The sequence below is a fragment of the Maniola hyperantus genome, chromosome 8, assembly GCF_902806685.2.
Source record: "Maniola hyperantus chromosome 8, iAphHyp1.2, whole genome shotgun sequence".
NCBI lineage: Eukaryota > Metazoa > Arthropoda > Insecta > Lepidoptera > Nymphalidae > Maniola > Maniola hyperantus.
The window spans coordinates 10,629,909-10,774,087 of NC_048543.1; the positions used below are offsets into that span (position 1 = coordinate 10,629,909).

Here is a 144,179-nt window from a genome sequence, read left to right on the forward strand (position 1 = left end):
TATTTAAAGACCTGGTTATATAGTCCGTACAAAATGACTCCTCACGTGCCATTTTAACCCTATGGGTCAACTGTCATGTCAAAAGTACGGTTCACCTTTAAAATAAGCACTAACCCGTATTTTTGACATGAAATCTAAATATATAAAATGAAAAGGTGACTGACTGACTAACTGATCTATCAACGCACAGCTCAAACTAATGGACGGATCCGGCTAAAATTTGGCATGCAGATAGATATAGCTATTATGACATAGGCATCCGCTAAAAAAGGATTTTTGTAGTCCACGCGGACGAAGTCACGAGCATAAGCTAGTTTGACACAAAAAGTTAAAATGGCGCGTGTGGAGTTAAATTTTACGCGTTATACAAAAAGCGTGATGGCAGTGACGCATGATGGAAGGACGGCGACAGCCGACAGCTCGTGCGACATCGATCTCTCGTGATTTTTTCAACTCTTTGTCGAAGTAAAAGCGATGTCATACAGGTTTTGTTTGGAATTTGGACTGAAAGACGTCACACTTAGAGCGTAAAAGACTGCAGAGCAACCGCCGAGTTTCTTGCTGGTTCTTCTCGGTAGGAACGGCATTCCAAACCAGTGGTAAATTAAAACTACCTGACTATTCATAAGCACTTGTAAAAAGTTTACATGAATAAAAAAAACAAAAAAAAAACATTCTGCAGTGTGCGGAACTACGATATCACGCATCCACTACGAATTCAGGGCCTATTTACAAGATAAGCTTACATTCCCAGCTTGGACATAGGCTTCTTTTTGTCACGGAAAATTAAAGAATTTCCACGGAACTTTTAAAAAACATATACCTACCACGTGGACAAAGTTGCGGACATGATCTATTACGATAAAATCTTCAAAGTACCTACTGAACTCCTGCCACGACGTGGCGGCAATGGAGCTCTGACCTGCTCCATAAAGTTCCCTGTACTACAATGTACTAAATGAGCTGTTGCCATCACCCTTTCGGTGTAACGTCCTAATATGCTACGTTCGTCACGCGTTTTGTTTGGCCAGGGCTTAAGATCTGAGATAAAGCCTGATATTTTAAAGTAGCAACATCAAGTTATGATGGTTTGTCCTCCCATAATTCAGAAGTCATAACTCATATAGGAACAAGAATAATAACTTGCTTAAAAGAACATCGGTATATTATGATCTCATTGAACATGAATATGACAGCAAACAAAACGCCTATCTCGTGAAATATTCTAAAGCGAGGTTTAGATTAGCAACAAAACTTGCAGAAGTTGACTTACGCAAGCTATTTCTACCGTGTAAACAATCACTTCCGCAAGTTTTGTAACTTACTGGACTTGCCGCAAGTCACAAATGTATATACATGTACAATATTGCTCGTAGTGTAAACAATTCTGCAAGTAAGTACTTGCGGAATAACTTGCAAGAAGTTCTTGCTAGTACCTCGCTTTAGAGAAGAGGGTGAAACTGAAAACCACACTGAAACAAAATACACGTAGGTACAATGCCGATTTTGTGTTAGATACTATTTAGATGAGAGAAGAAAAAAGATTGTGCTATTTATTAGATACTATTATAGTAAAGTTTTAATCACTATTGACTACCCATATCTTATCACTTCCCATATTATCATAAATGCGAAAGTGTCTTTTTTGTTGGTTTTTTTTCAATCACGCTGCAAAGGGGCAACCATTGACTTGATTTTTGCAATGGATAGATTGAGTGAATAAACGAGAATGACATAAGCTAATTTTATTCCGGAAAATCAAAGTTTCCACGGGATTTTTAAAAATGTAAATCCACGCGAACGCAGTCGCGGGTATCACCTATTAATATGGATACCTTCCTTGTCCTACCTTTTCAGACCGGGCGCGTTTGGAACCCTCGTAGCTAAAAATTATCACCACTATATCATCTTACAAATCCAGCTATAGAACATCAAAAAGTGTGATTATTACCTATTTTGAATTAATTATTTGACTTTGACTTTGATACACTTTGTACCTAGAGCTCTGACTCTATTGCCGTTTTTACAATGCATTCGTTATTATTATTATAGGTACCTTATTACCTATCTACGTCATATCATCCAAGTACGTCACAAAATGTGAAAGTTTTGTATTTGAATTTTGAACATTATTAAATCCTTCAGCAGAGAAGTACTTTAAAGATTACTCTTCAAGGTCTTTTTTAATACTTCAACAACTTTTTACTCGTAAAAAGTCTGTCTTACAAAAAGAATTCTTTAGCTTTTGTTCAATCGAGAGAAAACTTCGGGTCTTTTTCTTAAAATAACTCACTATGAAAGGCATGAAAGACTGTTTATAAGTCGAACTTAGACTACAACTGTTATGTAGCACAGAATTTAGAATAAGAATAGAACTTGTAAAAAGCATGCTGGTCAGTGGTCGCTGCACTGCAGATGTGTAAGAAAACATTGATGCACGATATGTTTATCTAGTGTCAGACCTAACCTACCACTTAGACTTAGGCAAGAACACCTTCGACTAAAAATCTTTATCTTTAACATAAACTTGAAAAAATCTTTAATTTATCCGCTTTAAGCCAATTTTGAACCTTTAGCTTCAGCCTGAAATTGATTCTTAATCGCACCCTTTCTTTGCATATTACAGTCACTTTCACGTTGCTTTGGGTGTTAGAGATTATTTTTTTCGAATTATTTATATCTTTGCGAGTTGCTATTTGGTGACATATTAGTGCCGAAGACAGCTGGCGTAAGACACTTCTATTATTATTTTTTAAGAATTCTGTGGTATGTGGCTTGAACTCTACGAGAAAATACCTAGCTAGTAGGTTCTATAGTAGAAAACAAAGAATTCGTTCTTCGTAATAACAACGCTTCGGTTTTCGACGTTCTCAATAAATAACGGCCCATAAACTTCGCTGACTGACACGAATATTTCTTATTTTTCTTTGAAACTAATCCCAAAATATTACCCTAGCTTGTCATAAAAGCTGTACTATTAATTAGGAGACGTGTTCAACTTCTGAACGCATGACATCATGTTCGCGCGATTTCCAAAGCACAAAACCCCCTTTGTCTAACTTCACTAGTTATCACAACCATCACATTTTCTTAGGACATGTCCTATTTGTATTGGAATACATAATATTATGTAAGAAAACAAAATACATTAATCCATATATTTCCATACAAAGTAATATTATATTATGCGAAATATGTCTGTCTGTCTTTGTTAGCTTTTGATGGGCGTTTAATCGGTTTAAGCGATTTTGGGGAAATTTGGTGCATACTTAGATAGCTTGCATCGCGGGAAAAAATATAGCATTGCCTACGTTTCGTCAAAATCAAAATAAATCAATGAATTTCCTGATCAACCCATCGCCGGCACACCTCAGAGCACGAGTCTCCTCCCAGAGTGAGAAGGGTTTTTGGCCACAGTCTACCACGCTGGCCATGTGCGGATTGGTAGACTTCACACACCTTTGAGAACATTATGGTGAACTCTCAGGCATGCAGGTTTCCTCACGATGTATTCCTTCACTGTTAAAGCAAGTGATATTTAATTAATTAAAACTCACATGACTCCGAAAAGTTAGAGGTGCGTGCCCGGGATCGAACCCCCAACCTTTACATATTTTAGGAACTGCACATAGTAGATATGTTGCAATATTGCCTCCCGAATATTTTTTGAGAATGTGTTTTCATCATCGTACCATTTCTAAGCGCCGGGTGCCAATCCATTGACACTCCCTTTAGAACAAAGTACCTAGTAAATGATTGATGTCTCTATTCCACTTTCTTTAAGAAAATGTGCTGGCACACGTCCCGGGAAACAAAGCGGGTCACCTGCCAGTCAGTGATAATTATCGATCATTGACATATGCAGTATCAGACCGGTCACTGTATCACCGGTCTCTAATTGGGAGGGATGCAGATGGCTTGATCTGCAGTCTACCCCAAAAATGGTTAAAGGCTTATGTTTATTCTCTTCATGAAACCCAAATTCATACTCAAACTGGAATCATTCATTTAAATTGGATACTATTTATTGCACACTTTTTGATTGTCGATTGTGGAATTTGTAAAATAACTGTTTGGGTCATTTCAAACTGAGAATTTAACTTTTCATCACATCATTTTATTCCACCATAATATCTGGATCCCGTAACTTCGTCCGCATGGATTCACATTTTTAAAAATCCCGTGGGCACTCTTTGTTTATCCGAGATAAAATGCAGCCAGTGTGACTTTTTAGATCTTTAACTATATTTATGCAATAAAATCACGTTGATCCGTTGCTCCGTTGCGGCGTGATTGAAGGACAAACCAACAAACAAACACACTTTATAATATGGGTATGATGGTCATTGTCGTAAACCCTGTTAACGCTTTATTGATTCTGTAAGACCTGAAGTTCTACCATGTTCTATCATAATAAGTAATTTAACGAAGGCTTCGTTCAAAGAGATTAGAGTTGAGACGGTGTACTTAGTGTTTGCTTACGCGGGCGTAGACTACAGGTGAATTATTATTATGCCAATCTAGAGTAACGAAGTACAAATAATAATTTTAGTTTCGTGTCCCGTCTTCGAATATTTGTAACTGGCAACCCCTCAAAATTGACAGATACGGCGTAAATCTTGCACAGTGACAGGCGTGGCGTATAAATCTGAGCCGAGAAAATATTATTTCTTGGTTACGCGTTACGTCAGTGTTCATTTGGGCCGATGACTATGTGCTAAATGATGAAATGGATTGTCGAATGCATGTGTTTGTACAGGGGCTCGATAAATATACTCGGCAGTGACTCGAGTGGTTGTCGTAATACAAAAAGTTTGATGGCTTGTTTACAGCCATGGATGCCAATTAAAGAATTCGTGGCTGATTTTATAGCTTTAGATTCTCGGAGATTTCGTTAATATAAAGAATGTAACGTCCAAATTCTGGATGCGATACGAAAAGAATTGTGTTAATTGGAGGAGTACGAAAGATAACCTACTTGTAAGATGAATATTTGCAATAAAGCACTAAAGAAGTCTAAAAAATACTACCCAATATATTTTTCCTAGTGTAATAAAGTAGGTATTAATTAAAAGCGCAGGTGAACAAAAGGTCCAAATCCGAGGTCTAAATCGACAAATTGCCACAGCTGTATTATTATGGGGTAACATTAATTAGTTTTGATGTGCTAATTTTCGATGATATACACGAAATATGACATTTGCATGCTACTAGCCCTTGAACCTCTTATGGAGAAGTCATCGATGTAATCAACCTTGAGTCAATACTTGTCAATCTTATTTCTGTGACACTAAAATTTCTCCTCCATTGATGTACCATCATTTATAATCTTCATAATTGCTTTCTTTTTGTTCTTTTACAAGTTACCCCTTGAATCACTGGGATCTCATGATCTCATCTGGTGCTAAGGGATGATGCAGTCTAAGATGGAAGAAGGCTAACTTGGAAGAGGTATGGCATTTTTTAACATTTTTGCACCGAGCATGTGGAGTGTGGACAGCTCTTTAAAAATGCACATTGAATGCACGCAGGATTATAAAACCAAAATGTTATTCCAAGTTTATTTTCGTTTCACGCGACAGCTGACATATAAGGGCGTTTCGGTAAACTAATTGTGATGATGACGGGAAAATATAAGTGGAAGTAATTACAAACTGGTGTCTTCGACAAAGACGCCCGCAGCGACGTCAGAAACAGGAATAGCTCGTCGACCGATTCGTTCCCAACTTGATGTTTGTTCTAATTGAGTTCATTAATATGTTTCACACTTTTGTAGATGTGATGATGATCACTGAAATTTTTGCCTTTTAATTTTTTTGACGATGTCAAAAGAGCAACCGCTGAGTTTTTTGTTGGTTCTTCTTGGTAAGAAAGGCTATCCTATTTCCGAACCAATGGTAGACAGCTGGCAGCTGACACTTCAAAAATACTTGTAAAAGTTTAATTGAATAAAAATATTTTTTATTTATTATTTACTAGCTGATGCCCGCGACTTCGTCCGCGTGGAATTAGGTTTTTGAAAATCCCGTGGGAACTCTTTGATTTTCCGGAATAAAAAGTAGCCTATGTCACTCTCCAGGTCTTAATCTATACACATGCAAAAAATCACGTCAATCCGATGCACCGTTGCGACGTGATTGAAGGACAAACCAACAAACCAATAAACCAACAAACAAACACACTTTCGCATTTATAATAAGGGTACTGATTTTATTTAGCCCTAGACTACGATCTCATCTGGTGACGATGCACTGTCACTGCAGGCAAGATAATAATACACGTGAACTATATAGCTTTTCCTACCGAAAATCAAATCTGGGACCTTCCACTTCTAAGACTACAATGCTCACCCCTGTACGAGCAAGGTCAAATTTCTTTTACATACTAAAATCAAAAACCTACAGTTTACCGTTTAAGTTGAGATATTATAATTTCCTGCCGATTGATTTTTTGGCTAAGGTGCGGCGGCCAAACTCCAAAGAGATGGACAACTGAGCGGGAGATATTTTAGATTTTTAGAAACAAAGGTGCACTTTCTATAGGGTCGAAAATCCGACACGACTGGAGAGACACCAGATTTATCAAACAAATGAGTCGTAAGTAAGGGGTCGTTGGGTTGTGAAAGACCGTGTCGTGTGAAAGTTCCTACAAGATGCCTATACAGTGGTTGACCGTTGAAAATGACGAAGACGATGAAAAAAAACTCAATCTCAGTATTCTCAGCAAAGGTGAGCGAGCAAGCAAAATGGAGGACAAAACTCAAAAGCTTGAACAATGTGAAGAAAAATCTGATATTTTCCACAGGTAACACGTACGTTCGAGGCTTTTGACACTGATTACTTTTCGCATTAGTTTACTTTACTAAACATGTTACACAATAGGACAAAAATTGTGAGCATCTATATTTACGGGACAACCTTGAACTTTGCAATAAAGGCAAAATAATAAAATGAAAAGACACCAAATGAAAATAAAATTAAAAAATTATCTTTATTATTTATTATCCTATAGACCTAGGTAATTAAATTAATATAAGTAATTAGTGGCTAATAAGTTAATTAACATTGTGAATAACACGCAAGAGTACTAAAGCGTAACTCTATTAAACTAAGTAGATAACTTTACTACTTATTTAAGTTTAACTCGCTTTTCGCTGATAAGTACTTAAATCGAGTAAAATAAAAACATCATTCTTACAGTTGTGACACCATAAACAGGCAATGTTTTCGCCATTTTACTCCAATCAGCACATGTAAATGCAGAGGAGCTACGAAACAGCTATAAAAACGCCGTAAGAAACGAATAACTCTCCATACCCAGACAGACTAAGTATATAAACTACAAACATAACATCTTAGTACTTATCGCTATAGATATAAGAGCGATAGTATTGTTCAAAGGTTCCATCAATATAACTGATTGTTCCATTGTACTGGAGACTCTTAATTAGTATCAAACACGCGATCTTCGACTCTCAGAATACTGTTAGTTGGTTATAAAAAAAGAGTACCGCCCAACCATACTCATAAAGTGGCTGCAATGAAAAAACCGTAAAACAAGGGAGCCGAGGAGAAAATATGATTTCTGTGGCGCGGTTCTCCAAAAAGAAGTTATTTAAAAATAAACCACAGCTTTGAAATATTATAAACTTCGTCTTCACGAAACCCTAAAGTGCTAAAACTTTCTTCTGAATAAAATCTCAAGATTAAAGGTCAACATTTACGTCTGATTGAACCCTTGAATTTTTTAAACCCTAAATTAGCAAGCACGAAAAGCCAATGACTTGGTACCTTAGGTTCCATAAGATGGACTCAAATACCTAATCCAAATAGGTGAGGTAAAGTCCACAGATCAATCTAAATATATAAAAGGAAAAGGTGACTGACTGACTGACTGACTGACTGACTGACTGACTGACTGACTGACTGGCTGATCTATCAACGCACAGCTCAAAATACTGGACGGATCGGGCTGAAATTTGGCATGCAGATAGCTATTATGACGTAGGCATCCGCTAAGAAACGATATTTGAAAATTCAATTCCTAAGGGGGTGAAATAGGGGTTTGAAATTTGTGAGTTCACGCGGACGAAGTGGCGAGCATAAGCTAGTATTTCATAAAATTTTGTTATTTTAAATGCAACTTACGTTGAATTTAAGGTTTTCTATTTGTGCTATAACTTTTGTAAAAATTCGCTACCTATATAAAACAGTCTCTTTATTTAGTCTCTATGTATTATCTATGCATGATTGCTCTGTCTAATACCATACAATATTTACTGATCTGTACACCAATACAGTAATTACAATTAAACACTGTAAGTACAATTGCATAAATAAAAACTGCATAATATTTATTTAAGTAATTAATGAAGTTCATCATCATTCAAGTCAACAGTGATCATCAATGACTTTCATTGACCACTGATCTGCATGAATATCAATTATTTATTATCCTTATAACAATCCTAGATATTCTAGCCATGCTTATTTACTCATAATACGGTCATCAACCTAGTGACTTAACCTTCTTTTACAATTAATTTTATCATCGACACGTGATTTGCGTTTTCAATTACTACTTAGTTTCAATATTTTTTATAGGTTTACGTTTGACCTTAAATATACAGGGTGTAACCAGACCGCTAACAAAAACTAAGCGTTATACCTAAACTTATAATATTACCTACTCATTTTGTAGTTTTAGAGATTTAGTATTTTTCAGCCCCGCAATCCTAGCGTGCAAAACTCGGGTCAGTGGCCCCGCCTACGATGTGGCTTTGACTCCGAATGGCCTACTTACGCGACGTTTATTGACCTGTAGCATCGGTTAGATGTTTTATTCGCAATATATCGTGAACTTTTACAAAAGGTAGGATTTTTTTTTGTTTTTTTCACGTTTTTTTTTGTAATCATATCAGTAATCATCAGTAGTATCACCTGTCTTCTTTTTTGCTAGCGTTCTGGTACACCCTGTATTATCTCGTAGCATTGATGTTGTTTACTACACGACTGCCCAAAACAAGGAGTGTAATGTTTTCAAGGCGTATGTATGTAATTTTTTTTAAATTACAAGTTGTTTTCTTGACTCAGCCGTAATTACGTCGTCTTTTCAGATATCTGCTAAACTGGACACAATAAATGTGCGATTGATAAATTGCACCTGCTAAATTGTGGAAGTCACACCAAGAATCATAAAAATACTATAAATATTGTCTTATATCTTCTTCTACATATATATAAGGAAAAGCTGACTGACTGACTGACTGACTGGTCTATCAACGCACAGCTCAAACTACTGGACGGATCGGGCTGAAATTTGGCATGCAGGTAGCTATTATAACGTAGGCATCCGCTAAGAAAGGATTTTTGAAAATTCAACCCCTAAAGGGGTGAAAAAGGGGTTTGAAATTTGTGTAGTCCACGCGAACGAAGTCGCGGGCATAAGCTAGTTCGAAGTATAAACACATTCAATTACTTATAATTCGAGCCATTGTCCGAAGCAGAGTTTTGAGTTTTGGCTTTGGACTAAGAGTAAGAAATAGGCACTCCAATGATGGAACAAAACTCGCTTAACAGGAATAGAATGATTTGACTGATTTGATTAAAAAACTGCCATATCTCTTTCAAGACTGCATCATCATTTACCACTAGGTAGGATCGCAGTCAAGGGCTAACTTATAGTAGAATAAGCAAACAAACAAAGCATTTTCACACTTTGTTAGGGCTGCTTGGTCTAAGTAGTGAAGTAGTAATGTGGGTATTTCCGAGTACGTACTCAGGCACTGTACTATGAAGACATTTTATTGAGCCAACATCAAAAGGAAAAGTGATCCCTTTTCCGCCTTGATACCTGCCGTCTTTGTCGCCAGGCGAACATTCGACTTCCTTATTGTGAACAACCCTCATAACTCTTCAATGGACAGATTTCTTTATTACACTTTTCTAATTCAACTTGATCCTCCTGTTCATTTCATTGATATACTAAATCCAAGACATATATTTTAAGAATCACGTGTAAAAAGATAGATAGATAGATAGAAATACTTTATTGCATACAAAAAAAGGTGAAAGTAACGGAAAATAATAATGCCTGATTTAGTTTTGGCTGGCATTTATTTTGTTGATTAAATTTTGTTTTATTTACTATAGGTAAATCGTGTAGTAGATGGTAGTATAAGTCCCGCAAATTGCTATTGTGCTGGAAGCATGTCTCATTAACATCGAAATGACGTCGTTTTGACGTCAGCTGAAATAAAAATATACCATCAGCTCGAAACTTCGGTCTAGTGCTGACGTCACTAAAATGGCGGCCACGCGCATTTACAATTTGCGGGACTTATAGGATGTTAATCAACAGCGAAATATTACAAGTTTTTAGACGACAGATTTCTAAAAAATTGGCGTCGAATTAGTTAAACATGATAAAAATTCATTTAGCACATTGCGATAAATCACGTCTTTTGCAAAAAAATCTGTGATGCTGTTGTGTGAGTATTCCATTAGAAGTTCAGTATCAGTCAATTCCGATAATCATAATTAATGATCAATGTCTGATGGAGTAGAGAATCCATGTTTTTGTCATGCAAACGTCAGTCATCGCATTAGATGATGTCAGTCCGACAGTCACAACAGCGACTGCAACAAAACTGCGTGGCAAAATTTATCATCTATTGGGAAGTACAATAAGACAAAGAGCATGAACATATTGTTAAAGCCATTTTTGCTGTTATTGGATAATAAGGGAACTTTTAAGAGGAGAGCGTTTTTAAGTAGTTTCAAAACACGTTATGATTCTCAATTTTGGTAGGTACACATATTATGTTTTTTTAAAGAAAATGATATCGTTGGGTTTTATATCAATGGTTTCAAAGTAATTCAGTGAAAGGCAATGTGGAAAAAAGTCTTATTTTTCTTATTAAAATAGTCCACTGGGAACACCCAAGGGACCTCATTGTAACTCCACCTGCATTCTTCATCCAAGTTCAACATAAGTAAGTAAATCTTATTATATTCGTCAATGGGAATCGAGTTACTTGAGGGAGCTCATTTTGTATTTATAACTTGCCGCGAGTTATTTCTGAAACGACATTCGATGTTTGACTTCGTTGGTACATACCTACTAGTAAGTACATACGAGGAGAAACCAATTAAGAGTTTTAATAATTAAATTATAATCAATGAAGCTAAATTAATTAAATCCTTATTCAAAGGTATTCATTTTAATGTATGGATATTTAGATGTTTTTAAAATCCTATAGGAATCCTTTATTTTCCTGAAATAAATGTGAGTTCAGTTGCAATAGAATTGAAAGAGGATTTTTATTCCACGAAAATAAAGTCAGGGAGTGGATTGACATTTATAACATCGTAGGTTCAAATCCATCCTGTGGCATTAAGTCGCACCTTCTCCTAATATGAGCTTAAGATTTTGTCTCCCTCGAGTCAGCCATAAAGTTTTTTTCAATTAATTAGCGTTAATTTAACCAGTCGGAAGTAAGTAACAAAATGACATATTTTGTATTTTTAATATAAATCCTATATCCATACAGACGAACGAAATCGTGGGCATCATCTATTACTCCATAAAACCAGGAGACAAAACTAATGCAAGGCAAAGTATTAACCAGACAAAAGTAGTACAGTACACCATAATATCGAGAGTTGATTTCCCCTCACGTGCCCATATAGATTTTTAAACAGAAACTTGGAGGGTCCCTTTATTTTCTAACTTAAGTACACGGTTACGACGCACTCGTAAACACGGTTCACTGAAAATTTTTGATATGTAACTTTTCTATTCAAATGCTGGTTTACGAGCTGGCCCATTATAATTTTACTGACGTCATATTTTACTCCACGTCGTGATTATGAAAGGTTCAAAAGAATTTTTAATAAAAAAAACTGTTATGTCTTTTTAATCACTTCCCTTTTTACGGCCCTGGTGACTGACTTCTCTTCAATTTTGCGCGGTATTCAAACTTGTTTATTACGATTTTACTCGTATTATTATTGACATTTCGCGATTGGCTGTAGCTATAATCTTACTCTAATTGACTTTTTTTATAAAACTTGAAAAACCAGTCGGATTTTGCATTATTCAAAACACCATACGGTCTACCATTAGACATAATGTCTAGGTGCGATAAAGACATGATTTAAAGCATAATTTAATATTGTGAACTTATTTGAGTTAAGAGTGTATTTGGAACGCATTCCATTATCATTATCATGATCATCAAATCGCCGGCTCACTACAGAGCACGGGTCTCCTCTCAGAGTGAGAACGGTTTTGGCAATAGTCTACCACGCAAGTCTACCAATCCGCACATGCGAACAGCGATAAGGCCGCCAATTGTATGTTCTTCTTTTACGTGTTTCTTTTTGTGTCTTTTCTTTTTGGTGTACAATAAAGAATAATTATAAGAATTCAGATAAGAGTAATTATAAGAAAATTGGTAGCCTGTAGCCAGTGGCGTGCACAGGGTTTGAAGCCAGGGTAGGCATTAGTTAGGTAGGAACCTGTTTACTGGCAGGTCATAATGTAAAATTTGCATTGAGCTATTACAACTGGGGCAAGCAGTGCATTTATGCCTCTATGACCTGCACGCCACTGCCTGTAGCCAGCATTGGATGTTCTATGTTCTATGGTTTTACTTTATTCATAAAAGCTATAATAAGATATAAAGCTATAAAGTATTATTTAGGTAGGTATAGGTACGTCTAAGTATTCATAACTTCTTAGTTACATTAGAATAGAGAGGAAACCATAATATTATATGTCATCCGGTCATTTATGTAAGAGACAAACCAACACATGCGGTCTATTAGTACGTTTTTAATAATATTACTTATAATATTATTGTTTAGTACAAAAATTCCTTATAAACCATTACTAATAAAATGGGCCATAAAATAAAATAAACAAATCCAGTTTTTTATTGCCAACACGAGTATGTATCAAAAACTGTTCTAATTTATGATTGTATGATGTCATATAAAGTGGGACTCAATAAGAATAAAAGAAGCGCAGTGAAAAACATGTGGCCGGCAGCGTGAGAACATAAAAACCAATCTGATATAAAAGACAAACAAGCTTTATTCGCTACATATAGGCATATACCTACTTCATACACTGGCTTTCGCCAGTCAGACTTTATCTGCATTTTCATACTTCTATAGACCATCCTAAAGATCGGGGAGGGGTTACAATAATATTATTGCCATTTGCAAACGTATTGAAAAATTACTTATAAACTTATCAGCTGATGTATCAAATAGCAGGTGTAATGTTTTCCAAAATAAAATAATTAAGGCGGAGCTTTTAAACAGACACTTTGACAGCTGTCATAGTTAGCCACGTGCAAAGTTAAACTTGTATACAATGTGTGTACACTGTACACTGGCATATTTTACCTTGTTTGTACCTAGTTACCTACTCGTACTATTATTAGGCTACGGTAAAACTTTTATTTTTTTCTTTTTAACTTCCTATAAAGAAGGAATATAAAGAAATCCTGCTCAAAACTATTTGTTTTATTATCTGACATATACATATACCTAACTGGTATTTTATTATTTTGAAGAAGTGTGTATTTCAGGATTTTTGGAAATTCCACCCCACCACCGTATTTTAAGAATATCTAATCAAGAGATATTTTTTAAAAAGGCTTAGTTAGTATATTATATTTTGATAGGATAGTTGAGTTTGATTATTTTGTTTTCAAGTTTCAATCCTTTTTACATGACTGCCCAAAAAAAGGAGTCTATATTATTTTCAGGAGGTAGGTACTTATGTATGCGAGTTTTTTTGTTCTACCATAACTACTAAATGCCTGAGCAGATTTGGAAGTATAGTTTATCGTTAGAATGCTTACATCATCACGAGTGACATTGGCTCTAAATTTTTCAAAAAAAAAAAAACAATATGGCGGCTGTATGACGTCATTTTTAAATGTAAAAAAGTCTGTTTAGTTCGTTTTTTAGCAGAGTAGTTGTGTTTTTCATTTTATTTATTAAGACTTGTTAGTAGGTAAGTATTTTAAAAAAGTTTTTTTTTTACTTTAAACTTATATACCTAGATAAAATACCTACATAAAACAAATGAACCTACGATGGTGTTTGTAGTCATTAATATTTGGGTTATTTAGACCTGATTGCTATCAAACGGTTAGTTATTTCTAAAATGTTTCCGACTAACAAAATAAGGTCAGGTCAATACTCGGTTATAAAGTGTATGTTGTTTTTTGACCACAGTTACGCAAGAGGGCGATGTAACTCGAGAATCAAACCGTGGTTTCTCAGAAACGTGCTTTTAAAAGAAACAAGGATTTATCGGTTCGTACTCGATATGGGAACATAGCGTAGCCGAGATTCAAAGCATGGCTTTATTTAATAGTTTGTGGGCAACGATAATTAACCTAAAACTATTTCTTAGTAGGTATGCTGATCCAAAGTGTTAGTTTTAATAGTCCAATAATACCTATATTTTATAGGTTCTTATTCATGTTACTTTAGTAAGTATAGTAAAATCTTAGATTAATTAAGTAAAATGTTATGGTATTTGAGCTTTTGGTTAAACTCAAAGAGATACGTATTTCTGGATTTTTTGTTACGAGTAATTCCACCTCACTGATTTTCATGAATTTCACAGAATATTTGTATAAGTACTTAGATATGTTATGGAGGTTCGATTCCGAATCCGAAAGTTCGGAACTTCCGATTGATTTTGCACATTCGATTCCGATTTCGGTTCCGATAAATTTTATTCGGAAGTTAGGTATATCGGATGTCGAATAGGCTGATGCTACTTTACTACTAGTTTCTACTGTTCATGATTTTATATTCAATTTTCAATTTGTTTTCGTTGTTCGATTGTTTTTATTTTCCACACCTATACACCTACCTGTATTATTTTTGAACTGATGATAAAAATATAACTGATGAATAATGTGTGTATTTTATTTTCTTATACCTGCCTTTAACACATCTCTCTTCTGCCTCCGATTCCGGTTCCGAATCTGATTCCGGTTAAGACAAACCAAATTAAAAACACCGGTTCCGGATTCGGTTCCTATTGATGAGTAGGTAGGTACTTGGTTTACCCAAATTATAGAAGCATCCATAACGTAGGTAGCTGGTAGATGAGTAGTACAAACATGATTCCTACTTAGGTACGCAAGAGGTATGCGTTCGCGACATGCTCATGCCTACACAGTGCACATCGAATACCTATGGAGTCTATAAGGTATTCGATGCTTGTGTGCACGGTTCGTGCGCATATGCAAGTGTGGATGCATCTTCATGTTAAAATTGAATAACGCAAGAAAATTGAAACCTTAAGAATGATTGAAACCTTAACCACAGATATGACTTCCTTATTGGAATTTTTATGAAAGGCAAATTGCCTAAAGAAATATAGTAAACAACCAATTGACCATAACATCACATTACGTTCCGAGGTCAAGCAGAAAATGCGCGGAATCAAAATATTTCGAAGGGCACGCAGCTGTCCCTAAATTTCGCGGCGAGTCGAGCGGCGGCCATTATTCGAAACCATAAATAGTTCTCCATAAAAGAACGACTAACCCTTCATTGCCTCTTCCTTTTACGGTTCCGCGAAAAGAAATAAAATAATATGTGCGAGCCTGAATTTGGTGACAGAATTCAAAATTATTATAGAAATGCTAACCGAACCCCGTAGTCCCCGTGGTGTTTTCGATCGAGGTGATCGATTTTCCTACAGTGAGGTGCTGGCCTGGGACACCTCAAACTTTTGATGTTTTAATCTTAATCTAAATATATTATAAAAGGAAAGGTGACTGACTAACTGACTGACTGATCTATCAACGCACAGCTCAAACTACTAGACGGATCAGAGTGGAATTTGTCATGCAGATAGCTACTATGACGTTGGCATCCGCTAAGAAAGGACTTCAATCCCTAAGGGCACCCCCTTAGGGGTTTGGGTATAAGCTAGTTTATTATAAAATTAAGTATTTCTTTATGTATTATTAATATGAGTTCACAAATCAATTTAAAATTTATCTATTTCAATTAACTTGAAGACTTAATGCATACTAAACTTTTTTTTGTATTCCAAAATAAATGGAATTTTGCCATTGATGCAATGGATCATGTTTATTCTACAGTATTCACTTCACAATGCCCGTGCCAATGGACATCAAAATGTCCAAGAATTAAGTTTTAAATTGGCACAAGCTTTTGAAGTACTACATATTATATTGGTTTTTTTTAAATCCCACCTCAATTTTAATTGACAATTCTTAGTCCAATTTTTTTCTGAAATTTTGACGAAACTTATCTTAGGGGTATTATTCAAATAGAAACGTTTTGTAAAAAAACCCCACATCTTTATCTAAATATCTTTTAAAAGTTCATGAAAATGCACACTTTTACACCATTAAGATTTCTATCATCCTAAATTTAGGAGTAACTCGTGCTGATTCATGTACCTAATCACTATTATATCGCAATCGAACCAGCAATGAAGCAATCAAGCCCATGTTCGTCATCAAGTTAGAATCATCTCATAAGAAAAACAGAGAACAGTGGGGTGCCTGAGCAGTGACTCAGTGAGCATCCCACCACCTGATCATTTCTATTGCTTCTTTATCATTCTGTGTTGCGGACCAAAACAAAGACTATGAAGTCGAAATGACAGGGCCACACGCTTTTTAGAAAGAAAGAGATGGGGAGGAAAAAAATTGGAAACCACAATTTCGCATTATGTAACAGACGTAAGGAGTCGTTCGACGGGATTCGTGTGCAGGCGTGGTTTAAAAATAACCCAAGGTTAGCCGGCGGCCCATCGAGGGTCCCTTCGAGATCAAGGTCTACCAGTTTTGCGGGATGCCTTCGAATATAGCCATGTTTTGTTCGAAAACGGGTTGGCGTTGTATTTGTATGGAAAGTCGAAGCGTACCTTGCTATAGGTGCACACTGCACATGCGTCTATACGTAGGTCTTATCATATTTAGTTTGTTTTGATTTGTCTTAAATCTTGAAAACCTCGTTAGTGTAAGTACCTATCTATTACAGAATTAGGTTGTAGATCTTTTTTAGGGTTCCGTACCTCAAAATGAAAAACGGCACCCTTATAGGATCACTTTGTTTGTCTGTCTGTCTGTCTGTCTGTCTGTCTGTCTGTTTGTCTGTCAAGAAACCTACAGGGTACTTCCCGTTGACCTAGAATCATGAAATTTGGCAGGTAGGTAGATCTTATAGCTGACATTTGGGTAAAAATCTGAAAACCGTGAATTTAGGGTTAGATCACACAAAAAAATTTAAATTGTGGTCATGAACTAATAATTAGTACTTCCAACTTTCGAAGTGAGTGACTATATCAAGTGGGGTATCATATGAAAGGTCTTCACCTGTACATTCTAAAACAGATTTTTATTTATTTTTATGCATCATAGTTTTTGAATTATCGTGCAAGATGTCGAAAAAGAAGGTGATGAACTTTTATCACTTGCCTAGTTAGTTGACATGGGTACTAAACTAAGGTAACAACCAAATGACCATCATCACTCAGATCGGCTTTACTCGGCTGAAATTTTCGAGAAATTCTCAGTGAAGTAGGCATATTTATGTAATTTAATATGGTAGGCAGCTAGGTACGTATAATTGAAGGTTTTTTTAACCACAAAACTCATAAAAGGTCTCTGCTTTTAATAGTTGATAGTAATTAATTTAAAAGTATAAACTGTGTAACACATCCCAATATTAAAAATAACAACATGCATGGTGATTCATTGATACGATAAAATAATAAAAAAATATTTATTTAAGTGTTAAATGTTAACGACTTGTTAACATTTAACACTTACCTAATAAGCTTAAAGTTAACTTAGATGGCAATTTCTATGTCTTGAGGGGTAATTAGAGGGTGGGCAACAACAATATTTTTGAATCAATTTAAGGTGATCAGTGATCACTGGATCAGCACGTTTATCTACACAAGTTTGTTTCACTTTGTACTAGTGGCGTGCACAGTGTTTGAAGCCAGGGTAAGTTAGGTAGTAATTAGTTAGGTAGGAACCTATTTACTGGCAGGTCATAATGAAAAATATGCATTGAGCCATTACAACTGGGGTAAGCCGTGCATTTATGCCTCTATGACCTGCACGCCACTGCTTTGTACCTAAGTACCAAACGGTGCTTTGCAAAGCATCTTTGTATAGATAGCTAACATCTCAAACCCAATTTTAATGTGTAGATTTTTTTACTAGGTAGATAGAATATTAAGTGTACATAACTAATTTGTATATTTAATTTAAGATGATAAGGCCACCTTTACACTTTAATCAGTTATAGGCAGGTACCTAGACATTAGGTATGGTTTTATACGAGTAGGTAGGTATGTATAACGTCTTAAGTTTAATAAAAAATTGTGTGTTAGTGGCAAATGTTTTATAAACACTAGTTTGCTTTTAAATTAAATTATTTCCTAGAAAATAAAATATGACACAAAGGAGTTAGCAAAAACAAGTTCATATATTAAAATTCCCGCGCACGCGCATCGTCAAACACAAAATAAAAAAGGCGCACATCGCAGACCTTGAACAGCCCCATGAGGCAGGTGTACGCTCCAATGCACCTGCCAGCATTATGCAGTGACCTATAAAAGTAATTAAACAATTTATTCCCTCACAATTATCCCTTAGATGTGGGTCAAATAAAAAACGGCCACATTTTTAACTGCTAATTAATTCACCTTCCCCTGTGGGTGTATTTTGAAATGCGCATTTAAGAGGTTCGGAATTCCCTATGTTTGTATCGGAGTTACAAAAATATTACGAATACCTACTATTTGTAGGTAACATTATGTATATTGGTCGTTATTAATTAACATTTTATTCTACCTTTTAGTACCTAGGTGTAGGGTAGGGTACACCATATTTTAAGGGCCGTAACTTTGTCTTGTAGAAAAGAATGAAGATAATATACCTAGAAACTGAATTTTACTTTGGAATCCATACTAATATTATGAATGCGAAAGTGTGCCTGTCTGTTTGTCTGTCTGTTAGCTTTTCACGGCCCAACACTTCAACCGATTTTGATGAAATTTGGTACATACTTAGCTTACATCCCGGGGAAGGATACCACGTTTTATCCCGGAAAATGAAAGAGTTCCCACGGAATTTTTAAAAACCTAAATCCACGCGGACGAAGTCGCGGGCATCCTCTAGTACCTACCTAAGTAATATTTTTCATAAAATGTCCTCACATCGTAGAAACAGATTCCATCCTTAACCACCTGGATACCTGTTACTTTTCCACCTTCCTTTATTCCAGGTCATTTCTTTCTGCTATCTACAAGTCCGTACCTACCGGCAATAACTTAGCGGGTGATGGAGAGAGCTTGTAGTTTCAATTCCAATTCCAATAGAAATTTTTGGTGATCAAATGAGAAATAGATCCGAAGGAGAACCAGAGTAACCGACGTAGCTCAACGGGTTGCGAAGCATGAAGGTGCTAAAATGGAGACCTCGCACCAGAAAGCGTAGCGTTGGCAGAACCACCACTAGGTGGATATAGACGGCATCAAACGAGTCTAGGGGTGATGCTATGCTGGATTCAGGCGGTTCAAGACCGTGGCGTGTGCATGTGGAAGTCCCTATAAGATAAATATGCCCAGCCTATCAGCTAGCGCTGATAATGATCACATCGGTGACGGCAAAGCTAGTTTGCTCGCTAGTTATAAAGAAAATTATATCACACGCACCTTTTTTTTAAGGTCGTCTGTCATCTTGCAACTCTATCAATATTCCAAGCATAGCAGAACTAGCGGAGTAAATCAGGATAAGTATTGAAAAACAATGGACAAAACCCACAACAATATGGCTAGACATTGGCTCATCATCAAACCATTGCAGGATGGATCGTGGAGCCATCAGTCATTATGTGCTAACGAAGTTACACCTAGCAATATTGTACTTATGTGCCCTATTGAGTTGACATATTACTAGAGGCAATGCATTGCATCCTGCAAAATAGCCTCCACCTATCTGGTGTAAAGACCTGTTTTGCTTTTGTCATTCAGTAAAATGGCGTCAGATTTAAAAATGTTTACTATTTCCATGTTTACTAGGTAGGTATGGTTTCAAATATTATGTCCTGATAATAATTGTCAATATCGTCCCGTAGGACGTAACTCACATAAAAGAAAGAAATGGTTATTTAGAGACCCCAAATAAAGATTTCTTAACCCAAATTAGGGTACAAACAATTAAATATGGCGTACTTTCAAAATATGTATAACTAACAAGTAAATGACTAGTTGAGATTTGATCCCCAAAATGGTCTTCACTGAGCATTTTTGATATTTTATTTATTATGTTTTACTTGTTATTAGTTACGTTGGAAGGTAATTCTTATATTTTATTTAGTTTTCTAACAAATTTGCTGACGTTGTAAGTATGATAGATGTTTTAATTACCCAGAGTTACATTGGCGTCGATTTATGCACCTCCAGTAGTATTACATCTCTCTGACTGCATGTACCTGCGTTTTTTGTATTCAACAGCGCATCCGTTCGGCGTCAGAGGAAATGGGGGCTTTATGTAAAAATTTACGGGCTGGTTTTTATAGTAGGTACATAGTACATGTACTTACACGTCTTTTAAAAAGTGCATTATTCAGTTACTGTTAATTAATTTGATATAATGCGTATCGTCTAGTGCCTAGGCTGTAGTAGGTATGTAGCTTAGTAATTTCAAGCCTTTTTAAACTTCTTTTGTTTTATAGTTAGACTAGCTTATGCTCGCAACTTCGTCCGCGTGGACTACACATATTTCAAACACCTATTTCACCCCCTAAGGGGTTGAATTTTCAAAAATCCTTTCTTAGCGGATGTTAGCTATGTATGTGCATGCCAAATTTCAGTCTGATCCGTCCAGTAGTTTGAGCTGTGCGTTGATAGATCAGTCAGTCAGTCAGTCAGTCTGTCAATCAGTCAACTTTTCCTTTTATATATTTAGATTTCACAGCCAAGTAGAAGTTCTGAGATGTAATAATGTAGGTATGTATTAGAAATAGGTACAAGCCATCGCAAGGAAGAAGGCGTATATGTAGAGCTGAAGATTGTTGTACCTACCTATACTTTGTAGGAACAATGCCACGTCATAATGAACTCTAATATTGTATATTTTATTTTGAATATAGGTAAGGTTATAGATAAATACATAATACCTAATATAACATCTTTAATACATAATTTATATGGCCGATCACCTATGTTTGAGCACTGTTTGAGCGATTTCATAAAGCGATCTTACCTTTTTCCCACTAACCAACGTTCAAGGGTTACGCTCCAAATATTTTCAATAATTCAATGGCTATTCAAGAGGTCACACAGATGTGCGGACTTCAGACAAAAGCCTTATAATAATATCGCTGGATCAGAACGAGTTGAGACGCAGTTTCTTTGCAAACTTTTCCTTTTCAACGTATATTCTGACACTAATCTGAGTTCCCGCGTTATAAGGTTACTTTTGGCTTACAATTCCTTTTAGAGGTGATTTTTTAAGTTTGTTGGGATGTATTTTGGCTGGTGTTTGATACACGTGTTAGCCTCCCCTCTGAATAAAATGCACCTATCACCTGGTAAGGCAAGTCGAAATAAAATTGGGTCACACGTTGCGCTAGTAGTTTCTCTATGGGCCTATTCACTAGTTTCTTGTTTCATTCTGATATGATCTTGTTGATTTGATCTCATCAGAATATGTATTTATTTCATTTAAAGACATTGGAAAGTAGTTCATAATCTTAGTTCGTTAGTAGTTAGTTCTAGTAGTTCAATTAGATCTTTGAAGCGGTTCTAACACTTTCAAGAATTTCTTAGACTAAGATTTTTATAGCCTGAATTTTAAAATTCTAAAATAGACATACCTACCTACCTAAGTAGTGTACCTACTTATCTACTCAGTTATTACTAAATCTGTGATTTTCTTTATATATAAAAGGAAAAACTGACTGACTGAGCTATCAACGCACAGCACAAACTACCTACTTGACGGATCGGGCTGTGGTATACAGATAACATAGGTCCATCCGCTAAGAAAGAATTTGTGAAAACTCAACCCCTAAGGGGTTAAAATAGGAGTTTGAAATTCGTGTAGTCCACGCGGACGAAATCGCGAGCATAAGCTAGTTGAGTATAAAACATACAATATACCTACTGCGGTAACCTGAATTTTGAACAGAGTAGCTCTGAACTAGGTATGACCGGATGCTATGGCCTTATCACTTGTTTTTATATTTCAGTCCAGATGTTTCTCTCATTCCCTTGCACCTTTTTCCTTATGCCAAGCTGTAAATATACTTAGTAAGAAATCAGGCTGTTATAAGTTTGTAGGTAGGTAGGTACTCTTACGAGTGACTAAAAAATAAAAACAAAAAGGTAAAAAAGGGTATCTAATCCTTAATTAGGTACCCTTCCAAGGTTATTTGGGCGCGTGCGTCAATTTCTAATTGATATGCTGTTCCTAACTACTAACCAGAGTCACGAGGAGTTGGAACTTGGAGTCCAATAATAAAGACTACGCTCAGCATCTACAACATTAGATATATGTATTCTTAACATTATGCTGTGATAGCCTAGTGGTTAGGATGTCCGCCTTCTAATCGGAGGTCGGGGGTTCAATCCCGGGCACGCACTTCTAACTATTCGGAGTTATGTGCGTTTTAATTTCTTACTTAGTTAAATATCACTTGCTTTAACGGTGAAGGAAAACATCGTGAGGAAACCTGCATGCCTGAGAGTTCTCCATAATGTTTTCAAAGGTGTGTGAAGTCTACCAATCCGCACATGGCCCAGCGTGGTAGACTATGGCCAAAACCCTTCTCACTCTGAGAGAGGACCGGTGCTCTGTAGTGAGCCAGCGATGGGTTGATCATGATGATGATTCTTAACATCAGCAGCTCCTGAATTCCTATGGTTTAGTACTTACTGCACTCTGCATTATCAAGACTGAAGATTTTGATTGAGGATACAATGCAATATCAATTCACCATCGACAATTCCTGGTTCTCCATATTAACTAAATTACACGGCTGCATCAGGATTAAAAAATTTGGTCCAGAATTTTTTATGGGATCATTTCGACCAAACTTCCTCTATGGAGTAAAAAAAGATTGCAAATCAGTTACGAAATCTCGGAGAAAATGATAGGATGTAGGATCATTCAGAATCGCCTCCTTTTTGGAAGTCGGTTAAAATATTATACCAAGGATTGAAAACCGAACACACCTAATTCCTTCCAGAGAGGACCACGGTGTTTGCCTTGAACCGGTCTTGAAGTAACTCCATTGTTCCTTTCATCTCACCCCATACACCACACGTGCGCTCGCAGCTAAAGCATTTCACATGAATGGCCCACTGAGATTTTATTATTTCTGTATTATTCAAAGGGAACTTGGACATCGGATTGCGTAACTCTCTTATTAATAAATGAAAGAAACCCGTAATTTCAAAATAAGTACTAGAATAGGTACCTACAATAAATAAAAAACAATCCGATCCGCGTTTGTCTAAATACCTACTATAACTTCTAAACTTCTCAGAGAAAATTACTACGAATATTATAATCACTACCTACCCATATTATATCACTATTCACTACCCATATCATAAATGCGAAAGTGTGTTTGTTTGTTGGTTTATTGGTTTGTTGGCTTATCCTTCAATCACGTCGCAATGGAGCAACGGATTGACGTAATTTTTGCATGGATATAGTTTAAGACCTGGAGAGTGACGTAGGCTACTTTTTATCGCGGAAAATCAAAGTTTCTACGAGATTTTTAAAAACCAAAATCCACGCGTACGAATTCGCGGACGTCAGTTATAGTACCTGTTATTATTAAATAACATACACATTTTCATTCATAAAAAAATAAAATATGTCAAATCATAGTCAAATTCTCAGGACTCAGACTAAGAAACAAGGAGACTTATCAGACGCGTATACCCGAAAGGGACAAAACAACAAAAGAAATCATACCTACTTAGGTACTTACGAAAGGTTATGTTTCATAATTTGCGTTCGCTACAACTTTTACACAGCAATGCACCATAAATGACTTCTACAAATCTACACACCTTCTATACAAAATTTAAAACAGAAAACGAAATAAAAACTCGTAATATTCGCAATAAATTACTATCACAGAGGTTTGTTGGGCACAAACGACAATGTGCCCAACAAAAAAAGCTAAACTATGACAAAGACAAAAAAACTATGTTTTTGTCTTTATCACTCTTCAGAGCTTTTCTATACACCTAGCTTGCAAGATAGCTAACAAGATTATTTTATTTAATGCCAAGTCTCCTTGATTCTTAGTCTGAGGTCAAATTACAAAATCAACGCCATCTAGTGGCGCTGATGTGCCTAGATGACCGTATCAATCCACCTTAAAGGCTAGTTTTTTTTCCAAAAACTGACTAAGAAACCTACATATTCAACTACCTACTACCTACCCTATGAGCCTATGAGGTTTCATGTTCATCCTGATTTTTTTATTGTAGGAATCAACTATACCTACAGCTTTTATGCCTACTTTATTTTTAAAATAGTGATGTGACTGGGATTCAGACAGCCAGGCTGGCTGTCTGGAGTCTGGACAGACGTCAGAGTAGGTACGTATACGGACTGGACCAAACTACGGAGTTTCGTGTTTGGGGAAACCCAACGACACCCTACGCAGTACGCACCAGTCACCAGGTAAAAACGTAAAGAAGCTTTTCAATATAAAATTATTGTTTACGGTTTCTTTGGCCTAGATAAGGTTTCTGGTTCTCAATATTTTCGGCAGGCAGGGATACTTAACAGTAATTATTTATTTTAGGTTCCTATAGAAGTTAAGTAATACACTTACCTATGGAGATGACAAATTCTGTTCGATAATAAAAATAGGTAGGTACCTTTAGTCACCTTAAGCCGATACCCGATAGGTTCTCTTACAACGACGTTTCGATGTATCTACATTCTACATCAGCTACCTCTCAGAATACAGAATATTCTGAGATCTACCTATTGTAAAAGCTGATAGCAATAGCATAATTTCTGACATCGATGCAGTTTGCAGGACAGCAGGCACAACTTTGCCATCGACCGCTGCCGCCTCTGCTTCGCTAGTCGCTGTCGCTACCCGGTATCCTAGGCCAACTCCCGGGTACCGCGCGAAAGTGAAAATTCGCTAGGCACTTTCTCCCCACCCGGGACATCGCGCGTCGGCCGCATCGCCCCGCCCCTCGCTGCACCCCCGCGCCCCCGCGCGCCGCAAGGTCAGCCCCGCGTGCAGGCGGGTGGCGCGGCGGCGGCGCGGCGACGCGCTGCGCTCTTGAAATTTCGCTTTCGTTCACTCGCGGTTATTAGTCGGCCGCGCGCGCTCCGGTAAGCATGTGTTTCGCGTGACGCGTCCTATACATCGCGGCGGCACGTTCGATTTCGTTGAGTCGATCGTGGTGCAGCATGGCTCCGCGACGGCAGGGCGCGACAGGCGAACGCGAGTCCGACGACGGCCACGGCTGCTGCGTCCCCGGCGAGTGCCTTCGCCCCCGGGAGCCGGTGCGCGTCGAGGACGCCGTCCGCGTGCTATGCAACAACGACACGTGCGCCGCCGGCCGGTACATGCACAGAGAATGCTTCGAGCAATGGGAGGCCGGCGTGCTCGCTTATCTCAAGTCCTGCGGCCGCGCACGCTCGTGGTCCGAGAGGCAGAGACACCAGAATCTTTGGACGAAGAAAGGTTACGATTTGGCGTTCAAGGCGTGCGGCTGCCGATGCGGTCGCGGCCACTTGAAGAAGGACCTGGACTGGACTCCGCCCGGCGCGGCTATCAGAGCTGATGATGAGAAAAAGAAGCGCAGGAGAGCCCGGTCGGGACGCGCGCCGGCGGCGGTCGACGTCCGCTCAAGGGCATTCAGCATCTCCAGCTCTGGGTCCTGCTCCCCGCCGTCCGCGTCCTCGGAGCCTTCGGCGAGTCCCACACACGCGCCTCCTCTGACACTGACTCCCGCCAAGAGAAACTCAAAGCCCGAATTTGTTTCCGACAGGATCAGGTAAGAGATTTCTGGTATTTTACACTATTTTTTGTTGTCGACTCACGTGTTCGAGTAAACACCGGTCTGGCGTCATGACAACTTTGTAAATGTTGAATAATTGAAAGGGCAGGTGGGTTGACATAGTGGTATTCAAGCCGAAGTAAAATATTAGAAATCAAGTCAGGTCTGCTGCTCCCATAGTTACATGGCTAGTACCTATAATATTATAAGTCGTCTTGTTTTGTAGTTGTACGGTTACTGATTAGTGACAAGTGGCGCCGCGGCCGCCGGTCAAATCGCAAACTGTATTAATATACACTATACAGCCACACCTACGCAAATGTGTTTTCTATGTTGTGTACGAGCTACGCCTACGGGCCTCAACGCCGGTTGCTTATGCATTAAATCGTATAAGAGCCACGCATAATTGGCGGGGAACTGGTTGTGGTCGGCTCTCGAAGCCAGTCTTGTTCGAAAACCGGACCCTATGCATTGAATTAAGATAAAAAGTAGATAGGTACCTGGCTCATTTCTATCTTGTAGAAAACTAATGAAGAGAACACCTACCAGATTGAGAGTTTAAGTGCATGTTTGTAGAAATACCTAAATAGAACATTGTGATACAAGGGTGGAAAGTCGGTTATTACAAACGAGCTGACGTTTGTAAGCCTGCACTGGGAGTGCCTGGGACTGTAGGCGAGGTTTTACCATCGTCGTCGCGAATTAATTGTGATAAGCTTAACACCCGTGTGTCACACTATGTTTTTCAATATTTTGAGAAAACACCTTAAATTTATGTTCACAAGAACCTTCAGATATCGATTTTAAAAGAATTTGACCCCATAGTGGTACTACCTACACTTTAAAAAAAATTCTCTTATGATCGCAAGCGCTAATCACATAGAACTCCAGATATCGATGCTGAAAGAATTCTGTTCAATTACTTATTATAGCTTTTCAAAATGATGTCCACTTTTCATAATTTTAATAAGTTTCCCTTTTCGATGATCACAAGGAACCGCAGATAGTTATCGATTTTGAAAAATTCGGCCCAATAACAAAGAATTTCAAAAGGGTGTCTATTTTTTAATTTTTTTCTTTTATTTTTGAATTCGCCATTAGAGGTCAATTAGAAAGTATAGATATTAAAAAAATGGCAAAGAAATCGCACTAGTGCGGCAAATTAAAATTTGCCGCCACGTTGAACTCTTAGACTCTTGAGACCAGGTAAATAAAAATCAGCAATGAAATCGCACTAGTGCGGTAAAAACTTTCAAGCCTGTTAATAGTTATTTGTTATGCAAGGCTGCAAACTTATTATTTTGTCGCGAGAGTTTGTATTGAATTCCGAGCCAACGAAGGATTCTAAGGTTGAACCACGAGCGAAGCGAGTGATTCAAAGATCGAATCCTGAGCGAAGCTAGGAATTCAAAGACTCGAGCGCAAATAAATTTTGCTAGTTTATTTAAGAACGTACCTACATGTGCCAACCAAATGTTTTCTGTCATCCATTTCAATAATGATGTTTCGTTGCGATATCAAATTGTAGCCGGAAATTACGCCAGTAAGTAGGTACCTACTACGTACCTAATGAGAACTGAGCAAGCTTCACCTGTCTGTGTTTATGTTCCTATTTATTAGTTAAAATGCTAATAAAGTTCAAAATGAATTCATGTACCTATAGATGGTTGTTTTCACTCGACTGCGGCGAAGCCCAACAGGTAGGTTATGAGTTTTACCTATGTATGTAAGTAGGTACCTATATTTGTTTGTCCGCTCGTGACTACTCAACGGCTCAACGGATTTTGATAATCATTAGATTCGTCTTGATGGCGCGATGGTCGTTAACTATGGGCCTCATAAGAAAGCTCAGAGTCACTCAGCGGGCGATGGAGAGAGCTATGCTTGGAGTTTATGGATTAGAGAAGATCTGTAGAAGAACTAGAGTAACTGACATAGCTCAACGGGTTGCGAAGCTGAAGTGGCAATGGGCGGCACATAGTTCGGTGTTCGGCCACATTAGCACAAGGTGCTAGAATGGCGAGCTCGCACCGGAAGACGCAGTGTTGGAAGACTCCCCCACTAGGTAGACGGACATCAGTCGCAGGGAGCCGCTGGATTCAGGCGGCGCAAGACCGTGGCGTGTGGAAGTCCCCTACAAGACCTATGCCCAGCAGTGGACGTGTATCGATTCATGATGATGATGATGATGATGATGATGATGATGACAAGTAGGTATCGATTATATCGATATTTATTTCACTAGATTTTAGTCTATTTTGTATGCAAATTGCATACCTACCACTTCTAGTTGCAATAAATATCGGACATCACTACATAATATTATTGTACGAGTGAATGTGAAAGTGTTTGTTTCAATCACGTCGCGACGGAGCAACGGAAAAGAACATAGGCTCCTTTTATCCCGACAATACAAAGAGTTCCTACGGGAACAAAATGTTAAAAACCTAAATCCACGCGGACGAAGTCGCGGCCATCAGCTAGTCATTCTTTGGTATATCATTTAAATGGACGCAAAATTGCAGTGAATATACCTATGTTTTCGAAATAATATTTTTTACAACTGCCGGCCGATAGTTCCATTTTGCACCGGTGCCAAATTGGTGTAACCCTAAAAATGCAATTTCGCCGGTCCCATACATTAACCGCGCTTCGCTGCACAGCTGGTTTCCGTTTCCCGTGCACACACCATAGTTACGAAATGCATTTTCCCGAAATTGGCGTGCCAGCTGCCCCCTACCGAAATTGATGCGGTTTCTTGACTAAACTCATTATGGGCTTATCAGATGTTCAAATTCCATTTATGGAACTTTTTATGTGACTGCAAAAAAACTGGAGTGTAATGTTTGCAGGGGGTATGTATGTCAGTTTCTTTATCTAAATATATAAAAGGAAAAGATGACTGACAGACTGACTGACTAACTGACTGATCTATCAACGCACAGCTCAAACTACTGCACGGATCGGGCTGAAATTTGGCATGCAGATAGCTGTTATAACGTAGGCGTCCGCTAAGAAAGGATTTTTCAAAATTCAACCCTTAAAGGGGTAAAATAGAGGTTTGAAGTTTGTATGAAAGTCTGTCAGTTTTGAAGTGTCGATAAAGAAGTTTTGTAGTTAATATTTTTGCAATTAGCAGTAAATGACATATTTTATTAAGCTTATGTCATATCTCATAATTAAAAATCTCATAGTTAAAAATCAAACCTAAGGGTGTAAAATAGGGATTTATGTGTAGTCCACGCGGACGAAGTCGCGGGCATAAGCTAGTTCTAAATAAAGAAAAGGACTACTTCTAGGTACTTTATTTATATCTAAATGCGTATTAAATGAGTAAAGTAATAAGTAGCACGATATCAGCAGCATGTAGGTACCTACTTAATCGTTTAACTCGGGTAGGTAAATAATGGTTGTTAGTTATTTATTATTGTTAAAATAAACTAATTAAATATTTATTTTATTAACATTGAAATTTATACCAAGTAGGTATGTTAATAATTTTATTTTCTGTCGATCAAGTAGGTAACTACTCAGTTAGGTTAAAGGTATTTAATAAGGGTATACGCGTGTTATGCGACTATTGCTTCTTACACAGTGTGATTACTGATTAGTAATTAGTTACCATCTGATCCCACAGATTAAGAATGCCCAGTAGGACAGGCTTAGGATAATCTCTAATCTCCACTTACCTACCTTATGACGATATCGATGAATCGATGAAGATATCGATTATCACTACCCATATTATAAATGCGAAAGTGTTTGTTTGTTGGTTTGTTGGTTTGTCCTTCAGTCACGTCGCAATGGAGCCACGGATTGACGTGATATTTTGCATGGGTATAATTGGAGACCTCGAAAGTGACATATTCTACTTTTTATCCCGGAAAATGAAAGAGTTCCCACGGGATTTAAAAAAAACCTAATTCGGCATCAGCTATTAATAAATAATCATGAGCATGCATGAGAAGTGAAAATAGCAGAGAGCGATCGATGGCTTCTAAAGAATCTATTTATTCTAAATATATAAAAAGAATAGGTGGCTGACTGACTGACTGACTGGTCTGTCAACGCACAGCTCAAACTACTGGACGGATCGGGCTGATAACTATTATGACGTAGGCATCCGTTAAGAGAGGATTTTTGAAAATACAACCCCTAAGGAGGTGAAATAAGGGTTTGAAATTTGTTTAGTCCACGCGGACGAAGTCGCGAGCATGATCTAGTTTTTATCTAAGTTTGTTTGAGCCACATTTGAGCTATCATTTCAACTCATAAATACATAGTTAAATACGTTATTAAAGTAGTTAAGTGAGTTTATCATACCGTTCTCAAGTTATCGTATTATCAAATTATCGCCTAAGTAACCAAAATCAGCCAAGCGTAAATAAATTTGTGAATAATTAAGTGATAACTATTCATAAAATCTAGTAACGAGCGTTCCTGGCCTCTAACTGCAAACCACACAATCTAAATAAACAATAATAGACAGCCAGACACGCAAAGCAATCAAAGGGATTTGAATACAAGTTCAACCGGTTTAATGTGACCGGTTTTATTAAGATCTAGAGAAAGGACATACCTGTACACTCTAAAAGCAGATATGTGTGGTTGTTACGCTTTAACCCGAGGGGTTTGAATGGAATTTCTAGCTAAAACCATGCTAAAACAAGCTTTTTGTAGTACAATGAGGCCGATTCTCTTGTACACAATCTCTAAACTAAACTAAATTAACAGGTCCAAACCTGCTGCTATCCTTTTCCGCAAGCAACATTATGACAGGGATAGCAATAGATTTAGACGTGTCATTTTAGTTTAGTTTAGAGATTGTGTACATGGGAATCGGCCCCAATGGGGCCGATTCTCTTGTACACAATCTCTAAACTAAACTAAATTAACAGGTCTAAATTTAGTGCCATCCTTTTCCCCAAGCAACATTATGAAAGGGATAGCATTAGATTTAGACATGCCATTTTAGTTTAGTTTAGAGATTGTGTACAATGGAATTAGCCACAATATCATCATAAATTAATAAGCTGTGATAGCGTAGTGGTTAGAACGGTTAGAACGTCCGACTCCTAATCGGAGGTCGAAGGTTCTATCCCGGGCACCTCTAACTTTTCGGAGTTATGTGCATTTTAATTAATGAAATATCACTTGCTTTAACGGTAAAGGAAAATGGAAATAATCTCAAAGATGTGTGAAGTCTACCAATCCGCACATGACCAGTGTGGTAGACTATGGCCAAATCCTTCTCTCTGAGAGGAGTCCCGTATACTAGTGAGCCGGCGATGGGTGGATCGTAATGAATTAATGATAATGATGATTAAACATCATGAAAATATTTTGCTTTTGGTTTCACGTAAAAAAACTCGAGAAATTCATACTTAGGTAAGTAATTTTTATTGTAGTACCTAGGCATATTTATAGAAGGATTTTTTTAAAGACATCCTAGCAATAGCTATCATCAGAGGTTTACTTGTAATAACTTATTTCTGGACGCTACATCACACTAATATTTTAAAGGTGCAAGTTTGTGTGTATGTTGGTTACTCTTTCACGCAAAACTACTGGACGGATTTGTCTGAAATTTGGAATGGGCATAAATTATACCCTGGATTACCACATAGGCTACTTTTTATCCCGGAATATCAAAGCCTTCTCACGGGATTTAAATAAACCTATATCCACGCGAACGAATTCGCGGGCATCAAAATCCCTGTAAAATGCATATCAAGCCTAGAGCATGCGTTTATGTACCTATGTGTGATTGTAGGTATCAGGTGTCTTATTTACTTGCAGTATGGATTTTTACTTTAACCTCAGTAGCTCAGTGGTTAGGGACACGTCACTGCTACAACTAACTTTACGCTTAGTTGGAGGGGAAAGAAGAATGTATTTTATCATGCTTTACAAATAAAAATAGTGTCTAACGGCTATTCTTGCAAAAAAATCAAGACAAAATCACTGCACAATGCATATCTAGGCATGTGTTTATGTAGGTGCGGTATGTGTGATTGTAGGTATCAAGTGTCATCCAGGTATCAGCTTTATTGAGACGTGGGCGAAGACAGCATGACGTCCAACGCCTTATTTACTTGTTAACTTGACCTATAAAAACGTGTTGAAATGTGACCTCGGGTAATTGTAGTCGACTGGGAGCTCATAATTTGCGTACAAAGCGTAAATATTACTGGAATGCTTATTATGTTAGGAAATGAATACTTAAAAGAATATAATTGTTCTAAATCACGTATTGTATTGTGTGAATTTTTATGTAAAGGCTGTTTTATGCTGCAGCAATGGCATGCGACAGAGCGGCATGCCACAAATGACTAATTTCGTGGCTCTAAGCAGTATGCAGAAGTCTATTTTATACAGAGGCAAGTCGTGCTGCAGAGTTGGAATAGTATACTACATGTATTGCGGCACAACAGTCAGCCGACGATTTTTTCTACATATATAGAATAAGAAGCTTAATTCGCTATAGTCTGCCAAAACAGACAAATCTGTATGTTACAATTTGCATCAGATTTGTCTGTTATGGCGGATTAATGGTTCGGTAAGTAAGTAAGTGCTGTGTAAGTTGAGATTTCCGCAAACTAACGCCTGCTTCTATCCAACATTTGATTCTTGCTACATTTTAGACTATATTTTGGCATGAAGCCCTGTGAGTGTGACATGTCTCAGGGTGAGATCTATAGACCGCACTCTGACTTAGCATACCTAGACTTAAGACAGTTAAAACGAGACAGAGCTATATTTCTCACATAAATCTGTCTCGTTTTAACTCAATCTTAAGTCTGAACAAAGTCTAAAGTGCGCTCTATAGATCTCAGCCTCACTGTCGCACTATGTTGCTCTCGTGTAAATCGCCCTTAAGAGATTATAATATTAGTAATGGAATAATGGGAATATTATATGTAATTTGAAAACATTTAAGCATAGTGCAATTAAAATATGAATAATAACCCAGAATATCTAACCGCTATGTAATAAATTAGGTAAAGTGTTAACTTAACTCAACTCTTAATACAAAAACTTAAGATTTTCTGTAATTTCACACAGCTCCGCGAGCTAAATCATTCTTTTCAACACTAATTTAAATATATTAAATTCACCTATCGCCTGGTGACTATTTATAGCGCATTTTGTATTCAAAACACGATCAATTGTCTACCTTATAGACGTATTAGGTGATCTAATATGAATTTATAAAACTGGTTAGACGGCTTAAATGCGCTGTATATAATAATACCTATATATACACCTATTTATCGACTAATGACTACCGGTGGATGTTTAAAATATTGAATTTTTAATATCAGCAATCATAAAAGAATTTCTGCTAAGTAAATACAGATACCTACTTGATATAGGTAACCGTATCGTAAGTAGTTCGTTAACTAGGTTATAAGTATACCTAACCCATACTTTAGGTACGTATAGTACTATAATATAATATACTTATTCTGTGCTATTGCCTAGGTAGTTTCCTATTGTAAAAAAAAAATGTTCTGTTCGTTCCTTACCTAAAGTCGTTCACTTCGCACATTTAACAGAGGGTTATTAAGAAAATATTACTATTCATACTAAATATATAATACTAAGTAGATATAAATAAATGCACGTGTCTGTTTGTCTGTCAGTCGGTTAACTTTTCACGGCCCATCTATTTTACCGATATTAACAAAATATGGTATCTACAGGGATGCCTTGCATTCCGGATACGGGCATAGGCTACTTTTATTCCTGAAAATCAAATAGTTGCCACGGGATTTTGAAACCTAAATCAGCTACTATAAGTGTAGGTATTCCTTCCAGCCGAAAAAAGGTAGTTAACTACGGTACCAAGTGATTATAACTAATGCACCTATTGTAGTAAACAGGAAAATAGTTTTAATAATTATACCAATAAGAAATAATATTTTACAGACAATAGCTGGACAGGTCGGCGTTAAGTTTTTATATATTAATAACCGAATATAAAAAATTATCTCAAACAAAAACACAAAAACTCAATTATACTTTTTTTTGCTCTTTATAAAAGTACTTAAGCTTAGCTTATATGTAATATATTTCAGAGTATGTATTTGAGTTAGGTATCTAAGTACTTTCAGTACCTACTTTTAATTTAGATTTAAGTTTATTTAATAGAATTGTTTTTTAATAATATATAGCAAAGAAACTATATATGAAATGTATAACTTAGGAATTTAAATAGATAAGTATTTAATTAATTAAATATAAAAATGTATTGTTAGGTCTGTATCTAAAATTTAAATCAGTAAATAAATCTAAAAATGCAAATTTTCAAGGCGACTTTTTGTGTTTATTATGTAGTCAAACAGGACATATAGCCAGATGAAGTGAGGAAATAGTGATTTTTACCTGTCGCGGTCGTTTGAATTTTTGGCAAATTATAATTATTTTGTTACAATAAAGCTTATCTACTTCCTTAGCATTATCTACATGAATATAATTTTCAATAATATATATTGATACATACTCAACGCACCTACCCATTTATTACGACTCAGTCACCTTTTCTTTTATGTATTTACATAAAAGAAAAGGTGACTGAGTCTGACTGATCTTATGATCTATCAACGCACAGCTCAAACTACTGGGCGGATCGGGCTGACATTTGGCATGCAGATAGCTATTATGAGGTAGGCATCAGCTAAGAAAGGATTTTTGAAAATTCAACCCCTAAGGGGGTGAAATAGGAGTTTGTAAAAAAACAGATGATAAAAATCATGTAGCAATTACAATGATTCTGAATCCCAAACCGGAGTTTGCGACCATCTAAAAGACTAATGGTCGAGTTAGGTATTTGTTATGATATCTCTTGTACGAAATAGTGTTTTTGCACCGCGAAATGACGTCCACAGTAAATAATCTGATCACGTGTATTGTAACCTTGAGAGTTGAGACGAGCCCACCATGCCAGACATGAGCCTCGTGTTTTGTTTCGCTGATTACGACATAGCGAAGCTACGAATGTTTTCGTTCCATCTCCAATATTCATTCAGGATATCCATCTAAGGTGTTGAGTAGGTACGTCTAGTGAAAGCTTATCTCTAGTGAGAAATGGCGGCAAAAAATTTAGGTTGTGTATCCCAGTGTATACCTAGGAATACCTAAACGTATTTTGATACTTGATACATAATCTTAAATATATAAATAGAAAAGGTGACTGATTGACTGACTGATCTATCGACGCACAGCTCAAACTACTGGACAGATTGGGCTGAAATTTGGCATGCGGATAGCTATTATGAAGTAGGCATCCGCTAAGAAAGGATTTCTGAAAATTCAGACCCTAAGGAGGTGAAATAGGGGTTTGAAATTTGAGTAGTCCACGCGGACTAATATTGTTATTGATATTTTCATTGTAAATATTGTTCGGAACAGGTCGAGAAACGAGATGGCAATTTTCTAGTGGTGGCAAGGTAACATCGCAAACCGGATAATCGACATGGATAATTTTTTTGGTACGCAAACTTAATCAGAGTAAAATTATTACTTACCACCTTTTTAAAAAGTAATATTTTACTATGGTGAGTAGGTATTTTTTAGGGTAGGGAATGCTGCCTAACGATAACATGTTTGTATTTTTATTTATTGTTAGTACAACGTACGGTAGTTACAAGTTTGATCATAATTGAACAAGTGTTACAACAGTAATGAAATAGTGGAAATCTAGTTCTAAGCAAGAGAAGTTATAGGACCGCACCATATAAAAAAGCGTCTGAGCGACTCTCGAGTCACGACTCACGATAGCTATGACTCAGGCAGCAACGGTGCGTGAAATCGAGGGGAGGCCGCTAAAGGGTATCGACTATCGATGAACGTCAAAAACATCGTGGATTTTAATATGTGCCCAACGTTTGATAGAAGCAAGAATTCAGCTAGTAGGTACATGGGATACGTTTAGTGTTAATTTTCTTGCAAGATTTTCCTGCCACGTATAACCTAAATATCTTCAAAGCAAGAGTGAATTGGCAACTTCTAGGCAAGCGCGCCTCAACCGATTGCTTTTTAAGTATGATTGTTGTCATCAATCACGCAGTAAAAATTAAAAATAAAGTTTTACATAATTACAGAACGTACTATGCCTGGACCTTTTGCTGAAGACCAAACCAAAATAAGTTTTTAATCGAGCATAAAACTAAACAAAACAAGGTTAATTCTTAAAAAGAATTTACTCCTCTAAAACCCAGAATGTGACAGCGGCAAGACGCTTCCTCGCGTAAAACACGACGCTTTTTTATACAAATTCCTTCGTAATCGTAACAAACCGGCTCCAATGTGGCCTCGAAAATTGTTTTATTGTTATTAATGGGTTTGAAATTACAGGAGTCTTAAATTCTCAGACAAGGCGGTGGTTTCCGTTCCCATGTCGACAGTGGTAGAGGGCGGTAAGGCTCGTTAGCGTCGTTTTTAGGGCGTGATCGGCGCAACGGCGCATGCCTGCATAAATTGCAGCCGAATACAATATTCTCCCGATTTCTGTCTACGTGCATCTCTTTCACTAAAGCCGGCCGTGTTGCCGCGTCACGAAGCCCCGTGGTCTCGACCTTGCACCGAGTTTGGCCGATAATTGTAATAAGGAAATGGTGAAAGAAAGGTGGAGGCTTACTGCATTGGTTAAGAAAGCTACATTATTATTCCGTCTCGTAAATATACTTACATAGGTTGTAGCACGTCGGATGGAGAATTCGAAAATTGAGTAGATTTAATGCTACTACGATTACGAGAAGCCATTGCCATCTCCTTAGGCGTCTCCCCGCCTCATACCCCGATTGCCATTTCCACCTGTAGCGGACTATAAGGCTGAGATCTATAGAGAGCGCACTTTGACTTTGCTCAGACTTAAGATTGAGTTAAAACGAGACAGATTATGTGAGAGATATAGCTCTGTCTCGTATTAACTCTGTCTTAAGTCTAAGCAAAGTCAGAGTGCGCTCTATATATCTCACCCTAAGTGTTATTGAATAAGCAGTCTGAGTGACTTCGAAACATTGATAATAATATATCAAGTAAGTACTAAGTACCTATTACATACAAAAAAGTGTCTCGTGATTTAACTTGCAAATTTACTCGATTATGCACAGCCAAAGGTAAAGAAGTACGAGTATTTATGTGTGTGCATTGTGTTGTGCTCGTGTGGGCACGCACCAAAATGTGCCCCAATGTAATGTGTACAACAAAGCGTTCTCCCCTTCGTTCAGGTTCGCTCCACAATACCTGTGTCGAATTTTATTGGTGCAACATTGGTGTGCACTTTGTGAAGACCAATAGGTATATTAAACTAGATGATACCCGCGACTTCGTCCGCGTGGATTCAGGTTTTGAACCTTTAGGGGTTGCATTTTCAAAAATCTTTTTTGCGGATGTCTAGCGTAGCGTCATAATTTTTATCTGCATGCCAAATTTCAGCCCGATTCATCCAGTGGTTTGAGCTGTGCGTTGATAGACCAGTCAATCAGCTTTTACTTTTATATGCGTTTATATATTAATAACTATGTTAAAAATAATATTAAACTTTAAAGATTTATAGTCACCCATGCCTGGTCAGTTGCAGGGCTCATTACGCAGTCGACCGGCGAAGTGGCGACAATTCAGAGCGGACTATGCATAATTCAGCCATTAATTCTCGAAATGACTCTTAGCTGTGTTGGCTAGACGTAGTTGACCAACCTTATACGACGCTATATGTCAGGATTCAATACAACTTTCAAGACTGCTAAAACGACTTTGTAACGAGTTCAGAGCAATTTAAAAGCGGTCTGTACAGTGTACACTATATCGGCTAAAACTTGTCGTATAAAGTTGTCGATTGAAATCTGGTTTACGTTTCTATCCTGATTTTGGGCTGAAATCTTTGGAAATCCGTCTTTTCATTCGAAGAATTTGATTTTATAAAGGAACTAGCTTATGCTCGCGACTTCGTCCGCGTGGACTTCACAAATTTCAAACCCCTATTTCACCCTCTTAGGGGTTGAATTTTCAAAAATTCTTTCTTAGCGGATGCCTACGTCATAATAGCTATCTGCATGCCAAATTTCAGCCAGATCCGTCCAGTAGTTTGAGCTGTGCGTTGATAGATCAGTCAGTTAGTCATTCAGTCAGTCAGTCAGTCAGTCAGTCACCCTTTCCTTTTATATATTTAGATTAGAGAATAAGTGGATTGCTTAGTTGGAGAGGAAAGGGGAATATTCACCATAATTGACTAGGCTAAAATATTATTTTAAAAAAAATGTTAGTTACTAAAAAAGTTTTTTAGTTTTTTACGGCGAATCGCAATTATGACCGGTTATTGAATTCGCAATATTTTTATAAATATTTATAATAGGTAGTAAAGCACGGAAGAAGCCGTAAGCAGAATAGGTAGTTTACGAGTTTATTTTGTCATCTCAATCTATATGCAAATCCTGTCTGGTTTGAATAGATGAATATTCTTACAATAATAATTTTTAAGACTATTAGGTAGGTATAAAATATAAATTGACAAAAGCATGTTTTGTTATTATAGTAAGTTATTAATAACTCCAGTTCGTCCGCGTGGAATCAGGTTCTTATAATCCCGTGGGAACTCTTTTACTTTTTTGGATAAAAAGTAGCCTGTCCTTTCCTGGGATGTAAGAACTCTGCACTTACCAAATTTCGTCAAAATCGGTTAAACTGTTATGCCGTAAAAAGCTAGCAGACAGACAAGACAGACACACTTTCGCATTTATAATATAAGTATGGAGTATGGATAATCTAGCAGCTAGCTATGCCACCATCTACAATAATTGTCGTGTCTACCGATTTTATTTATTTTATTTATTTATTTTCCACACAAACAGAAAAAAAACACAATATTGGTTTCTTCGTGCTCGTAAGCGCTTGGCGGCTTGTCTGAGCACTGCACATTCCTCTGTAGTCTTATACTTACATACATACTATACATACTATTAATTAATTAATTATTATTATAAATAGCAAATGCTTTATCATATCACGTAACTACTTACTAATGCATTAGAACTGAGAACATACTGATTAGTGATTAATTTTCTTTGAATCCTCTTTAGTTGTCTAAAAATTAATATTTCTCACAATCTACTAATTGCGGGCTACAAAGAGGGCAAAGCAGAAGAAAAGGAATTGTTCTAGTAAGTATATTTGATATACTATTATGACAAATACATAGGTAATATAGCGCATACATTTTGAGATCGCACTCGCCATTTTAGCTCTATGTGTCAACTGTCATGTCAAAAGTACGACTTTCTTCTTCTTTTCTTGTTTGGTGGCTTTTTGTAGTGCCAGACAAGCACAATACACTACGATTTTAGTCCTTAATCCAAAGGTGAACCGTACTTTTGACATGACAGTTGACACATAGAGCTAAAATGGCGAATGAGATCTCAAAATGTATGCGTTATACCTACCTATCTAACAGCCGTACTTCAGAGTCGCTAATCGTTACTTAAGATTGAGTTAAAACGAGACAGATTTATGTGAGAGAGCTGTCTCGTTTTAACTAAACTTAAGTAACAACGACTCTTGAGTACGGCTGTATGTGCATGATGGCGATTATTATTTATACTTAGAGGCGGATTATTATATGTTCTGTAGCGATGCCCTACAATATTTCTATCGGAACAAGTAAACACATTGGCGCTGCGCATGGAGAAAGTTCGGTTAGGTTCAGGGCCAACTGAAGTGCTATTTGCGTCTCGCGGCAGGCGATCGTCGATGCAATTAAATTTGTAAGAGTAGCTTTATGTTCCGAGCTAAATATAGGCGTATCCTTGCGACGTTGTCGTGCTGTATCCTGACAAACACTACTTTCGGTCTCTACATTTTATTTATCTCATTTTAGTTCTGATTAGTTATTGGGATTATCAGTCGCTAGCGTTTGTTCATTGACACAGGACACTCCTCAACTATTCTATTCGAGTCTATAAATCCTTGCTTTGGGTATTGTTAGACATGTATTGTTAATTTAACCTTACATTCCTGCTTAAATGAAGACATACAAAAAATATAATAATAACAGCGAACTGTTGTCAATGAAAGAAGGTACTCACAATAATCTCGGTCAGGAGTAAAAAAACGCTTGCGCATATTTATCAACACTTTTTGTCATGCTTCCGGCAATTAAACAAACAATATTTAATTTTAAACGTGAAACTAAACAGCTCAGCAAAGCAACATAATCTTGAACCATAATTTTTATTGAGTCTCTTACTAATATAAAAAAAACCGGCCAAGTGCGAGTCAGGCTCGCGCAATGAGGGTTCCGTACTGCAGTCTTATTTTTTCGACATTTTGCACGATAATTCAAAAACTATGATGCATGAAAATAAATAAAAATCTGTTTAAGAATGCACAAGTGAAGCCCTTTCATATGTTACCCCACTTGATATAGTTATCTTACTACGAAAATTTAAAATATCTACTAATTATTAGTTTATGACCACAATTTAATTTTTTTGTGTGATGTAACCACAAATTCACGGTTTTCAGATTTTTCCCCTAATACCAGCTATAAGACCCACCTACCTACCAAATCATGATTCTAGGTCAACGGGAAGTACCCTGTAGGTTTCTTGACAGACCGACAGACAGACAGACAGACAACAAAGTGATCCTATAAGGGTTCCGTTTTTCCTTTTGAGGTACGGAACCCTAAAAATATCATCTTTGCTAGTTGCTAGCAAATACATAGTGAATGTTTTACGCGGGAATGTTTCGATGTCGCAATCTCAGCCTACATAAAGTTCAGCAGTTCATTGAGCTCCGTGGCTAACACCCATTGTGCTTATCTAAAGGTTAAATCAGCGACATTAGTGAAGGAGAACTATTGTTAACTTAAGGCGAGATTAATTATTGCACCTTTGCTTGGAACGAGTTTTACTTTTCTCTTGCTAATACCAGATGTTAGCATAAATATGTAATGTAAGGGTATTTTTAAAAATATCTGCTTTACACATAGTTCCCGTGGGATTTCCAAACAATCTTTATATCTATAATCTACGCGGACGAAGCCATCATCTAGTGTTTTATTAAAACTATACGCGCTGTTAGTTCATCAGTCATCACTCTTATCCTTTCGCATCCTAAATGTGTTACTCTTATGAGAATTAAATAAATAATTCAATTCAAAATATCTACCAACTATTTACCAAGTGAATAAATAAAGCAAAATAAAACATTTAAAACACAGATATATGTTTCCATGTTACAACCAAAGTGAGTTTCGTATTCACTGGCTCGGAATGAACAAGATAATACGACGTTTTACAACACAACTTAAATCCAGCTGACATTTACTTAACTATTAGACATCCATTGCGGTTATCTTGCCTTGTTGTGGCATCTGATATTTTATCCCCTTCACCTCCCATATAAGGTACCTACTAGCTTTTGGCCCACGACTTCTTCAGTGGCAGACGGTGTTGAAGGCGAGTCACCGCAGCGGGCAGCGCGGCTTGTAATTAAACCGCTTGGCAACGTTCAAATTCTGTGTTTCAAACGTTAAATTTGAATTTAATAAATTATAGAAGTCCTGTTGAAAACCAAAATTTAGCAGGTTCTCTGTAGTACTTAAAGACAAATATTTCCATGTAAAAACTATGTGCCAAGTCAGAAATTTTAGTATTAAATAATTCGTTTTAGACTTTTATTTTAGCTTCTTTTAAGATTTTATTTGATCGAGTGAAGTACTTCCTATTGTGTATCAAATTAGCACATTCCTTAGACAATGTCTAAAGGTATATTGTATATTTTTGGCAAGGCCGTTATTTAATAGTAAATACCTAAAACATTTGATCTAGCAAACCAGTTTTTTCCGCTTAGCCTCGTCGGTGACTCGCCTTAATTTCCTATCCACTGTTTGGAATCGACTCCTGCGAGTGTCGAGTATTGCGTTAATATACATGAACAGCAGTTTGCAACCTAGCGGAATACATATTACGCCTGTAGTGCGCGACAGGTCGAGACGGCACTCGGGGTACGAAGAGGGGGGACTTTTGTTTGGAGCGCACTACGAATAAACCCTTCTTACAGTACGCGGCAAAAAGTAATGTACATCGACCTTTAGAAAGAGGTAGCGGTAGGTAGCGTTTTGTAGAGCATTGTCTCTGTCGTTGAGACCGACAAAACGTCACATAGTTATGAGTGACACAGACAACGCTCTACAAAGCCGAAACGTCATTCTAAAGGCCAATGTACATTGAAAATGAAAATGAAAATGAAAATCTTTTTTATTCGTATAAACTTTTACAAGTGCTTACGAATAGTGGGATGCATCTACCACATTACTTTCTGCCGCGTACTGTAATAAGTATGACATGAAATGCAGTTTGCAACGTAACGGAATATTACAAACGCACGTATACAACATGGTCCTGTCGCCTCTAAATCTTGAAATATATATATCTCCCGCAATAGCCTGGGAATGACGTTTAGATTAGATAACTGATTTATGGTTGCGTTGACTTGTCAGTTTGATATCATGTAGTTATACGAGTATTGTGCACTGATGCTCAAAACAATGTTTGGATCAGCGCAGTGCAGTTTGGACAGTGAGCAAAATATGTCTACTGTCTGTATACATTGTTAGTCTTTAGTTCTTGAAAACTGGCAGAATTTAATGATTTTCTATACAAAAAAAAATTATATATATTTTGCGAATACTTATAAGTATTTTTATATTTTGCGAATTTGTACTACCCTTATTTTTCGCATAATAAGTATTTATCTTGTAAATACATACGCATACCTACATTTGCTTGGATGATATGGAAACGATCTAAAGGTACTACATATCAAATATAAATATTGATAACTTCATCATTTATAACATTTTATAGTGCTACATATTTTTGCAACCATAATATCTCTAACCGCTTTCAGCAAAATATTTTTTGCCACTCCGACTGCAAATATGTAATTTTTGGTTAACTGTAGATTAATTAATAATATTATGTTGTATTTTTTACATAACAATTATAAAATGTCCTCCGGACCGAATTTCGGTCACATCTAATCTCCACGGATTATTTATAAGTAAATAGCTTTCGCTGATGCGTCTATAACTTAGGTATAGTAAACTGATGAGGAAAAAATTTATTGATATTTTTTGCGTCGCTATTTATTACCATATCTTTAGTCGCTTGTTATTTAGTTGCACTAGCATAACAAAGTGGTTACAATTGATAGCGACGACTTATCGCGACTTGTATAACGTTCTATTTTTAAAACGATGTAGGTATGGACTGCAGTCGAGTGCAGCGCCATAATATTGTTACGAGTAGGTACAGTAATAATTATATTGCGCATCTAGAGAACTAACCATCCTCAACGCTTGAAGTCGTCCCAAGGTCTAGAATTTTCTACGCGTTAAGCTTGTCACACACCGGTCATCTATACTATCCATACTAATATTATAAATGCGAAAGTGTGCTGTCTGTCTGTCGGTCTACTAGCTTTAACCGGCCCATCCGTTTAACCAATTTTGATGAAATTTGAAGGTAGCTTGTGCATCTCAGGTTTGATCCTGAAAAATTAAAGAGTTCCCACGGGATTTTTAAAAACCTAAATTGCTTGGTTTTGCCGCACGCCGCGGACGCCGTTATTTCAAAGTGGTTACCAAATAAAGTTTTTTTGTATATATTTAGCTGGAAACCCTCGGTTATAATTTTTTTTTACCTTACTTTTGGGTTGTTACCTTACTTGTCGGTGTGCGTTGCGCCTTCACCTATCTGTGCCGTGTGTGACAGGCATTAGTAGGAACATAGTACATAGCGTTACTATCGGGGTCACGTTGTCGTTAACTTCCTGCGATAAACAACGTTTTACAGCTGAAATATTACATTTTATTTACAACTCATATTTTATCTTTCGGTAAACATATTTACACTTGTTTTTTTCCACATACACCTAACGCATTGTATATAAATAGTTGCTCGTATTTCTAAGGTGCGCATTGCTTGTTTACACTTTATTATATAAACTAGCTTATGCTCGCGACTTCGTCCGCGTGGACTTCACAAATTTCAAACCCCTATTTCACCCCCTTAGGGGTTGAATTTTCAAACATCCTTTCTTAGCGGATGCCTACGTCATAATAGCTATCTGCATGCCAAATTTCAGCCCAATCCGTCCAGTAGTTTGAGCTGTGCGTTGATAGATCAGTCAGTCAGTCAGTCAGTCAGTCACCTTTTCCTTTTATTATATAAATAACACCTATTGCACTCCTAAAGCCAAAATAGCTACCAAAAACACTATAATGCCGGATGTTTTTGATAGCTGATACTTACAATTATTCGTAGCTCGAAATACACATCAAAATTATTGCAGTAATTACGTTATTTCGGGAGTAGAACAACAGCCTGTTATAATATAAGACAATCTAATCTGTTTTCTGATTCTGTTCTTTAGATAACATCGACATTTAGAAGAGCTATCGTTGTGTTAGATTCGATAGTTCTACAGACTACATTTTTTTCAAGAAGAAGCACAGAATGGTCAATCAATATTTATCTTACTTCGAAAATTGAAAATACTTATTATTAGTTTATGACTATTTAATTTTTTTTGTGTGATGTAACCACAAATTTCACGGTTTGCAGATTTTTCCCCTAATGCCAGCTATAAGACCCACCTTCCTGCCAAATTTCATGATTCTAGGTCAACGGGAAGTACCCTCTAGGTTTCTTGACAGACAGACAGACAGACAGACAGAACAAATTGATCCTATAAGGGTTCCGTTTTTCCTTTTGAGGTACGGAACCCTAAAAGGACCACGAAAGGGTTCGAAACTAGTCGGGCTTACGTCGACTAAACACGTGAGTAAAGCCGGGTGTGAGATATGTATAATGGAAATCACTCACGATAGTTTAAACACTTAATTATTTATTTACACTTTATGTTTAAGTATATAAGAGCCGTGATAGCCTAGTGGTAAGGTCCGTCTTCTATTCATGAGGTCGGGGATTCGATCCCGGATACGCACCTCTAACTCTTCGGAATTATGTGCGTTTTAAGAAATTAAATAGGTATCACTCTCTCCAACGGTAAAGGAAAACATTGTGAGGAAATCTGCATTCTGCCTGAAAGTTTTCCATAATGTTTTCAAAGGCTTGTGAAGTCTGCCAATCCGCAATTGGCCAGCGCGCAGTGTGGTGGACCATGACCGAACCCTTCTCATACTGAGAGGAGACCCGTGCTCTGTAGTGAGCTGGCGATGGGTTAGTTAATATATTTTCTTCTCCGTTAACTGTGTAGGTATGTATGTAATGTGGAATTATTAGTGAACTTTGACTGCAAAATTTATCGCAACGAAGGAAAGCTAAGTCTTCCATATGTGTATTCAAAATTGCCCATTTAAAATATCTTTCCGTAAACATTTTAGGTATATTATTTACCTGAGAATAGGTAGGTAATAAGTCACAATGGAATTCAAACAAAAGAACCGAAAACGTGAACAAAAATACCTATAATATATACCTATAATAGTTAATATAGATTGCTTTAAATTGATCTTGAGGTAATAAATCTGACAGCATAAAATTCTTAGACGCTAACGAGAAGTTTTTCTAATCACTCGAGCATATTTATTATGCTGGTTTCGGCGTTAGATTGTATGATATTTGGTATTTATGGAGCACAAAAATAGTTAACTTGATCAAGTTAATAAATTCCATCTACAAGTATTAACGACTTGAACGGGGTATTTTTATCTGATTTTTGCAATATTCGTTGTGCGTTAACGAGATATTTCGACAGTAATAGTAAAATAGTTATTTTGGTTTTTTTTATTGTTCTGGTACAAAAAATTTTATAACGTTAATATGTATCTTTCTAATAGACGTGTTGAGTTAGGAAATAAAAAATGTGAGGGATGAGACGTCATAGGATAAATACGGAACAACCCTTCTTCCAGCTTCCCTCGTGTGTAATAAGGTGATAAAGTGGTATGGGCATTAGTTACAAAATATTCCAACGTAGGTCTTAGGTATTTACTATTTACCTGTCATACGACAAGTCAATCTTTAAAATATAGCACTTGGTTGAAAAGTGACTCGATTATACTATATTGCTCGCAGGATATGGTTATGAAAGCAATCTCTGACAGACTTCAAATCTGATCTAATGATCTCAGTTTACTCAGCCACAAAAAACTGTATTGAAACTTAGACTGAATCATAGTCATTATTAGTCTATTCATCAAATAAGAATATTATAAACTCGCGAATTTTTTGCAAAGATTTTTTTATTCAGCAACTGTTAATCATTTGGTTACGATCAATTTAATTGTTTTGCTTTTTATACACAATGAAGATAGCCGGGATCGAAGCCACGCCCTCGCACAATTCGCCTAATTGCCTAATTATTTTTATTACCCGTTTGTTTCGGGCGCGGCCGTCTCGACCCATTTTCCAATTTAATCTTACACTAAAAAAACACCTAACATTTTATGTTCTATCAAAGCAAATAAGAGCTCGTTTATCACTTCATTACACGTGTCATAAAATATAATATCAAAAGTTTATTCTATCAACATCTATCGCACTTCAAAGAAATATTTCCATTTGAATTTTTAATGAGAGAATGTTGCCTTGAAATAATTCGATAGAGGACCGGTCCCTTTGTTCTTGATACGAAACACTTTCCGGAATCCTAATGAGGGTTTGTTTACGTTTTAAGACCTTGAAACATTTGAAACTTAGAAGGGTATGGTAGGTGTACCATTCCTAAATATTGTTCCTACTGATTCATAGCAAAATATCGATTCGTATAAGTATGCGTTTTAGTTTCCGGGCATTGTTAACTGTATATTTTATAATATGAGTGTTATGAATCGAAACCTGAGACGCTAACCATACTTTAGCAAAGATTTAGTTTGTTGGCTACAAAAAAATTCAACAAAATTTATGAATTCATCGTGTGTAGTGTAGTGTGTACCTAATAAATGTGTCGCTTTGATCATGATAAAAACGATAATAAGTTAGCGCAAAACACGAAAAATTATCACACGTATAAAATTATGAAATCATGGAAATGTTATAAAACGTAGGCGACTCACGAAATTTGGTGTTATGGTAAAAAATTGTAAGCAAAACAAGCGTGCTGGTTTGTTAGGTAATCGAATTTAGTAGGACCCATTATACTACCGAGGCCAAGGTCTTTATTGTTTACAACGTTTGCGACTACTGCGTTGTATTAAATCATGTTTTCAGTACATTTGTACCGGCCTAAAATTATTCGGTTTTATAATTATTTACAGCAAGTTGTCTAATTTTAGTTAGAATTGTTAATCGTTCAGGAATGTTGTTTTGAACTCTGTTGTGAACTCATATTATTAAGTATGTACTTATTTACACCATCTTTCAAAATTCCAAGTTGTTTTAGTAGTTACTTGCTTTACTTCTATTTTGCGAGAAAAACTTTTTTTTTCGTTATGATAGGACATACGTAAGTATTCCGAACTTTAATGAGTAATCGCACAATCCTTATTTTGGAAATGATACATTTTTGGTGTTCTTATTATAAAAACTTTGACTTTGATTAGAAGAGCTTAAGTATTCCTAACTTTAATGAGTAATCGCACAATCCTTATTTTGGAAATGATAAATTTTTGGTGTTCTTATTATAAAAACTTTGACTTTGATTAGAAGCCAATTTCTGTACGTAGTTAGGTACCTACATTGTGTTCTTATTTTTAGGAAACATCTTATTTATTTTAGTTGAAACTGACTATACACCTGTGTCCAGGCTAGTGAAGCAAACGTTTGATTTGCTGGATGATTATATTTTGTCTGTAATCCCAAGAGCATTGACGGCGTGATACAAATATACATCTATCATTTTGCAAAAAAAAAAACACTATGTAAAGCTGACAAGGATTAATGTTCGATGTAGGTATCTGTTGACCTCGCTCACGAATTCATTCTATCAATTGTTTCAAAACCACGCAAACAAAGTCTGTTTAGAGTTAAAGTAGACTAGGATTACGGTTTTGTTGTTGTGCTAACAATAACTGGTATGATAATCTACTACATGTCAGTAATATATTGTTTTTCGGAATAATAGGTAGTGAAAACGAATTATTATTATTTTTAAAAGAATATTAGCCATGTTAAATGACTAATATTCCCCTTGCCTCTCCAACTAAGCGTAAAGCTTGTGCTAGGAGTAGGTTCGACAATAGTGCAACGGGCGGGGTTTGAACCGTCGACCTTTTGGTTTTCAGTCCACTCCTTTACCCGTTGAGCTATTGAGGCTCTATATATTGAGGCTCTATAATTATGTAATCTGTAATTTATTATTGTAAAAACGAATTATGTGATCTGTAAATTACATGTACTTATGTATCGTTTATTTCACCTTCTCACTAAAACAGTTTAGGGGTTTGATCTAATCACTGTCTTTTTTTTACCAGAAAGTTGTAACAATAAAGAGAAAAAGAAAGTAAAAGTGGACAGGGAAGCAAGGTCTTGTCTCTATAAGAGATCTGTACTAGTGACCCTTGGCAGTGCGAGAGTTTGTAAAGAGAATAGAATAGGTCTTGTTGGAAATGGCAAAATCAAATTGTCGTTTTATCATCTGCTGGAGTTTGACCAAATCCCGGTTTTTACAATTTTCTTGTGACGTATAATATATCTATTATTATCTGTAAGTTATATACCATGGACAATGGGGAGCTTCTCCCACGCTTTTACAAACTCGTTTTTCGAGACTTCGAAACGTGTCTGTATTAAAAGCTAGCAGTTGCCGTTTATTCCTGACTGCATTTCTTTGTAGACTTGTGGACGTCGAATGTTAATTTCATACGTGTAATAGAAGTCATTGGTATCTATTGACAAAGTATTTGACATGTCCTCGACAACATCCGGACATATTAACTTGAGTTAAGGTGTATGGGCGTCGTATCATCGTATAAATTTCGAGGCAGGTCTTACTATTTAACTGCAGTCTGAAAGGCACCTTGGCGATTTAACGACTCTGGTTTTATGCACATGTTTGTCACATGCGATAATGTTTTATTACCTATGCTAGCTCAATGCACTCAATATTGCGGTAGGGTAAATTGGCATTTATGGAACATTTGTCACGCTAGTGTCGCGTTTGTGTGACGTGACTTACGTTCAATTAAGTTGTACCTATTATGTATTTTTCTCCCACTTGCTCGGAAATTGCTTTATCTGTATCATATAGCTGACTAACTGACTGATCTATCAACGCACAGCTCAAACTACTAAACGGATCGGGCTGAGGCATGCAGATAGCTATTATGACGTAGTAGTAGTCCGCCAAGAAACGATTTGAAAATTCAACCACTAAGAGGGTAAAACAGGAGGATGAAATATGTGTAGTCCACGCGGACGATGTCGCGAGGATAAGCTAATTACTAAAATTGCTTCATTTCTGCCTTGGACAGTAAATGTACTATTCGTATTATACCTACCTTGTAGGTACTTAATCCACATCTATGTTACGCGATATGAGAAGCAAGATGTAGGTATGGTATTACTATAGCATTCTTTGCAAATTCAAAACAAAGCATTATAACTGGCCGCCAAACCAAACGCTCGAACAACAACAATGACAGGGTCATTAAATATTAATATTCCGAGGTGTTTAAATTAAAACTTGATAGTGATGCCGAGATATGGTTCAATTTCAGTTTGCAATCGGAACCGCTGTTCTCAAGTTATAATAAATTCGGACACAGTTGATCATGAAATAGCGTAGTTTGTTTTAAGTCCTGATAGCTGATAGCCTAGTGGTTAAGACGTCGGCCTCATATTTGGAGGTCCTGGGTACGCATCTTTAAATTTTGGGAGTTATTTGCGTTTTAAGCAATTAAATAGGTAGGTACTATCACTTGCTTGAATGCTGAAGGAAAATATTGTAAGAAAACGCTTGCGCCTGAGAGTGTTCCATAATGTCCTCAAAATCTAAATTTTTATGGGATTTTGTCCGACACGGTTGAGTGAATTTTGACAATTCGGACTTGCCCAGTACCTAGGTGGACTATGGCCTAAACCCTTCTCATACTTCTAAGAGGAGATCCTTTATCAGAAGTGAGCCGGCGAAGGATTTATAATGACTTTTAAGGTTGATTTGGCAGTGTTGTGTTTGTAGTTTGAAGTGCATGGTGTAACTAGCCACCGACCATCAACCCAGACAGCTATCAACTGAACTTGTTAGTGATGTCGATCCCGGTTGTGGATCTACAATCGCCCGTTAGTACTGTTACTGTAGATCTGAATGAGAAAGTCGTATACCGGTTCCCGACACCCACTGGCTAAGTCTACTTTCAAATCACAATAGATGTTCTGCTTATCACACTAAACTGAACAGCCGGTTACCGAGCGCGGTTCAATAAATGAGGAGCTTGCGAACAGAACCAGATTAGACTACAAAATTTAATTTTACAGGACAGTGAAAAAACTGAGATTAGGATTTTTAAAGGAAGTTTCCATAGCGCCCTCCCCAGGACTCTACATATTTGGTTCTCATTTGAATACTAACCAATCAAACTCAATGAAAATTTGTAGACACGTTCTAGAAACGAATATCTTTGTCTGTGTTTTGCCAGATTTCTGTAAAAATGGCTGGTTTTAAAGTTACGCAGGTTTAAAGATTTATATGTAAATGGCCTACTACTGGCCGCTACAATGTCACCGGGTGGGATGGCGAGCGCGGAGCTGAGTCTGGAGGTGAGTTTTAGGGCTCGAAGAAATAATTGGAGAGAGAGACTTCAACCCTGACACTTCAATATAAACCCTTGTACACGCACTTTTTGAGCCTATTTTTACCCCCTTTCGAGTCCGTTTACATTGAAAAAGGATTAGTCCGGTTCTGTTAGCCTGTTCCTCAAATGTTCTGGACTCTGGTTGATGGTGGAATTGGAAGCCAGATACACCTAGTTGATGGGAATTCTGTAAAACGATAGCTGAGCTACCGTGAAGCCTTGTTAAATAAACCGGCGTTGTAAAAAAGAGAATGGGAGTTGTTTATGTTGCACGTTTTGACATGTGATATGGTCTGACATTGTTATTTTAAACGGAATTCGACTAAGTTTATGAATTATGAATAACGTAGCTTAAAACCGCTCCTGGGAATATAAAAAATACATTTTCTGTTAAGAATACAAAAACAGGTAGGTATGTTGAAGTTGCCGGATTGAAAATGAATTGTTTTTCATGGAATGGATTCTCGGTTGAATTTGTCTGATTTCGCGTGAATAACGCTATCTACCTTCTAAACTTCGTAAATGCGCCTTCTGAGAATGCTAGCAGAGATTTTTGAGTATGAAGAAAATGAGACCGCATTCTATAGCCATTTCCAATACAGTAGCAGTGGAAAACTAAAAGTCAAGCACTCATTCATCATCTCAGTTCTCAATTCATCGGCGTGGCGGTGGCCCAGTAATGCGATAGGTCTCCTCTCAGAATGAAAAAGGTTTAGGCCATAGTCCAGCAGTCACCACGCTGCACGCTGACCAAGTGCGACTTCAGCTTTCAGAATATTATTAAGAACTCTCTAACATGCAGGTTTACTCACGATTTTCCTTTACCGTTAGACCAAGTGATATTAAATTGCTTAAAACGCACTTAACTCTGAAAAGTTAGAGGTCGTGGAGGAGCCTGCGATCGAACCCCATAGGGCGAAATCTTTACGACTAGGCTATACCAGTGCTCATTTAGAAATTATCAAATATATTTGTGCATATTATCACCAGGTACCCATATTATGAATGCGAAAGTGTGTTTGTTTGTTGGTTTGTTAGTGTGTACTCCAATCATGTTGTAGGTAATCAAGCAACGCGTGATTTTTGCATGGGTACAGTTAAAGATCTGGAGAGTGACATAGACTAGTTTTGATCCCAGAAAATGAAAGAGTTCCCACGGGATTTTCAAAAACCTAATACCGCGGTCGAAGTTGCGGTTATCGGCTAGTCCTAAATAAATAAGGACAGAAATATCTTAGTAAATATATATTAATATTTTGGACATAAACTAAAACACCGTAGAGACCGGACGACCTCAAGCATTTGTTTGTTAAACACAAACTTATATTATAACTCGCGAGTCTGCCTAGGACACGTCCAAATAACTTTAACGTTCAAGTAATATACAGGGCAAACTAATTGATTGTATTTGTTTAAAGCATTAAATCATTAAGTATGTTTAAGTTATTACTTAGTGTTTGTTTGTTGAAAAAAACCGGCCAAGTGCGAGTCAGGCTCGCGCAATGAGGGTTCCGTACTACAGCCGTATTTTTTCGACATTTTGCACGATAATTCAAAAACTATGATGCATAACAATAAATAAAAATCTGTTTTAGAATGTGCAGGTGAAGACCTTCATATGATACCCCACTTGATGTAGTTATCTCACTTTGAAAGTTGAAAATACTAATTATTAGTTCATGACCACAACTTAATTTTTTTGTGTGATCTAACCCTAAATTCACGGTTTTCAAATTTTTCCCCAAATGTCAGCTATAAGATGTACCTACCTACCTGCCAAATTTCATGATTCTAGGTCAACGGGAAGTACCCTGTAGGTTTCTTGACATACAGACAGACAACAAAGTGATCCTATAAGGGTTCCGTTTTTCCTTTTGAGGTACGGAACCCTAAAAATCAATGAGTTGCACACCACCTGTAAACTAAAATGATATGTCTAAATGTATTTTTTTAAATACAAAATGGCAAGCAAACGAGCAGGTGGGTCACCTATCATAATAAAAGATAGTACCTACCATAGAAAAGGATAGCACTAGATTCAGCCCCCCAATTGTGTAAGAATAACCATTTCATGGCTATCGCAATCGTCAAGAAATTCTGCCATTTGATTGGTTGATTCGCTGTTTACATTTTTTTCACAGCCAATCAAAGGGCAGAATTTCTTGACGATTGCGATAGCCATGAAATGGTTATTCTTACACAATTGGGGGTCAATTGTGTAAGAATAACCATTTCATGGCTATCGCAATCGTCAAGAAATTCTGCCCTTTGATTGGCTGTGAAAAAAATGTAAACAGCGAATCAACTAATCAAAGGGCAGATGTTCTTGACGATTGCGATAGCGATGAAATGGTTATTCTTACACAATCGGGGGGCAGACCTGTCAACGTAGTCTGAATAGAGAAGTAAAACAGAATTAGCCACATAATGAACTTAAACATATTAGGTACATATTGTGTATTATGTAAAACTTTTTCCATGATTTTGAACTTGAAGAACTTTGTTTTTGCCTTAATTCGTTGAATCCATAGTTCAGGTTGAATTTACAAAATTATTAATCTATGCAATCTCGCTTATTCTCTATTCTGGATTTGAATCTGCCATTTAAGTTAGGTAAGTTTAAGTAGGTATCTAACTACAAAACATTGCAGACATCTTGAAGTGTGTCTGAGAGTAGCAAAATAGGCAATTTCGAATACTAATGTGAATAAATAGACTATTTTAAGTCATCGCTATGCAATTAAATTGCTTGGCACAAACAAAAAGTGGCCTCGCTCGGTGGGAGCTCTAAATTCTAAAACAATTTACCTATTCAGTATTTAACTACGCAGCAAGTCGTAAGGTGCAGAATGACGCTTATAATATTATTAAGTCCCAAAATTTGTAAACCCGTTCTATTTAAATCGCTCCATTTAAAATACACATTTTAATGAGTCATTAATTCGCAAAAACGAATATAATGTGGTATGCACGATCGACTCACCATTTGATATTAAATCGAGTCGACACAAACATCGTTATTTTTATTCCACGCCCAAGGTTAGCACCGCCATGTTGCATTCACTATACGAGTATCTATGTATCGATTCAAAAAAGTTCGTAACTCGTAAACAAGGTCTTTTATTATGTTGCATTTGAAAATAAAGCGAGGTGCAAAGAATATTTTTGAATAAATCCCTACTCAAAGATTTACAAATAGGTTACGCTCAGTGCTCACATAGTGGTTAAGATCTATTTTTCCTACAATTTTATTAATGTCTGCACTATCTATTCTTAACGTGATCCCATCTGCTGCGAATTATTATTGACAATAGACATACAAGTGTTTCAAACTTGCGTAACGTAGTACTTACCCACCTACTCAAATATGGAAACATGTTTCACAATAGATAGATAGATAGATAGAAATACTTTATTGCACACAAAAAATATTACATAACATGGCAAAGAAACTAAAACTAAAAAAATAATTGTATGCAAAGGCGGCCTTATTGCTCACAGCAATCTCTACCAGGCAACCTTTGGTGAAAGGAGAAACTAGGTGTGTTGGATAGTACTTACACGCAATACAGAAAAATGAAGTAGTATAATATGTTCAAAAGATAAGATGTTCAACAATGTTCAAAAGATATGCAGATGTTTTAGTAAATTACTGAAACTCTTGTATTTAAAACATCAGCACGTGCAAAGTCGCATGAGCAAGCTAATTTCTTATAAAATATTTACTAACTATCTACCTACTTGACATTTTGGAAGCCATTAATTAAAAACATAAACGTCAGATTAATCTAATAACATGGACTTATCTACTCTACCTAGTCACTCGACCTTACACCTCGCTCAGATCGCTATCGTATTTAAGTCTTAAATGCCAGCATTATAGGCACCAGAACTGAATGCTCAGTTCCTTTTATGTAATTGGGCCACCATTTTACTGGAGTTTTTTGTCGATTACATTAAAATAACTAAGCCATTGTGTTCCCAAGGTTACCCATATTGAGCCGAGCGTGTTTCCGCCAGTCTGAGTGCTCGCTTTTTAGAAGCACACTTTTTGTTGTGAAAATGCGTCTTAAGTTTCGAAATCAAAATTGGTTAACTTAAAAGTTTCTTATTAATTTACTTTGATCCTTCGATGTGCAAATAGGAGTGCACAATTTGTTGAGTCTTTGACGTCAAACACGAGTGTAAAGTGTGTAAGGCATTTTACCGTGGTTAATTGGCGCAGGATTGCAGCAAACAGCAATAGACTTGAAAATATCTCAATTAACCGGACACGGTTAGGTAGGTATATTTAATTATTAAAGTCTTTGAAATTATTAAACTTTTAAACATCACAATGTACGAAAACTTTTAAATTAGATAGCCACCTAGAAAAGATATATTTAATTCCCTGAATAATTATTAATTAACACAGGTTGATTAAATCTATTCTTTTCATTTACTTAATAAATAATTGTGGTAAAAATTTAGACACCTAAACCATTAGAGGTGTCTGAATATTAAATGTAACTATCTTCTAGACATGTATTTCATTTCAGATTATTTTCAGAGGTTGTAGGTAACTATTTTATAATCGTTCACAGAATGAAATATTATTTATATCCTTACAAAATTAAAAGCTTACAACAAAGTATTAAAATTTAAATATTTAAAGCCATAAAACGTAGACGTCAATAATATAATCGCCGTTTTTTATCTGCACGCAAATGTAAACACAATGCTATGTTGACACGCCCCAACGAGATATGAGAGCCGGTATCTAATTCGACTGGCCTTGGCAATGAAAAAACAAGTTTTTTCGCGTAACCTTGACGCTTTATTTAGCTTTTTGCGCGGCGCCTCCGACGTGCCGTGAAAAAATGCACGTTCCTACAATAGAAGTACACCTTACAGTGTGACAGTTTTCATAGTGACCATTTTCATTTCCCAGACAAAATCTTGAAGAGTGCTTTCGTGTCCAAACTTAATGCAATACTCAGTAATTGATCGCCTTGTCAGGGGAATATGTTTGGGGAGCTCGACCATAAAGATAAAACTCTGGGTCGCACGGCAACGAATTGCGCTATTAATAAGGTTGCTTGTCTTTGTTCATAATTTTCGATTCTTCGAAGCTCCATGGACGTAGAGCACGTGCACGAAAATGTTGGATATAAATTGACGTAATGTTATTATAAACAGAACGAGCGACAGCAAGAAATATTTCGGTGTGAGCAAATGGAGTGAATTTATTAAAACGTCAACATAATCATTTTTGTATTCTCGGTCCATATTTATTAAAAGACCAAGGTCGAATGGCTGGTCTGTGTACAAAGCGTCTTTATGTTTTTGTTAATATCAAATCAGGAATTTGATGTTTTTAACTAGGGTTTACGGAACCGGTCCTTTTTTGAGAACCGGGAATTTCGGTACTTTTACCCAAAGGAACCGGGATTTCCCGGTTCTTTCGGGAATTTCGGTTTCTTCATAGTTTTTTTTATATAAAACAAGTTTTACGCTTTAGAACTCATAAAAGTAAACCGCAATACGCTTTAAAAGTATTTTTTATTGGAACTTATATTGTGTGAGTTTAAAAATAAAATAAAACTAGAATCAATCAAGTCTTTTCATATTTTGCTTCTATTTTCTATTCAGCATTTCACTCATCTTCTTTCGTCAAAGCAATGTTTTGTACTTCAAGTACTTCAGAGTCACGGTCACGGTCTCTCGTCGGTTCACCTTGTAAGGTTGGTACTGGTAAGGGTTGAGCTGGATATGCTGTGGTTGTTGAGGTTTTAGTGCGGCTTAGCAATGATACTATTCCGTTGCACATTTCATCACTGCTTGGGTGAGGAAATACTGTTAAATCTTCATCATTTTGTTGAAGGAAATAATTTTATGGATTTTGCAAGTAATTCAGCGTCGCAGCAGCAAAATTGAGACGCCCTTTTGTGTATCAACAAAGCGTTGTCCCCATGTTCCTCATGCTTATGTTCCTCATGGCACAGTCTTTCACCGCCTGAATCGAGCGGCTCCCTGTGACTCGTTTGATTCGTCTGTCCACCTAGAGGGGGTCTTCTAACGCTGAGCTTTCAGGTGCGAGGTCGCCATTCCAGTACCTTGGGAATTGGGATCGTATTTTGTAAATATATATTGGCTTTTCGAATTACGAGCGCTCATTGCCACTTGAAATGAAATGAAATTTAAATATGGATCTGACACATAGGTATAATACTTACTTAGAAAATATTACTGTCTGTCAACATAATCTATGACAACCTCACAACTAGTACGTAATACTACGATAATTTTAAAATAAATTTGAGTAGTGAGCAGGCTTCATTTTGAGATAAATAAATCCCTATTTTATTATTCAACCATTACCAGTACATATAAACACTTTCATTCAAAAATAATAAGTTTATAGCGTAATTTTACGAAGAAATGGCGGCGCGCAGCTCCGCCCGCCATGAAAGCCAAAAGGCTACTGGCCGCATTTAGCGCCTGCAAGAAAATGAATAATTTCCGTTCGTTTTAGATTATTTAAGAAATGAAAAACATTTAGTTTAAAACCAATAATTTAAAATGATAAGATAACCTAAACATATTGTTTTGTGATGGTTTGAATTTAACACGTTAAGCCGTTAAAGAAAAAAACAACAAAACAAGTTGATGATAGCAATGTTTTCAACATCAATTCTTCAAAAAACGGGATAATTTGAACAAATGTGATAGGTCATTATGATCTTCACAAATTTAAGTTTTTTATTACATGTATTTAATAGCTGTTAATGCTTTAGGAAAGAAAATCTTTTTCTTCAAATTTAAAGCATTTTCGCGATTTGACACTTGCTTTCCCCTTAAGATAAAATTCCCGAAAGTACCGAAAGAACCGGGAAATCAAATTGATTTCCCGGTTCTTTTTTACTGACAAAAGTACCGGGAATTCTCGGTACTTTCGAGACCGGGATTTCCCGGTTCTGAACCCTATTTTTAACAGACTTCTTAGTTCTTATACTTTTGTGTTATCAATATGTCGTTTCCAAATACGAGCTGTAACTTGTTTGTTATATTGAAATATCACTAAAGATTAATTTAAATAAAAGTAGGTAGCATGTACATTATTTTTTAATTGAAATATGTGCATACCTGAGGTTACTTTTTTAACCTATTAATACTTTTTCATACCATTAAGTATTATATACATTCGTTGTTATAGTTGGTTTCGTTTAAAGTTTGAACAACGTCTTTCCTTGTTCGTAAAATATTATAACAATTTACATATTTTAGTTTAATAATAAAAATTTCCTTTTACAGAGCGGGCGCTGGTGCAAATGGCATATTTTCAAGAAGACTGGACTTCTCAACATTCAACCTTCTACCCAAGCACAAAGTTAACTCATATCAGATAAAGGTAAGTGTAGATTTGTTTTGCATAAACGTTGAATATTCCAGATAAGTCGTATTAAGTAGAGATTGCTAGATAATTGAATAAAATTATACGATAGCCTCGCCTTAGTCCCTCAGCATCCCTACTCTTAGAGGATATAAAGACGGTGTCGAGAAGTGGCTGGATAAGGAAGGCTGAGGATCGGGTGTAGGGCTCGTTGGGCTCATCGTCTACCGTGGAAGTCCACTAGTAAAATCATGATTATGATGATATAATACTTGCTGTTTATAAACATTCTTTTTTTATACCGTGACATGCAAAATTACTTGTGGTCTCAGTCATAAATTCATCGTAACAAAATAATGGCATCCACTTGAACCACTTACTATCGATTGAAGTAGAAATTGATTAAGATTGGCACACGAGAAAAAATGGCTTTATACTTCGCTTACAGAACCTACCTTTAAATATTTTGTTGTTTTGCCGTATACAGAAGCATGTTTAGAGATTTCAAATAAATACTACTTTTAGTTAATTTTTCATTCCTTTTCTGTTAAGTGTACCATTTCAATTCAGTGCTCCTGAGCAAATTAAAAAAAGGATTTCTAAAGGGCCTTATGTTAGCCCTTATTCATACAACCAGCTACATCTTTTCATAATATTTTTCTAGCAAAGGGTCTAGTGTTTATCTCTTGACTCATTAGTCTCGTCCTCACGTCCACTTAGACCACTTACCATCCTATTTGCTTATTTGATTCTATTCATTTGAGTTTATTTAAATTAGAGTGTTACCTTTACATCAGATTCTAGTAGTAGAATCTCTGCATCTAATCCCATTTTAAAAACAAGGTCTGATATGTGAGATATACGAGTATAAAATATTTTTATTACTGAAAAAGGTTTTCAGAGGTGAAAGTTTGCTTTTGTTAGAGGTGCCGTAAAAACACTGAGCTGACACTTTTCGCGATAAACCGCCGTCACGGGAGGTGCCCGTGAGGCCCTTACCACGTTTTCTACCAAATAAACGTAACTCTCGTGTAATTTAATCGCGCCACTAGGTGTTTTACGACTGACTACCTTACTGAGTTTTCTACTGAATTCGAATGTTTATTTTAAAGCACGTAGCCACGAAAGCACACCTCATATTACGTTATCCTTTAAAGCTGTACAAAGCTAATGTTTATGTTAACCCGAGTGCTTATTTAAAACGATCATGTGATATTTTTAACCGAAACGTCTGTCATTTAATTACATCTGGATGGGACATGTCTTGGTTTCAATTAAATACAATTAAAGAACTAGAATCTGCAAATAAATCTAAATCGAATGCAGTTGACAAGTTAACATACGATTGCTCAATTCTGTTTAAAATGTATTTTAAATTTTTTTATTCAACGCATTGGTACCTAAGTATATGTTTGTAAGCGACGGCAGTTGGTATCTAATCTCCACAGGCCTTGAGTCCGTTGTATGTCAACTGACGGTCATTCGCCCGCCCGCCGTGCCTGTTTCTATTTTTACCAGCCGTTTGTTTGATATTTATTACCAGCGTTTGCAGTAAGTACTCTGTGTAAAGTTTCGATCATTATGATATCGTCTCCACTTTGTAAATCCACAACGATTTCAAAAATATCTATAATTTCTTTTAATATTTTATTTAGACTCCATCGTACCTTCAACTTTTGAAACATGTCCCTTTATTAGCCTCTTTTTAAACCCACATGTGTTTGCCCTTGGTGAGACTGGAGGATAAGACATGTCCTATCCTTATCTCAACTAGTTTGCAGTTAGTTTTGAAGCCAGTTACTGCCTTAACCATATTACCAACAACGAACAATGTAAATTGTTAACAATATTATAAATCAGATGCGACGTGCTTTAGGGCTAATCCACGACAATAATTTAAAACATTCTCTCCCGGCTTTATCGCACAAACACGAGCGGTATTGTCTTGTACACTCGTTTCGCTCCGCTTCGCGTGACAGTGCCTCGTTTGTATACCACCAGGGGAAACTTCATAATTTTGTGTTCCCATATACCTACATTGTATCTACATATTAATCTATTATATTATACAGAGTCGCCATTATAATCATTTTTCTGATAGCAGTAGCGCAATTTATTTTATAATGTTGTCTGCCACTTGTCTAGGTTATGCGTTCCCACCATTGAACTATTAGGGTTATTTCAAACTAAAACCGTCTTCTATGAAGCTGTCAACACTGGACATCAAGTTGTTAGCAAAAACGTAGAATTGCAGCCATCAAAAATTGTTGTTCAGAATGACCCGTTTAATGTGTAGTACTACTTATAGGTGATTGGTTCGCATGAATTCAGTATTAACACTATTTATTATGGTAAAAATTTAAAATGTTCCAAATATTATAAAATTTGAATACAACGCCATTGGTTGCCTGAAGAGATTGCTAAGTAACGATAAGGCCCCGGCTGCCGAATTGTATACATACCTACTTACTTTGTTATGCTTATTATGTTTTTGTTATTTGTGTTATTTACATTATTCTATGTGCTGTACAATAAAAGTAAATTCATTAATATTCAGCATTTGTTTAACTATGAATTTCAAAAAGATTACAAGTCTCTAAATTCCAATTGTATGTTCTTATAAGACGTGATATTGATTAGCGGAGTTGTTAAAGTTAATGAATTAATTGGTATTCGTACACAAACAAAATTATATAGAATTTTCATTAATAATTTTGTTTGCGTAAGCAAAAACCGTACTCTATAGCATCAAGAGCCATTCATCATAAACAAGACCCTTGAGAATGTTATTACTGTGGTATGTTTGTTGGTATTTCTGTGTACTCATTTTGCGATACCTTTATCATAATATTTATGTTCTCTTTTATTTATAATATTTTATGAGTCACATGTGGGAAAATAGCTATCCTTAATCAATTTTTAATGACTTTCCAAATTACTTAAGTACTTCTTTATCCTTCGCTAATGATTTTAACGATAAAGACAGAAGCAAAATAATTTTTGGTACCATATTAGCCTTTAAACTAAAACATGTCAATTTTTCGGGTTTTTTTTCCTCTTCTGCCATTGGTAAAACATCAATATACAATGGTACTACTATCTAGGCTATGGGCTAGTAAGAAGTATGTAATGATTTAGCTTAATCTGCTACTTATGATTAACATCCATATCTAATTTACTATCCTTAGTTATTGTTATAGATATGTACTTGAGTTCACTATTATGTGACCTAGTAAGTAGGCAGTATTCGGAATAAGACTGATTTTAGAAATATATCATACTTAGGTACAAGGTATACTTAGGTACATTGTATCATTCAAGTTAACATCTTTCTTTATTCGAAAAGCTCTCAGATGTAGTAACAACGGGAGTGAAACGATACTTAGTTACAAAGTGATTGATAATAGTGACAACCGAGGCACGTTTTTGCCAGCAACATCATTAAAGACCGCGACAACTTCTTCTATTTATGGTGTCCGATGTCTACCAGCATATTGATCGGACCGGTTAGCGGCTCACACCAAACCTGGCGTATGAATTCATCGGGTAAGCGATTTTCACATCGCCCGTACATTAAACAGATTTTATCCTCACGATCAAACACCAGGCTAATAAATACAAGACCTCTCTTAGAATGTCCTAATAGATTTATTTGTGTATTTGTACCATTGGACATATCCAAGTCGCTAGTCACATTATACATAACTAAGTTTCTAAAGAGTTTTTGTTCATTTTAACATACTTGTATGTATGTATTGATAAAGTGCTGATAGCCGGCTAGTCGAAGTCCGAGGTTTGATTCTGGCCACGCATTTAACTTTCCTAAGTTATGTGCATTTTATTTTATCGATGAAGGAAAACATCATGAGGAAACCTGCATGCCTGAGAGTTCTCCATAATGTTCTCAAAGGTGTGTGAAGTCTGTCAATCCACACTTGGTCAGCATGGTATACAATGGATAAACTAGGGAAAAATTCAGAAAAGGGGACCCGTGCTCAGTAGTGAGCCGGCAATGGTTTGATTGTGATGATATATGTATTTATTCGTGGTTATATACTCTAAGAAGTTAAGTTCACTAAGAATTCTAGATAGTAAGAATATTTAAATCTTAGAAACGTTATAATAATATTACGTAGAGAAAATGATGAATTAGATATTTATTCAACCAAAGTACATGTTGAAGTCTGAATCTTTATTGACAATAAACAAGTTAATAATATAAAAATGATGTATGAAAGAAACAATAATTCCATGAGCAAATCGGAAAGAGATGCGGCGGGCGCGCGGTCGACCATGTAACTAAATCCGATGAAGCTAGCAGTCTGTGGCCACCCGATACTCCGCTCAAGGCTTCCCATGTGGATTAGCGCTGTGTTTTTCTTTTAACTCGTCTTGCCGAGCACACAATGAGATAATAGCTTTATCATTTTGGCTCGGGCTCGCTATTGGATTGATAAATCGGATCTCGCTAAATTGAAAACATTTTCGAACACTCAATTTTTGCGTGGGCCATGACTGATTTTTTAAATTGGATTTTATCTTACTAATGCAGTTGTGATTCAGCATTTCGAGTCGAAATATCTGCGCTTTAGTCAATACAATTTACGTGAACGGTTACAGAAGACGTCGATAAAATTGTTATAGAACACTTCAATGATTACAACTATGTGTAGGTAGGTATGTCGTGTAGTTTTTTTACATTACTACAAATACCTATTACAAATGCGTCTTGATTTTCTCGACGAACCGTAAATGGCAAGAAATAAGAAAGTAGCCAGCTAATAGATACAATAGGGTTGGAAGCCTGTTAGGTCTAGTAGTGCAACTTTCTTGCGCCAGAAAAATTTGCAGCTCGATGTTAGCAAGACGTGCAATCTCATACTAGTTCAGATATCAATCGTTTCGTAAGACAGCACTTGACGTAATTAGTTCTATGCTGAGATGTGTACTGAAGTTGCTAACACACAGCCCTTAAATCAGCCAATGCGTAATCGGAGCAGCTATTGCCGAATGCCGTTGTGCAATGAATGCGTCTTGCACATTTTCTTCTAGCTAAGCAAAGTTTTCGAAATCGTTTATAGCCACTAACGCTATAAATGGGTAGCTTGGGAATTTTGCCCAACAACTACTGGGTTCCACCATTTCGTGAGTTCTGATCAACTTTTTATGAAGTTATCGCAAGTAGGTATCCACTTACAGAAAACATTAAAGCCATACATGGAAATGAATCAGGAGCCGGTTTCTTTTACCATCGGACTGTATTGAATTCAATCTTGATAAGGGTATAGGTACCTTGTTTGCATATTTTACGAATTTCGTTAAATATTCCAATAAGGTATTGAATATTGATTTGATCTCTGTATCATCGCTTGTTTCATAACTTTGATTTGTTTCGCGTAATCTTTTCACTTGTCTTCATTTTTTTATGAATTGAAGATATTATTTAAACCCCTTATTCTCACATCAATATCTCTACCCAAAGTTCTTGCTTAGCCTTTTACACTATATCCTGCTTATCTTAATTCATTGAGTGCCTCTTGTAAACAAAGTAATCGCTGAATATTTAAAGCATATGCTAGCGCAATATGAACTCAGCCCACACGGTTGGCGCCCACATTCGGTAACGACACTGGCATCCGAATTGTGAATCATTTTATTTTGATGCCATTTTATACTTTAATAGCATGCCGTATTCATTATTTTGCATCGATTGTAAACTTGTGGTTCTGTAGTCATAAATATATAAAAGGAAAAGCTGACTGTCTGACTTTTCTATCAACGCACAGCTCAAAGTACTGGACGGATCGAGTGGAAAGGTATGCAGATAGCTATTATGACGTACACATTCGCTAAGAAAGTATTTTTGAAAATTCAATCCCCAAGGGTTGTAAAATTGGGGTTTGAAATTTGTGCAGTCCACGCGGACGAAGTCGCGGGAATAAGTTAGTCTGTACATTAAAGAACAATTACTTATTATTATTTCCTTTTCCTTATAGTCTCCTTTTTCTACCATATTTCACAATTTATAAACAAACACTTTTGTTTCCCTCATCAATGCCATCGTTTCTTAAAACTTCGCTAGTAATTTTAGCTGCCCTATGTTTGGTCCTAAATGCCGTTCCTGTATCGGTTTTTTCAGTCACAGTAGACAGATTGATTAGACCGTATTTAAAACATCTGTCCAAATAGAAATGCCAATGATGATTCAAATGCTTTGAATTTTCTAATATCTTTTTGTGGGAGATGTCTGACTGTGTTTATTATAGTAATGACAGTGTTTAGTTACTTCTAACGTATTATTTATGTAACTAGATACCACGCACTTAAATATCGATGCGTCGTGACTCTATCCGCCCACCGTCTTAAATACTTCCTACCTATTAAAATGTGCTAAATAAACTTTAAGAAGACTTATTGTACTCTGCAGCTGGTAATCAGAAAGTGATAATTAAGGCTCAGACAAGATAATTACTTACCGGTAATTCAAAATGAAAGTTTGATTCTAAACTAAAATTAAAATTAAGGAATCAATGACTCCGACAGAAGATGTTTTTAGGGTTCTGTACCTCAAAAGGAAAAACGGAACCCTTATAGGATCACTTTGTTGTCTGTCTGTCTGTCTGTTTGTCTGTCCGTCTGTCTGTCAAGAAACCTACAGGGTACTTCCCGTTGACCTAGAATCATGAAATTTGGCAGGTAGATAGATCTTATAGCTGACATTTGGGGAAAAATCTAAAAACCGCGAATTTAGGGTTAGATCACACATAAAAATTCGATAGTGGTCATGAACGAATAATTAGTATTTTCAACTTTCGAAGTGAGTGACTATATCAAGTGGGGTATCATATGAAAGGTCTTCACCTGTACATTCTAAAACAGGTTTTTATTTATTTTTATGCATCATAGTTTTTGAATTATCGTGCAAAATGTCGAAAAAATACGACTGTAGTACGGAACCCTCATTGCGCGAGCCTGACTCGCACTTGGCCGGTTTTTTTAGTTTTCTAATTTTGATGCGTTGAATAAGTTTAAAGTTTAAAAGGCTCTTTCTTACATCTCAATTGCATGATTCATACGTTTGTAGTCCTTACTATAATGTGAGTAGTAGTTTTTCCACGAAATAATATACCTAGTAGTAACATGTCGTAGCGACTGGTATTAGAATAGAACTGGAGCGGTCGTTGATCTCTGCCGATACTATTATTATCTCGATAACGTTAATAATATTTGGTTAAACATGTTTGATATCGGGCCAAAATGTTGTATACCGTAACCGCACTATTCGGTTTATTAAATTTATCAAACGTCAAATCTGACTTTTCGTCAATTCGTTGTCTGTAACCAACCGAAAATTGCCGGTTATGGTAGATGGAGATGGATTTTTGGATGGAAGATTGATTTTATATATTAACTAGCTCATTTCTGTGGCTTCGTCTGCGTGGACTTAATTATTTGATACATCCTGTTGGAAAATAAAATAAAATAAAATAAAATACCTTAAGATCCAGCAAGAACCTACACACAAAATCTCAAGTTTTAGACCTAGCTGTTTGAGTTATTCGTTGGTTTGTCAGACAGTTTCTTTCATGTAAAGTTGTTTGTATTATAGAGTTGAGATAATTATCATAATTACACAGATTAGACTCGTTCACCTTTGCTTTTGCATTGCTCTTTGCTTAGCTAATCTCTTCTAATTTCAGATGAATTTCAAGGATGATCCTACGGATACTTAAAAACAGATTTTGCAGTTGAATTTTCAATATCGAAGCAAAGTTTTTGATTTCTTTTGAAAGTAGGTATTTCACAAAAAAATGAGTGGCAGGTCAACTACAGAAATCCTTTGTGGGGCTGAACATATGCCTTTATAATATAGTTCCGAAAGAATTTTTAGAATTGTCAAATAGTCAAGACACAAATTTAAAAAGTGTGTAAAAACACACCTATTTAGTCAAGGCATTATATGTACAATAATTGATGAATTGCTCGATGACAAAGATTAGTGGAAGTAACCGGCTGATGTTTCAGTTGCCCAAGATAGTGTAGTAAATTATTACATCAATAATATTATTGTAACTTTTTTTGATTTGAAAAGAGTAACTGCTGAGTTTCTTACCAGCATCTCCCAGTATAATTTGCTGGGTGGATGGTAAATGGGTGATAGTAGAATCACAAACGTAGCGTTCGTTCGACTATTCGTTCTACGTCAAGTAAATTGAATTATCTGGCTACTGAATACGTTTAATAATAATAGATAGATAAGGATTTATTGACACAGTGAATGGTGGTTAGAATGGTGTAGATGTTAATAAGGTTACGTAAGAGTTTGTTGGCATGGTCGACGACAAGCATAACCCTGAAGTCGGGCGTGAGGTCGACGCTCGCATGCGTCCCACTTAAAGTGCACGGCTGCGCCTGTGCGATGGTTGCAAATCTCTAGCGCATAGAATCGTAAACCGCCGCCATACTTGTTGCGTTTCTATTTGGGCTTGCATTCGAATATTCGAATAATAATTTAGTTCTAATATTCAAATAACACGAAACTTGACAAAATTTGATGTGCACAAAATACTATTTTAAAGCTTGCGTATAATCATAACTCATAACTCCCGACTCACGTCGAAATCACCTACTAAGAATGAGTTTGTTAATAACTAACTACCTTTGAGAAGAACATAAAAATCTGTACTTGATTCTAGACTGTAAAACCAGTAGCTTGCCCGATATGGTTACAAGGTTTTTGACACTAAAAGACTCTATTATGAATTTGTTACAATTAGTTAACTAGATAGTATATATATAAAAACACTTAAACCAAAGCAGTCTCCAATGAGAAATTAACACTTATAATAAAAAATTATGTCCACAACACACGGGCATAGTACGCGTATGAAAACTAGGCACAGAGTATTTAAAACTAACTAGGTAGGTAAACTTATGGAACACAGAACTAAAATCGACTAAAATATAAACTATAACTAGGCAGAATTTGATATAACATCCTTAATTGCTAATTTATACCTATGGAGAGAGAGATGAAAAATATCACTTTTCGCGAATAGATGATTAGCTTGGTTGCAACTTCGTCGTATGAATGTGTTATCAGCGTGTTTACTGTATGTATGAAGACTCTTATTAATTTAAATAAATAAACTATGTTTAGTTCAGCTGAGTTGTGTTTATTGCAAGAATTGTTCCCTTCTTTCAATATTGTAAAGGCAACAGTAGAAGCGCTTTGCCTAGTAGAAAATGCAAATCTACTCACTGCAGAAACAGCCGAATATGCATGGGTGCGAAACTTCAGGCGACAAACGATTTATTCATTTATTTTTGTTATTATACTACATAACATAACATTGTTATTATACTACATGCTGAAATAAGACTTTTAGTAATATACAGGAGAATAAAGACATGACTATTAAAACAGCTTTTGAGTTTTTAATAATTCGAATAATACTCGAAAAAAAATATATTCGGGAGCACTAAACCTATCTATGACCCCGATAAACTTTAATTCGTCGACACGAACGTATAAATTTTCCAATAAAGCAACTATTCGATACATAATTATTTAATCAAATTTGATAGAAACACGACATCGGCTCAATGAAATTTATTACCTACCTTAACATGATACTTATAAAATAAGATCTGTTAGAGATAATTTAAATTATCAAGAAATAATGTCAGCAAGCAGTACCTAATTACATATGCATTCAGTGGGCATTTCACTTAATAGTTTTGCACCACCTAGTTAGAAGTGATTGAATTAAGTAGTTATGCAAAATAGAATTGCAAGCTTTAATAAAAGAAAATAAGAATAACAAGTAGCTTAATCTTACTTACTTCAAGTTAAAAGAACTTGAAAGCAATAAAGTCCCCCAAGATAGAGCTTTGTGCCACTTCTGATGTTTTATATCGTCTCATTTGAATTCCTAAAGTAGCTATAAGCTAAGTTCAATACAAAAGAAAAAAACAAATTTGGTTATAAAATGTCAAAGATACGTTGTTACTATACAAATTAAGAACCTGCTCCGTTATTAATGGACTGTATAATACGAAATTGTGTTTTAATTGCTGTTTGGCGTAAATCTCTTCTCAACATAATATCTATGCCTTTATCTGATTTTCCTTACAAGGTACAGTAAAAGTGCTAGCTTTAATAACACAGACACGCAATCAAGATCTAATTGCGAGGTGTGGTAGATATTTTATAGCTTCAACAAATTGTTGTAAACACATCCCGACTGCCACGTGATAGCTCTCCAGCGTCCCTGACTCTTGAATAGGAATACCTAGTGTTTATTAAGTTGTTAACAGCACATGAATCTACATTCTTTAAACTTATTCTATTTTTTCTCGCTATCTTGTTATGAGGTGAGGTAAAAAATAAACGTGTTATTATCAAATCAACAGATTTAATTACTTTAATCTTACTTTTAAATTCTGCTGTTTTTATATTCATTTCATTAAATAACTTGTTTAGGAGATCCATTGTATTCATATAAAAAATAAATATTAATGTTATGAAACTTTGTTAATTATTATAATTAAAACTTACTTCTTTTATTAAAAATGTTACAATAAACAATTAAATCTAATATTAATATTTGGAGGTGATTTAACACGTACCTAGTATTAGCAAAGTTATCAACCGATATGGATTACTGGTTTTTAAAAACACAATAATATTTTTGGATCTGTTAACGTTGGTATATATGTATAGCAATTAGTAAAATGTAACATTGATAATTAAGTTCTCTGATTCCACTCTTTATTATATGACTTGTGTTTAGTACAGTTTTTCCGTATAAATGACTGAAGAGTGCTATGTATACGCCAAAGGTTAAAAGGAATTTCCTATCTGGTACGTCTAGAAGCGCTAATAAAACTAAATTATCAGTGCCTACGTGACCTACCTACACGTTGCGCGCGTTATGATACACACCCGTATAGAAGGAATATGTTAAAAACAAACTGCGTTTGTAATCGCCTCAGAGCCTCAATAGCTCAACCGGTATAGGAGTGGACTGAAAACCGAAAGGTCGACGGTTCAAATCCCGCCTGTTGCACTATTGTCGTACCTACTCCTAGCACAAGCCTGACGCTTAATTGGAGAGGAAATGGGAATATTAGTCATTTAATATGGCTAATATTCTTTAAAATATTTTTTTTACAAAAAAAATAAAAACCGACTTCGTTACACAAACACTAAAAATTGAAAAATAATTTAATTTATTACCGAATATATTATGTATACAAGAGTTAATATAGTTCCATAATAATACTTTTTGGTGCCGGTGCCAATTAGCTTTAGCTGCGCGAATCGTCTAGACTTCATATTTTTATGGGACTCCACAATGGCACCTCATTGGCACCGACCCCAAAAAATATTATTATGGAACTATATTAACTCTTGTATACATAATATATTCGGTAATAAATTAAATTATTTTTCAATTTTTAATGTTTGTGTAACGAAGTCGGTTTTTATTTTTTTTGTAAAAAAATTTAATTTCACAATTTTTAGTGGCCCCATGGTATTATGCTATGACTGGTTAAAAGTCTACTGTTTACTAAGCTAATACACTGATCGCGAGCAATTTACTCTTATCCGTTGAGGAGTTCCAGTATCTATCTTCGAAGATGTTCATCAGATCTTCACCAAATCGAAATTTGGAGTATACCCTTTCAAACAAAAAAAGAATTTTCAAAATCGGTCTACGCGTTTTCGAGTAATCGGGGAACATATATATATAAAAAAAAAAAAATTGAGAACCTCCTCCTTTTTTTGAAGTCGGTTAAAAAAAAACTGATGGGACAATGTATTATTGTAAAGTATTATTAACATACTTCGCTATGTTGTGCACGTTATTGTTGGCATTGCATTACATGAATAGTGATTTAATTGAGCTCTCGATTGTTTATCAACTTGGATTGCTTCTATTTATTTCTATTTATTCAAATATTACTCAGCGCTGTGCAAGTTATTTTTAATCTATACTTAATATTATAAATGCGAAAGTGTGTTTGTTTGTTTGTGTGTCATTCCTTTCACGCCCTAACTAAGCTACCAATCGACCAGATTTTTGGCATAGAGATAGTTGGAAGGATGGAGAGTAACATAGGCTACATTTTATCGCGGATTCCTACTGGATTTTTAAAAGCCTAATGCCCACGTGGATGAACTCGCGAACAGTTAGTTTTATAATTTGTTTAATTTTACATTTTCTTCTATAAAGTTGTTAACGTTTGAAGAGTTAGTTGGAACTTTTACCTGTTCGCACACTTTCACGACAGTTATTTTATCTATTAAATTGTACATAGTATACTCATTAGCAATGTATATTTTACCGCGGAGTATAATATAATACTTAGTAATTTTACGCAAAGTAAGATTATGCTTGCAGGTTTTATATCTTCAGATACCTACCTTTTTAAAAATAATTAGTATGTAGTACCTAGGCCACTGCAAATTGGTAACATTAAAGCTTGATTGAATAACCTTATAAGTTTATTAGAAATCGTTTGATTTTTATTGTTACAAGTAATGATTTATACACTTACTAGCTGATGCCCGCGTTTTCGTCCGCTTGGAATTAGGTTTTTAAAAATCCCGTGGGAGCTCTTTGATTTTTCGGGATAAAAAGTAGCTTATGTCTCTCTCCAGGTCTTTATCTATACCCATGCAAAAAATCACGTCAATCCGTTGCGACGTGATTGAAGGACAAATCAACAAACCAACAAACCAACGAACCAACAAACAAACACACTTTTGCATTATAATAAGGGTACTGATAACAATGGCAAAAATGTTAACAGACAATAAATCCATTTACATACTTCCATTAATAGTTGCAAACCATTTGAAAGCAACACAATTTTTATGTAGAGCATTTGTCTGAGTGAATAAGATTTCCAGTAATGATTTTAGATGTCGGGGATTTGTAGCGGAATATTTTTAAGTGGAAACGGGAATTGAGACGATTGCTTGGAGCGCCATTAGCCGTATTGTTATTGCCAGCATTCGAGTAATGAAGCGCTCGTTTTCGACTTTAATATTACTGCTTTTGCTCCCCCGCTATCATGGAACTATAGCTCCATTTTGTCGCGACTCATTGAGCTTCATTTGTATTTTTTAATTAATTCTGACATACAATATGCTCCTTCTTAAATTCACTGCTCTTTCTGACATCACACCTAGCTTGTTTATCAGTTTTGTTTGCATTGCGATGTGAATACAACTAACGCAGATTCAGTATTTCGGGGTTTCATTACATTTTACGTGCAATATTCCCAGCACTTGTTATTCCAATGCTCAGTGACATTTTTCCAGGCATTGCACCGCCAATCGTTGCCGAGGTACCTCGTAAAGGTCTATTTACATGAAAACTTTAGTGAAATATTCACATCAGCTGTCGATTGACACGTCTTATTGAGATATTCCAACTTTCTCTTCGCCGCAGATTGTGCATCCCATTTGAATAATCAGACGCCTGGCATTGTGTGGCATCGCGGCTCACAAACTGTATCAGCTAGGTGGGAATTCATTGTCGCACCTCGTAGGTGTACCAGGCACGCGATCGTAGCACAGGCGGGACTATTTCCACACTTTCGCCCACGAAATTCATAACGCCGTGGAGGTGAAGTTCAAGACTATTTATAAAGCGGGCTGAGCCCTTACTCGGCGTTTATTGATCGTTTACGGAGCACGCACCCCGACGCATTACGGTAGGTTAGTATGCCCGCGGCTCTCGGCGATCGTAGCTCCCGGAACCCGCCGAAAGCAGCCGAAATTTTACATCCCCGGTCTGTATTGATCGGTCTTGACATTGAAATCGTAATAGACGCAAACAGCTGGGAGGCGAGGGTGCGTGCCGGCCCTCCGCAAGCGACCCTCGCTGGCCCGTCGTCGTTTGGATTTGTTCAGACATTAAAAAAGCTAGCCAGTAGATTAAACGTAGAATCATTACAATCAAACTGCATAGTACACAAATTGCCTCATGAGCTTCAAAGACCATCAAGTTACTCATAGACATCTCAACGCAGTTGAACGTCATTATAGTCTAGCAATTATGCGCGAGAGCCCTAGAAGACGTGCGAGGCGATGCTCTAAAATCTCATTTATATTCAGTGTGGTTGGAGTTTGAATGTTATCTAAAATCCGTGTTTAGGTGTCGGGCGGGATCGGTATAATCTTGAAACTAAACACATTGTTAAGTTAGCCGAAGCTTTGTTCTCCTGACGACGGTTCTCCGATCCCATTTAGAACGTAATATGAATTCTTGAAGTTGTTTGCCTGTACCCGTCAGATTACTTTAATTTGTTAATTAAATAAGTTTGGTCGTTACAGTTTCTCTATCGGATTTCGATACGTCCCACTCGAGTTCTCTGGTCTACTTGAGTGAAATTGCACTTGTCCGTCCGTCTGTCACAGCCTTATAACTTCTGAATTACTGAACGTAATTACTTCAATAATTAATTTAAACATAATGTCTTAACTGATGGCCTTTAGCCGAATATTGCATAAAAAATGTAAAAAGCTTTATTTCAGGGGACTCCCATACGAAATGGGAGGCTTTAAGGTGGAGATTGAATTTGATGCTATATCAATAAAGGCTACATATTAGAAACAAAACTTGTGTATACTTTCAGTTATATCCTGTACTTGAACAACAAATACTAAAATTAGATAAATAATAAAGAAACGAAATTATTTAATTTTAATGGTTATCAGTATTTATAACATAACTTCACAATAATGTTAATAGATGGCGCCGTTAACATCATAAATCGTGAATTATGGGATACCGCGTGGTCTTAGTTCAGGGCGAACCACTAGTATTTCTGTCTACAAAGATAGAGTAAGTAGAATGTAACACTTTTATTTGCTGTGTCTGCCGCTTCGGTGTGATAATAATAGTAAAGTTAATGAAGCCGTGCACTTGACTCAAGAGTATTAGGTACCAGTACATTAAAACTACGTATCTTATCATTCCACATTACTTGTTCACTTGTTCCTTTTCTTGCGACAAGCTTCGCTGACATTGGCTTCCTGTTGTAAGTCGTCTCCTTCCCTTTGCGTCAGCATAACTGCTTTCTTTGATACAGCTAATGACTTGCTTTTAGATAAAGAAGCCATTTAGTTAAAGGTTTCTTAATTATTTGAACAACGACATGACTTAGTAATTGACTTGTGTTCGCCCTTTTTTCTTTTAGCGGCGCTACATCATTTATTCTAGCAGCAACTTATAGATATCTTTCATACATAGTTATTGCTTTTAAGGTGACGCAGGACGTTCGACCGAAATTGGCAGCGCACGTGGGTAACATGTTTGCTTTTCACTTGACATTGTATGAGAAAGTTGAGAGGCACGATGATTTTCACTGAAATCAAGCGCGCGAAAAGGGTTTAGGAAAAGTATTTTTGAGAAAAAACTGCTGAATTTATGTTGGCAAAGTAAAGTTATTTCAACTAATGAATAAATAAACTACGTCTAATGATAAATTGTTTTAGAATTTTCATATTTATAATCTTATTTATTTACGCCCAAAGTTTTCATTAATTTAGTGTTAAAATAGGAATCTTTTGAGCCTCGTAACTTTTAAATCAATATTTTTTTCAATGTTTTATATATCAATAAACCTAGATAATGACGAGATAAATCGATATAATTCTTAGTTTTGTGCGTACAATATCGAATATTGTTGTAATTTCCCTCCTACGTTTGTATGGAGAAAGCACTGAACTGAGTCCCCTTAATACCAAGTTTCTGAAAATTCTAATGTATCTACATGCTTTTTAAATTCATTGTATTTGATGCAACCAGTTACCAGAATCGAATCCTTCGCAAGGATAGGCATTCATTTTAGGTACTACTTATCAAAGTTTACTTTTATCTTTTAACAAAAATTCAAATTAATTTTCGTAAGTCGGCCATTACTATTATTGAAAACAATAATGTCATTATGTCTTTATGAAAACGTGAATCTTTTACCTAGGTCATCTCTTATGTTTTTGGTAGAGGCTTATACTACTAGAAACAATACATTAGTCTAAAGAAATACTGAAATGTAGGCATAGGCTGGTTCTTTATTGTACAGAATTGCTCTGCTCTCAAATTTATTTCCACTTACTTCAGCAGTTTCCCATAGAAATAACTAGACATAAAAACAACAACAATTTTATGATTTAGATGCAATAAAATAAATTCTATTTAAGACACCGTAGCAAAGCAATTACGTCCAATAAAAAGTAATGTTGATGAATTGAAGCAATTTCGCGGCAATATTAAGCCATTATTTCAAGACTTAATGGATACAGTACGTATTTGTATCTAGAAGTATCTAGATAAGTTTTATTTGCTTTGCTTTAATGGCTACTTCATTAAATTTGATAACATGATTCATATAAAAATTATTTGCGTCATTTTAGATAGAATAAAGTTAAAATTATTTGCCTAACTTTTAATGAAGGTACATACCTACTTAATTTCTTTTCGACTACTTGATAGTTGATACACATCAGGATCACCTAGTAGGTTCTGATAAGATCTAATATCCTATCTCTATGGGATCACCTATTTGCCAGACCTAACTGTACTATTTAATTATTTAAAATATGCGTAAGCAATGATTTTTAATAGCTTAGAAATGCTATTCTGAAATCACATATCGCAAATTCTAATAAAGACTCAAACCAAAGCCGATCAAAGCGCAGCGGGATCGCGGCACACCGAGATATTTTTGTTGAATACTGATCAGCCTTCATCGACATTATTCCATTACCGAATGCCACTATTCGGAATGGATCGGAGAATTTCATAAATAAAAATGCGATATGGCTTATCCGATGAATTTTATATAATCACGGCACCTCCCAAGTTAAATAAGTGATCACCGGGCGGCGACGTGATGCGAACACGAAATGGCTTTCCATCGGCACCTGGGGCTTAGCTTCGTTGGGACGCTCTGCATATTGCGAATGAATTAACAATGGAATATGAGAATGATGTTTTTTATCGATAATAATAAAGCCCGCTTTCTCTACTTAGCTTATGACGTTAGCAATCTGATGTAACCAGATGTAATATGTGAAACATGGTAACCTGGATAAGGTAACTAGCTATTATAGTCCAAGAGCTGGCAAGTCATGGAAAAGAAGATCTAGCCCTAAAGAGGGTCATTTTACTTATCATTATAAACAATATATCATTTATTGAGTCACTTGCATTCATTCATGTACCTACATTATAATTAATACTACTTAATAAAAACATGGAGCCCCGTTAGGGCATCGCAATGTGTTACATTTTAGTCCCTTACTGAAACTCAAGTCTTAAATTAAAAAAACTTTTTTTCCGTAAGCAGAAACGGAAAGCGTGAGTCCAACCCATAATAAGTATAATATGTATTTTGGAAATAACTTGCTAACGACCCGACGAGGACCTAGAACTATTTGAACTACGGGGCTATATTCCTCTCGGCCGGGAAGGTCACGGAAGAATGTTATTATTGTATGTAAACAATTGGGCAGTAATTTCGGAATGCGAAAGCAAAGGTCGATAGATTGGCTGCGGCGGCGGACGGCGGGCCCACTAATCGATCGATGTCTCTGTGCACACAGCTTGCTGGCTGCTGCACTCGTGCCCTGTCACTGTCTCGCTCGCGGTCGCCGTGCTGCCGATAACCCATCCTACTCGCTTCGTTATTCATCGTCCCTAACCACCCGGTAGTCGCTGCCTCCCGGTGTCCTCCCGTATTTAGACACTGCACTATCTAATTTATGTTTTAAATTGTGCTCTTTCAAATAAGAACGGTCCTCAATACACTGTGCCCCTCGATAAAGTGTAAGCCCGATAGGGGGTGAAAATAGACCATAAATTACTATCGACAAAAAATATTAAAAATTACTTCTAGTTTTTATTGATGAAGTAAGATTTTATCCTAACGAAAATCGATTTATTTCAAAGTAGGCAAGTATTGGGCTGCTTTCTTTGAAATAAAAAAAAAATATTATGCCACATATTAGTACGCGACAAGTCGAGATGGCAATCGGGGTATGAGGCGGGAAGACGCTCCACCCGCACGTCATCCGCGCTATCCCGCAACGGGCTATGCAGGTGTATGGGGTCCAGTCCCCACCTCGATTACCATCTCGACCTGTCGCGTACTATACGCGCGCGTACGTATCCCGCACGATACGTCGCGCGGGTGAAGATGAAATAACAAATAGCTCGGAAAAACTAGCTATCATGACTTCAACTTTTTGTAACAAAAGTGCATTTTATATGACGGTTTTTTTTAAATCATATATTTTTGTCGATAGAAATTATGGTCTAGTTTCACCCCCGCGGTTGCACTCTTGTCAAGGGACATGCTGTATTATACCTAGGGGAGTGTACGACTCTATCCAGTGTTATATCGTTATGATACCTAATGGGCTATACCATTATAAATTTGTCTGGTAACTCACTCGGTGGTAGTTTAGACAGCACCTGATATAAATGGAGCATAATTTGCGCGAAGCTCGCATTTTAAACTAATTTGGACTGTTTAATTGGCTTCAACAATTATATTACCGTTACTCGAGCTAATTTTGCATTTAGGAGGCTGTTCGGTTCATAAACGGGTTTCATCTACTTTCAATTGTTTGTAGGCCTTGGCTCTAACTAGCTTAGGAATAGCACAGTGGCATTTGGTATCGGTGCGCCAGCGCAGGCCGCTTACATAACACACCTGCCATATCTGGCTGAACCTCGCGCTCACTCGCCCATTCTAGGAATTACTTACAGGTCGTAGACCTTAGGCATTATTTCATTCTACTTGGCACACGATACGGTATCGGTGACTAGGTTTACTTGACTTACATATTATAAATAATTTATGCTTTGCAATAAAAATAAATCTAACATTAAACGAGCGAACCATTTCTGAATATATAATCCACATCTGTTACACAATTTTCAGCATATACTGTTGGTAAGTATATGTAAATCCAAACAAAACACGCCAAATAAAAGACAAAAAACGGCAAAGTAATCTTGAAAATTTTCGCTTTTCTTTCAAGGCATTCGTGGTTAGGGAGTCGAGCCGTCGAAGACCGAAGTTACTTCGTTTTCCGCGTTTTTGTCTTTAAATCCTTTAACGTCCCTAAGGAGCCGACCGCGGGTGAATGGGGAGCCTACTTTAAACACTGCGAGCTCTCTTCAACGACTGTGCTAACACCACGATAAAATTTTAAACATGCCTTCACGCTTCATCTTGTTACAAACTGAATTACTTTGTAGTACACTTGACAGAAATTTTAGGGGTAGGTGGGCGTGAGGAGCTTAAACATTTAAATGCCGTGATGTTTATGAAAATTTTCATCACTAAAACTGGCCTTTAAAGTTTTTAAGTGCGTACTTACTACTTTGCTATTTATTAGGTGTGGTAAAACTTAATGTAATGATTTGAATGATATAAATCTAGGAAAGTTGGGGCAATCTATTACCCAACTTATAGTGTGTACCTTGTTTTAGTTTATTCAATGAACAGATCAGATATTTCTCAATTTGCCCGGGGGGAATTGGATTGCGACCACGCTCTTACTTGGACCGACCCCACTTAGCTTACAAGTTATAACTTACTAGCACGAACGTGACTTTGTCAGCGTTACAAAATATTGTGCTATACCTATTCAACCCTTTGTGACAGTGTTTTTGAATAAGATTAAAAATAGATGTATTAAATAAAATCTTTGTTTCTTTGATATGTATACTTACAGATATGTATCTTCTCGATATTCAACTAGAATTTAAAAAATGCCCTTTATTTTCTGGGAATAACAAGCTGAGATACTAGTTTATGCCCGCGTTTTGGTTCGCGTGGATATAACTAGGTTTTTAAAAATCCAGTGGGAACTCTTTGATTTTCCGTGATAAAAAGTAGCATATGGGTTAATCCAGGGTATAATCTATCTCTACTCCAACTATCAGCCAAATCAGTCAAGTTATTTTTGCGTGAAAGGGTAACAAACATACACACACGCACACACACACACACACACACGCGGATGTACAAACTTTCACCTTTATAATATTAGTGTGATTGTAAATCTAAATTTGTATTAAATCCTAAATAATATCTGTCCCGGCTGTACTGACGTGTTTAGTCGACGTTAGCCCGACTAGTTTCGAACCCATCCGGGGTCCTTTTTCAAGGGAGTCAAAACCGCGGCGTGTGCGCGAACGGACTCCCTTGAAAAAGGACCCCGGATGGGTTCGAAACTAGTCGGGCTAACGTCGACTAAACACGTCAGTACAGCCGGGACAGATATTATTTAGAATGGAAATCACTCACGGTAGTTTAAACGCTAAAATAGTATTAAATTTGAAGGGTATCTTTGTAGGGTTCATAATAATTGTGTGAGATGCTAATAACGATCATCTTAAATCTAACAAACTATAATAGGTACCTACTGCGAAAGTAGGATTATACTTTGCATGTAATAAAGTTATTAGACGAAGGTAAAAAAAACGCAAACCGATCTTACGGGAGTAATTTCATAGTAGATAATACAACTCCTTCGTGATTGATAGTAATTATTATGCCTTCAGACCTGCCTTTATTTAATGAATCTCGAATCCACTGCTACAAGACATGCTAGCAATTTTGCACATTAACGTAATGAAGTTGTTGAAATTGCTATGACATTATTTATTGCCTGTTTGTAAGTATTTAGGCGTAAGACATGCCATGATATTGAAACAGCCTTACTACAGGTATCTGACATTTTGCACGATAAATCAAAAGCATGCATAAAAATAAATAAAAATCTGTTTTAGAACGCACAGGCAAAGCCATTTCATATGATATCCCACTTGGTATAGTAATTATTATACTTTAAGAGTTGAAAAAAATATTTTTTTTGTGTGACAAATTCACGGTGACCTCGAATCATGAAATTTGGCAGATAGGTAGGTCTTATGGCAGACATTAGGGGAAAAATCTGAAAACCGTGAATTTTGTTTGGCTACATCACACAAAAAAAAATTGTGGTCATAAACTAATAATTAGTATTTTCAATTTTCGAAGTATGATAACTATGTATATCAAGTGGGGTATCATATGAAAGGGCTTCACTTGTGCATTCTTAAACAGGTTTTTATTTATTTTTTATCTGTCATAGTTTTGAATTATCGTCCAAAATGTCGAAAAAATATGACTGTATTGCAGAACCCTCGTTGCGCGAGCCTGACTCGCACTTGGCCTAAAAAAGGTATTGCACTTATCCAAAGCTATTTCTATTATATTGTCTCGCCATTCTAGCCGCTCCCTTCGAAATAACATAAGTATCGATGCTATAGAAACATTACAAACCTCGGTGTTTGTACAACTAGTTGGAAACCTGCTGTATGCGGCGATCACAAGGCAAACTACGCCCTCCGATTTCTATCGGTCATTGTACCACAATAATCCGAAGTGTTATGTAACCAGGCATTATCGTAAACACTCGGTCCGATGTGTGTTCCGAGATAAAACCTTCAATATTATGTAGTCATTCGTTTGAGTATTACCCGTGAAATTGATAACAATTAGGCGTAATGTGCATGCGTTCTAACTGCTAATGCTAACATACGTCTTCTGAAATTACCAAGCACAGTTTGAATAGTGCGAAGGTGTGAAACTGTAAACCCAGTTCGTAATCTCTGAACCCAGTCTTGCCTTCAAGTTTCGACGCTGATGCAGCTACGGAATGATTCCGAGGGAGGATATATGCGACTAGCTTATGCTCGCGACTTCGTCCGCGTGGACTACACAAATTTCAAACCCGCACCCCCTTAGGGGTTGAGTTTTCAAAAATCCTTTCTAAGCGGATGCCTACGTCATAATAGCTATCTGCATGCCAAATTGCAGCCTGATCCGTCCAGTAGTTTGAGCTGTGCGTTGATAGATCAGTTAGTCAGTCAGCAGTCAGTCACCTTTTCCTTTTATATGCATAGATCTCTTGCTCACATTTGAGCTGCTTTTTTTAAAAAAAAATCTTCTAAAATTCTATCATCAAAGTCAGTATCGACAAGGTCGTACCTGGTCGTTGTACAAGAAGGCATTACGTAAGTAAGTAATTAATATATGTGAGGCCTTACGGAGTGGCATATTCCAATAGGAAAAAACTCCTGAATTTAAAGATAATAAAATAAAAAAGGTCGTACCTACAGGTCTTGACTCTTGAGGCATACACGGGTCTGACGCGGAGGAGGCCCCTTCTCAGATGACGTCCTTTAAGCCATTGTGTCGGCTAAGGCTTACCGTCTTGGCTTAGGGCCTGGTAGTCTTGTTCGGGTTTCTCTTCCAAGGTTTCGTGCTGTGGACAGACAAAAGAGTCGCTGTCGCGCTGTGCGGAGTTCGTCATATAAGACTATGTTTGCGATTATACCTCTGCACGACGTACTACGTAGCTACCTAATTACCGCTAGGAACTACAATCCCTGAAAGAAAGTCTTTTTTAGGTCGCCTCTAACGAGCATTCCTGAAAATAATAGGATTAACTTAGTTCAAGCTTTAAAATACTTATCTACTATTTATTTTAGAACGCCACACCTATTTATCACTTGCAGTAAAATGTTAAATCGAGATTATGCTAAAGAGACATTCATTTGGTAGGGTTGGCACAGACGGCTTTTTATTTAAAAACAACCTTATTATAGGTATAAATCATTATGCGAGTAACATGCTAACATTCACGCCGCTCGTAATGATTTGCTAGAATAGTTTAAAACCAATTAACATGTAAGTAATTATCGTCTTCTAAGTTCTTGTTAACATATTTTTTATATTTTACTACTCGTATTTTATGTACGAGTAAACATCAATTTATCACGAAATCAAAAAACCTTACGAGGGATACGAGATAAAAATAAAATTAATATTGAAACTGAAATATAAATAAACAAATATACGAGTAGGAAAGTTATAAACATAACTAATTATTCCTCTTATCAAAGGTTGCCCGTAAGAATGCTTGTAGCAATGAAGATCGCCTTTATATTCCTACTTTTTCTTTCTATAATTTTTACCTGCATTTTCCTTTAGTGCGATATAAAGTAGTTTTATCTTCTATTTTAACACCTCTACCTCTTTATCGTAAAGCTTGTGTTATAAGTAGATACAACAATACTTTTAGTCGATGGAGTAAACTAGAATTTTCATGACCGCGCATGACCGTTTTGATTTTTTATCCGCTATTGAGTAAGTAATGAGTATAAGCATTAATAAGTTTGTTTTCTCTTTTAATTAAGAAGGAGAAATACATCATAAGATATGAGCAAGCTACTCGAAACTCCGGATGTTGTCGAGATAAGTGGAACACATTTGAATTATAGTATTAGATTAATGATTGTAACCTCGAACATCTGTCAGACTCTAATATGATATTTACCGGCACAGTTTACTTATACACTTCTTATACGCCTACATAATATCTATTTTCAATACTTCTTTCTTTAGACTGCTTGTCTCGTCTGTTACACTTTATGAATGAATATAAAATTACTATCTGATGCCTGCGAGACTTCATTAGGTATCTAAAAATCATTTTTTATGTGATTTTTTTATTCTGATACAAGATAGCCCTTGACTGCTATCTCACATCACCATGATTGATGGTAAGTGTTAATTCAGTCTAAGATGGTAGCGGGCTAACTTGGAAGGGGTAGGATCTTTGATTGTTCGGGATAAAAGGTAACCTATGTCATTCTCAGGTTGGAAAGTTCTCGGCTTCGCCTCGTCCTTCCATTATTACTCGACCGGCAATTGTTCTATTCCCGGCCTGGACAGTAATGTACTATTAAAAAAATACCTATGCTACATAAAGTAACCATTAAATCATAAAATTTTCCAAGCCTAACCCTAAAAAATAATCACGTTTTTTGTTTTGTCTATAATAGCAATGTTGATATTTATTAGGGCGTGCTAGATCAACTTCTAACTTGTTGTGTAAGGGCTGTACGGTAGAGCACACATGTTCTGTATCTAACAAGTGACTAGCCAAGTAAAAGTGTTAGAGGGGTAAAACCTTTGTCGCCTTTGGTACTCGTTTATTATGTTCGCCTTGAAGAGGCCGTTATCCTCTATAATATGACACTTTACTTATCATATGCGTGCCTTTACCGACGCATGTATAATAAGCGGCAAACGACTGACTTGACAACCTCCCTGGCGCAGTGGTTAGCGCTGTTGTTTATTTAATCCCGGGTTCGATTCCCGGCGGAGACTCCCACCTCATACTCCGATTACTATCTCAACCTGTCACGGACTATTTTGCTTTTGTATATTTTTCTTATATTACCCGTTCCGAGATGAATATTCATTCAAAACCTGTCTCATTAGTCCCTGATCTTTTTTTTATTATTTAGTAATAGGAAGTTAGCATTAAATAGCATTAATTTTTACCATTTTACCTTTAGCACTTCTTTTTGACAACCTTATACTCGAAAAACATTTAGTCAAAGTTAGATTCAAATACAACATAATTGATTGATTTGACTTAGCAGATAAAATTAGTCTTACTTTACTTAGATTTTGATTCTGTACTTGTAATCAATAAGTATGTAATGCGAAGCTGTGATAGCCTAGTGGTTAGGACGTCCGCCTTCCAATCGGAGGTCGGGGGTTCGATCCCGGGCACGCACCTCTAACTTTTAGGAGTTATGTGCGTTTTTAAGTAATTAAAATATCACTTGCTTTAACGGTGAAGGAAAATATCGTGAAGAAACCTGCATGCCTGAGAGTTCTCCATAATGTTCTAAAAGGTGTGTGAAGTCTCCAAATCCGCACTTGGCCAGCGTGGTAGACTATGGCCAAAACCCTTCTCACTCTGAGAGGAGACCCGTCCTCTGTAGTGAGCCGGCGATGGGTTGATCATGATGATGATGATGAACCAATAAGTTCCTGCTACTTATCGACTGGAGTAACTTACACGTTAAGTTTCAATAAATTTATAAATCAAACTACTAGACAAAATGTTTAAGTTTGGTAAATCAACTAGGTACATTTTTCATTTCGATAACTCAACAGATTAGTTATGGGTAAATTAAATTTATCAGTCCATTTCGATTCAAAAGCATTCTGATTAAAATTCAATTCCCATTCTGACCGCACTATTTGCTATTTGACATAGAGTTTATTGCACGTCCAGGTTTTAATATCACCAACTGTACCTATAGTGTCTATTCACACGGGCCACACCAAATCTGCAAAAATGAAGGACCTTTTCCAAAAAAACAGCACTTAACATAACATTTTTCGACGACCTCCCTGGCTCAGTGGTAAGCGCTGTGGTCTTATTAGTGGGAGGTCCCGGTTTCAGGGATTTGGAATTTTATAATTTCTAAATTTCTGGTCTGGTGTGGCGGGAGGATTTGGCCGTGGCTAGTTACCACTCTACCGGCAAAGCCGTGCCGCCAAAGAATTTAGCGTTCCGGTACGATGCCGTCTAGAAACCAAAGGGGTATGGGTTTATTAAAAACTGCCATACCCCTTCCAGGTAGGTTAGCCCGCCTTCATCTTAGACCGCAGCGTCACTTACCACCAGGTGAGATTGTAGTCAAGGGCTAACTTGCATCTGAATAAAAAAAAATTAAAAGAAATTCAGTGAGGCTTTAAAACTTGAAAACTGTCTTATAAATATATTATGTAGAATACAATAATTCTCAGAATAAATCGCTACTGACAACCCTTCTACACGATTTCATAGTGCGGGTACCTAAACTAAGCGCTTTCAAATAATTTTGTGCCCGGTTACATTTTTGTGTTGTGGTTGTGGCACGTCTAAAAGGACCCTTAGATAGTTGTTTATATAATATTATGCGTATGCACTCAATAGTCGAGATAAAACTCGGTTTCAAACGCTATTTAATATAAAATGCAACTATAAATAGATTACTACGCTGCAGACGGCGGGCTCAATTATCGTGACTAGGTATACAATTTATTTATCATAAGAGACTTCAATTGAATATTCCAGAAGTATATAAATAATAGGTACTGTATCTTTAAACAACATGAAACATTGTAGTAAGTACATCGTGACTATCTGAACGTTAAGGAAATATTTTATCTTTTTAAATTAGTCTTTCAGTTAGGTACATAATATAAGCAGTGTGTAAATGTTAACTTTCTTTTGGTATTTTTTTTATATTTTATTTTAAACAATATACACTTACAGTCTTAATCAAAACGTGTACAGGCAAAGTTATTAAAAGCTAATTACATTTTTTTTAAATCACTTAACATCGTGTGTACGATGTTAAGTGTACATCGTAATCGACCTTTAGCAGGAGATAGCAGATTTGTAGAGCATTGTCTCAGTCGTTCAGACCGACAAATCGCCATATAGGTATGAGTGACGTAGACAACGCTCTACAAAGCCGAAATGTCATTCTAAAGGCCGATGTACATTACTTTCTGCGTACTGTAGGTATGTACGTGGTCTCCATACTAGGAATTTAAGCATGGCTTCAGGCCTGCCCGCTGAGATTTCAGTATGTAAATTATTTATCATATACCTATTTATTCATTTTGTAAAACTTATCGTTTATCGCATATAAGATAACGTCGCGTCGCGACGTATCGTTATTTTTAATTTATACCTAAGTACCTGAACAAAACAATTTAAAATTGATAATAATTCCATAAGTAAATAATAATTATGTAAGCCCAGATAAGATTAATACTTGTTTTATTTAAGTGCGACCTTTTTGTTGTTGTGCAACGTTTATAAATATGTGTCAAAAGTTCAATTTAAAAAGGTTAATAAGAATATTTTATTTATTCTCGCTGAAATTCGTAAGAAGCGCACTATACGCGGTCCATGCCCCATACGACCTTGTTACCGCGAACTGGCAATACAATCATGATACGAGTGAAAAACCGAACTCCAGAAGGTCTAAAGCGCCGGGTGAATAGCGTCGCTTACGCGCTTTTCCGAGAAGGTTTCTGCGAATTGTTTTTCTCTAAATCAAACTTAGAAAAGACGGTCTATGGTAATTAGATATCATTTTTACTAAGACAAAACATAGTTTTTACCTACCACCAACACAGTTTTTTTTATGTTTTTTTTAATAAGGATATTAGCCATGCTAATCATGAATAATATTTTCGTTTCCCCTCTAACTAAGCGTAAAGCAGGTGCTAGGAGTAGGTACGACAATAGTGCAACGGGTGGGGTTTGAACTGCCGACCTTTCGGATTTCAGTCTGCGTCTTAACCGTTGAGCTATTGAGGCTCTAGTTTGCATTAACATTCAGACAGAAGGGTGCATAATAATTTTAACCACTTCAATGTGTCTAAAAAGGTTTTATGCTGATTTTTTTACGCTGTCGCTCACGCAGCATGCACCTCTATAATATTACTAGCGACCCGCCCCGGCTTCGCACGGGTAGCTTATTGCAATTTTCTTAGGGATCTCTAACTTTTTTGAAATAAAATATACCCTTTGTCACTGAGGAATAAAGGAGGAGGCAATTTGGGAATTCATAATTTCTAAGTTGTCTCTGGTCAGGCTACGGTCATGATTAGTTACCACTCTACGGGCATTTTAGCGTTCCTGTACGATGTAGGATTCTATATAGAAACCGATAAGGGTATGGGTTTAATTAACGTATCTTTATTTGAATCCATACTAATATTATAAATGCGAAAGTGAGGATGTATGTCTGTCTGTCTTTCTGTCTGTCTGTCTGCTAGCCGTTCAACCGATTTTGTCAAAATTTGGTACAGTGATCGCTTGCATCCCGGGGAAGGACATAGGCTAATTTTGTTCCCGGGAAATTAGAGCCTCAATAGCTCAATCGATAAAGGAGTCTGAAAAGCGAAAGGTCGACGGTTCAAACCCCGCCCGTTGCACTTTTGTCGTACCTACTCCTAGCACAAGCTTGACGCTTAGTTGGAGAGGAAAGGGGAATATTAGTCATTTAACATGGCTAATATTCTTCTTTAAAAAAAAATTTAAACCTTTACAAGTACTACTTTTGAATCGACACATGCATCTACCACTGGTTCGGAATTCTTATATCGTGCACTTTACAAGTAGTTACAAATTAAACTACACCAAACAAACCAAGTAGGTATACGTCAAGATTAATTCATGAGACTCTAGGCTCTTACAATTTGTCGATTCAAAACGCGAATAGCTACGTGCAACAAAACTATTACAGTCAATGACAGTTGCAACACGGCGGGCGCTGCGATGAAATGCAAATGCACACAGAACTCGAAAACAGCTCTGAATCGCTTCGTTACCACCATAGTACGCAAACACAAAATGCCAGTTGAACACGCGAACGAATCTACCTTTTTGTACGTACACGTTTGTTTTTGACGAATGAATTTTCAATGGGAAACGTAGGTAAGGGATAATGAGCTAATTATACAATTATAAAGACAAAAAGACTGATTAATTAGTGACTGTATTGCACTGTCTGTCTACTATATTCAAATTACTTTGAATTATAATAAACAGACTTACAATCGTTGATAATCTAAATGTATATAATATAAGGAAACGGTGACTGACTGACTTACTGACTGATCTCAACGCACAGCGTAAACTACTGGACGGATCGGGCTGAAATTTTGCAGATAGCTATTTATAACGTCGTAGGCATCCGCTACTTTTTTTTTAATTCAACCCCTAAGAAGGTGAAATAGGGGTTTGAAATTTGTGTAGTCCAAAGTAGCGAGCATAAGCTAGTCAATTATAATTACTTATAATTGTTATTTAATGTTGTTTATATTTTCACTTTATCAATATTGATAATTTTATTTTCGCTCCACCGATAACTTACAAGGCTGTTTGTTGGCAACTTTGCAAAACATAGTTGATAAGCGGCCTGGAGGTGACACAACTAAGTGCGGGGTTATCGTTGCATGGTCGGTTTATACACGTATCGGAACTGATAGTGATATCACAGTATAATTTCATTACATTTCTCATCGTCAAGCTTTTAGTGCTGTTGATTTGCCGTTTCAATAACACAAATATATTGTATAAGTACCGCAAATTGCTAATGCGCGTGGCTGCCATCCAAACTTCATAGTCGCGGATCGTTCCTACCTGTGTTGCGGACGATTTTTTGAAAATAAAATATAGCCTATGTTATAAGTCCCGCAAATTGCTAATGCGCGTGGCCGCCATTTTAGTAACGTCAGCACTAGACTGAAGTTTCGATCTGATGGTACCTATATTTTTATTTCGGCTGTCAAAAAGACGTCATTTCGATGTTAATGAGACATGGTTCCATGTTCTGTTCTCGTGCACCGATAAAGGGCTATGGATTTATTAAAAACTGCCATCCTACTTCCAGATTAACTTCGTGAGATCGCAGTAAAGGGCTAACTTGTCATCGAATAAATAAAGAAGTTTGCCAATCAGCATACAACAATCATCATAAACCCATACTGAGCACGGGTCCCCTCACAGAATGCGGAGGGTTTGGCCATAGACCACCACGCTGGCCAAGTTTAGATTGGCAGACTTCACACACCTTTGAGAACATTATGGAGAACTCTCAGGCATGTAGGCTTCCCCACGATGTTTTCCTTCACTGTTAGTGATATTTGATTGCTTATAACGCATACAACTCCAAAAAGTTAGAGGTGCGTGCCCGAGATTGAACCGCCGAAGTCTAGCAACCATAATATTTTAAATCAGTACCAGATGGTGAGAATATAACTTCTGGTTTTACCACTGGTTATAGTAATATAATTTATTTCCATAATAGGTATTATCTCCGTGTCGTTATTTTCATCAACAACAACATCTGTGCAAATATTTTTATCTTTGTTGGGATTGAGATAAGAATTTTTGGATTACCCTAACATTTGCATTTGCTCCATACATTGAGCAACTGGCGTGAAACTCATAAAGTATCTTAGCGTTATCAGATTTGATGAAACGGTGTGCTCTACATTTTTCTACAGTATTGCAATACTTGATTGAGTGTCTAACGAAAACTGATAGTGAATTTGGAAACCTGGTACACTGGAAATTATGTCACTTGTTGTTTTTATAACCTCACGGTTTTGATACTTAGGTACTAGATTCGAATACTTTTTATTATTATTATTTTATTATGTATATATTACAATAAAACTTAAAGCTAGCCTTATCTAATTACTATACAAATCATGCCCGCGTGGAATGGTGCCAAGAATACTGGCTGCATTTCCGCTCTGGACAGCCAGGCTGATCCATTGCACAAAAAATGAGCCAGCCCATCTGTCACCAGATATAATATACCTAAAACTTTATTCGGTTTTACATTTAAATTCATAATATTTCTAATATTGAGCAGCAAAGTAGTGAAAAGGTGACAAAAAACAAACAGTTTTGCATATGCAAAGTGTCCGTCTTGCATATGCAAAAGTAAAAAGTCACAAAACACTTTGCCTTTATCACTTTAAAATCATTTGTGTGCCAACATGAATTTGATGTAATCAAGTACAAGTTTTTTTCCGGTACTGAAGATCTTATCTGAATTTTATGCGATTACGTCTTTCCAGCGGTTGTCAGATAGAGATCGTTTGTTACGATAAAACCGTATTGTTTTGTTAAGATTTATTAATGAATTGAATTCAATATAACCTTGTTGTGTATAATAGATATCAAGTGAATTTTAAAAGTAGGTAAGTAAGGTTTTTTATGTTATAAAAACACTAACTGCCCAATACAGTTACGAAATCGCAATAGATACAAGAACATGTACAGGTATTGTAGGGACTTTATTATTAAGTATACTTGCATACATCTCTATATCTAGGTTCTTTTGCAATCATATCGATGAGTCTTACTTTATAACTCTTAACTGCGAAATCCGGAATCCCAAAATGTAGCGTTCCAAACCTACTTAACGCAAGTAGGTATCTAGACTACCTAGAGGGTCTGCTTATTAGGCTACTATTTTCTATCATCATCAGTATATATTATTAGATATTGATGTACATCGATATTCTTGCAGGAATATTGAATGGCAGAGCCTTAACTTTCAATTAGGTACTTTATTGTTGTCACTTGTAACCTGATTGCGAAAGATAATTTAAATTCGATATGGATATGCTCTTCGGATATGCTAAATAAATCTCTTCGCCTCCGACGCTCCTAGGTACAAATATATCTTAACGAATTCCTAAGGCGTATTTAATGGCATATTTATTACTAGTAAGTATTTGCTACTATATAATATAAACGCCCTTTATTGCCAACTTTTCTCGGCACTTGCGGCAAATCGCTTAGAACCTAACTACATCTACGTGGAGGTTTATTTTTAATGGATTAATAATGTTACTTCATAAAAAAATTGTACTGTGGGTAGGTATCTGGTTGTAGCCCTTGTTATATGGCTCATTGTCGATTTTGCAGGAGAGCTAATTAAAGTTCAGATATGATAGCACAAAAATAGTAGATAATTTCAATACAGCTTTCATAGATCACAACTCAAGACCAGACGCTAAGCTGTAATCTTCAGTTTGGGTGAAATCCATAGGAGAACCAAAGTATATACCAGATCAGATATAGCCCCCCAGACCAGATATAGCCCAAAGCATTAGTAAGCTGGAGTAGCAGTGCTTCACACGCCATATTGTCTATCGCAGAACCGATACCCGCTAGGGCCGATATGAGGCAGACGCGCTCTGAGTGGGTAGGTTACTACCGGTAGGTAAGTGTGTGACTATCTCCATCCTGCTGGACCGGCAAACTCAAAAAGGTGACGGGAACTTGACTTTTTTAAGGGCACCAGTAGGTCGATATCGTAAAACCTGCATCAATCATTATTACAATATCAATTGTTGTGATTGGCTGAATTTGTGCGATTCTTCTTGCAACAATGCATTGTAGCTGTCATTCTACCGCAGTCGAATAGCAGGAAAAATGTCATGTCACAAATTCATTCCTAGGTAGGAGGAAATTCTCTTGGATGCTAATTTTATTGACATGCCTGACTTCATAGATGTTCTCTCGGTGACGTATGGACTAAAACCTCCTGCCTCCTCAGGCCGTCCTTCTTGAAGTCAAAAGTTTCGAGACATTTTATTTATACGCTGACGAAGTTACGTGCATTTACTAGTGGAATTATAATATTGATATCAGTACAAAATCTAATAGCATTTACACGGTAACTAGGAAAATTGTTTAGTTTAATTTATACCTGAATAATGCAGTAATTTATTACTGGTTCGGTTATATTGGCGTTATTTATCTAAACATATTGTTTGTGCGATCGATAGTAGGTGCATAACTAATAAATCTTACTTTAATTTTATAACCAACAGTACTTGCGTCCTTAACATTCCAAGAACCTACATTAAGGTTATGTGAATAAAATTGCACATAAATTAATTTATACTTACAATTTATGGCACTCACTAGTAAGAAATAGGTATCTACTTACTTACGTTCTTAGTACTCTTTTAAAAGCCCTGGAAGTTAATCTTGCATAGCCTACTAGTATAAAACCTAGGTAGTTTATATATAGATGCTAGGTAGGTGCGACAATGACGGATTACCATATAGAATTGAATCCAGCCTCTAAACCTGAACTTCAACATAAAGTTTCATCACCATCATCATCATCAACCGATAGACGTTCATTGCTGGTCATAGGTCTCTTGTAGGGACTTCGCAAGTCACGATCTTGAGCCGCCTGTCTGTCCACCTAGTGCGGGGTCTTCCAACAGTGTGCTTTCCGGTGTGAGGTCGCTATTCCAGCACCTTGGGACCCCGACGTCTGTAGGTTTTTCGAACTAGGTAAATGTGCCCTGCCCATTGCCATTTCAGCATCGCAACCCGCTGTGCTATGTCGGTTACTCTGGTTCTCCTACGGATCTCCTTATTTCTTATTTGATCACTTAGAGAAACTCTATCCATCGCCCGCTGAGTGACTAAATGTTTAACAATAATTATTATTAATAAAAATTATTATTAATAATAATTAGGTTATTGTTATTTTAAAGTATGTCCTTGTACCATATTTTGGTAACCTAAATATGACCTAAATCATTGTTTCCACATAACAATGGGATACAATATTAAATAGTATCGGTTTTAAACAATACAGTGTTTACTAATTTAAATTCAATACATAGAGCATATTAATTCATTTTATATTTATGACAATAATAAATAATTAATTAAGGTACCTATTCAGTAACGACAAGAAATACAATAGGTTGTAAAGTGTTCCTAAGTCCTAACGTAACTCGTCCTATATCATAAACTACCAATTATAAACAAATAGGTATAAGTATAAGTTACTTTAACTATAGTATAGGCACAGGTATAGGTAGGTACATATTATAAAACCGGTCAAGTGCGAGTTGAACTCGTGTGTAGAAGGTTCCGTACGAGGAATATGTAAGTTTGTAGGAATATTGAGAGATTTACCATGGCTTTTTAAGACCATAGACTCCTTATAGATTTTCTGTAATCTATAAGGAAAGAACTATTTTGAGTATTTTACAATAAGCTCTTTCGGTGGTACAGTTTACAAAACTTTTTTTTGGTTTTCCAAGTGACCCCATCACAATTCTTTTATTTATGTGACGTGTTTGAGTCACAGAAACTCAACATGATAAACAGCCAGTAGATCCGGAGCAAATTGACTGTACGGAGCTCTAAAAATGTGCAAATGTGCGTTTTTATCTAAAGTATTAAGTAGTTTTATTATAAAAGCGATAGTAAAGGCCTAAATTCCTACATTTTATCAGTGTATCATTTATCACAAGATTGGGGGGTCTCAACAATGATAACCGTTGATAATATTGCTTTTTTATAATCATAATATTATAGATAAGCTTGACATGCTCTACTTTTATCATTACGTAAAAAATATATTGCTGTTCAAAAACAATTGCTTTGTATTAATGAACTATAATAATAATATTGTTTTCATCCAAATTATGAGGCAGGAAAAAGAACAAGACATTTGGAGGTAAGGATGATAGGATAATAGGAATAAATTCGGATGCATCCAGAAACCGTTTTAAATTCTTAAAGTACCAAGTACTTCAGTAGTAGGTACTCGTAGCCTTAAAAGATATAAGGCTTATATAGAGTAGGTATTAGGTATACTAGCTGATTCCCGCGACTTTTTTCTCGCGTGGATGCAGGTTTTTTAATGACATTATTGAAATTTCTCTATACCTACTTAGTGCGGATCTATGTTGTAGAGAAAAACTACATGCAATAGAAGCACACGAGTAGATATTATAGACCAGAGGGGAAGCTTCACACTAGCTCACGCACCCCACGACGTGCCACGGACGCTCCGTGCGCCCAGTTTGGCGGCAAACGGAGCGTCCGTGACACGTAGTGGTGTGCGTGAGCTGCGCTAGATTGAGTGAACCTACAGCCAGCCGCTAGTATGAAGCTTCCTCTCTGGTCTATATTATCTATTCGTGTGATAGAAGTATTTCTGGATCTGGCTTTATAGATCTGTGCATTGTATGTCAGACAATCTAAGTTGGTAGGTACCTACCTACTGTTTTTATATAAATACTAACTTATTCCCGCGACTTCGTCCGCGTGGACTACACAAATTTCACCCCTATTTTACCTCCTTTGGGATTGAATTTTTAAAAAATCCTTTCTTAGCGGATGTCTACGTCATAATAGCTATCTGCATGCAAAATTTCAGCCCGCTCCATTCAGTGGTTTGAGCTGTGCGTTGATAGTTCAGTCAGTCAGTCATCTTTTCCTTTTATATATTTAGACTAGATGATATCCGCAAATTCGTCCGCGTGTATTGAGGTTCTTAAAAATCCTGAAGAAACTACGATATCGCATTGGTTCACTGAATTGATTAATTAACTTTTACATATCTAACCAGAAATAGCTATCTATATAAAGGAATAGGATTAAAGTATTTGAGCTTGTTCGAATAGAAGATATCGAGCCAATTAATTCAGAAAGGCGGAGTTTATCCAGTGTCTATCTAGCGAGAGAATTAGATTAGATACTAATATAACTTGGGTTTCAATTTCACAGAAATCAAACAATCTAATTGAATAGAAGTAATTGGAATCGTCTTTGGTTAGGTTTTATTTATTTTTTATTATTTTACTTTCGGGGTTCTATCAAGTAATTTGAAACTTGAAAGATTGATTGGTTTTCAATTAATACTTTTGTGTTGACCGTAATAACAAACAAATATGTAAGAGCTATAACTTTCATGAATGAATCTTATATCATACATACCTACTAGCTAATATCCGCGACTTCGCCCGCGAGGATTGAGCTTTTGCGTATAACTTTTTATAATAGGTAAATTTTTTAATTAATTTGAACTGCTTCATAGATGCACCTTTATAAAAGCTAAACTAGGTACCAATAAATGCCAATACTTTAACAAATTCGAAATAATATTATCTTTTATTTACACAAACAATAATTGTACCTACATGATAAAATAATACAAATAAATATTACTTATATGACAAAATGTATGATCGTAAAATTTGTTCAAAATATAGATAACAGTAGGTACCCATATTATAAATGCGAAAGTGTGTTGGTTTATTGGTTTGTCCTTCAATCACGTCGCAACAGAGCAACGGATCGACGGGATTTTTGCATGGGTATAGTTAAAGACCTGGAGAGTTTATGTCACTCTCCAGGAACTTTTTATCCCGGGAAATCAATGAGTTTCCACGGGATTTTTAAGAACCTAAATCCACGCGTACCTACGAAGTCGCGGGTATCAGCTAGTTATTGTATAAATGTTAGTACGATCGGTGCGGTATGTCTGGTTAGACATAACATATTTTCATGAGGAACTCGTTATTTGACCAACTATGTTGACTCAGCTGAGATCGCACGTGGTCATACACGTTATCACCCTATACCTACTGATACCATTAGTTACTTCGATAAAAGACGTCTCAGAAAATAAATATACTGTGTAATTATTGGTGTTATTATCTATTTTGATAATAATATTCATGTAGCTATTACAAGAGAAGCATAACATTTTCTAGTGTATTGATAAATGTCAATACAAAGACGAGCTAAATATATAACTTTTATCGCAAATAGTAAGTACTTCACTTGTCTGGGCTTGTGACTAATATAGCGGCTAGGCCAGTCACGAATTGATGATAACAGTGATTCACAGACTACCACATATTGTGCAATAAAAAGGATAAAATGTATGAGAATAGCAAAATGTAACTAAGTGATATATTGTGTAGCGTAGACTAAAGTAAAAGAAAGCCTTATTTTTGTTAAGGTTAGTGTACCTACTGAAATGTATTTTTAATTAAAAATTAGTGAATACTTACCTATGTGTATTTAAATAAAAAAGATTTACAGCCGCACTCAGAGTCGCATTCCTTATCCATCCTAATTCATATCTTAAGTAACGATTAAGCGACTCTGAGTGCGGCCGTTAGTCAGCTAGAATTTATATATTATATCTACATTAAAAATTTAAAATAGAACTGTGTATGATTGAAAGTAGGTTGTTTATTAAAATTTAAATAACGAAGCGAGGTCTCTGACTTGGGTGTTCATCTGTCAGAACTTTACTACTTCTGAATCAAGGCACATAATGGGGATTATGCCTAGGTCAAAAATAAATTATTTCTTATCTTAGTAATTAATTATTAAAATATAAGGGGTCTTCCAAAATTATAGCGGGCTATAATAATTATATATATATAATATATTGATAGCGGGCTAACCTGGAAGGGGTATGGCAGTTTTATTAAACCCATACCCCTTTGGTTTCTACACGGCATCGTACCGGAACGCTAAATCGCTTGGCGGCGCGGCTTTGCCGGTAGGGTGGTAACTAGCCACGGCTTTGCCGGTAGGGTGGTAACTAGCCACGGCTGAAGCCTCTCACCAGACCAGACCAGAAATTTAGAAATTATAAAATTCCAAACCCCTGCCAGGAATCAAACCCGGGCCCTCCCACTAATAAGAGCACAGCGCTCACCACTGCGCCAGGGAGGTTGTCATAATAGTAATAAGTAATAACTAACGTAATTTCTTATCGGAATGTAGGTGCTATAACTAATCATCTAACTGCATACTACTACACGGGATACCAGTACCCGTAGTACAAGATTCTACGTCTCACCAAACCAAACCAAATTCGAGAGTCGAAATACTTCCGCGTTACAGTAAACTAGATCTTTCGAGAGTCGAAATACTTCCGCGTTACAGTAAACTGGATCTTAAAAGCCTTGTTTTAAAGCTCAAGTTTGTCTACACTTCTACAGCAAGCGCTCCAAGCGGAAACATAGCGAAATTAAAATCAGTGGCATTGAATATTTGACTTCAATTCAAGGCTGTTTAGGTCCATTTTACTGTAACGCGGAAGTATTTCGAATCTCGAATTTGGTTTGGTTTGGTGAGACGTAAAATCTTGTACTACGGGTACAGAACAATAATTTACAACCTACCTCACGAACGTGCATAAAAAAACAATCACGACAACTATACTCATTTTCATTTCATTGAAGTTTTCAGTAAACCATAACATTTTCATTATTTATTATCAAACGTAATGCCTAACTACAGTACCTACACGGCAGAAAGTAATGTACATCGGCATTTAGACTGACCTTTCCGCTTTGTAGAGCGTTGTCTCTGTCACTCATACCTATATGACGTTTTGTCGGTCTCAATGACAGTGGAAAAAAAATAGTAGAAAAACTTATTAAATATTTATAAACATTCAGAGTAAAATTTTCAACATTCGCAATTACTCACGAGTGAGTATGCCTTGGCCTACATCAATACGCGTCATTTGTTATGTCTTACTCCTGGACAAAGGAATTAGTAACTCGCTAATGAAGTTATGATATATTGCGGACAATAATGTGTATGGGCGAGTTTAAAATATACGATTGGATCATTGTCACTTTGTAATCATACTAAGATTTAGTATACCATAATATACTACTCAATTTACTAGTTTTTGCTTGTAACTTTGTGTACTGGCTCATCGACGAAGTTTTGCTTTTTGAACAGGCTACGTCTTGATGTAGGAGGAATCAATGTCTAGTAAATAATATGTAAACGTACCGTGTGGTGTGTAGTGGTTCGCACTTCGCACCGAACTAAGTAAGTTGAAATGGCAATCGGGGAGGCAACGCCCCGCACAGCCCCCGCGCTAACCCGGTGTGGACGAGCGCGGGTGACGCGGACGTGCCGGTGTGCGGGGCGTCCCCCCGCCTCATAAACTGATTGCCATCTCAACCCGTCGCGGACTATAGACGTACCTTCTACCTACTAATGGCTGTAACTGACACAACAATACGGCTAACAATAAAACGTAGTTAAAGATAAGTAGTTTTTCATGTTACCAAGTATGTGTACGTCTGGGAAACAAATAATTCAAATATCTTTGAGCTTTATTTTACTTCGACTAGATCTAGAAAAGGCGTCGTCGAGCCACAAAAAAACTGATCATATTTTTGATCACTCCTGGTTTGTGATTGATTAAAAATCTGTCGATAATATCAACGTGTATGTACTATGTATAAAATGTAGGTAAAACTTGTTCGTCGATTTTTAGAAAGCCTAAATCCAATGAAATCGCGGTCATAAATATACGTGTGTAGTAAAATCTAAGTTACTTTTGTTTAATATTTTAATTAAAAACTAATCTCGCGTACCTCCTACCTACCCTCCACGGTCTAGCTTGCACTTCTATTAGGCTGTCAATGTCAAAAACCATATTATTTTATAGGATCAGGTGTTTACGAAGTTCATAATAATATAAACACTTTCGAAATGTCAAAAAAAAATTTTTTTCGTTATACCAGAGCAGAGAAGAAGAGATAAAATTATTTTTATCAAACAACTCCTATCTTCAAACTATCCTCCTTCTTGTGCAGTCCTAGTACTACCGGCTCTCAGTACTTTTACAATTTTTAACCGACTTCTATCATACCGTGAATCAGAGTGAACCATAAAGTTCGAACATCAGCCATTGATCAAAAAGCATTCCGTTTCTTTGGAGACGCTACATTCATTTCATTGGTGTAACGAAGCGATTGTTTCAACAAGAGGCGTTAATAAAAATATCGTTCTGTCCTTGCTCGACGATAGTGTTTGTAAGGAGCGATCTCATCAAAATCTCATCAGCATTCGTACAGAACAGGTTTAAATGAGACAATCTTCAGTCTTAACATACTTCAATAGTTTTATTATTCAAGTGAGCACTACCTATAGTTATTACAATTAGATTCTATTACAACGAATAGCCCGCTATATTATTATTGTTTTGATTTGATATTTTTCTTTTTGTATCAGAAGTATATAATGGGGCCGATTCTCTTGTACACAATCTCTAAACTAAACTGAATTAAAAAAAATAAAAAATCTAGTGTTATCCTTTTCCGCAAGCAACATTATGAAAGTGATAGCAATAGATTTAGACGTGCCATTTTAATTTAGTTTAGAGATTGTGTACAGTGCAGCGGAATTAGGCACATTCTGTGACTTAGATAAAATTTAGAATTTTGTATAGAGTAGTAGTTTAGTTTTTTTAGTTTAACAGTAGGCAGGTATAGGTACCTACCTACCTATTACACTGAAAGTCGACGGAAAAAAATCGTAAAAAATTAAGAGAAGCTAATTACTTAAGACATTATAACGTAATAAAAATTCGGATAACTAATTTATTTTTATATTAGGTAGATATAATAAATCATATTTCTGACTTCCGTTCCGCAACCTGATTCTCGTAAAATTCCATCAAAGCATACAATTTAACTTTTTTTAATGTAGTGTTGCGGTAAACAAATATTATATTTTAGTAAAAATCGTCTCAACCAATGAATGCACATTCCTAGGCATGAGCGTGACATAGGTCTCTTGAAGGAATTTCCACACTTCAGTCTTTGTGATCATAATGACTAAAATGTCGTCTGTCCAGGTTAATTAAATAATTAATCTAGTAGGGACGTCTGCAATCGACACTCACTGCGGTAGGTATTCAGCAGGGGTCGCCATCCCAGCACCTTGTGCCCCAGTCCCCAACGCCCATAGTGATCCGAGCAATGTACTCCGCTCATAGACTTTGTGACTGGTTGATCTATGTCGTTTACCTACTCTGGGTTGCATTAAAAAACTTACGTTATTTAAAATACCACCTATCAATCCCGCGGCAGTGTGCCAATCCGCATTTAGCATCCGTGGTGGACTTAACTTTTTTTGGTCTAGACTATGGTCAGACTTCTCATTCTGGGTTAGTGATGATGATGATGAAAATAGCACCTGAAGAATGTTTTAACAGTGTTTTCACATATTAAAACACATTCACATCTTGACAATATTGGGGAATTTGCGTCGCGCGTCCTATTTCTCGGAATATGGAATCTTCAGAACGTGAGACTAATTCACGCGAGAAAATAACTTGAATGCGACACGTGAAATTCTCGCGCAACCTTCATCCACATTTTTGAGATAAGAAATTTGCGAATTCACAGGGATTTTATAAGGAAATATGCTCTCAAATGCTGGAGGTATAAAATTTTAAATTTCTCATTCCATATTTTCGTATTTTCGATAAATATGTAAGAGATGTAGGTACTACCACGGGTCGTGAGTATAAACAAACTTTATGGGTCTTATTTAAATATTTATTTTAATTTAAAGTAAATATGGTGTAGTATACTTGAATAAAAATATTTTATTACTTGGAATTGAGATAAACATTTAAATAAAACCTATAAAATTTGTGCTCTCGACTTATGCCGGTTTCTGTACATACATATACTTTGTCTATTTGTTATCAAGTCATTAAGCTTTTTATAGTTATTCAGTATTATTTGCTCAACCTTTTTGATAATAATTATTTATTTATGCAAGGGTGAGTGGAAGTCGCTCGATTTTAAATTGTTGTCAATCGATATAGTTATAATATTATATAGTTTTTCAGATTTGAGGCTGTTGTTATTTTTCACTAATCCTTCATTAGTACTGCAATTCATTTTACGTCTTTTGTTAAATGCCTACTAAGTTTTCGTATTTTGTAGTTTACTGTGTGTTTTATGCATTAGAAAAACAATTCATTATCTTAAAATGCACTCTTCGATACAAAGAGTAGGTAAAACATCACAGTAAAGCTTTCAGACAATGGCAAACATTCACAGCAAAACGTAACGCTTGCATCAAAATAAATGTATTGAGCACCGTAAATACCATCCGCTGGCAGACATATTGTTTGTGAGGGTGGCGTCAGGGTTATAAATATGTGAATGAAATATGTATACAAAATATAATAATAAAAATTATCGCCCGGGTTGGTACAATATAAAAAAAATGAATTCCACAAAAAAAACATCTCTATGTCATCATCACCATGATCAACCCATCACCGGCTCACTACAGAGCACGGGTCTCCTCTCAGTGTGAAAAGGGTTTTGGCCATAGTCTACCACGCAGGCCATGTGCGGATTGGTAGACTTCACACACCTTTGAGAACATTATGGAGAACCTTCCTTCACCGTTAAAGCAAGTGATATTTGCTACGCACATAACTCCGAAAAGTTAAAGGTGCGTGCCCGGGATCGAACCCCCGAGCTCCGATTAGAAGGCGGACGTCCTAATCACTAGGCTATTACAGCTTCATCTCTATGTAGCGAATAAATATTATACTCCTAAAACATGTTTGTTTGGCGAAATGTTAAAATTTCATGGCTAAATTGCTGAGCAGATCTTGATTGAAATTAGCTGAAAGATAGCATACATATATCTGCTAGAGACAGGCTATTGTTTTGCTTGGCGAAAATGTCTCAGGTCCATAGGAAATAGAAATTCCATACAAAATAAATCACGGTGAACGGTGAAAAACCGGCCAAGTGCGAGTCAGGCTTGCGTAATGAGGGTTCCGTACTACAGTCGTATTTTTTCGACATTTTGCACGATAATTCAAAAACTATGATGCATAAAAATAAATAAAAATCTGTTTTAGAATGTACAGATGAAGACCTTTCATATGATACCCCACTTGATATAGTTATCTCACTTCGAAAGTTGAAAATACTAATTATTAGTTCATGACCACAATTTTTTTTTTGTGTGATCTAACCCTAAATTCACGGTTTTTTAGATTTTTCTCCAAATGTCAGCTATAAGAGCTACCTACCTGCCAAATTTCATGATTCTAGGTCAACGGGAAGTACCCTGTAGGTTTCTTGACAGACAGACAGACAACAAAGTGATCCTATAAGGGTTCCGTTTTTCCTTTTGAGGTACGGAACCCTAAAAATCACGTTCATTTTTTCCTTCGCATAAATATAGAAACAGATTTTATTAAATAAATTATATCTTCTGTCAAATAAGTAAGTTTTATTTTGTCACATCCCGTAATTGGAAATATTTAAAGTTATAGGCATAATAACAAAAATTATCAGCCCTACTGAAAATATTGTTATGGCCTACGAGGCAGCGCGTGCCAGACCTTCCTTATTTTATAAAAGCTGAAAGTTTCTTTGCATATTGTACATAACACGAGGAGGAACGTACTTTGTTGAACCTTAAAGTTTAATAAATCATTATTAACGTTTAAGGGTGTCTGGCGGGAGTTCCCACGACACTAACACCCGTATTCACAATCATTACTATGAAATCGCACAGTGTGCTCGAACGCTAAATTCCACCAATCAGTTTATCAAAAATTGACGTGACAAAATAATCTGATTGGTGGAAACACACACTGTGCGTTCAAGCACACTGTGAGACCTCATAGTAATAATTGTGAATACTGGGGTAAGTGTCTGGCAATGCATGATATGATTTCTTATACAACTCCAAAGAAAATATGAAAAAATTAGATTTTTCACTTTGGCGTAAGATTTTTTACCTGTTATTTCCCAAAGAAAAGTTCCTCCCAGTGTTAGGGATAATACGCAGAGTTTCAGCTTTTTATAAAATAAGGAAGGTCTAGCATACGCTGGCTCTTTCTCTATTATGTTTAAGAGCCAAATTTTTTCATCGTTCAATAGAAATCGTCTGCAACTGTTTTTAGGTTTCCATAATGGTTCTGTGTTATTGAATTCGATTAAATCTTGACCTGCGTTTAAGAAGCTCAAATAATTTATAAACTATAAATAGTATCCTAATTTATTTATTTTAGGTTTCCTTACATTGTGTAGAATAGGATTGGCATAAGAATGAGCTCACATTCTAGCTAAGCTAGTTAAGGAATTTTCATTAAACAGACAGACCTTTATATCTCTGGTAACGTTTATAATTTGTTGTACATCAGTCTCCTCGTTTCCGTTTTACATTTTTCGTTTTATGAAATTAATTTTATTTGTACACTGCTCACTGAACCGAGTGCCGACGACGGTTGGATATAATAGGAAAAGTTTCATTTCCCTAATTAAAAATAAGCCACCCTTAGGTCTGAGCAGTTTTATTGTAGTCACCCAGACCTCCGTATATTTTTTAATCATTTTAGTATGAGTCTGTGTAACAAAGTCTTTTCCTAAAGTCGAAGTATATTGATGTAGTAGGTAATCGTAGCACTTTGCTACGCTATGAAGTCGCGGGTGGTCTCGACACGTTCTACACATAAATTGATACGATAGTATAAAGTGCTTTTTTACATAAAGCAATTAAATACTGTTTCAATAAGACTTTTTTATAAAAAGTAATTTTTGATAACCATTTACTAACAGTGAAATATGTATTTAATCTATAACCGGGTCTACTTATTCTACACCATTTTGAAAATAGGTTATGAAAAAAAAGTTCGTTTGAACTAATTCTACAATTTCTGAGAGAGTCTTTAGAGTTTCAGTGATCTGTGAGAAGAGAAAAAGAGTTGGAGAAAATATGTATATTAAACTAGATTTGATACCCGCGACTTCGTCCGCGTGGATTTAGGTTTAAAAATCCCGTAGGAACTCTTTGCTTTTCCGGGATATAATGAAGCCTACCTATGTCAATCTCCAGGTCTTTAACTATGTATATCCATGCATAAAGTTACGCCAATCCGTTGCGATATGAATGAAGGATAAACCAACAAACAAACACACTGACATTTATAAAATTGATAGTTATTCTCTTTGTGTATTCATCGAACAGTCGTTTAAAGTTTTGACACCCTGCGCACATCAATGACTGTTTCTAATTGCATTAAACTCGAAAAAACCCTACTACCGAATCTGTAGTGTCTCTACGTGCATCCGTATAATTACATCACCTGCAATTTACGAAGTTTTAATGTGTATACGTTCGTTTTGCGGCACGTCGACTACTAACGAAGCTGGAAGCGTGCTTTGTTCCTCTCGTTTCCTCTTTAGAACGGCCACTTGACGATTTTGTTGTTTGTTTTAACAACGAAACAAATGAAAGCCGCGATTAAATTGAAGGATAGGGTGCTATTTGAATGTTTTGTACCGTATTTTGAGAACCTCTTCATGACGGGCTTTCTTGTGCTTGTGCCGCTTTAATTAAAGTTTGATGATTGAGTCAATTCACATTGATAAACGGAAGTATCAACGGAATAGTTCTGAATGTCGGTGAAGTCTGCCAATCCGCACTTGACAAGATGGTCTGTGGCCGTAACCCTTCTCATTCTGAGAGGGTGGTAAATAGTTGACCAACAATGGGTTGAGATGATGAGTTCTCTTAAACGGAGAAGCTCTGGGCTTGTTCCTGAAAAACAATGTTTTTCTGGCAGAAATAACTCTTAAAATCAAATTCTTTAAACGTATGAATATGATTCCACCATCATCAAAGCTCTTCAACAGCTATAAGCCTTGGCTTAGTCAAGTAAACTATTGCAGATGGTCAGATACAGCTTCTTTTAACTCCGAACTCCCTAAACTCTTGTGTCCTTCTTCATTTCAGTACACGGGCTTGTAGACCAAAGAATTTTCACTTAAGTATAAATAAGTTTATATTACTAAAAATATTTAACGATGTTAGTGCTAAATTAATTTTCATTCCGCTTTTAAACAGCGACTTGCAACAGACAGAAATCGTGATCGGATTGAGTGAATAAACTGTCTGCTTAGAGTGCTCATCAATCTTGCAGTTGGAGTTAGTACCTACGTAGTAAATTGCACGAGTTCGGAACGCTTCGTTGCAGCGGGTTCGTCGCCCGCGACCTGCAACCTCACTAACGCGACACTTACAATTTAATTGCCACTCATTAGTCCTTAGGCGACAACTTTACTATCCTTTAATTTACTTCAGTCATTTGCAGGCTCTTTCTTTAGTCCACATTTAGTTATCTTTATAAATACTCTCACTTTAGCGCAAAGCCATAAAAACAAAAACAAAAATCATCCTTCTGATAAATACGGCAGCCTATTCTGATAGAATCTATCGCCCTATGCGGTGTCTTTTTAATGATCAAATCTACAGAGCGTACTTAGACTTTGCTCAGACTTACGACGTAATTAAAACAACTAGACTCATTAAGTCTGAGCTAAGTCAAAGTACAAGGCTCTAGATCTCAGCCTAAAATATAAAAAGGTGAAAAGATAAAGTAAACAATGAGTGGAATGCTTTCGATGTCAATTGGCTATTCATTCAGAACTATGGCTATTGACTACTCTAGATGGCAGAACTCCAATAGTGGTCGTTGAGTTATTGTATTCAGTTATAAATATAGCTGCAACGATAGACAGCAGATCTTGATGAAGATAACGATCTGATCAATGGTGATAGACCTCATTACCGGCTCAAGTCTAGAGGATGATATAATGGTAGGATTCAACGTACCACGCTCTGACCTGAATGGGAGGAACCGTTTTCTTTTCAATATTGTGCTGTCAATAAACTACCCAGCGTAAGGAGATTATCATTTTGATGGTTGCATTCCTTTAAAAGGTTAGATCCCAACTGATTGGCATGAATGGCCATGTATAACTTATCAAATGATTGATTGAACCAGGATTATTTTGCGATTTTCAATGGCAAACAATAAACAAGCTTTCTTTATCATACATACGTATATATTCTGTTGGATTTAATAGTTATCATCATTTCTAATTTACCATAAATTAGCCAGTTTCACTGACCTCTATGAATATTAAACACTGGACCTGCAATTGCTAAACTGTTATGCTTCAAAAGCAGCTTGATTTTCGCCATTTTAGCGCTGATAGCAGCAATGAGCGTACTCGGAACTAAATGTTAGTGATGAGACATCACACTTTGCTACATGCGGATCATTTGACATAAAGTATCATTTTTAATTTAAGTCATTTTGTATGGCACACGTCTTCCAGCGAACTTGTATAGGTATGTCCATTTCAGTGGCCAGTTTAATTATATCTATAGAATATACAGTCGCTATTAATCATAATAATATGCGAACGCACGTTATATTAGCAGGTACTCAGGGGGGTCGAATAAATCACACACGTCTCTCGCAGATGGTTCTGTTTGACCAGTTATTTATCATTTGCGAATTTGTAGACATTACTCGTGATGATTGCAATTTGCAAATGGACGCGGTGTTATATCACTTCGTTAATCGTCAAATTGTAATCGTGCTGAAAATTAGGTGCATTGTTTGAGTCTTCAGTCTAGGCATCGCGTTTACGTTTGCAATGCCGGATGGCTTGCCCCGCCTCGTCTCTTGGCAAACTGCACTATCCTATATTGCAAATCATACCTACTGTGTTTGTTTGCGTAGGTCAACGCTCTCGCCGAGACGTTTTATGTGTTCCTGGTGTCACGACGTCATTCTAATAATAGAATAATAGGAATGTTAACATCAAGCATGCTGGTATGCGCTCTGTTACTTACCGATTGTCTATGTGATTTACGTTTCCTATAAATATTAACGAGTGATCGATATGACAAATCTATACTCGGGGCCTATCGATACCTACTCTGGGCCTGTTCTATAAACAATAAGTTGACGACCTCTCTGGCGAAATGGTGAGCCGTCAGAGATCCTAGGGTAGACTCCCGACAGAGGCAATTTGGAATTTTATTATTTCTAAATTTTCTTCTGGTCTGGTCTTGTGGCAAGCCATGGTAGCTAGCTAACTAGCTACCGCTTTGCTGGTCATTTTATAAAATTGACCGCTTCTATCTTAGACTACATCATCACGTCAATGATCGTAGTCAAATTCTTACTTGTATGTGAATAAAGATAAAGGACATGGCTAAATACCTTCTAATGCTTTCTCATGTAAAGGGGGAATATGTATGACGCTTTGACAGTTCATAATATGTTTAATTAAGTTCCACGAACGCAGCAGTAACTCGTTAAACTTTCAGTATTATTCGCCTTCACAAATTGCTCGTACGTGAACGAATTGTTCTCAAAATCGATCTCTGCGGCGCCCGTGAGCCTTTGTTTGACTTCGACTCCGATCAGCATAATTGCCTTTCAGCCTTTCATTATTCGACTTTATGCAGTCGTTTACTTGGATTATTACGAAGGGAGTAGCTGTGGTAAGTGTCTTGGGTGGATGCATTAATCGTAATATGTAAATGTGGGGTTATAAAATATTGAAATCGTAAACGCGGTTTTCCAAGAAGCCACAAGCGACCCTCGCGTTATTTTCTATAGTTAATATAGTAAAAGCAAAATGTCTGGCTCGGTTAAAAAGTACATGATGACGTTGTTACCTCTGGATTACTTGTATAAATGTATACCTAACTATTACTATAGTCCGCGACAGGTCCGAGATCGCAATCTGGGTATGAGATGAAGGCCATTTTAGGGTTCCTGTACTCGAAAGGAACCAACGGAACCCTTATAGGATCACTTTGTTGTCTGTCTGTCTGTCTGGTCAAGAAACCTACAGGGTTACTTCCCGCTGACCTAGAATCATGAATTTGGCAGGTAGGTAGATCTTTATAGCAGACATTAGGGGAACAAAAAACTGAAAACCGTGAATTGTGGTTACATCACACACAAAAAACTTAAATTGTGTTCATGAACTAATAATTAGTATTTCAATTTTCGAAGAAAGATACTATAGCAAGTGGGGGGGTATCATATGAAAGGTCTTCACCTGTACATTCTAAAACAGATTTTATTTATTTTTATTCATCATAGTTTTTTGAATTATCGTGCAAATGTCGAAAAAGTACGACTGTAGTACGGAACCTCGTTTGCGCGAGCCTTACTCGCAACTTGGCCGGTTTTTTATTGTATGAGATTAAGCCTGTCTGAAGTAATTATCTTTGTGATGTTATTCGTCTATCAGTTTGACCTGTTTGCCTTATTTCTAACATTGTTGTTCTAGATAGAGGACGAGGGTAACCACGGCAACGATGACACGCGGCTGTTCATCCTCTCCACGCTCGCGGGCCAACACAAACCTCGCGTATCCTGCGCTCTATGCAAGGAGACCCTGCACGTCTTCGACCGATATCCGCTTGTGGATGGAACCTTCTTCCTCAGCCTCGGCAGCACACGAGCAGCGCCGTGAGGTAAAATATACGTTCCTAACACCTTTACAGCACCGGCAGGAAATATTGTACATCGACCTTTAGAAAGAGATAGCAGTTTTGTCAGCTGGGCCGCCAACCATTGAACAGGAACTATCTCTAGAACAAAAAGAAGGAAGTACAGAAATGCCAACTGTAAAGTAATAGCCTGAATAATGCATTGTTAAGGACGTGTTATGCCTTAGTATTTTGTTCAAAGCTTTCCTTTTATATATTACTAGCTTATGCTCGCGACTTCTTCCGCCTGCACTACACAAATTTCAAACCCCTATTTTACCCCCTAAGTGGTTGAATTTTCAAAAATCCTTTCTTACCGGATACGTCTACGTCATAATAGCTACCTGCATCAGCCCGATCCGTCCAATATTTTGAGCTGTGCGTTGACAGATCAATCGGTCAGCTTTTCCTTTTATACATCTTCTATCTATAATACTAGTATAAAAATGAATCACCAAATGTGTTGGTCATCGCAAATCTCGAGAACCGCTGAACCGATTTCGCTAATTGTTTTTTTATAATATTCCTTGAAGTACGAGGATGGTTCTTACGGAGAGAAAAATTTAATTCAACCTCCCCCTCAATTTTCTAAACTCCACCCGAGCGCAACCGGGGCGGTTCAGCTAGTTATATAATATAGATATAGACTAGCTAATAGCTATCATTTAGATGTCCGGGCGGTTCCCGTAACCATTGAGCTATTGAGGTATTTATAGTGACTGTTGCAACAGTTTAACTCAATTCTATTTAAGTTGTTATGAGACAATTACGACAAACAATGGGCTACTCTATCAAATGTGGTCTTTAGCAAAGCTCGTATTTAAATTTATTAGATAGGTTTACTTAATGTGAATTTAGTTTTCTGATTGCTGTCCATAAATCTTCGCCCAGATTTCCTGTAGAAATAAAGTAATAAGTGCATTAAGTGGGTAGGAGTCGCTAGTCGGCCAGTTATGAATTATTAAGCATTAGCAATACATGCAATATTGATTTACGAAAAACATCGTGTTGTTGGGATTAGAACAGGTATTTTAACTATCATTTATATTTTTACTGTGTTCCTATACTTGTAGGAAACTTCTGAATAATAATAATTTTTAATAGGTACATTCTTTTTTTTTTAATAGAGATAACGAGCAGGCGGGGAACCGCCGATGCGTTGCATACTTACAAATCAATTATTACGAACCCGGCCGAATTCTAACCTTGCGTCTCTCTGGGTATTGGACTCAGAGTGCCTTTGACCACTAGACTAGATATATTATGTAGCTACTAGCTGATGCCCGCGACATCGTCCACGTGGAATTAGGTTTTTCAAAAATCCGTGGGAACTCTTTGATTTTCCGGGATAAAAAGTAGCCTATGTCACTCGCCAGGTCCTTTTCTATACCCATGCAAAAATCAATCCGTTGCACCGTTGCGACGTGATTGAGTACAAACTAACAACCAACACACTTCACATTTATAATAAGGGTACTGATTAAGTCAGTCTCAGTAAAGATGCCTAGTAGCGACACATTACATATATCGAAACTACTTTCCAAGGCCAATTTACATTTTATCTTGTAAGAAAGACGATATTTACTTCCAAGTGTAAGCAAGGAACTGGATTCTGTCGCAACTCGCAACTTAAATAAGATCTGGAAAAGTTAGTTTAAAGTCTACAAAATACAGGACTCTTCTAACTCGCTACCAACTTCTCGACTGGCGTTGTTTATTCACTGAATTACGACACGAATGTGAGCTCGGGGGTACTTAGGTGTTTGTTTGATGTTAGAATTACAATTCCCATCCTCTTGCAATTACACGAGGTAGTACATTTGTAGTACCTACTTGTAAATCTGTCTTCTTTTATAAAGTGATACATTAACTATTGAATAAACTAGCTTATGCTCGCGACTTTGTCCACGTGGACTACACAAATTTCAAACCCCTATTTCTCCCCATTGGGGGTTGAATTTTCAAAAATCCTTTCTTAGCGGATGCTTACGCCATAATAGCTATCTGCATGCCAAGTTTCAGCCCGATTCGTCCAGTAGTTTGAGCTGTGCGTTGATAGATTCAGTCAGTCCAGTCAGTCCCATTTCCTTTTAATATTTAGATAAGGCGGACTTTTCTTGACCACTCAAGTACAAGAGCCTCAAGTCTCAACGGGTAAAAGGAGTGGACTGAATACCCGAAAAAGGTCCGACGGTTCAAACCCCGCCCGTTGCACTATAATTGTCGTACCTACTCCTAGCACAAGCTTGACGCTTAGTGGAGAGGAAAGGGGAATATTAGTCGTTTAACATGACTTATATTCGTCAAAAAAAAGTTTAATATATAGGTTCCATTCATTTAGGGTTCCGTACCAAAATGGTAAAATGGAAGCCTTTTGGTGCTACTTTCTCCGTCCGTCTGACACAGTCGATTATTTTGAGTATTCTATTAAAGCTATCGATATGAAATTTGAAATAGTTATATATAATAGTGGTCAACATTCATTCGAATAAAAAAATTAAAAGTTATTTTAGCTCAATTAAAAAAGGAAGGAAAATTGGGGGTTTGAACAAAGTACTATACCGAGTGGGGTATCATATGAAAGGACCTTTACCTGTACATTCTAAAACTGTTATTTTATTTTAATAGTTTTGGATTTATCGTGCAAAATGTCAAAAAAAAACTAATACTAGAGCAAACTAGCATATTTTTTTTTAAATATACCAATAAACCTTTACAAACAAGGTGTTTGCGGTTCGTATTAGATATTATCATTTAATACTGAAAAGCGTTGATTAAAATAATCTTACTAGAAATCATGTCCTAGCCCAGCAACTAACTAATTAAGTATCCCAAGTACACATTCGTTTCTCGTTACTCGCTAACTCGTTTCTAGTTTTTAGCTCAACTCGTTTCTCGCTAATCGGTGGCGGTGGAAACAAGTACCCTAACCCATTGTCTTGTTCTACACAGGTGAAAGGTGGAAGGTCGCACCCAATATCTGACGTGCGTTTGCATGGATGGCCGTGAGCGATGCGACCCGGAACCGTACGATCCGTTGCCGCTTCTGCGGACAGAAATGGGACGGCGCATCTCTTGTTCTTGGCACCATGTACTCCTATGAACTCTTCATGGCTACGCCTGTTGCGGTGAGAGGTTGAAGGTCAGTATAACTTAATACAATTTTCGTAGGGATATCTTATTTAAAAAAAAAATATAGCCCTATATTACTCAGAAATAATGTAGCTTTCTATTGGTGAAAAAAATTCAAAATCGGTTCTTTAATTCCAGAGATTTCCCTCCACAATAATCTTACAAACTTACCTCTTATATTAGATATTAGTATAGATAGCTGACTAGCGGATACCTGGCGAGTGCTACTACGCCAAAAACAAACCTATGAAAACCCTCTTAAACCATCTTCGCATTATTGCCTTTTTAATGAAACCGGTTAGGTTACATCGGCCGGATGGTTTTAAAGTCTATAACAGACCAAACGGTAGAAACATTTTGTGTGTGTTTTATTTATATAGATTAAATAAAAAAATGGTTTTTAAGTTAGCTGAAATCCGTGTTGAAACCACTTACAGGTGTTGTTTTGTCTACAGTGTAACAACTGCTACAAGCCGGCTCGTCCACCCGCACCAGCGGCTCAACTACTCGGACTACTCGCAACCCGGTCACGTGCCCGCACTGCCGCGTCGTCGACACGCACTTCGTCAAGCCGCTCACCTACTGCTTCACGAAACGGGTTTCCCGCTTTTCCAGCAGTGGCCATAAAAACGGCGGTGCCGGGGCCCTCTCCCGGCACCCCCCTGATTCGTGGGGACTCGCGCCGCCGTCGCCTTCGCGACGGCTCCCCGCCAGCGTTGCGCCCAGTCGTCAATACGAGCATGGCGTCCCGCGCGCCCGGAACCGACCGCGAACGATGAGCCCGCCAAACTCCTCACCCCTACTTTGACCAGTATAACGGAATCGCTATCTCTGCTCGGCCTGAGTCCGGAGACCCTCGCTATGAGCTTCGGAGAATCGCTCGCGGAGCGGTACCTGTCCGCGCTGCGATCGAAGCCCGCAGAGAGGCCGCCGCCCTCCGAGCACGTGCGGCGCCCCGAGGCGCGCGCCGCTCGCCGAGCCGTCGAATCTCCCAGCTCTTCTCCAACGACTTCATCGACTATCTGAACCAAATCGGCGTAACCCTGCTCGAGAACTTGTGCGACGATAACGAACTCTTGTGTGTACTCCTTTGAGGCGTTAGGAATATTTTTTTGTTAAAATTAAGTTGGTATTAGTGAAAATAATTTTATGTATCGTTTAGATCGTACTATTGATTTTATTTAATTTTATTCTGCACTTTGTTGATTAAAATAGCTAGATGTTGAGTTTATCAAAAATAATAATTAATATTAGAGGTATGCATAGTGACACCAGAAATTGCATTTTTTTATAAATTTTCGTTTCAACCTTAAACCGGGAATTTTCCTTCTGAAGGAGACCAAGAGAAGTTTTTTTTTAATTATTATTACCTTACAGTGATACTGATACGGTAGCCCTATCTAATAGGGTGTTCGAGTGGTGTGTTGTTTAGTTCAATTTAGTTTTATTAGTTATGTTTTATTTTAGCAAAATTTTAAACTTTTAAACTTAACCTTAAGTGTTATACAATATTTTCGTAGGTTTATGTCGATTTTTCTTCTCTCCCACCAAATGGCGCACGATATCTGTGGACTGTGAGGGGTTACAGATGCCATCTTAGGTTATTTCCTTTGATATCATTTCATTTACTAACATACAAATATTTTCACTAATTATGGTAGAGGAATTTAATTGTAGAATTGCTGTGTCACCAATAATATGATTAGCGTGTCAATATTATGTATAACATTTATCGTAAGGTTACGTATCGACCTGTTTTGTTTCCCACTGAAATTATGATTATATTCAGTGATCAGCGGAGTCGTATATGAAAATTAATTTTATATTGAATATAACTTTGGAATCGTGCCATATCAAATGAAAGAACCTCAAATATTTGGAACAGAAATTATTTTATAAGATAAATGTCCCGCTTATCACTGAACGCAATTTATTTATGATATTTTTTTGTTATTATCATAAAGGTCTCGGCTACGTCTATACTTTAGGTTAAGGGTTTTCTTATAATTATCATGAATGTCTATTTATTTGTAAGGATAGCGCTTCAACATTTAGTAAGCGTATAAGTGATGCACATTTACTCATTAATGTTTAACGTTAACGTTTTAGGTAAGTTTTTGATACATTTGATACTTACTACTCGCAAGTGATTACAAGTGATAAAAATTCTAGACCTAGTGCGTGTTTAGAAAATAGTGAAGAACTGAGTGGTTGCGGATCGGTAGGCGCTTACACTGGCTTGATTGAGCTGCTTGTCCACAGGTTTGCGAGCGCGTCTTTTCCAACTATGGTATTTTAGGCAAAGAGAGAACGCTTCTTGGGAATGGGACTCGATGCAAACCTGTGGACGAGCTGCTAAGAGAATAGGGGTATCGTAATATCCGTGGACGCACAGGTTCACATGTAGGCAATAATTCTATGAAGACTTGACAATTTTATAGGTAAAAATTTTTGCATTATTCTAAAAAAATTAAAACTGCCATTTACCTTTTACTAAACTAATCGCTAGGTTTCAAAATGGGGGCGACTTTGTTTTGGAACCGTTGTTCATATTGGACTGAATACGTTTTTTCATACATGTTGCGTAGTTCGTAGAGACTTATATCATCACCTATCACGCGCATGTCATCACGCCATCATCCGCATCACTGCACATCATCAGTCGTCATCCCTGTCATCTGGCATGGTTTGAGTGGCGACGAACTGGCTTACTATTACCTAGTCCATCGACATTTATTTTTGGAAAAAGTTTTTTTTAATTATCATTAGAAGTTCGATTAGACATTGCTGTTACATTAGTTTCAAAAATATTTTAAATTTGTTTTATTTTAAAATATTTTTTATATAAAAATATGTGGGATTCTAGTCGCCAGTTCGTCGAGTATGGTTGTACGTATATTAATACCTCTCTAAACCTTTAAAATTTTGTATTCTCTCGCTTAAAAGTTACTGTAAGATTGAGAATATTATATCGAAAACTATGATAGCACAGTATAGTATTGTAAATAATACCGTTTTTCTACATGCAGATGCTTACAAAGTGTTTATTGAGATATATTAATGAATATTTCTAGTTTAGCCATAAATCGATAGTACATTATGTCAACAATATCAAAGATCCCTAATTATTTTAAAACGATCTCGCGCAAGTGTAATGTCATCTCATATGTTAATCAATTTTAATTTTATCGAAGTTTGCTCGTTCGAATATAGAATTATATTTAAAAGTTTAATGTACATTTATATAAATGTATATTATGTAACCAATAAAAATATTTGAAAAAATAATTAAAAATAACGAGCTGTTGTTGGTATATTTAGGAAAATATTAAAAAAAGAACCAGATCATCTGATGGTGGCCATGTACAAATGAAAAAGTGAAGTGACATTACACTTGAGATATTTAGTAAAGCGACACAAATTTATAGAAACATATTGTTTAATAGTCAATACAGAGCCATCTAAGTAGATGTATATGAATGGAATATAATGACGCGAAGCATCAAGTCATTTCCCCATCTCCGGTACAAATTCAAAGTAAATACGATATATTGGAAATTTGAATATCCAGTTTTACGAGTTTATCAAAGTCCTCCGAAATAATAAGGATCTTTTTAATATTTTATAAAGAGTAACATTACCTCTCTAGAATTAAATAGAAATTTTATATATTCATCAAAAGGCTCCTAAATAAAGAATACGGTTTCAAAACTAGCCTTTATAAATTATGTATGAAGGGTTTACTTGAAATACAAGTAGTACTTTCAGTTGCACAGTACAAAACAAAGGAAAGCGAATCTTAATAGTTGCTTACCAATCAATAATATAATAATCTTCCTCTGTTATTTCTATTTTTCAAAATAAAATTAATGATTTACCCCCTTTTATAGTACTAATACTAAGTATATAACTTATTTAACCTTTTAACTTGAACTATTATGTACATTTAAGTACTTACTATTGGTAACTTTATCTTTAATATTGTTAAGAGTTTTCCTAGGTCGAACTATTTTTAAAATTCAGTATTTCATTAAACTACTCTTCCATCGTCTTTACTCCATATTTTACTCTCAAGATATTTACCGAAGCTCCTTGAAGTAGTGAAGAGGATACCAATCTGATATGAAACTTAAGGTTGTGTAGATTTAGGTGGGAGGCACGTTTATAAATAGTTTTGACTTATTCCTACTCTCTTATACGACAGATACATAATCGTAGTATGTTTTAATTATTCATATTTTAGTCACTTAGTTATTTGTTCAGTTTTAATAAATGTAATTACACGAACGTTGCCAACTTCTTAGTTTATTTGCACATATTTGTTAAATTTTTGTAATTAATAACAATTTATTTAGACACCTACATTGAAATTTCTTCATGTTGAATTTAGTGTGGTGTAATTTAGTGAATTGCTTAAAAGTACAAAGAAACAATTTGTTACTTTTGCAAATTTTATAAAATAAATCAAATACATATTAAACTAAAAGTAACAGTGATCTAGATAATGTTTACGAAATAGTTGCCTGTAAATCCTAAAGCGCAATTGTTTCTGCTAAACAAGTGGCTAGCCGTTATCTTGGTTTTAAAGAAATCTTGTATCTTGTTTTACGTTGGTAAATTAGGAGCGAAAATTGTTACTTATTATAAAACTATATCTCGTATTAGTTCCCTTGTATATTTATTTGGACTTGTATTTTATCGAATGCTATTAGTATAGTTCATAGTAGGAGCTCACCGTAGTAGGTAACCATCGGCATAATACGTGCTGGACTAGGTCTCTTGCTTTCCAACCTAGATTAGTCTAACCTTATTTCAACGGTAGTTCTCATTTAGGATCATAGGTCTTTTCTTTAACGATAAAGTGTGAATGGGATGAGTGATCGTGGTCATTTAATATAAGTCATCACTTTGTTTTCATCTACTTATTGCTAATATTCTCGCGGCAAGCGAGTTTTGTTATAAAATGGTGTACATTCTGGTCATAGGCACTATTTGTGCATAGTTATTTCAAAGTATCATTAACTTTTTTTTGGTGAATTCACTATCATTAGGTACTATATTAACTTATTGCACTCTTTGATCTACCCTGCCCCACAACATTTAAATTTAGCTATACGTTATTGGCATAAATTCATTAAAATGTAAGGAACTTTTGTCTTTTCCAAAAACATATACAGTCCCAAAATGTGATAGGTAGGAAGACTTAGGTCGCGCATGCTAAGACTAAAAAGGGCTAGTTATAATTAATTAAGCTATTTAATGGTTAGAAAACAAAGAAAAATTAAACAGTAAAGTATTGTAAATCAAATTTCACGCTAAATTTAACGTTGGGATTTTGTATAACAAATAAACCATGCTTCATTGGTTAAATAGTTAACAAAATATTTTCAGGTGTATTCTCAACATATTAATACAAATACGATGTACCTATATTTTTCTAAATATTACAGTAAACCCCTGAAATGCCAGAAATACAACGGCACCATTGATAATCCGGCGTCCGTAATTAATTGAAGCTCAAAATTTTCAAACGCATTGGCTGATTACTAGTATACGGCTGTTATTGGTTAGTGAAAGATTCAAATCAACGTGTTAATTATATTTTGATACTCGATGTTTTCTACACTAGTAGTAGTATGTATTAACCTTTTGTATTAACTTTTTGTAGTTAGGCAACGTCGCACTCCATCGCATTTATCAATTTGAGTGATTGAATCATTTTAATACCATTAACACGTTTGTAGTAATTAAAGAGTTTGTATCTCAAACTAACAAATGCGATGAGAATGTGAAAAGTGATATTAACAGCATTATTCGAAAAAATTCTATTCGGGAGTGTATTTACTTAGAGCAAGTGCACACAAACACTAAAGACTGCATAGCAATACTAAAAATTTGATCAATAGAGACAGTAGATGATAAATAGCACTTTAAACAACTTTTAGACGTTCAAGAATTATATTGTAGTGTAAATGGTCTCGTTATATTGGTACTGCCGAATTCCATATAATTTTATTTCAGTGCGCATTTGCTCTAAGACAATGAACCCCTCGGTTTGAAAAAACTTAACCAAGCTTGCGATACAGTCTTTAATAATGAAAATTTGAGAAAGAAAAAAATTGTGGTAATTACGATTAAATTGGTGATAATCTTACGAATTGGTTAAAGATAATAATTAAGTAATTGCGTGGCAATTAGACTAACGTTAAATACATAATGCGCGGGGTGCATCAGGGTATGAGTGTCATAATTTGTAATGAGAAATACTTTTGTACTTTCGTAAACGGTAACGAGTAATTTAGTGGTAAAGTTTTTTCTATTAATGTGTATAAATTCGTAAATTAAACATCAAGTAATGTACGTTTTTTTACTGAAATCGTAGATGTAGTAATTTTATAAGACAAAACGGGCCTCGTCTCGTACGTGTATCACAGCGATAATAGGTATTGTGTAAGACCATCCGATGGTCCATTAAGAAGCTGTCTTGACCAGTCTTAAGCTGCTGACACATTACTGTGTTGTGTTGTCATTTGTCGCAATGCGATTGAAGGCGTTCGGAGTCATATGGTGCGCGCAAAATAAGTGGTCTAACCTGAAGTCACAACAGCGGTTTGCGCAGGACTAAAGATTAATACACAGCTCGCTTGAGATATGATTTTGTATAATGCGCAATCGTACGCCTCGTGTTCAGATTATACTACTTTTCGTTTTAGATAAAGTGACAGCGCACTAACACGCACCAATTGGTCAATGGTCTTGCCAGATTGCGTTGCGACACACTACAACACAGTGATACAACAATATGTCTACAGCTTTAAGGAGATCACGGTCTAGGACTGGGGAACATTGAGATTGCTTCTTGATACGAGACTGTCGGTGATAAGGTCATTTATGTCTAGGCTAGGGTATCTTCACCTAATGTGCGTTTCGTGTCCGATGCTTTCAAGGTTATTTTATTGCGATTTAAAATTTAAACTATCTAATAAATCTATTACAGCGAATAGTTACATACACATACATATTTAAGTTCGCAATATCGTGACATAAATATATATTTGGAATTAATTCCCCGACAAGACTTAAAACACCTTACTTCATATTGGGTATAATATTATTTCGCGTTAAGCAATGTATGTATGGGTGAATGAATAATCTTACTCATGTTATAAAATGTTTCCTTTATTTGTACTGTAGGTATATTGGTTATCTACATATAATTACTATTAATATTGGGTGTGGTCGTGTCATATATTATGTATTTTACTATAACGATCCCTTGTTTACTTACAATTTTTCTGGAATACGGCTCGAAAAGTGAGAACGTTGGAATGAGAAGCTCAGAGAAACGCCAATTGACTAATTATAAGTGTAAACGATAAGTGCTTGAGATAACGGATAAGAAACGTTTAAAAATATTATCTATATGATATATATTATATAAGTATTACCATAAAAATATATTATTTTTAAATGATTGGATACAATATGTCGTATATTTTTGTAAATTCGCAGTCAATGCATGTGGAATTGGTGCGAAATGCGTATAAAGGCCAAAGTACACGATAGTTTCAGCATCAGTGGTCAGCGATTTGGCGACTGCATCGATGCTGCATTGCATTATGACGACTTTCGAGTTGTTAGCGATACGTTTGAACTTTGAACACAGTATCGAAATGACAATGCCAGAGCCTCACTAAACCGCTGCTACTGGATGGCGCAGGCATTCGAATTATGCAACGTGAAACGAGCAGTCGCTACTATCAAAGCATCCGATGCTAATTATTATTACTATCAAATGTGATCAAATCGCCAATTGCCGATACTAAAGTTGTATTGTGTGTTTCGGCCCTAAATGATGGCGCATTTAAGATATCTACTATATAAGATAAGGAAACAAAACATGTTCCACTTGGTATAACAATCGAAATATGGAGAAAGCTATCGATTTATAACGATCGTGAGCGTTGTATTGTCTATTTTGTAATGTTGGTAAAGCATGATGTAGTGTTTAAGGTTGTTTCAGAAAATTGTAATAAAACTAAGGAGGCAAAAAACATGTTATATTTTATACGAATCCTGAATTGCGCCTGCTCGAGCCACCTCGAGCGGCTAGCTATGTGTTACTTTACGAAATTAGTATGTAAGTTTACTCTTTAAAAGAGTTTTCGCAGGTAGTAGTTTTAGTAGGCTTAGTGATTTTTATACCGGCTTGATGTTGTGACATTTATTATTAATATGATATCGATAACGCAGAACTACCGAACGAGCGGCCGACGTGATCAATAGCAGAATGTGTAGTGGGTATCAGAGAGTGGAATGTGCGATTTTCATTGATTTTGTTTACGGAGCGGGCAGCATTCCTGCATTTGTGATCTTTACCAAAGTGTCGCTGTTCGCAAGCATATCATTTTAATACAACGCTAGATACGTTTTTGGTACAAAATTTAGCGAAGTTTTAATTCGATTAATAATATATTGTTAGACAATTCCTCGTCGCCAGTGCTGTAGTGGGCTGAACTGACCTCAGATTTAATTGAAGCCGTTTCTAGTCGACTTCATCGGCTTACGAATGAATCGTTCGTCTAATCAGTGGTGTCAACGAGTTCAAATTGCCACACTATATCTCTGGCGGTGAACCTGAAACACTTCAGTTATTTAGCAGAATTATATTATTGTCTAGTGTTTCCGATTATGTTACGTTTTATATTGCTTATATTATATATTATTGATACAATGTTCATTAAGTATTTAATATTCATTTGATGAGGACCTAGTCGATTCTCTATGATATCACATCTCCCAAAGTACAAATTCCTTGTTGTTTAGTCCAATTTTGTTTGACTGTTATTGACTGGAAATTTTTTTAGAGAGAGTTTGCCTCGTCTTGTCGCGTGGATGGAAGGCTTTATTTACGAGTCTGTTCGGTTCGTTTGTCTTTGCCTGTGGCACGGCGCAACGTAGAGAAGAGCCCTTACTGATAAAAAACTTCATCCTGCTTACATACTATATCTACATGGTATACAGGGTATAACCAGAACGATAGCAAAAACTTGGCGTTATTGTTATACTATCTAAACAGTAAACACAATACAATACCAACCACCATTTGCCTCATTCTGTATGTAGTTTGTGATTGCGTGCTAAAATCACGGGTTTTACCATCTAAAAATTAAATTTAGAAATATCAAACTGCTTCTGTCCTTTTCATATTACAATAGTAAGAAGAGGGTGCGAATACTCTAAAATTAGGTTGTGCTTAGAATCGGTGCCAATGACTCCGAATGGCCTACTTACGCAACGTTCGTTGCGCTCTAACGTGTTTTTTTTTGCAATATATCGTGAACTTTTAGAAAATATACGATATTTTTCTATATATTTTTTTTTGTTATCATATCAGTAATCAGGCAATGATCAGTAATCATCAGTACTATCACCTGTCTTTATTTTTGCTAGCGTTCTGGGTACAACCAGTAGGTATATAGGTAAACATTTTTGTCATGTATCAGCATTATGTAAATTTTATTAGTAAGAGCCCTTATGGTTCTCACGTCAGTTGTAGACTGCAGTCGCCACTCGCGCGCAAAGATCATTTCGTAGATAACATAGTTCAAATGAATCCTTAACATTATTTCCGTAGATACAAGTATTGTGTCGTAACGGCAACTATAAAGTACGAATATTAATTATGTTTATGTTTAGCAGCTCTTAATTTAGTTTGATGTTAGATTAATTTTAATTTACCTACTTTAGTTAATGCACAATTAATAACCCAATACTTAGTTATTCATTCATTATCTTCACTAATTTCTACTGTATTCACACACTGGTTATTTTTAAGCTTTTTTTGAACTTCTTATGTAAAGTTATGCTCAGAGTTTCATTATTACAGTACGCGCCCGAAAGTAATGTACACCGGCCTTTAGAATGACAGTTCGGCTTTGTAGAGCGTTGTCTCTGTCACTCATACGTGTATGACGTTTTGTCGGTCGAAACGACCGAGACAGTGCTCTACTCTAATCTGCTATCTCCTTATAAAGGTCCATGTACATTACTTTCGGCCGCGTACTGTACTTTGTTTTTAGTTTTACTTACCATTGTATTTTGTTGTACGTAATCGCCTACTACACATTACCTAATTGGAAAGCTAATTAGCATTGAAATATATTTCAAATTCACTATACCTACGATAAATACAATAAAAACATTTATAAAAATAAAATAAAAAATTTAAAAATATACAATTGTTTTACTTGACAACCCTTACCTCACCCTTAGAATTCTTTAGGATTTTTACGCACTGCATCCGATCTCAAATACTAATCTAGTGTGCGCAACCTCTCATACCAACTGCAGTACAGTACTTCTGATCAAGAATCCTTGGATTCGGATCGGATGCAGTGCGTAAATAGCCTTGGATAATAATTAATCTTAAAAGTACCTAAGATTTACATTCAATTTCACCTCTGAATAAAAGTTTGGTCAGACAACTCGCGTCGCGAGTTGAATCTACCGCGGATCCTAAAACTAGGTATAACCTAAACCGCGTAGGTATATAGGTATAGTACGCGACAGGTCGACGATCGATGGCGCAATCTGGGAGAGGTCTCGCGCTAACCTTGTGTGGGTGTGCGGGGCGTCCCCCCGCCTCATGCCCCGATTGCCATCTCAACCTGTCGCGGACTATACAATTTAACAATGGTGTAAGATGGTAGTGGCAAGGGTACAAAACGGAAAACTGAGTCCCAAAGTGTTAGAATGAAGACCTCGCACTGGAAAGCACAGCGGTGTTGGTAGGCTGGATTGCAGTCTGCGCAAGCCCTTGGCGTGTGGAAGTCTACAGGAGACCTGTATCCAGCTGTGGACATCTATCGGTTGACAATGATGATGATGAAAATTTTCTCAAATTTAGTTTGATAAAATCAATTGACCTGAAAAAATCGGTAAAGTGCGAGTCAAACTCGCACACAAAGGGTTTCGTACCATCTTACAAGAAAATATAACACTAAATTTTTTAAGGCGGTCATTATGAAATTTTTATTATTTGTTGTTATAGCGGCAATAGAAGTACACAGTCTGTGAAAATTTAAACTCTATTACGGTTCACGAGATAAAGACAGACGGACGGACGGACAATGGGGTCTTAGTAATAAAGTCCTGTTGGCACCCTTCGGGTACGGAACCATAACCACACGAGTAGATCGTATGCCATAACTAAGTAGATCGAACTCCTTTAACCAGATGCCGTTCATCTCCTCACTGTGAGTACCTATTAAGCAAACTGGCTTGTGCTCTGATGGTTAATAAATACCGTAACCTCTCGCTAAAGTAAATAACGGCGTCTCGAAAACATTGGCTATATCTCACACACCCTTGCAAAGGATTAATGTAAAGACTAAGGACTCGTCGAAGATATAGCGGTTTAAATTTAAACAAGTCGTGATTTTAAAAATTAAAAGATTACCGCACTACCGAAAAATGAACTAAAAAAAATCAGATTTGAAAATGTCGCCCATACATAGTGTCCCCCAGAATGATGTAAGAATTCTAACGTTACCCCACAATACAATTTATTCTATTTAGTTTTTATTTTGTTAGTAGGTAATCTGTATTGCACACACATATATGTAGATATTATAATTATTATACAAACTACCTACCTAGATAATTTAGATTGAACGGGTACTTCCCGTTGACCTAGAATCATGTTTGGCAGACGTAGCAATATCTTAAAGTACTTACACTACAAGTAAAGTAAGATTACTTTTGCTTTTTTAAAGATTCTACAAATACAACCTCGGTGTGGACAATGTTTAAAGGAAAAAAATCCGAAAACCGTGAATTTGTGGTCACTACATCAAAAAATGTATTAAAAAGTGTAATTTTTTGTAACAGAACCCTTCGTATGCGAGTCCGACTCGCACTTGACCGGTTTATTGGTCGTATCAGTCCTTTGTAGCAAAACAGCAAAACAACTGCTGTTGTACCAGGTGTTAAAACCTACTTTTAATATGATTCATTTATTTACCTCGATGACATTTATTTAATTAGTGCGCAAGGTGCGTAATTTTCGTACATTTTTACGCAATTATGATTGTGTTTAATTGTTGATTTAAAAGATATAGGTGCCTGCCTTAAGCTATTTTTATAGATTTTTTTAACCTAACTAATTTTGATCATGCCGAAAGGAGGAATAATATGATAAACATAATAATAATATGGAAAACACCTTTGCATAAAGAGTGGAACGTCGACTCGTCTTAACAAGGTAATTAAGTACCGGTCAAGTGCGAGTCAGACTCGCACATGAAGGGTTCCGTACCATCGTACAAGTTTATAATAGTATGTACCTACTGGCGCTACTCAAAGCCATAAAGCAAAATAAGAAGAACAGTATGTACCTACTTTTTTTTTTGCATGGCAGGCAGTTTGAAATTTTTATTATCTATTGTCATAGCGCTAATAGAAATACACAGTCTACATATTACGGTTCATGAGATAAGCCCGCTGACAGACAGACAGGCGGACGGACAGCGGAGGCTTATACGTTTGCAACCTTCGGGTACAGAACTCTAATAAATTTTGTCTGTGGTTTTGATACGGGGACCACATGCCACCGATTTTGAGCATCTCTATACCATTACGAAAATATACAAAACAAGATGACCCGCCCCGGCTTCGCTGGATCCAAAAATCCTGAAATACTAACCTACTTTTTCGTTTTTAATCGAAAGTCCATGGACTTACCTTACTTAAATAATAACGGGCTTTTATAAAAACTTTCACTTGGCTTGGTTTTTGGGTGGTTTTTTGCCATTAGAAGCAAATTCTCTAGCAAAAAAAATCCTAGCGATTTTTTTTTGCTAGAGAATTCTAATCGGCCGTACCCTAACGTTTTAGATTTGCACTGAAAGTGGATAGGTACCCGAGGCTATTCAAATTCGTATCTAATCCCACCTTCGCAAATTTAGAGATAACGACAGCCAACGAGCTTCTTGAAACATGTATTTTCTCTGGAATTAGTGGGAGTGGGTTTGATTATCCTATTTTGCATATTTACATACCTATAGTAGGTACCTTTAAAAATAAATTGTATCAAAATTCTAACTAACTTTTTGAACAGTATTTGTAGAAAATAATTGACATATTCATATAGGTACCTAGTAACTTATTTTCTAAAATTTACATGGGACTCACCGCGTGTAGCGCGTGTGTTGTGCGTGTGTGGCGCGTGTGAGATGAATTTGTGGTGCGTGTGTCATGTGTGTTGCACGAGTGTTATGCGTGTGTCGCGTGTAGAAAGTGCGTGGAGAGTGTGTGGGGCGTTTGTGGAGCGTGTGTGACGCGTGTGAGGCGCGTGGGCAAATTCACTGTCATTACCTACCCTACTGGGTTTTAATATAATCACGCAGCAATTAATTAACCTTCTCTATCACGCAGCACGAGCACCCTCAGCACAGAATCATGCAATTATTCGTCATCTTTAAAATTGTCTGGCGTCGAGATCCTCATTATCAATTAATTTTATCGTTCAGGTACTTATAGGCTTTGCGAGCGTTCATTATAAGGGAGAATACACACGAACCACAACCACAATACATAGTTTAATTCACACGGACCACATTTTGTCGCTAACTATGATGGGCCTCACAAGAAAGCTCAGAGTCACTCAGCGGGTGATGGAGAGAGCTATGCTTGGAGTTTCTCTCTGGAGAGACCGTGGCGTGTGGAAGTCCCTACAAGAGATCTATGTCCAACAGTGGCCGTCTATCGGTTGATGATGATGACATTTTATCGCCAAATTTAACCGTGTGGATGATATCGACCACATCGCAACCACAATGCATGCAACCACCAGCGACACCGCGCAGTGTCTAGACTCTAGTGCAACTAAAAGCGACAACGCAACCACATCGACAATTTGTTTACCACAACCACAGAATAATATACCACAACCAAGAAGCTGCAGCAACACAATTCGGTACCTATTTGACAACTAGTGAAATCAGTAACTTTTTTTCAAACGTCAATACGCGCGCTTAGTATGCGAGCTACTATAAAATATTGAAATGTGACGTCACAATCATTTGACGTGCTATTTTTAGTTTACCTAATCGATAATTTAAAATAGTTATTACACTTAAAAGTAACAAAGGGCGTGGATTTTACATATTTTGGAAGACCCTCTATTTAATAATCACTGAGAAATAATTTATTTTTGAGACAGGCAAATACCCAATTCACATACCACTGCATGACCACTTTTTGTCGCTGCGATGCGGGGTGGTTGTGGTACGTGTGAATACTCTCTTACTGGCTCAATTACAAAATATACGTGCATAGGGCTGCGATTTATGCACGAACTAGGGACAAAGCAAGAGGAATTATCTACATGTGTTATGCTTTGTTTTTCCATACTCTCACTCACTTTACATGGCTCGTACGTAATTACGCACTACGTAGTACGTCGTAGTATCGTACGTAGTTTTCATTGTTAATGATAAGTGCAGGGTGTAAAGGTGGATTCGTGTTACACCCAGCACAGGTCGCATTATGCCGAACGGTTGTTCAAAGATCTGTTGTATAAGCTGGACATAGGTCTCTTGTAGGGACTGCCACACGCCACGGTCTTGCGCCGCCTGAATCCAGCGGCTCCCTGCGACTCGTTGTAATGTGAACTAATTCACCCTGGATCGTGCCGTACTCACACTCTACCTAGTCACAAAACTATATTATAGTTCTCTGACCGCGACAAAGCACCGCCCGGGCAAGGTTTGACATGAATTTGGTTTTCAAATATCTCGTGGAAACTCTTTGATTTTCTGGGATAAAAAGTAGCTTATGTCAATCCCCAGGATGTAAGCTATCTCTGTATCTCCAACTTCGTCATAATTGGTTAAACGAATGGGACAAAAATACCACCTGTCCATCCTCGGGATGCAAGTTTTCTATGTACCAAATTACGGTGATGGACCGTTAAAAGCTAGCAGACAGATGGATACCAAGCATTTTATCATATTAAGTATAGATAGGTTGTATGGATAGGACGAGTCAAACCTGTGTTCGGGTACGATTTCAAAAAAATGTGGTGCAGTTTTGTACGAATTAATCTATGTTAGACCGACCGCCCTCAAGTGATCTCAAGCCTCTTGAAGGATCTGCGGTTATGTAGCGTGAATCATCCTTATAAGAATGTAACATGTCGCGCCGTACTCCGCATCTTCGATGATAGTGTAAATTCTGCTGCCTACGGTGCAGCCAGTTTCAACTTTCCCAGGGAGGGTGGTAGAGTTACATAGATTCAGGCTACAGGCAGACAGAAACAGTTTGCCAAGGAGACAACCCTAGATATTCCTGTGATGAGACAAGATTAATATCTCCTTTGTACCTATATCTACTCTGTTACGTTATTCTAATGGATTTATTAATAGACTGTTCTCGGTAATTATAATAAACAGTGTCTTTAACAACATTGTATCTATTTATGCGTTTATTTATACATACTATAACTAGGTGCATATTCAAAGGGGGAACGCTACCAGTATTTTCGGAACCTTGCCTAAAGGGACTCCTTTTAATAATATATTTTAGTTATAATATTATATTTTTTAAGGTTTTAGTTTTAGTTTAAATTATTAATTAATTAACTTTTAATTTGTATCTTTTTAAAATGTAACTATTGGTCAAAACATAGTGTAGTAAAATATACTAGGTGCATATTTATAATATTGTGAATTACGTAAGTATATAATATTGTGTTATGACATTTCTCACTCTATAATAATTATGTAAGTATTATTATTATAGCTATATAAAGCCAGTCATGATAAATTGTAAGACCACTTTGCCATACATTGTACACGACGTTTAAGTACATTCTGATACGGTACTTACCTATGGATAAAACTACAGTTAGATAAGGACTTACATCAAATGTCGCTAACTAAAGTAAATTTCTTATGTCAATACTTATCAATACGTATAAGAAAAGTTCATTCAGTCCATTTTAAAGCTCATCTAGCCTAGAACAATCAGTACGACAATGCTTTCTCGCTTTTCCGTCACCAAAAAAATTGCAAAAGCCATTTGAGAGATTTTTTACCATAAGAGCACGTGGAGCATGAGCCCAAGGTTCTTAGCCTTATGGGGCCCCGGAGTCAACGAAACCCAATGCCTACCTATGTTTTCATCATCTAATAAAAACACATCCACACTTGTAAGGAAGAAATTACATTGTGACTAATTATGTGGCACACAAATTCTAATCTAAACTAAAATAGCCGGTCTATTGCAATCCCTAATGCTCCCTGTGGGAAAAGATGCTACTAGATTTTGACCTGTCAATTTAGTTTAGAGATTGTGTATAGCAGAATTTGCCACTATACCTAGTAAGTAAATTCAGTTATACACAATCTTGCAAACTACACAAAATAGAATTTGGGACGTCTCATCCGATAACACATGAGATCCTGCGACGCCTTATCCTAGACGCAGACTGTGTATCTGGGATATTCGTGTATACCCTGGGGCCTGGCAGAGTCAGTGAGTCCGACATAAGTACCCGCTTTCGTGCAAGATGCGTAATTGCACTTTCCCCAGCGAAAAAAAGCTTACTTACTTCCCTATTCTATAGACACAGTACATAATAATTTGATATAAATACAAACAAAACCAGCAAAATGTATAGGTATAGGTAATCCATAACAAATGATAAACATCGCCATTTAAAACTATACGATATCTACCCTCATTGTACACCGTTCAGTGGCTTTACGAGTTACTTTCGCTGACCGAGCCTCAAGATCGGGATGTGTGTGAATCATAAAAAGTTTATAGACAAATATAAAGTCCTGGGGGTTCATCACAAGACAGTAGGCCGGATCGCAAAACGATGGGGCCTTTATGGGGCCCAATTTTATTGCTTGTTACGCACCATAAACAGACCGATAGCGCGGCCTGAATTTATTTTTTTACGAGTACAAAAGTTGTTTAATAGGTGAAACGGATGATATGATACGCGGGTCGTACAATGTAAGTGCATATAGGCGGGATAAAGAAATAGGTATGTTTACTACGTACCTATTGAGGTGTAAAAACAAATTGTATGATGCGACATCACTACCCATATTAAAAATGTTATTCTGATACCATTCTCTGTGTCTGATACCCTCATACCCTACCCCATATTAGTATCACTACCTACCTATATTACAAATGCGAAAGTGTGTTTGTCTGTTGGTTTGTTGGTTTGTCCTTCAATCATGTCGCAACGGATCGACGTGATTTTTTGCATGGGTATAGCTTAAGACCTGGAGAGTGACATTGACTACTTTTTATCCCGGAAAATCAACGAATTCCCACAGGATCTTTAAAAACCTAAATCTACGGGGATGAAGTCACGCATCAGCTAGTTTGATATGAAAAAACCGGCCAAGTGCGAGTCGGACGGACGAAAGGTTCCGTAACATAATGTACGTTCTTACCAATAGACCGATAATATTGCGTAAGTTCAAAGACTAGTTATTTTTATCTGACGCTAATGTGTTAACACATTAGGTATCCTTGATAGTAAATATTTTTACTCGAATAGTGGAAAAACACAACTTTGTTGGTATGAGTAGGTACTGGCTACGCAGGTAGGTAGATAGCTCGTACGATACATTCGTCACGTTCGCCATGAATACATCCCACAATGACGAATGGTCCAAGGTTCAGTTTATAGAAATTTGTGAATCATAAAGTGTCCGGTACTAAACTGGCCAGCGGGTAAGGGACACCTTGGGGTGTTTTATCAAGGCTTACACACACGTAAAACTGTTTTATTGCGTGCCCGTTACCGTGTATGTAATACTTTTTATGCACCTCCCCCCCCTGTCGTCTATACCGCCCGCTCCCCGCACTGTTTACTAACTTGATTGGAAACGTGCTCTTTTTATTTACCCAAGGAATTTATATTTTAGTGTCCTCCCAGTAATTGAAATAGTGTAACCGCAGGGTTTAGTTTCGTTAAAAGTAAGTTAGGTTAGTATACCTAATAGGTTTTATACCTACGTAAGATAATTTTATTTTAAAATTATTGTTAAAATATAGATATTTATTTTACAAGTAACATAGAGATGCAATTTCCCGCGCTAACCCGGTGCGGGCGAGCGCGGGTGACGTGCGGGCATCGATGTGTGCGGGTGTACGTGGCGTCCCTCCGCCTCATACCCAATTGTCATCTCGACCTGTCCTACCTTACCTTCCAAGAAAGAATAAATTAACAAGGAATCTTCCACAGTGTAAAAATACCCTGAACATATTATTTATCAAAGGATCAGACATTGTTTTTTTTTGTTCTGAACAATAATACCCCTTAATCCTTCATTGTTCTTTTTTTAAAGTATAAGCTTTCGAATAAGTAGAGGGAGTGTCATCCCCCGTTGCGCTGACGAAATTAGCAAAGCCCGGGCGAAATTAAAAAAGAAATCAGGCACAATCTAATTCCCAAAGTTTTAATTACGTTTATTTAGCAATCAGGAAAATTCGACCCTAATCAATTTTTAAATGAGAACGGATTTCTTTCGTTGCGTCGTTGCTGAAAAGTAGCTTTTTCTTGGAATTTCTACTAATACTTCTCGCATTAAATATTTTTAATGTATCTCTATCTACTTACTGCTTTAAATTTGAAAACAATTAATTAGTACATAGTTCATAAATTACAGACTTTCTTCCAAAGGCCTCGATCTGGCCCGACGCCTTTTTGTTTTTTGGCACGCAGTGGGTTGAAGCCGTTGGCCTATAATTCGCTGGACATCACAGTCATGTCCAGCCCAGTCCCAAACTTCAGCAACTTATAAAAAAGTACAAGATAAAGCCTTATAGAGAGAGAGAGCAAGCCCCTGCCAGACTTTTGGATCTCAAGGTGCTGGAATGGCAAGGTGCAGTGTTGGAAGACCCCCCCACTAGGTGGACGAACGACATCAGACGAGTCGCAAGGAGCCCTTGGATTCAGGCAGCGCAAGACCGTGGCGTGTGAATTCTCTATAAGAGACCTATGTACAGCAGTGGAAGTCTATCGGTTGATGATGATAATGATACGATATGAACTAAAATATATTTTACACTCAAATATTAAAAGTTTGAGGATCCGTATCGACTATCTTAACAAACTATTCTAGAATTTCTGAAATAAAGTTTTATTTTGAAGACGTTGGACGGACCAGGTGAAGACAATACTTGACTCTGGAGTCTGACATCTACTGTACTTGTATCATACAACCCGGAGAACAGGCAGGGTTGGAAGAATATGATCAAGAGGATGTTATTAGGAAGGAGCCATGATCCTTAGTAATGAGGGAGCGACGCATGAAGGAAGAGGAAGAAATCTATTCAGGCTAAACCGCAAACATGAGCTTACAAAAAGTTTAGACATACCAAGGGCTTTACAACTTTAGCGTCCATGTATTTGACCACGCCACTTAGTTGCATTCGCATTGACGTAAACAAATAAGGCTTGCATGGTAAGGAGTGAGGACTCTCGATTGCACTTCGCACCTAGCTGTTTTGTTTCGCTGCGAAGTGTTGTCGCATTAAAACTTAAGAGACGGAAGTCCGCTTATATAGATTTTAACAATTTAAGTGTTTATATAAAAATTAACATGTTTGACATTTGCCATGCATTTTTATCTCAGAATAAGGAACTATAGTTTTCCTCTTTGTTTTTTATTTTATAACGCAATGACAAAATGCTATCTCGAAGTCGTAGACACGAGTAAAATATTATAGTAACGACAAAGTCATCATCATCATTATGATCAACCCATCGTCGACTCACTACAGAACACGGGTCTCGTCTCAGAGTGAGAAGTAACGACAAAAGTAAATGTGTATAATATGTCTATCTGTCCGTTATTATCTTTTCACGACTCTGCTGATGATTTTATTTAGGTTACGGGTACAATGGGGCTGATTCTCTTGTTGTGTACAATCTCTAAACTAAACTAAAATGGCACGTCTATATCTATTGCTATCCCTTTCATAATGTTGCTTGCGGAAAAGGATAGCACTAGATTTAGACCTATTAATTTTAGTTTAGTTTAGAGATTATGTTCAAGAGAATCGGCCCCATTATTAAACTTTAACCACCAATGAAAACTAAAAACCAAATTGTGCAACCCAGTTTGCTTTTTATTGACAGATTAAAGTTAAACAGTAATCTTAATGTAACTTTAACCGCCTGTCATGCAAATGGGCCTTAGAAAGTGTATTTGTCTAGCAAGTTAGACCGTAATTTTACTGCATTTTGTTTCCTGTGCTTTTGGTTGAAAGTTGGAGCACACGGAATATTCTGGGGACATTGACAGTGAAATTGTAAGCACAGCGAAGTGTACACAAGGTAAGAGCCCTTGATTGCACTCGCAACTTGCTGTATTGTTCTCAGATGAAGTGTTCTTGCGCTGAGACTTGAGAGCCGCGATGTCACCGACAGACAAATGGTTTGAAAAACATATTCGCTAGCAAGTTAGTAGTATTTCTCTTTGACAGTTTTGATGCATTCTTACCTTCTTACGTACGTCAGATTATGCTAGCAACTAGCAAGTGCTAGCAAAAAGTGACCACTATGGGTGATCAATTAAAATGTACTTAATGTAGCGTTTATTATCGGCTTCATGGCTGAGTCATAACATTTAGTGCAGTTAGATTACACATGGTTTGGAAAAATCTTTGCTAACAAGTTGGTAGTATTTCGCTTTGACAGTTTTGACTTTTGATGCATTCAGATTTCAGGTTTAACCTTGGGTTTAACGAAAATGCTAGGCAAAATTAGCTGGTCGTTTATCCTTTTTTATTGGCTTTATGGTTCTGGGTTCTCATGTAGTGCAGCCTCAACGTATTAATTTACCATAGTAGGTATAAATTAAGGTAAATAAACGAGACAACGCCGTTCAAAGCCTGGTCTAAATACTTTACAGTAGTGACTTTTAGCTTGAAATTAATTTGATATAGGTAGGTATCTAATTAATTTCTCTATGCGTGGGTGATGCCTAAATTATAATAATTAGCAATGCAAATGCACCTACCTACAGATATTTTATATCTAATTAAATTAATATATTTATGTTAATTTAAAGTACCTAATTGTTACAAGCATATAAATCATTCTTGATATAAAATTTGATCGAACATTAAAACTTTCTCAATCGACAAGGCTTGGCTTTTGCCTGTAACTTCGTGCTCGTGGAGTTACTTTTCCTTTGATTTCCGGGAAAACAAGTAGCCTAGTCTAGGCTACTTTTGTCCTGCCCCTACCAATAGTACGCGACAGGCCCAGTTGGCAATCAGGGTGGGGACGCCCGGCAAACCCGCACAGTCCGCGCTAATCCGGTGCGGGCGAGCGCGGGAGCCTTGCAGATCTGCGGGGCGTCCTCCGCCTCATACCCCGATTGCCATCTCGACCTGTCGCGTACCTACCACATCTGTCTATATTTTTTTACCAAGTTTGGAAGATTAACACGATTAAACACAGAATTTTTAAAAATTATTTAAAATCAAAAATACTTAGTTTCATTTATTAGATATTTTATTCTGATAAAAACAATACTGGAAGAGATCACTTTAGTGATAAGGTCGCCCTTTGTTTTTCAAGTGTATCCTGTATTCTTACTCTGTAAATCTATTAACAATAAAGTTGTTTTAAATAAAATTAAAACAATACTTTGAGTGCGATCTCATCTCATGGCAAGTGATGATGAAGGCTAAGTTGGCTAACTTGGAAGGGGTATGGTAGTTTCTTTATTTCTTATTAATGGCTAATTAGAAATGGCAATTTCACGTAAGAATGCTGGATATCCATTACTGTCCGTTCCGTTCCGTATCCGTTTTTATATTTTAGATTTCGATAAGGCGTAGCCATAAATAGCTATAAATGAACTTAAACAGGAGTAGTTAATTTGAAATAACAGACAGAAACCGCAATTTTCGAAGAAATAGATAGGTACATATGCCTCGTAGTTGTAGCCATAGCTCATATCTTTACAAATTACCAATATAGTAATTTATATACATAATAATTAATGTAACTATCTCAGTAGATCTATATAGGTTATAGGATCTATATAGGATGTAATAAGATAATTACAAGTCCCTACAGTAAATATATTCGGTCTCCGCAAAACGGTTCACGGCTGAGTTTTATGCAAATGCACTGATACAAGTAAAGACGCATTTGCATTTTGTAATCTAGGCTTAACACTATTTATGATAGCAACAACTGCCAGTTGTAGTTGAGAGCATTAACTCAAATGCATAATGCCTCTCGCAGATCACCGATAATGGCTGGTCCGACAAAAGTACAAGTGAAGATAGAACAATAGTACATTATGGTACAAGTGTGTAATGTTGGTGATTACCGCTGAGGCGCCATTGAGACCCCAGCCGTTAGGTAAGTAAGGGGATTAAGATAGCCGAGGACGGTAATCATCAATACACACGTCTATCATACGACGTTTTTCAACACACTCGTGAAGAAAATAATACTAAAAAATATTTTTCTTCATAATTAGTAGGTAGTTGTAGACATTTTAATTAATAAGTAAGTAACTGTAATTATATCAGTGAAAACGAGTTGTGAAAAATTTTTCGCTATGGCGAGTATAGTTAATCAGTGTTCCTATTTTCGTGGATAGCGTTTTAACCACGTACAAAATTGGGAATTTCAAAGATTTCTTTATTACAGAAAAAACAAAAGTTATATTTCAGTGAAAGTTTTATTTACTAAACACGTACAAGTTGAAATTATCTAAGTTGCATGAAATGAGCAAGCAATAGGTACATTAATTTATTTTCAACACAATTGCTCATAAAGTGCCTCTAATTTCACCACAATTAGGCACATAATGAATCAAAATGTGACTTTTCATTGCTATTATTCACAAGTGAGTTATAGAGTTTTCATTTTATTTTATTGGATGAGTTTCTTTGTTCTTAAAAAAGATTCGATACAAAAAAGATCGTGTTCAATAGTACAAATAAATTAATGTACTTATTGCTTGCTCATTTCATGCAATGTCGTATTTAAATACATAATTTCAATATGTATGTAACTTGGTTGTATCTATAGAGTGTGACTATTTTAGCCATATTTCTCTTTGATTTCACGTCACCATAGCCTAATATTTGACATATCGTCAATTCAGGATCGAACCGAGAGTTCCCTTACTCAAGTTCACTCTGTCTCAGCCTAATACATATAATCATGTCATATACACATGGTGTACATGGTTGCAGCCCTGACCAAAGTTGCAGAAAAAATCGAACGTCTGCGTGAGGCCGAAACGTCTACGCGATCGCTCTGACTGATACTAACGTCTAATTTATGTACTTGGAGCATTAAAATTGAAAGTAAAAATGAAAATCATGAAAAATCGGCCATGACCACATTCACGGCCCAAGTGTGATATAACGTAGAGCTCATATTCTAATGCTCGTTCGGGGAAGATTGTTCAAATTCAGTGGACGCGGTTATAATAATTCACTTTTACGAGCGTTTCGCGTCTGCTCGATGCGTCTGCGACTCCGCCTTAAAAATTGTTCTAATAGCCACATTATCGCCAGCCATCTTTCTTAGTAATAGCAATAGTGCACATGCACACTATGCTTTCTGTGCTAAATTAAAAATTCTTTCGAGTCTTCTAGAGTAACATTTTTAGTGTACCGTACTTAAGTAAAAGTGAAAACGTAATAAGTAGGTACCTACTTTGGGAATCACCTCGATGTCTGTTTGTCTGTTATAGGAATTCTGGTATTTAGGAAAGTTATTATTAGCCCCTTGAGTCTAGTTACTCGTTAATAGACATTATAATATATTCATTGTGTGGGTTCAATTAATAGATTTTGATAAATAAATAGGTACTATTTGTAAAAACTTGGAGCTCAAGTTTTTGTTTCCGCTGTCACTCCATCAACTCCTAAAAATACATTACAGAAAAATCCTAAAAATTCTCTAAATATTGTTTTTAACAATAGGTATAGTAGGCGACATGTCGAGATGGCGATCGGGATATGAGGCGTGGGAACGCCACGTACACCCGCATGTCACCCGCGCTATCTCGCACCGGGGGGTGCGGGGCGTCCCCACCCCGATTGCTATCTCGGCCTGTCGCGAACTATACCTACTTATTAGATTTAGATTCACGAAAATATGGACACTGATCATGAAAGTACACCTGACATTAATTAAGTTTTGTCAATTTGGACTACTTACAACGATCTTGGCCCACTTAGTTTTACAGGAATTTAACTTATTTTTATGCGCTTGTATATTCGTAAACAGCAATTTTATTCGACGGACCATTCTGAAGAAAATATATATGAAATTGCCCGTAAAGCTCGTTCAATTCTGCGAAATACAACCTTATACCCAAATTAGACTTCGACGTTCCATTTAGAGATGTTAAAAAGGTCGTAACATAAACTTTTTCAATTTTCACCTGTAGTTAAAGTCGGGTGTAAAGCGAGGAGCACGGTAACTGGGGTAGATAAAGCCCGAAACAAAAAGAACATGCGGCGAAATCGAGTCTGACATAGCTTCTAGAAGTTACAATACAATACCTTAGGAACTGTATGGAGGCATACCTATAGTGAGTAACAGGTCGATTTGGCAATCGAAGAGGGAACGCCCCGTACACACGCACAGCCCCCGCGCTAACCCGGTGCGGGAAGGCGCGGGTGACGTGCGGGTGTGCGGGGCGTCCTCCCGCCTCATACCCCGATTGCCATCTCGACCTGTGGCGGACTATGCATACCTAGTCATGTTCATGTAAAATGAACTTTGGATGATGACAGTGGCGAGGATTTGCCTGCATCATCATCATCAGCCTGTCGCCGGTTTACTACTGAGAACGAGTCTTCTGTCATAACAAGAAGTCTATCACACTGGCTAAGTGTGGATTGGCAGACTTTAAACACCTTTTGAATCTCCGGTATGCAGTGGCCCTACCGCGGTTGTTTGACAGCTACAATGTCACGATCGCAATCATCTCTGATTGGTTAATGCTCGCTCACTATTGGCCACAATGCATTGTTGCTCATTGTTGCAACAAGAAACGCACAAATTCAGCCAATCAGAACAATTGAGATTGTAATAATGATTGATGCAGGTTTTAGACAATCGCCCCGCTGGTTTCCTCATGATGATTTATTTCACATTCACAACAAGGGATACTTAAATGTTTAAAATACACATAACTCCGAGGATTTAGAGGTGCGTGCCCGGGATCGTACATGCTTTCACAGTTTGGAGGCTATTAATGTGACTTTCTACTGTGCAATTGCTACCACTTCGCGTTCTGTTTGTTTCAGCCTTAAATGTTTTGAGAAGGTTGACGACGCCTGGGAGCCAAATGGGGCGACTTGATAAGAGCGTTGGAATAAAATGCATGTAAACACCGCTCCAGACCAAATGTTGTCAACTCCTCCCGAATTGAGAAACTAGTGCGATATTAAACGAGATGATATGAAAATTTTATATAGAAGAACTCTGTGCATTTATAAGGCAAATTTGAATAAAAATATGTTATGTAGCTAAGTATGCCTATGCATTTTTAACAACCTGTAAGGTATATATAGTAAGCAACAGGTCGATATGGCAATCGGGATGGGCACGCCCCGCACACCCGCCCAGCCCCTCATTAACCCGGTGCGGGAGAGTGCGGGTGACTTGCGAGTGTGCGGGGCGTCCTCCCGCCTTATACCCCGATTGCCATCTTGACCTGTCGCGAACTATGCTTAGTTTTACTTTACTGACTGACTGACAATTACTGACATACCTATATTAACGTACAGTTCAACTAGGTCTAGAAACTTGAGATTTTGCATAGGTTTTTTTTATGACGAGAGTCTACGAAGTAAGAAAGGTTTAAGAAACTCCATACAAGCAGAGCCTGCGGGGAGGGGTCAATTAGTAAAGACAAATTTTAGATCGATCGAAAAATTATCTTTCCTAACTGATAAATTTCGATCGATCACTAGTATAGATAAAGTATTTATTTACTAAGGTATAATAATTATTTTGGTATTTTATTCCACGGTAAAGTAATTTTTTCGTGTGAATAAATTCAGTTCCAAATAATTTTAACCAAGTCTTAAATAGTAACCTAATATCTTAAATATTAATAAATGCTTAGTTCCCTAAAGCGATATTTCATAATTCATTAAATATAAGCGTATCAGCATCAAATAGCAATATTCCTCAAGCTTCCCGAGTCCCGAGGCAAAACCTCGCAGACATAAAATCATAACAAAGATGTTGAATAATGTGATGCACCTAATCCTCGTGCGTTAGTAGGGCTGTCACACATACTAATAAAAGTACAGTACGCGGCAGAAAGTAATGCACATGCCTTAGAATGACATTTCGGCTTTGTAGCGTTGTCTCTTTCACTCATACCAATAATGATGTTTTGTCGCTCTCAACGACAGGGACAACGCTCTACAAATTTGCTATCTCCTTCTAAACATGTACATTACTGTCGGCCACGTACTGTAATGAATATCGGGCTTTAGAATGACATTTTGGCTTTGTAGAGCGTTGTCTCTGTCACTCATGAGGTTCCGTCGGTTTCAACGACAGAGACAATGCTTTACAAATCTTCCGTCTCCTTCTAAAGGTCGATGTACATTACTTTCTGCTGCGTGCTGTATTAAATATTTACAATAATATTTTTTTTAAAAACACTTTGTTTCTTGAAACAAGTATTGTTTCCGTCAACCAGGCGGCACGGGCGACCGCGATGTCTAACGCTACAATTTTGCATGGAATTCATTGATCTGTAATATAATGATATAATCGCGCATTTCTCAACAGATATTGACATCGTTTAATCTCTTAAATGCCTGATAACGCATGTACAGCAGCGGTTTGTCGTAAACAGCTTTTATAAAGCTGATAGTTACAACTTCATATAAAATATTGCTTTTCCGAAAAGAAAAAAACTATCATTTTTCTTCCTAGAATTTTGTGATAGGAAAAATATTTGATTTAACAAAGACAGATTGGCTATGTACAGAACACTTTAAATAGCTAGGCATGAGTTAAATGAGTGTAAATTTCAGATGTATTATAAATGATTTTTCAAACGTGAAAACAACTAATCTACACATAATCCTCCACTTATCTATATTTAGTAACTTTAATTTATTAGCACCAATGCATGAATCTAGGAATCTTTCTTCTTCTGTAACTCAACAAAATTCAATAGTCACGCAAAACTCTAGTCAGTCTCACGCAAACTTTTCCATTACCTATCTAATTTTTTTAATATTTGGAAACTGTCAACCCTACTAGCGAGTCGTCCTCGTATAAAATTCAATCCGTTAAGAGGCCCAGTCTGTTAGTCTGTTACACACACTTTACAGGGAGTATGTGATGAGACGGCAATCATTCTAATGGCTCCATATCAGCTTGTAGACCGAATTAGTTCTTTTCAGATCTCCATCATTGGATTGAAAGCGTCCAGACTACACTTTTTATATTAGCTACATTACCCGAAAATACTGCTGTTGGTTTTTTTTTTTAACTTTTACTTTACATAATTGAGTATTTTTAGGGTTCCGAACCCAAAGGGTAAAAAAGGCCCCTATTACTAAAACTCCGCTGTCCGTCCGTCGGTCTGTATGTCTGTCACCAGGCTGTAACTCATGAACCGTGATAGTTGATAGTAGATAATTTTCACAGGTGATGTATTTTTATTGCCGCTATAACAACAAATACTAAAAAACAGATTAAAATAAATATTTTAGGGTCGCACATACAACAAACGTGATTATTTTGCTCGTTTTTAGGGTTCCGCACCTCAAAAGGAAAACGGAACCCTTTACAACCCTTTACAGGATCACTTTGTTCCTCACTTAGTTTGTTGTTTGTCTGTCTGTCTGTCGGTCTGTCAAGAAACCTACAGGGTACCTACTTCCCGTTGACTTAGAATCATGAAATTTAGCAGGTAGGTAGGTCTTATAGCAGACATAAGCGGTAAAATCTCAAAATCGTAAATTAAGGGTTACATCACACAAAAAAAATTGTGGTCATGAACAGCTAATAACTAGTATTTTCAATTTTCGAAGTAAAATAACTAGGTCGGATATGTCATATTTACCTGTGCATTCTAAAACCGATTTTTATTTATTTTTTTGCATCATAGTTTTTGAATTATCATGCAAAATGTTGAAAAAATACAACTGTAGTACGAAACCTTCGGTGACCGAGCCTAACTCGCACATGAGCGGTTTTTTCTGGCTTAATTTTTACCAAAAAAAAAATCTTAAAAATTACCTTTCTTTGTTAACTTTCCCATTGTCTAGTAAAAGCAAAATAGAATAAAAAAAGCGACTTTCGAATATCGTGGAAGACGCTACAGCACGACAGACAAGCCTTATTACCATTATACACTTTCTACACGATTGGACTAATCAAATGCACATGTAGGAGCAATTTCGCGAGTAATAGGATGAAAGGGCCTTTCCTACTCCCAGCAAGCTTAGTACGAGTTTTCCATTTCGAAAACGTTAGGTATATAAATTTCGAATACCTATCGGAACACTATAACGTTACAGAAAATTGGACCATAAACGAATTTCCTTGATCTATTTTAAAACGTTCGTTCTTACATAGTTCGTTCTCACATATAGAATATAGATGTATCTAGGAACGGACAGTGCTGCAATCGAAAACTTTGTATAAAAAATCGGCCAAGTGTGATGGGGTTCCGTACTCGGGGATTTTTCCGACATTTTGCACGACAAATCAAAAACTATTATGCATAAAAATAAATAAAATCCTGTTTTGAATGCACAGGTCTTTCATACACACAAAGGCCTTTCATATGATACCTCACTTGGTATAGTATCTTACTTTGAAAATACTAATTGCCAAAAGGGGTTTTTTCCTTTTGAGGTACGGAACCCTAAAAATAGTACACCCGCACAGCCCCCACGTTTACAAGGTGTGGGTGAGCGCGGGTGACGTGCGGGTGTGCGGGACGTCCCTCCGCCACATACCATCTTGACGTGTCGCGTACCTGCTATAGGTACACCGATTTCATAAAATAAAAAAATTTAGGTAGGTATGCCATTATTTCGATAATATGTTTTTTCATGTACCTAAGCTTTTATTAATGATCATTGATCGTACACTGGCACGAAGGGGTACGCTATCGAACGACGTAAGGGTTAGTGTTTCGACACTCGATCTATCTGTCCACGAGAATCTATTAAGGATATGCAAACTCGTGCTAAGTCGAGAGTCGGAAAGAATAAACGCATAGAAATGGTCAAATTATACTCCAGAAAACGTTGTAGACTGAGGTCGTTTGAGTTTCCATTCAAGGTATTCAAAAGGCTAAATTGAAAGTCATAGATTAAATTTTCTTTTTTAGTTGCATACATAACATTTTGCTACTTTTTCGGTTTTAATTAAGGCATGGAGCATAGAGCGAGAAAGACAATTATTACCTATCCAAATACAGGGTGTAACCAGAACGCTGGCAAAAACGAAAACAGGTGATAGTACTGATGATTACTGATATGATACCACAAAAAACGCGCAAAAAAATATAAAAAAATCCTATAATTTTGTAAAACTTGACGATATATTGCAAATAAAACATCTGACTGACGCTGACATCTGATTTACTCATGTGTCAATGCCGCGTCGTAGGTGGGGCATTGACCCCAGTTATGCACGCTATACATTGCGGGGTTGAAAAATACTAAATCACTTACTACAAAATGAGGCATATTGTTCTTGGTACCTATTGGATTGTGTTCAGATAGTATAACAATAAATACGTTAAGTTTTTGCTAGCATTCTGGATACACCCTGTATTTAACAATAACCTAATGTTAGTTAGTCTTTTTTGTTAGTGTTAGTCTTTTTTGTTGCCAATAAATTTTAATATTTATGGTTATGTATTATGGTGGCTATTTTATGGTTACTATAATAATTAAAAAAAAATCTTATTAGCATAGCTTTATTTTTTGTTATTCTTTTTATTGTGAATTATGGAGCAGAATTTTAGATCACGTGTTTCTGCCATAACACTGAAACATGTTTACAACACCATATTATATCGGAAAGTTGTCTGTGGCCCTACCATACGCTACTCGACTTAATGCGTGTTCACGCATAAATAACGACTGCTTTAATGCCTGATTTCAGCAAGTGCATGTGAAAAATGTAAGTGTGAAGTAATTAGTAAAATAAGGAGGTACAATCCAGCGGTATTATTATAAGAAACAAACTTTACCTACAACAGGATGGCAAGGCGAATGATGGTACCGACGTCCTGCATCTAAGAAAAATCTAGGATTTGATATCACTCGTCTATCGCATGGCGTGGCGTAAGGTGTTGTATTTTGCTATAATTATATTATTATGTTTCTCCCATTATACATATATCCTTTTATTCTAGTCTTTAGCCTCAAGCAAATATTACCTATTATTTAATAATAAATATTGACAATCGCTCGTGGCGCAAAAGTCATTCAGTGTGAACTTTAAAGTTATTTATAGAGGTAACAATAATAAATTACTGATACGCCTTCGCTATAGTAGGTATTTACATAAATCGTTAAATAATCTCAAATACAACACTTGCTTACATAATGGTTTTATTATGCACTAAGAATGAGTATTTATATTGCTACGTGTCAAAACAATTTGATAAAAATGTAACTTTAGTAACTTTAGAGCACCTAGTGTAAGTTTTAGGGCCAACGCAATAGGTACAGACAGGGCAGAGTCGAGCCGAATCTTTTGTCAGATAACAACATAAACTCAGCGCAATGAAACTATGAAATTGGTATCACACGTATCTATCATTGGTAACTATAGTATTGGTATCATATAGTGCGTGCGAAACAAATAACTAGTCCAATCTGAACACGAGATCACACACAAATCTCAGCCGGGCTTGTGTTTAATTATTCAGTTTCGCACGTGCTATACAGAAAACAAAACATATAGGATGCACGACGCGCTTGTTCAGGCCACACTCCGCTGTCGATGTCGAAGTAAATAAAGGTTAGTTTGAGTTCTTATACACAAAGATGCGCCTTGACTCCACTCTATTCTAACGGTGTGTTATGCGCCTAATTATAAAACCATACCTAGAGTTTTCAAATCACGACGTTTGAGACGTCCATAACTGACTTATTTTTATAAAGTAAACGCCAAAACTACTTTGCCCATAAGGAATATTTTAATGGATTAAACGCATTTAAACGCTAATAATAATACTCAAAGTAAAGGTTGAATTCACACAAATTTAATCTAACACGCCATCAAAGTTAATAAAAGACGTGCTTGGAATTTCCTCTATGAGGATTTTGGGAGCAATTACTTACTTTGATTATAACGGTTGGTTCTCACGTGTGTAGCCGATAAAAACTTTGTAGACGGTACGAGGGAACACGAGTAGGTACTAGGTACCTACGGCAAGTTAAATGAGCTCCAAGCCTAATCATTTTATCATGGGTTTGTTCCACACCTTTTATGACACGATAACTGTTATTAAGACAGGTACTAAATGATGCCCGCGACTTCGTCCGCGTGGATTTAGGTCTCTTAAAATCCCGTGGGAACTCTTTGATTTTCCTGTATAAAATAGTCTCGTAACCACAGAGTAACTTCGTAGGTAGGTACATGTTAATTTGGGTTTTTAAAATCCGATAGAAACTCTTTGGATTTCCGGGACTAAAAGTCCTTCCCCGGGTTGCAAGCTATCCTTGAACCACGTCAAAATCGGTTTAACGGATGGCCGGTGAAAAGTTAGCAGAGAGATTAGTATGTACCTAAGTATAATATTATATTGATATGTACCTACCTAATACCTATCTATCTACTTGTTCATTAATGATTTAACATAATAAGACGTCATGTCAATTTGTATATTGATCGTGTTCTTTATGTTATTCAATCTATTTTACTAGCTGGCATTTAACCCATATAAGGAATATTAAGGTCAGAGTATTATAAATAACTTATTTATTGTTCTGTTATGGCTATGCAAATCAATGTGCCTCTAATAAATTTATTGTTGTTTTTAATTTTTATCTTTGAATACATCAATTTAATTAGAAAAAATCATTAAGTATTATAATACCTAAGAATACTGAAGTACCTACCTAGTAGGTAGGTATAGGTAGGTAACTAAATATAAGTAAATATTTTATGACCAAAATGTAAATAGATACTTATTAGATTCATGAGTTTTTACATTAATTGGAGATATTATATAAGAATAAAATATAGCAGTTAAATATAAATTATCATAATAATGCTGTAAAACTTTGTACCTAAATCTGCTAAAAAAACAAAGAAAAAATAACAATTTTAGCGTTTAAACTACCGTGAGTGATTTCCATTATAAATAATATCTATCCCGGCTGTACTCACGTGTCTAGCCGACGTTAGCCCGACTAGTTTCGAACCCATCCGGGGTCCTTTTTGAAGGGAGTCAGTTCGCGCACGCGCCGCGGCTGTGAAAAAATAACAATGTTAATTCTATCTTTCTCTGCGTCGTATTGCTCAGCTAAGGGTCGCAACCCCTTTCTGTAATGGTAGTGGTTTTCTTAAGATTATAATACGGTGGGCTTCATATCCTTACGCACGAATTCCATACCAAGTAAATGATAATAATATTATGTTAAGACAAATTATTTCCAAACCACCTACGAAGCTGATCGATATCTTTCTATGTTCGTTTATAATCAAGTCTTCAGAATTATTATCACATACTAGCCATCGAGGCGAGGGACGCCGCGGGCTAGAATAATACGAAACCGCAATGTAATCCGATCCGATATTACGATGAATACAGATCACATTACTAATGGGAGCAAATCATGCGTGGATTTTTTTAATCGTTACATACTTATTAGTTAATTGTGTTGACTGATGAGTCAACTAAAAAATAAATTAGTCGTGACATACCCACCTAACGAATAATAATATTATCCTCCTGACCGAATTTCGGCCAGAGCGACCAATATCTATAGCAATTAGCCAACAGCGTGGGAGATATTATAGTGGACAAGTGTGTGCACAGGTGCACTCTCTATTCCTCACTCTCATAGTCCGATGGGACGGCAATCCAACACGACCGGAGCGAGATCAAACACAGGACTTCCTAACTCCGGGCTAGTAGGTAGGTACAAGGCATTTCTTAACAGAAAAATCCAATTCCTAATTTTTATTTGGCCCGACCCGGGAATTGAACCCAGGACTTCGTCACCTGCAGTTAAACATGCTAACCACTAAATCATTAATCAACTATGCAGTTATGGCAGTCGTGACAGAACTACAAACGGACGGATAGATGGACTGCAAACTATTAGGGTCTGTTCAGATAGATCGGCTCGGTGAACGCGTATTAGGAGCATCTTATCGCCAAGAAAAGAAAATATGTAAATAAATCTTACTTCAATGTACCTACTAATATTCAATTTTATATACGATCATTTGGTCTGTTCCGCGCCGGTCTATCTGAACGGACTTCAGGGTTCCTTATTTTACGACAAACCCCTAAAAAACCAAAGAACAACACGGCGAGGAAAAGGTGGTTATGCGATAAGCAAGTAAATACCTACAATGTTTATCTCTGCTAAGTTTTGGGAACACTGGCACTGGGTCAAACGCAAAACACGTGGATGTATCATTGATATGAGGCTATTGTTTTATTTCATGCTTGCTACGTGTTCGTCGAAAAGACTGATAGCTTGCTTAGTATTTTTTCGAAGTGTGTTTGGAATTATAATTTCGTGTGCTTGGAATACCTTCGCTATGCCTATGGCATTCAAATTGTAGACCGCGTTCCATAGGTGCGGTTTTTTTATTGAAATCGAAATACACATCTTATGAGTTATTATTTCTGAATAATGTGAGCAGGTTTTCAATTACGATCCGTCACAAAATCCATTTTTCATCTCACTAGCTCGGAAAGGATTTCTTTGTCATTCGAAACCTGCGTGAAAAAGCTCATTTTGAAGTTCGTCAATATTTTTTTTTATTGGTGGTTGGCTAATAATTCAGAAGCATCGGAAAAAACCTCTGAGTTGTTATTATGTATCTCATCTAGTAAGTAGCTAGCAATTTCGTCGCTTTATTGAGATGAAAAAATTTCTGTTTCGCTGGGCTGCAAAATTTTTACGTCTCGCGCCTTTGAATTCCTCAAAATAGATTTCTACCAAAAATATAATAAAACTCCAGAGAGGCAAAGCTATTCGTATTTTAATAAGTTAAGACAGTTTGTACGCTTATACAACGTTAGTTTTAACTAACGCAAAAACCGGAACACGTGTCGAATATTTTTACGTAAAGAATGTATTATATACAAAATTTAAAATTAAAAAAGTTATAAGCTTGT

At 36.6% G+C, this 144,179-nt stretch overlaps 1 protein-coding gene across 1 annotated transcript; it reads left to right on the forward strand.

The window, feature by feature from the left end:
• Positions 1-25,393: 25,393 nt before the first annotated feature.
• On the forward strand, positions 25,394-120,018 carry heca (hdc homolog, cell cycle regulator). Its single transcript, XM_034970853.2, is given in 11 exon segments — positions 25,394-26,085; positions 58,145-58,241; positions 106,449-106,602; positions 106,605-106,635; positions 109,603-109,675; positions 109,677-109,767; positions 109,770-109,792; positions 110,238-110,258; positions 110,260-110,301; positions 110,303-110,378; positions 110,381-120,018. Coding segments are annotated over 11 exon segments (1,227 nt in total). The 5' UTR covers positions 25,394-25,495; the 3' UTR covers positions 110,410-120,018.
• Positions 120,019-144,179: the final 24,161 nt, after the last annotated feature.